Raw genomic sequence first — 144,179 nt, 5'->3', positions numbered from 1 at the left:
CCCCTGCAGACCAAAGAGCTAATTAACCCTCAGCTGAGGTGAGCTGTGTGCTCCCTTTGGAGTGACCACTCAAGCCTGTGGCTTCAGTGTCTCTGGGAGGTGAGAAGGAGGTAGGGGTCAAAGCAGCCCCTTCTTCTGATCAACATTTCGAGGCCTCATGAAAAAAATGCCCCAAATGAGAGAGAAACTGTCATCCATGGGGGCACCTGATTATGAAAATGTGGGGATTTTCCTCAAGTTTGGATAAACCAACAAACAAAAACATTTAGAAAGAAGAAATGAGAAAAAGTTAACTTGCAAAAAGGTAAAGGGAATCAGACATCAAAAAGACTGACCCTCCAAATAAAGACCCCAATAAAGGGGGAAAACCACAGGTTATAAATTGGTCAAACATATTCTTGTGTTCATGGTGGAAAGCAGTAACTTTCTCACACGATCATCATATCCACTGATCAATACATTGGTATTATGAAAGTCAGGCACTAAGCTATATTTTGCTTGGGGAGTTCAGGTTTGTAGGAGTGCCCCTATCATTTCTGGTTTGTGTCAAGGTGCAAATCCTCTTTTCTTCTAGTTTCCTGATTGTGGTATGTTGTATCCTTAATCATAATGGAAGCAGAGCAAACTATCAGTTTTGCTTCAGGAGTCCATGCTTTGTTCAACTTCCTGCCCCTAAAGTATGGATTAGACTGCATAAGATGCTCAGTGATTTTCTGTTTCACTGTCATTAATATGATGTTTTATTTTAGTGGATGAGTTTTGTTTTCTTTTTTTTGGCTGTGCCTTGCAGCTTGTAGGATCTTAGTTTCCCAACGAGGGATTGAACCTGGGCCACGGCAGTGAGAGCACGGAGTCCTAACCACTGGACCGCCAGGTAATTCCTAGGGATGTCTTATTTTCATAGGCGTAACTAATGTTTAATACACAAAGACCCTCTTGTTGTACATTCAAAAGAACAAGAGCAACATGATATTAAGGCTTAAGAGTTACTTCTATCTGGAGGCCTTGTAAAGCCCCTAGGGGTATAAATTTTATGTCTCAGAAGTATTTTAATTTCCTTGTCAGTTTGTCCACTGAGATCAGGACCCAAGAAGCCTCAAATTCATTTCTACTGGGCTTTATCTGCAGTACCTTTAAGTTTTGGATGTAAGGATTAGCCAGGGCTCTCCAGAGAAACAGAACCAATAGGAGATTGATAGATAGACATACAAATGATAAATAGATTGATGATAGATAAGATGATTGATAGATGATAGATAGGTAAGATGATTGATAGATGATGCACACAAATTTATTATGAAGAATCAGCTCATGTCATTATGGAGGCTGGGAAGCCCCACAGTCTGCTGTCTGCAGTCTGAGGACCCAGGAAAGCTGATGGTGTCTGAGTCTGAAGGTCTGCGAACCAGGAGCACTGATGGTGTAACCTCCAGTCTGAGGGCAGGAGAAGACTGATCCCAACTCAAACAGTCAGGCAGAGAGGGAGAAGTTTCCCTTTCTCCATGGTTTTGCTTCATTCAGGCCCTCGACGGACTGGATGAGGCCCACCCACACTGGGGAGAGAGATCTGTTTTACTCAATCTAATCTCATCTGGAAACAGACACACCCAGAAATGATGTTTACCAACATCTGGGCATCCTGTGACTCAGACACACTGACATATAAAATTAGCCATCACTGTGTGTCAAGGTCTCCTTTTTCCCTGACATCACCTTGTTTGTCAGTGTTTCACAGGACAGCTTGCAGACCAGGTTCGTGGGAGGACAGTGGCAGCCTTGTTCTGTATTGAAGGCGTAGTTCTTGGGTTTATGCTACTTAATTAGATGAGAATTCTGACATGATCATAGTATAGAATTTTCTTTTCCCCAGAAGATATTTATTTATTTATTCTCAGATAAATATATTTAGAATATTGAGAGCTCAGATTGGCGTGATTGACGCAAGTAGATAATACCCAAAACAAACCTGGGCTAAGGAAAATGGTTATCATAAGCAGTTTCGTGGTCCAATTTTTTCCCTCTGTGAAACAGGTAAGAGAATGCACAAGATATCACACATGTCATTTACATACAGTATCATTTTAGATCATAATATAGACTGGATTTGATTTATCCAATTGTACCCTGGTTGGAAAAAGAACACATTCTTAGTGAACCTGGGCAAATAATAACCATTGATACAGGGAGTAAAGAAACTTACTAAAGGTACTTTGAAAAATATTTAACCATTGTTGCCATTGTTTTATCTTTTTTAAAAAAAGAATCATCCTTGTTTTCCCTCATGATTTATAATTTGTTACCTATATTAAGATCTTTCATAGGATTCCCCTCACTCCCAATCCTCAGGGTCCAGTTGGAACAAGATTTCATTTAAAGAGGGTTTCATAACTAGTTTGAACAAGTGTAACCTGTCAAACTGAGGGTCAGGGCTGGATTAAGAAGAAAAGAGTTTCCCCCACAAGAGCATTTAAAATAGAACACTGGCCACAGTTAAGTCAGTTCATCCCATTCATTAAGGTCTAAGGAGTTAATTTGTGTTTTGTTGATCTCAAAGTAAACAGTTTATCTCCATGAAGTCATTTGCTTTTGGAGGGGAAAGTTCTGGGTGTCCTGATAACAGACTCTTGACAGTCTCACAGAGTGTGGTGAAGATATGTCTTTTAATGGAGCTGTGAGTCTAGTCCTTGTAGTTTCAACTGTCCTGAGTATCTGGCTCAGTCCTTTGCTGAAGCTCTTTTGATATAGTATTTTTTTCAGAAGATTCAATTTCTGATCTGTTCTTGTAGCAGAGACTTTTAGGCGAGTGTAAGGGAAAAGCAGAAAATGCTTGTGGATAATAAGACTCAAAAGTTCTGTTTAATTCATTATAATAAGCAACAATATCAGGATGCAGAAAAGTAGAATCCTCTATTGAGGTACAATAAGCAATCGGTTTATAAGGATTTAGTTAATACTTATCATGAGGGTAAGAACACATTATAAACAGTGAGGGCATTGTCAAATCTCCAGAGTATTTAATTTATCTCACTAAGTGTATTCTGATTATCATCAATTGACAAGAGTATTTATTTAGAAAATCAGAGGTCTTTTGAAAAATTAATCTATTTTTTGAAAATCATAGTGCCCATCTTTGTGCATGAACGTAAGTATGTTTCTGATGTAAAATTTCATAATTGCCAGAACATTTATGTCATTAAAATTTTATTTATATGTAAAGCTGAACAGAGAAGTTTAGCTTTTTGTCTTGCTGATTTTTCATATGGTGGACATAATAATGTTGAGTACAGTAAAATCAGATTATTTCTATGATCTCTTATTTTAAAAGCTGAGAGATCAAATTTTTGTGATACCCAGTGGACATCTGGGAAACTCCAAAGGTGACGTAGGTATAATAGATATCTTTACAGCTTTGGAGTTCTGATTTTGGGTCCTGAATTTGGGAAAGGCAGTACCAAAAAGAGTTATCAGAGGAGCCATGGTAAGAGCCTCAGTCACGATGAGTGAAGACAAGAAACAGTTTCAGGTAATATTTAAAGGAAACACGGCAACACATAAAAATGATTATTAGGAATTCTATTTCAAAACTAAAGACATTTTGTTAATATTGATACAAAAGTGAGACAAAAACAAGTTACACAGCATTTTAGTAAGAAAGAGAACCACTGATGTCTGGGCACAGAACATCTTTTAACTCTTCTCTTTTGTCTGTGTTTTTGTTAGTAGCTTTCTATGTAGACAAGGATCAATTTACCATTTTAACAGAAGGAGACCCAAATTCTATTTTACTTTTTTTGATTACCGTTTATGTAGCAGTTTGCAGTAAATGATACACAAGCCTCTTTCCACCTTATGAATAGATCGATTATCACTGAGTCAAATTTGCAAACATTTTAAATATATTTCTTTGCTCATTTCAAATTCACTACGTGCAGTTATCATAAGCCCAGGCTCTTGATCTTACTTTTTCCTCTGTTCTATATTCATGGTGTATCCTGAAATTGTCTTCTATTTCCTTCTTCATATTTTGGCACAACCAGAAAATTTTAATTAAAGCAAAACAAAATACATCCATCATCTTACACATGCACCTCTCTACAGTCAAATACATCTTTAAGAAATTCTTAAAATAGTAAATTTTTACGTCCATTGTAACCAGCTAACTTATAGCAAGAGTATAGTAAAACTAGAGTTTTCAGGTGTATAAGATATGTACTAATAGCTTGATTTACTACTAGTTCAAAGTCTTAAAGTTAATTGGTAGGAATGTAAAATGATGTAACCATGTGGAAAACAATTTGATTGTTCCTGATAAAAAGTTAAACATAGAATTACCATAGGACCCAGCAATTCTGTTTCTGGGTATATACTCAAAAGAACTGAAAACAGGTATCAAATAAACACTTGTACATGAATGTTTATAGCAGCACTATTCACAATAGTCAAAAGGTGGAAACAACCCAAATATCCATCATGAATGAATGGATAAACAAAATGTGTGTATATAAACACAATGAAGCAGTATTCAGCTGTTAAAACGAATGAAGTACTGATGCATGCTCCAGCGCGGATGAACCACGAAAACGTTATGCTAAGTGAAAGCAGTCAGACACAAAAGGCCACGTACTGTATGATTCCATCTGTTTGAAATAGCTGGAACAAGTAAGTCCATGGGTACAGAAAGCAGCTTGGTAGTTGCCAAGGGCTGGGGACAGGGAGGAATAGGGAGTAACTACTTAGTGGTTTGAGGTCTTCTTTTGGAGTGATGAAAACCCCCTCTGGTTTTGGAACTAGGTAGAGGCTATGGTTGTACAACATTGTCAATGTACTAAATGCCACTGACTTAGACACTGCAAAATGGTTAATTTTATGTTAGATGAATTTTGCTTCAATTTAAACATGAGGGATTTCATATATTTATATGATTTCGTATATATATGATATATAGAATTATAAACACTTAACAAGAGTAAACCCTTTTAAAGGACATTAATTATTATACTTTATTTAGTTGGACAAATAGTTTTACTTTTTTATAATAATAAAAACTTCCTTGACTCATGAAACTTTAAAGCATTCAGATTAATTAGGCTTCCCATGATAAAATAAACCCAAGTTTTGTATAAACTAGAATATTATTTTCTGTATTGTGTTAAAATCAAAAAGAAATATAATAAATTGCTTTGAATTAGAATTTTCACCTTGAACAAGAATCTTAAGCTTTTCAAAAGCTTTATACTTTATGAATATCTGTAGTTATAAACCTAATATTGAAAATTCTTTAAATTGTGTTTGAAGTACCTTATCATTCTTTTACTTTTTGTCTTATTAACCTATAATCAAGGCTATTAATTTATCTGAGAGTTAAACTTTTTATTCCTCTGAGGTATATATGCAGCAAGCTTCTGAAGTTTTTTCTTAAAGAGCCATCACTTTGAAAACATTAAAATTTGATTTTCCTCCCTTCTGGAATGTATTTATTCCAGATTTTCCTCCTTTTCAATTTATTTTAACCTTCAAAGTTATTATTTTGAATTTATATGAGTGCTTCTGTATGCCAGTGAAGAAAAGTACTCCCATAAGTACAAGTAACTTTGTAATGTTATGTGTTAATTTTTCCCTCCTTTGTCTGACTAGTTATCCATCAAGTGCACAATCATTTCAATAGATGAAAGATATTTATAACCAATTAATCTGTAAAAATTTGGGGGGGAGGGCAGAAAAAGGAAATGAAAAGTAGAGAAGTAGAGAAGTAGAGAGAAGAAAAGTAGAGAAGAAGGGAGTGACCACAAATACAGAAGGTGATAAACAAAATATTTCATTACCTTCGTTTTATAAGGAAAGAAAAAGAAAAAAAAGGTATTTTTCACACACAAAAAGAGCTAGCAGCTTCAGTTTTACAACCTCAGCTAGAGATAAAAAATAAACAGAACACAAAAGCTCACTCATGGGTCCAGCCACTGTAGATCTCAAAGGTTGTTTGCCTTTCCAGAAGGTACAGAAAATTTTCTTGAGTGATGTGATCTCATTGATGGGGAGGTAATTTTGGCTGATGACTAGCCATAAACCCAGTTCACCCAGAGAATCTGGGAGGCAGAGGTGAATAGGTTTGGGTTCTCTTTGGGCCTCAGTTAGTCTTCAATTGGGGCCCAAGGAAAGTGGCACATTGCAAGTTAGGGACATCCTCTTCCAGGGCCTGATGGCACTGCTTTCGACATCCAATCACGTCGCCAGCCTAGGATGTTTCTAAAACACGTCTCTCCTCATGTTATAGAATGTTTGTATTAACATTTCAACAGTCAAAGATATCAGAATCCCCATGTCAAACAAATAAACAAAGATGACACATAAACCAGAGTCTCTGTTATTTACCACCCGACAGAAATCGCCAGAAACCTAGATTCTCAACTTTTCAGTCATTAACAGGGAATAAATTATTGCCCGAGCTCAAACCACACCTGGAACCAGACTTGATCCAGAAACACAAATAGAAACAGCCAGAAAAGCACAGAGTTAGGAAGAAGAAGAAGAAGAAGAAAAAAGCAGTGATAGTATAGCTCTCTTGCTGCAGGAGATTTATTCTGTAAATGAAACAAGGCACGTATCTGTTCACACTGCACGTGAGATAAGTGTGTTCTGAGGTGAAGCCGTTCAGTCAGCTCCGGCAGGTGAAGGCCCTTCCTCACGTAAATCTCCATGGAGCCTCCAGAACTGCAAAAAAGAATTAGGCACAACAGCACATGGAAAATAAAAACATTTTTTCTTCACTCTCAAAGTGCTAGATGTCAGACTTCAAAAGGACTGATGTGCCCAGTAAAAACCACAACAGGTGGGGACTTCACTGGTGGTGCAGTGGTTGAGACTCTGCACTCCCGATGCTGGGGGCACGGGTTCAATCCCTAGTCAGGGAAAGAGATACCGCATGCCGCAACTAAGGAGCCTGCATACTGCCGCTGAGACCCAGCACAACCAAATAAATAAATAAAATAAATATTTAAAAACAAAAAACAAAAATAACCCACAACAGGTGTTTAGTGGGAAAATACCACAAAGCTTAACAAAATCAAATTAGATGATTGGTTTATGTTAATATGATATTTGTATTTTTTATATTTATTTATATTAGTTGTTACTTGTCTGTTCATGGGAGAAAAGAATAATTTTTTACATGATCATCACAGTCACAAAGTTTATGTTATATCTGTAAACACCACTATTATAAAAGTCAAAGATAAAGCATCCCCCCTCCTTTTTTTAAGGTCTGTGGGATGTGTTCAAATTTTTATTATCTTGGGGGCCATAACTAGGCAGAGTGACTTTGTTATTCTTGGTTTATTTCAAAGGGCAAAGATTTTCTTTTTCTCTATGTTCCGTCATGTGCTTAACTGCAACGGGAGCAGGAAAAAGTGGCAGTTTTGTGGACATGACAGTATACAGTGTTTCCTGGAGACTTTGGGGTCTCCTATCACACCTGTTATGGGGTGACATGTATCTCCCCACAAATTCATAAGTTGAAACTCTAACCCCTGGCAGCTTAGAATGTGACTATGTTTAGAGATAGGACCTTTAAAGAGGTGATTCATTTAAAATGAGGGGTTAGGTTGGGCCCTAATCCAATCTGACTGGTGGAAATTTGGAAACACAGAGATGCCAGGGAGGCACACACAGAGGAAGGACCGCGTCAGGACACAGTGAGAAGGCGGCCATCTGCAAGCCAAGGAGAGAGAGGCCACAGGAGAAACCAACCCTGCCAGCGCCTTGATCTCGGACCTCCAGCCTCCACAATTGTGAGAAAATACATTTCTGTTGTTTGAATCCCCCAGCCTGTTGCACTTTGTTATGGCAGCTCGAGCAAATTAATATAACACTGCAAGTTCCCCCAAACTAGCAAGTCCTGAAAATGAGGCAGTGTGGCAGCCGGCTGTTGTGACGTACAGGTAGACCTTTTGGGCAGTGCTTCTCATTCCTGGCTGTACGTTAGAAATACCAGGGAGTTTTAAAAATAACGGTTCTCAGACCTCACCTCCAGAGAATCTGATTTAGTTCATCTGGGACAGGTCTGGATCCTGGTGTGTGTTTTTTTAAGCTCCCCAGGCGATTTCAATAAGCAGCTACGGCTAAGAACCCACATCTACAGCCCCAAGTTTTGCAGAGGCTGCTTTCATCTACCTAAAGCTAGTCTACCCAAGCTTCTGAGTTATGATGTATGCTTTTTAAGCTGCATCAACATATTTTCCAAATTCTGCTGGAGAAACAGGAAACCAAGCTTGTATTCCAATTTGTAAATTTAAAGTAGGTGCCCCTAAGGGCAGTACACAGAGTCTAGTCCTAGAAACTGGGAAAAATATCAATAGTTTGTCTACACATATTTGAACTAGGAAGAAAGTATTAAAAAATCCACCATCCATCATTTCTTGATCTTTGAAATGGATTTATACCCTCCTGTAGGACCTTGATATTTGACCACTGAGATCAACATATATTGATTACCCACTCTGTACCGTGCTGGTATTCAGCCTGACGTCTCCCTCCTGGAAGAGGATATGGAGAGAATGGGCCTCAGGAAAGCTCGAGAACAGTTTCTTAGGATGTGTACAATGAGAAAAATGTCCCTTGAAAAAAGAAATCTGCATGTAGCTAACTCTGGGAAATATTGCGTACTGTATCCTCTCCTAGTGATTCATAATGCACACTAACATTTTAGGGATCTAAAAAAAAAGTTCTACATTAATTCAATCAGCAGTTTCTAGACTTCGGTGATCAGGAATTCCCCTCCCTTTTCTTCTTTTCCCGCTTTGGGTAACAGCCATTATCATCCTGCAGAACTAGTGGTTCTTGGAATACACTTCAGGCAAAGTTGTATTACTGGATTTTTATCTCCAATTTTTGTGAGGGTGCAGGGAATATGTTCCTGAATTTTGGGGAAATAAATGCTTCATGCTAAAGCATTTTTGAAGTTTCTAAACTTGATTTAGAGAGTTTGGCCTGGGCTCAGGAAGGAGGTGCTTCCCCTGGCACTTGTCATGGAGCATGTTCCATGGTGCTGTGATGCTTATGCATCTTTGCCACTACATGAGATGTTAAGAGTGTGATGTGTGCCTGGCCATGTGGTAGCTAATGTTTGTTGAATGAATGAATAAATAAGTCATGTTTCTGTTGTGATTAGGTACTTGTAGCAGTGCCACACCTCACTCCACCCTCCTGAATTTCTATGTCCTAAAAATTAATATATCTCATTTGTTCTAACAGATTATTACATAGCAAGAGGTCTGGTTGAGGAGGTCTCTTTGTCCTCTTTGAGCCCCATTTAGTCTTCAACTGGGGCCCAAGAAAACTGGTTCATTACAAGTTAGGTACATCCTTGCCCAGGGCCTGACGGCACTGCTTTCGATGTCCAATCTTGTCGCCAGCCTAGGATATTTCTAAAACACGTCTCTCCTCATTTTATACAATGTTTGTACAAACATTTCAACAGCAGAACATTTTCAATGTATTACTGAAATTACTTTTATTTCCACATTGTTTCAGTGACAAATGGTTTGCAAGATTATAAATTTCATGCAACAGTAATGTCAAGATGACAGCAATCTTATGCAAAATTCATAAGCATTTTCTGGAAGAAGTTAGCCAGTAGAGACAAGGACTTAGAGTGTTGTCATTATTGCAGGTGATTATTATTAAACCATCATCTCTATACATTTGACAGTGGCCCCAATAATTAATTGCTGTGTGTTAACTAGTCATTTATTCAGAGTCAGGCCCTACACTAGAGGATAAAATAATAGACAAAACAATTTGTGTCCTTGAAGAGTTTCCAATCTAGTTAATCATGACTAATTATGAATAGAAGTAATAAATGTGTGCAGAAGCAACTTGCTACTAAGTGATTGAGGCTAAATGATACATTTGTGCTTAAAGTCTGTAGACCAAAGAACTGGGGAGTAGATGGTTTTTAAAGGATGAATGGAGGAACTGTGGTATTTACAGTTAAGAGAAATAAACCTCTCAGAGGAATAGGGATCAAATTTATAAAGATACAATAGATTTATTAAGTGAATTATTTATAATAGCACTTATACATCAAATAAGGAAAATATATTACTTTTCAAATACTTTCAAAGATTTTCTCATGTGTTTAATTTTGAAGTGGGAACGTAAGTGATAGGTGATGAGGTCTTATGAGTGTGACATCTGGTGTTGTCATATCTGATGTCTGACGAGGAATGACAATTGTCTTGCTGGAAGGATTAAACTCATTTAAGATCATGGTTTCTGTCCTATTGGCTGAGAGGAGGGGGAAAATTACTGACTTTTTTTTTAAAATTTTTTGCGGTATGCGGGCCTCTCACTGTTGTGGCCTCTCCCATTGCGGAGCACAGGCTCCGGACGCGCAGGCTCAGCGGCCATGGCTCACGGGCTCAGCCGCTCCGCAGCACGTGGGATCTTCCCGGACCGGGGCACGAACCCGTGTCCCCTGCATCGGCAGGCGGACTCCCAACCACTGCGCCACCAGGGAAGCCCTACTGACTCTTATTTAAACAGTGATGTGCGGCCCAAACCTACATTTCTTACTAACACTTACATCAGAGGCAATTTCTTTTTCCAGGCCCAGGATTTAATGCACCAGAACTAGGAAACAGTTTAAAGCTTATAGTGAGGAAGTTGAATCCGAGAACCCCCTAACCTTTTCAAGACGTTGATCACTTTCTAAATTCAATCTGTATATGGTGAAATTCTCATAGGAGAAAGCAGCACTCCTCTGCCCGGTGGCGGTTTGAGTTGTTTATAGTTGATAACGTTCAGGTGGAAATTTGATGTTGGAGTGAAGAAAAATAGTGGCAAACCATGAAGTGGACCTAGCATGGGGAAAGGGGAAGAAGAATTGGAAGAGAAGAATAAAAAGTTTTCCTAGTTGCATTTTTATGTCCTTGCAATTCTGTTCCATGCAGAAACCCAAAGGGCAAATTCAGGAAGAGTTGTGAGCTTTGAATATATTGGCTTTCCAAAATAGTTTTATATATTGTGAGATGCTAAAACAAATTCTATGCAATCCCCAGGAAAGAATGTTGGATTCAGAAAAAGAAAAGAATTATAGGGTACTTTTAATAGTTGTTGTAGGGAGGAGATTGGAGAGAGCAGGTTACTGATATTCAGAGGGTCTTTTTCTTTGAGGATGACCTCAAGAGTCACAGATGACAGGACATAATGGTATCTAAAGATTTATATTAGTGTCCAGACTACTAAATCCTTTGTCGAGGTCAAGGTTAATTCAAACCTTGGGACTACCCTAATCCCTTTCCCTGAGCTCTCTCTTTGAACATCCTCAGTGCTGGCAAATCTTTATCCTTTGAAGGACTATACTGAGGATTAAAAAGGATACTATTCCTAAAGCCCTTAGTGCAATTTCTAGCCCTGAATAAGTGGGAGACATGGCGACTTTTTATTTTGACAATTATTAATATTAGATTTGATTTTTGCAAGCAGTCAAAAGTAATTTAGAAGGGGAGTCTGATGTATAAGGAAAGGGGTCAAGCCAAGACCTGGCAACTGGAGTCCAAAATGCAGGCAAAAATGGTAAGGTTGTTTCATGTGGTTCATAAGCTGAAAGTGAAAGGCTGTATTTCATGAAAAATTACTGGAAAAGAGAAAGCTTCGAAAATATCCTGAGAGTAAATCTGTACATGCCCAAGGTGAGAGTGTATGTGCATATTCTGGTGTGCTCTGTGCAGGGCACTGCGGGCTGTTGAAAGGGGAATAAAAAATAAAGCCAGAGGAGAGCTGGGAGTGAGGGGTGGGGTACAACCCAGAGAAAGCAAGAAATAGCATCCCAGCAGGAGGCCCCAGTGCTGAGGCTACTGTTGCCACAGGTGCAGTCCCCCTGCTGCTGGCTGCTGCCTTGGGGACTAAGCAGGAACCCAACCCTTTCCTTTATGGATGAGCCAGAGGAACAGCCTCTAGCGGTAGCTTGTCTTTTGACTTTGGAGCGCAAGGAGTTTGGGTGGCCGGACATACCTGGGTTTGGATTCTGGCTCCATCATGTATTAGCAATAGGGCAAGTTACTTAGTCATTCTTAATCCGCTTATCTTTTTTTAAAAAATTGGGGCATTTGACATGTTCTTCAAAGAACTTTCTTCGAAGGGTTTTGATTTTTTATCGTGAAAACTTTCAAAGATTTCACAATTAAACAGAATACCGTACATGATAACCCGCCGTGTATTCATAACCCTAATTCAACACCTATTACTTTAAGTCAATCTTGGGTTTTTTCCTACTTTTACCCAACAGCCCCCATTCTAGATTGTTGTAAAGTAAATCACAGGCATCCTGTCTTTTAATCCATAAATATTTCAGTATGAATCCATAAAAGATAAAGCCTCCTTTTAAAACTATAGCAATTCTATAATGACACCTAAAAATATGATCATTAATTTCATAATAGCAAATATCAGCTACCTAGTCAGTGTTCAAATTTCTCCATTAGTCTCACAATGTTTTTAAGAGTTGGTTCACATTCAGAGTAAAATATGGTTCATACTTTGCAATTAGTTGATTTGTTTCTTAAAACTCTTTTAAGCAAAGATTCTCTCTCCCTCTTATTTTATCCCCTTGCTATTTCTATTTTTTTAATTGAGGTAAATTCCCTTGCAATTTGTTTGTCATTTGTCTTGTAGAGTTTTCACACAGTCAAGGTGTTTTAAAATGTAGGTTTTATGGGAATTCCCTGGCGTGGTTAGGATCAGCACTTTCACTGCCGTGGGCCTGGGTTCAATCCCTGGTCGGGGAACTAAGATCCTGCAAGCCGTGCATTGTGACCAAAAAAAAAAAGTAAAAATTAAAAAAAAATAAAATGTAAGTTTATTATTGTTCAGGTATGGTGAGGCCAACAGATCAGAAGACAATTGCCACTGAAAAGAGAGTTTGTTACTCACAGTTCCCAACAGGAAGGGGCACACTAGGCCATGCCAGGCCATGCAAGGCCACATGAGGAAGCATTGGAGTCATCAGGGGACAGTAGTGGGAGGGAAGTGTGGGCAAGAGCTTTTATTGTGGTTTCCATGGAAAGGAAGGTACCAGTTGTCTGGATTGGTTACTTTGTATATGAAAGATGTGCTCGAAGGTGAATTCTTTGCTATTACTAGTAATTGGTTAGCCCTGGGAGGGCAGTCTCCCATGGTTTGTAACGCCTCAGTTGTCAAAACATTAGAATAAAAAGACATGCTTATTATATAAGATTTGTCTATTGCATCCCCATGATGTCACTTTATATCTTTCTCTGTCCCCTATATTTGCTATAAACTGGTAATGAAATCGGGAGGCTTGATTGGATTCAAGTTTAATTTTTTTATGACTTCCATCACAAAGAACATAATATCCAATTATCTCTCTTTTTGTTATGCCAAAAACCATTCAAGAGCAATCACTAAATAATTATTTAATTAGGAATTACAAAAGAGGGATATCCTAATCTCCGAAATATACAAACAGCTCATGCAGCTCAATAACAAAAACAAACAAACAAACAACCTAATCAAAAAACGGGCAGAAGATGTAAATAGACAGTTCTCCAAAGAAGGCATACAGATGGCAAAGAGGCACATGAAAAGATGCTCAACATCTCTAAGTATTAGGGAAATGTAAATCAAAACTACAATGAGATATCACCTCACACTGATCAGAACGTCCATCATCAAAAAATCTACAAACAATAAATGCTGGAGAAGGTATGGAGAAAAGGGAACGCTTCTACACTGTTGGTGAGAATGTAAATTGGTACAGCCACCATGGAGAACAGTACGGAGTTTCCTTAAAAAACTAAAAATAGAGCTACCATATGATCTAGCAATCCCATTCCTGGACATATACCCAGAGAAAACCATAATTTGAAAAGATACATGCACCCCAAAGTTCATTGCAGTACTATTTACAATAGACAGGACATGGAAGCAACCTAAATGTTCAACGACAGAGGAATGGATAAAGAAGATGTGGGACAAATATACAATGGAATATTATTCAGCCATTAAAAAGAATGAAATAGGGCTTCCCTGGTGGCGCAGTCGTTGAGAGTCCACCTGCCGATGCAGGGGACACGGGTTCATGTCCCGGTCCGGGGGGATCCCACGTGCCGTGGAGCGGCTGTGCCCGTGGGCCATGGCCACTGGGCCTGCACGTCCGGAGCCTGTTGCTCCGCAACAGGAGAGGCCACAACAGTGAGAGGCCCGCGTACCGCAAAAAAAAAAAAAAAAGAATGAAATAATGCCACTTGCAGCAACACAGATGAACCTAGAGATGGTCATACTGAGTGAAGTAAGTCAGACAAAGACAAATATCATGTAATATCGCTTATATGTGGAATCTAAAAAAAATGGTACGAATAAACTTAATTACAAAACAGAAATAGAGTCACAGATGTACAAAACAATCTTATGATTACCGGGGGGAAAAGTGGGGAGGGATAAATTGGGAGACTAGGATTGACATATACACACTACTGTGTATAAAATAGATACCTAATAAGGACCTACTGTATAGCACAGGGAACTCTACTCAGTACTCTGTAATGACCTATATGGAAAAAGAATCTAAAAAAGAGTAGATACATGTAGATGTATAAACTGATTCACTTTGCTCTACAGCAGAAACTAACACAACATTGTAAATCACCTATACCCCAATAAACATTTTAAAAATAAGTAATTAAATAAATAAAATGTCAGTGTTCCAAAGTGAAAAAGAAAAAAAAAAAAAGAGGGGTATTCTAATTCTACCATTCCTTCTTTATTTATTAGTGTGATAATTTTTTGTAAAGAGAAATGTCTCCTCATCAACTATTTGGTAACCCAGAGATAGATTGTATCGGAAAGGTAGATTAAATGCTTGATTCTTTCCCTTTATTGACCTGTTTTCAAAAATAATGTGTTGGTATCAGCATCCTCTGAAAGTGACCAGTGAGTTTGTTTCATAGATTTAGACGTATTTAATTGGTTTCAATCCATTGTATTCTTATTGATGCTGAAGTTGTCGCATTCTGGGCCACTGGGAACTTCTTAGAGTTGGCCCCTCACTCATTCTGACCACCAGTGGTTTACCTGTCTTTTGGGATGAGAAGTGTTTCAGGCTTATATTGTTCATTTCCTGTCCCAGACATGGAATCAACCATATCTCCCAGAAGCCCTGTTCCTTTTAATAGGAGGCTGTATTTAGAGACGATAATCTCATTGCTTTTTGGTACTCATTGCTTCTGAGCTGGTCATTGTTTCTAGGTCTTATCAATGGATAGGGCAAGGGAATATGTGTATAAATAATTGATTGACATGTTTATTAATTCTCTTTTAAGTATTGGTTTTCCCTCTCATTTGTTTCTTCTTTGCTTAGGTATGCTCTCTTTTCAGTTTGGTTGTTGAGTCCGTACTGAGAGTTCCAACTCAAATTTACGTACTCAGGTTTGTTTGTTTTGCTAACTTTTTCAGTAATACATCTGCATCACTTTTTCTGTTGCTGGAATCCTGGTTCCCAACTGAAACCAGCATATTATTTATTCAGTTGCTTTATCTCAAAATATGTAGACAATAACAATCGCCAACACTACCACCAACAATGTGATAACTGAAAGCAGATTAATTTTTCAATAGTTCTTTTTGTCCTTAGGTTATATTTCACTAAAGGATGTTCATTTAAATTCTGTGTCTTGGAGTCATTGAAATAATCCCTCTCAGTGTGGTTATGCTGCCAGCTCAATTCTGCACTAGCCCATTCATTTGCTTCATTTTGCTTTAGACTTTTAAGGATTACACATTTTTAACTTTAAATTTTCTTTGTAGTCAAAGTATATTCAGAGAGGCCTAGCTTTTATCCCTGTCTTCCCCACCTTGTTCCCCTTGCTTCCATTGCTTTATTTTTTGGTTTACATTTTCTTCTTCTTTTTTTTTTTTCTCATAAACAAGTTTTTAAAATATAAGCAAGTATCCATTCCCCCCGCCCCCAAAATAAAGGTAGCATACCATTCATGCTTTTTTCCTCCTTGCTTTTTCCACCTAATACATGCTACACATCACTAAATAGGACTATATTAAATATTAAATAAAGTACATTCTACAGACTCTTATCCACAATTCCAAAATTCTCAAAGCTCTGAAAACCCAGAATTTTATTATAAGTTTGCAGCAAACTCATTTGGAAAAAATCAGATCTGAACCCACATAAAGTTATTTATTGTCTTTATATTTTATACCTATGTGCATTTATAGTTGATACATTTCTTTTTTTTTTTTTTTTTTTTTTGGTGCGGTATGCGGGCCTCTCACTTCTGTGGCCTCTCCCGTTGCGGAGCACAGGCTCCGGCCGCGCAGGGTCATTGGCCATGGCTCACGGGCCCAGCCGCTCCACGGTATGTGGGATCCTCCTGGACCGGGGCACGAACCCATGTCCCCTGCATCGGCAGGCGGACTCTCAACCACTGCGCCACCAGGGAAGCCCCTTGATACATTTCTGATGCTGGAATATTTAATATTATGGGTTCAGCTTCATATAGCTTGATGAAGGTGATATATGCACTGTATTAGCTTCCTGAAACCTGAAAATTTTGAATTCTGAAACATTTAGGCTCCAAGGATTTCAGATAATGCATTCTGAACCTTTAATATATAAATAACTGAGTTACTTTTAGTCCCTTTTCTTCTCCCAACAGCTGTTTTTGAATTTTTTAAAAAAGAATGTGACTATAGGGCTCAGCCTCCCATTTCAGCATAACCAGGTAAATAATAATGATCCTCTTAGTACAGATTGAATGGGAACCAGAAACCCATGGGTTTTCCTTGCATACGCCAAGCCTGGGGTTCTAAGACTTCCTTCTAGGTAAAGTAACTTCAGGGGCAAAGATTTCTAGTGAGAGGCTTAGGAGACTTAGATTAGTATTTTGAAAATTTAAGTATAATTAAGAAGTAGATACCTTTTAAAGAAAATCCTGGCTAGAGTGTTTTCATAGGATTCCCCTACTTTGTTGACCCCTTCTGTGTTAAGAGTATCATAGAATTTTGGGTTGGAAAGAATACAGTAGTCCTCCTTATTCTCAGGAGATACTTCCCAAGACCCCCAGAGGATGCCTGAAACTGTGGATAGTATGAAACTCTATATATACTATGTTTTCTCCTATACATACATACCTATTATAAAGTTTAATTTGTAAATTAGGCACAATAAGAGATTAACAACAATAACAAATAAAATAAAGCAATTATAAAAATATATTGCAATAAAAATTATTACAATAATTTGAATGTGAATGTAGTCTCTCCCTCTCTCCCTCAAAATATTTTATTGTACAGATTTAATGCCTTTTCCACCTTAACTAAGCACTTACCATGCACTGTGGCCATAACTTTTGCAGTCTTAGATGTGACAGCAAAACTAGCGCACGTTTCTTTTTCCTTCTTCACAATTTTACAGATAGAGGATTCCTTCTTACTGTAGATGTTAGCCAACTCAGCATATAATTTTTTTTCTTTCCTTATGAAGTGGAGAACTTTTACCTTTTCACTTAAAGGAAGCACTTTTTGGCTTCTCTTTAGCATATCCAAATTGCCAGCATCACTACTCTTGCACTTTGGGGACATTATTAAGTAAAATGAGGGTTACTTGAACACAAGCCCTGCAATACTGAGACAGTCGATCTGCTACTCAGGGCGGCTACTAATGATTAACGGGTAGAATACACTGGACAAAGAGATGATTCCCGTCCTGGGTAGGATGGAGTGAGACAACCAGAACTCTTATCAGCTACTCAGAATGGCATGCAATTTAAAAGTTACAAATTGTTTATTTCTGGAATTTTCCATGTAATGTTTTCGGACCGTGGTTGACTGCAGGTAACTGAAACCAGGAAAAGTAAAACTGTGGATAAGTGGGGCCTACTGTATTGGTTGTTGCTGGGAAGTGTCTTCCAGAAAAACTGGACCAAGCACAACTCAACAAGACGTCTTTCCTAACTTTGCCCATTGCTTTTATGAGGAACCACTGCGTTTAGGGTGCTTGAGGTGGGCAGGTATGAACAATAATTATAATACTGCCCTGCTTTATTGTCAAATGGTATTCAGAACTACTACATCATAAATTTTATCTGTGAGGTAACTTAGGCTCAACTTTTTCACAAGTAAGAAAGCTGAGGCCTGTCACTGTGGTAGACTGTATAATGTTCACAGTACTTGCTGCCTCTCCTTGTGAGAGGATTATATGTCCCTGTCCCACTGATAGAGTCACTGGACTTGCTCTGGCCAGCAGACTGTGAATGGCAATGACGTGGGCCACTTCTGGGAGAAAGCTTTAGAAGCCAGCATGTTATTTTCTGTGTGCTCTTTTCCCTCTATCACAAAGCCATGACCACCCTATGATGGATATGTGGTGTGAGTGGGAAATAAACCTGAGTTGTTATAAACCATTGAGGTTTTGGGCTTGTTTGTTACCACAGCATAACCTAACTTATACTGACCGATACTCTTGCCTTTGGTCATGCAACCAATGATGAAATATGACGGGGACCTCAGCGTCTGGATGAAATTCTCAAGTTTTTACTAGAGACAACAGTTATCCTTTTGATTTTCTAAAGCTTGATTTCCATACGTATTCTAATTTCTGAAATAGATTGACATACCTAATTAATATTAATGAAATTCTTTGAGCTCCTAGGTATATGGCAAATATTAAGTACTAAAGTACCAGCATCTATAGATATAACAACTATTAAGTATTATACATATGCTTACCATCAGACAGGGAACAAAAACAAGGTGACTGAGAAATTAGTAATCTAGAAAGTAGAAGAAAGATGAAAAGGGAACAAGAGGCCTGTCATGATGGATGAATTTGTCTGGTAGTTTAATTTTCCTTGCTCTGAACTGACAGAGAGGACTTTTGAAAGAAAGGTGCTTTCATCAATCTTTCTCATTTTTTTTTTCACCAGAATAAGGAGATAGGAAGGTTTCATTTTATGGAAAAAAAAAAAAAAAAAAAAAAACCTCTCCTAGGATGGAATTTTTCAAGTTTAATTTTGACATTGCATCATTTTGGTCTTATATGCTTATATGAATATGCTGAGTTTGGGGGTTGGGAGACCCCCTCTCTCTCTCTTTTCTCCCCATCCCCCTCTTTTTTCTCCCTCTTCTTTTTCTTTCATTTTATTAAAAGAAAACCCCTAAGGTCAATCTATCATACTAATACTCGAGTCCATAAAAAGGTGTGTATTATAAAGGCCCTTGTAGCTCAGGTAGTGACAAGACTTGGGTAGATTACTGAATTCTATGTCCTCATGGACTAAACAACCCTAAGGCTCCAGCATATTTATTCTTATATCTGTGGATGTTTGAGAAAATCAATTAAGAGTGGGAGATGACATGATAATAAGGAAGCTGAGAGAATGTGTCTCTTCCAGGAATTCTGTATAGTGCTCCCTCTTATCACAGAGACCTGAGTCAGTGTGTCACGTGCCAGGAACATCTTGCTTCTACTGCCTGTTGAAAGAAGATTTTGTCTCAGTTAAAAAAAAAAAAGCCATGTATATATACCAGGATTCCATAAACATTTATTGAGTACCTACTGTGTGCCAGACTTTCTAATACTCATTCTCAAAGTAAGCAATTTGGAATAACTTCAGGATGGGCACACAATTCTGAATTGCTTGGACCCAACTCATAATTATAGAACAATGGAAGACATTAGAATAAACGCTTGAAATGCACCAATTTGGCTTGGCTTATAAAATCTCAATTTAAAGTATGAACTGAGAAGGCAAGAAGGACACAAAGGTAAGCAGATGGAAGAGACTCAAACTGGGCACTGGGATGAAGAGTGGCCCCCACTTGCCGCAACTAGAGAAAGCCCTCACACAGGAACGAAGACCCAAAACAGCCAAAAATAAAAATAAAATAAATAAATTTAAAAGAAAAATACTTCTCTGATGAAACACTAATTGGCCAGAGTCAATGGGGCTCGCTGGGCTGTTTCTGACTGTTTTGCTCACAAGGCACCAAGTCAGGAAGGCATTTTTATGGGCAAGAGCCAAGTCAGGTGGGTTTCACACATTGCTATTGTAAGATTTGGGAAAGAGACTAGGAAAGGAAAGATAAAAAGATAATTAATGACGCATATCAAAGTAAAGCCTCAGACTTACCGGCGCAGTGGTTGAGAATCCACCTACCAAGGCAGGGATGTGGGTTCGAGCCCTGGTCCGGGAAGATCCCACATGCCGTGGAGAAACTAAGCCCATGCACTGCAACTACTGAGCCTGCGCTCTAGAGCCTGTGAGCCACAACTACGGAAGCCTGCGTACCTAGAGCCCGTGCTCCGCAACAAGAGAAGCCCCCGCTCACCACAACTAGAGAAAGCCCGTGTGCAGCAACAAAGACCCAACGCAGCCAAAAAATAAATAAATAAATTTATTTAAAAAGAAAAAGAAAGAATCCGCCTGCCAGTGCAGGGCACACAGGTTCGAGCCCTGGTCCGGGGAGATCCCACATGCTGCAGAGCAACTAAGCCCGTGTGCCACAACTACTGAGCCTGAGCTCTAGAGCCCACGAGCCACAACTGCTGAAGCCCGTGCTCTGCAACAAGAGAAGCCACCGCAATGAGAAGCCCACGCACCACAATGAAGAGTAGCCCCCGCTCACCGCAACTATAGAGAAAGCCTGCGGGCAGCAATGAAGACCCAACGCAGCCAAAAAACAGAGAAAAAAAAAATGACCAGTTACAAAAATGGTTTAAACATTTCTTGATTGTAAAGGGAGAAAGTTATGTTGGTCTAGAGCAGGAATTAGCAAAATATGGCCCATATACCAAATATGCTTCTGACTCATTTTGTAAATAAAGTTTTATTGAAATACAACTACACTTGCTTATTTACATAATCTCTGCAGCTTTTTTCATGCTAAAACCTTAGAGTTGGTATGACAGAGATCATAGGGTCTGCATAGCTTAAAATATTATTATCTGGCCCTTTATAGAAAGTGTCTGCCAGCCTCTAGTCTAGAGGTAAACATTGGGCTGGACAAAATTACCCTCGGTGGAAGTTTGTAACATGGATATGTATAGGGGGAAAATTCTTTTTCTATTAAAAATTCACAATAAAAGCGATCTTAATTTTGTAACAGAAGAACTTTTAAAATTAAAAAATGTATATATTTTTGGCAGTGAAAGTTGTGAAGCTTCTCTATATTTGGGTCAGGTTATTAGTGATGCCTGCAGAAGAGAGGAAAGATCAGGTTTAAAAATAAGGCTCTAATGTTAATGGCATCAGATATTAGCCTCTACTAGCCTCTTTATTTAAACTGCAGTTAAGATAGAAAAAGCTTACTCGTATCCCACAGGGCTGGGGCTGTTTAAAATGCAGGACTGGTTATGTCTGAGGGTTCCTTCCCAGCCACCCTTCTAAGCTGCTCCTTCCCAAACGACATGTTCTGTGTGCCTTTTTAGTGAACACCTGAGCTCAGCTCCTCCCATCTACCTCTCCAGAGTTGTCAGCCAACACTGCCCTACGACCCCGTGTGCGTGCACATCTGTGCACATATACCTGGATGTGGGTGAACACGCATGCGTACACACCCACACGCACACACACAGAGTGCTCTGGCTGTATTAAGCTCATAGCTCTCTACATACTTCGTGAATTTCCGTGCCTCCTGTGTCTTTGCTTTAGTGATTTCCATGCCTCTTGTGCCTGTTGAAACCACTCATTTGCCTGAAAAATCCAGCTGTGAAGAACATGCTTGGGAAATGTGCTCTTCTGTTTCAGTCTCCTGTTTCTGAGCTTTCATTACCAAGCCTTTTGGTGAATGAGAAGATATTCACAGGGTCCAGTTAGTGGTCACTGCCCTTGGTCTTTTGAGCTATACTTTTATTCCTTAGAGGAAAAAATCCTAAATTCACTACAGGGCTAGAGTCCAGAAACCACAGGGAAGTTTTCGACTCCTTTTCAGGCAAGAACTAAAGTCTTTTTAACTTCAATCACAACTTCCCTATAAGTTCTGTCAGGGCAAAGCTAGTGTTCTATTCTTTGAGTGGCCACGAAGGCCCTCAAGGGAGTGGCTGGTATATGAAGGCACGCAGTACGTTTATTGTAAGAAAGAATGAACGAACACGGCCGAGTGGTTATGAAGGAATGCTTGGTAGGAAGGTGAACTAGTGTAGTCAGATCGCTATCCGATGTTCTAGTGGCATATGAGCCTCTGCCATGTCTGGCAATTTCTCTTAGATGATTTGTTTGCAGTGGCTGCATTCCCATTGTCCAGAGCAGGGCTGCCATGTTGCGTAACTCCGGTGCATTCAGTGCACAAGCTGACCTGCCATATGCAGCCGGTCCAAGGTAGTGCTAAGAGCATGGATTTCGAGGTACACATTTCCAGGTCCAGATTTGATTCCCAACTTTCAGCATTTACTAGTTTATTGACACTGCTCAAATTCCTGAAAGTTCTTCAAACCTCTGTTTCTTCATCTTTAAAATAGGGCAAATTATATATCATAGTGTTACCATGATGATTAAATGAGGTAAAGTATGACACTTAAGAAAATAATAAATGCGTAATAAACATGCTTTTCGTGATGTGTGGCTGAGGTTGGTTGTGAATCTTCACTGGGGATTTATGTCACTGTAAACCATTTTAGTATAGAGTGGGCTTTGATGTTGTTTTACATACGTGTGATTGTATTAGTTTCCCAGCGCTATTGTAAGAAATTATCACAAACTGAGCAGCTCTAACAACAGAAATTTATTATCTCACAGTTTTGGAAGCTAGAAATCCAAGATCAAGGTGTCGACAGTGCTATGCTCCCCCTGAAGGCTCTACGGGGAGATCCTTCCTTGCCTCTTTCGGCTTCTGATAGTTTCTCATAATCCTTGGTGTGTGTTCTTTGGCTGCATCACTCCAATCTGCCTCTGTTGTCACCCTTTCCCTTCTCTGTGTGCTGTGCCTAAATTTCCCTCCTCTTATGATACCAGTCATTGGACTAAGGCCCACCCTAATCCAGTGAGACCTTATCTTAACTTGATTGCATCTGCAAAAACCTTATTTCCAGATAAGGTCATATTCACAGATCCCAGGGATTAGGACCTGAACATACCTTTTGGGGGGACACAATCTAACCCTGAACAGTGAGCATGAACATAATCTTGGATGGCGGCAAGAACAGGAAGGTTCTCTCCAGGAACCTCCTTTATGACCTTGGACGAGTCACTTAACATCTTTTGTCCTGTTTTCTCATTTGTACCGTCTGTGAATTGAGGAGATTGGATAACATACTCAGATCCCTCACCTTTAGCATTTTATGGTTTCATGAAGTATCTCAAATTCCAGATTTGCTGAACCTGAATTCATGAGATTTTTCTGTAATGAGGTCCTGAGACAACTAAAGGAAGGACGGCGTCAGCCCTCACAGGTGAGCTTCTGCGGCATCAGCAAGGGTGGGTTCGCCCACTGTGCTCATCTCCTCTGTGTCCTGGGAGCATCCTTCCCACAGAAATTTGTTATTTATTCCCTTCTTTCATTGCTAAACCACTGTTATTAAATTTTATTTCTATTTTTATAAAACCTGCCCTCCATTTTAGCAGGGTCTGCTATAGTGTCCAACTTCATTTCAATCACAACTGTTGGCAATTTTTGAACACTGTTAAAAGCCAGTGTAAGACTCACAGCATTGGAGGTGGCGGGGGGGGGGGGGGTGGATAGGAGAGCCCACATAGGGGACTTCAAATGTGTTTATATTCATCTCAAGTCTTTAGAGGCCCGACTCTTCCAGTGGGACCATTGAGGTCCATGTGGCTCATTGGCTAAAAGTAGACATAGAGATTCACATCTCACATGAACCTGAAGTGAGGAAAAAAGAATCCTTTAGTCTAACAAATACTCCATAAAGAAGACTATTTGTTTTGTTCTTATGAAGCAACTGAACACATTTTATAGCCTGAAAGAACACTTGGGGTGCCCCTGGAAATTTATTGTTAAATAACTTTTAAACTCCAATACTATTGGAGTCTTAGAAGTTGCAGCTTTTATTATGAATGATAGCATTACCTAGGAAATAACCACCCGAACCACATTCTTTGTACGTATTATGTTGACTACACCAGAAAATTATAGATTTTTCTGTATACATGCATTAAACAACAGAAACTTGCTAAATTGATTACGGAGATTTTGGAAAATAAGCAAATATTTGCTGCATAAATATTTCTAATATCTACACTCTATATTAGATACCCTAGAAACTATATTTTGCCTTTCTATGAAGTTTGGCAAGTGTGGCTTAAGAATAATAATAATGATGATAATAGTCAAAATAGCAATGCAGAATTTTAATTGAGAATATTAAAGTGCTCTGGAACCCAATAATGAATATAAACCTCATACAACAATACGGTTAATCTCTTGATTTATTAGGAAACTGTCTACAAAGGTAAAATTCAGCTCGGTTCCTATTAATATAACACTGTTTATGAGTTAGCGGCATCTGAATTAATGAGGTTTTATTGTGAGTGAAACTTTACTTTTTAAAAATTTTGTTTTGATTACATAAAATTTTTTTGTAGTTGCATCTGTAATGTCTCCGATAACTGAAAGTGCCACTCAGAGGAACCAAAGCCATCACTGCGAGGGTCTCACTATCAGGGACATCATTTTTACGACATGTGTTATATTATATATATTGTATTATATTGTATTGGACTCTTACATTATTTGGGATCATTGCTGGCTATTTTAGTCCTGAGCCTGTGATCTGTTCCGCAGCCTGCTCTCTCGTGATGGCTGGGAGGCAGAGTGGTGAAGAACCTGAACCCTGGAGTCAGACAGACCTAAGTTCAAATGACATTTCCACAACTTTCTAGCATGCGACCTTGGCCTTCTTAACTTGTCGAAGCCTCAGGTTCCTCATCTGCAGAATGGGTCCTTCTTTGTAGGCGAGTTAACAGGATTGAATGCGGTAGAGCAGGGACAGTGCTGTTCAATGTTAGCCCGTGGTAAGAATTGGCTCCCGGTAGTGGTCTCTACCCCTGCAGCACCTAACATTCATAACCGGCTTATAGGCATTGTTCATGAATAAAACTGAAATCACCACTGAATGCACTGCAGGGTTCATGGAGGTAAGACGGGAATGAGCCTCACTTTCTTACTGTAGGAGAGCTGGTTTGCATTAGAGGATCTCAAAGAGCCTTTTTAAGCTTAATGCTACAGAGCCTGTGTGGTATGATAAGAAATAAATATGTGGTTTTTGTCCCAGATTCCTGGCACAGAGCTCCTAAAACTCTTAGAATTTCTTGAGTTTAGGAGTGATAGGAGCATCTTTTTTTATTCATAATGGATTCCTTTCAACCATTCAGCCTGAGTTTTTGCAAATGAGGTGACTTTGGGCGAGGCCCTAGATAGCTTCTGGATGCGGCGGGCTGGCCAGAAAGAGAGAGTCTTGGTTAAAAGGTTGGAACTTTCATCCCCACCCCTTGACCTCTGAGAAGGGGAGAGGGGCTTGAGCTTGTGTCCAATCACCAATGGCCAGTGATTTAATCAGTCATGCCTGTGTAATGAGACCTTCAAAAGAACTCAAAATGAGGGAGTTCTGGGATCTTCCAAGTTGGTGAACACACCAGTGTGCCAGGAGGGTGGCGCACCCCAGCTCCATGGGGACAGAGGCTCCTGTGCTCAGCATTCTTCCAGACCTCGTCCTGTGTCCCTCTTCATCTGGCTGTTCATTTGTATCCTTTATAATAAACTGTAACAGTAGCATTTTCCTGAGTTCTGTGAGTCATTCTAGCAAATGATCAAAACTGAAAGCGGGGGCATGGGAACCCAGAATTTGTAGCCAAGCAGAAGGAGCGTGAGCAGCCTGGGCATCGCCTGCTTTTGAAGTGAAGGGGGTCTTCTGGGACTGAACCCTCACACCTGTGGGATCTGAGCTAACGCTGGGTAGTGTCAGAATGGAATTGAATTGTTGGACACCCAGTTGGTGCCAGAGAATCAGAGAATCTGAGAGTCTATACGGACCATTTCTGATAAGTTTTGCAACCTGATCCCCCTGCCCCCAACCAGCACTGTGTCTCTGGTTTCTGAACCATTAACTAGAAGTGCGGACAGAGTTTCTCACGCTTCTAGGCTGTGACAGGGAGAGGTGTGTGTGCAGTGACACTGATAAGGAGAGCCATCTCTCTCCTCTGGACTGATGTTTTCAGATGGGCATCTCGGGGTGAGAAATCAATTGGCGTAAATGCGCAACTACAGGACCGAGAGTCAAGAAAATAAGGAAGTTAGTTACCATGGCCAAGGTCATCCTTGAACCGCAAAAGGGGAAGCTGCGTGTAACATCTCTCATAGGTACCATACCTAGTATGACAGTCTTGCAGATACGTTCAAAATACTGCCCGATCCAGACTGAAAATATGTCCCCTACTCCCCAGAATTTTCTCATTCACTACAAATCCCTTCTGGAAGTGGGCAGGGTACAGCAAACATAAATAAACACATAGATAAATATATTTCATCTTCATTATTTTGTAATATATCACTAGGATGAATCTCATTCCAAGAAGCTTCCATGCCCTCAGGAATCATGTCTGCTCCTGTGGTTCACGTTATCAATTTTGAAATGCTTTCCCACAAACCATTTTCTTTCAGGTTCTGGGCCTATGAAGCTAACTTAATTCACTCTCCTCTTTTCTGTGGTGTCAGCTCAGAGGTTAAGTTGGATGCTAGAGGACATGTGTTATCACGCTCCGTGAGAACTAAAAAATGTTTTCCAGCTTGTAAATTGCTTTTTGTTTATTTAATTTTGTCTTTCACGGACTGTATATTCAGCATATGCCTCTGGGGTCTGTTATACATTAATAATTCAGAAACCACTGACCTATAATCATATTAAAACTCTCATTTTATCTCCAGTTTACCCATAATGGAATCCTGTTACATGAGTTGGGCAGAAGCCTTGTGAATAGATAATCTCGTCTCTAAAATGCTATGACTTTAAGGAGTAAGTAGGGATTGTAAATTCAAATTGTGAGCCATTTTATTACTGTACATTCTGTCATTATGGTACGATTACAAAGCATTTCAGATTTTATTAGTTAATTTATTTAGCCATCTCCTGATCAGTTTAGTTCTTTTTTTTTGGTCAGGGTTGCTGACCCTTCCAACAGGTGAAAATGAAAGCAGTTCATAGTGAAAGAAACCCCTTCCAGTTTCTTCGCAGGTGTTGAATGAGCCCTGGGCGTCTCACGTCTCAGTGATTCAAAATCAAAAGGCCATTTCCACAATCACCTGGGGGCTGGAATATACCACTTAAGCCTCTTGTCCATGTAAAAAGGTAGTTTAAACCCGGGACATTTGAAGGCTCGGCTGAAATTTGTTTCTCCAGCTAAGTTTTGCCCTATTAATCATGGAGGTTAGTCCCTTGGCCTGTTTCTGAGTGGAAAACCAAAGTGTTTTAAAACAATTATGCTGAATGTCTGCCAGGTTTTGATTATCCAGATAAGTCGTAATGTCAAGTTAATGACAGTTTGATCTAAATTTCATTATTTAGTTTTATTGAGAGCTATATTATGAGAAAAAAGGGAAACAAGTCAAAAGCTGCATCTACACACAGCCATTCAGTCAACGTTCTGTGTGCACAATTGTCTGGAACGCCGTGTGGTTAAGCCAACTGGATCACTACAACAGCAAACAGAATCGACCATGTAGCAGCATAGTTATTTTGGCCACGTTAGGACAAGTGAGGTGATGTTTTAGGGCAATGTAACCAGTTTACTGAATGGGATGATCTTAGTGGATGCAAATAGGACATGGCATTAGTTATTTTTCCCCTCACGGCTTTGTCAGCTCTGTTTCCTGATCTATGACAGCACCACGGACAAGTCTCATGGCTTTTGGGTGGCTTTCAGCGATAAGAATCATCTCACTTGGGTAGCTGTGACTCATTTTTCAAGAGTTAAAATGTCTGCTCTAGTCTAAATCAAAACTTCATTCTCCCATTCAATCCAAAGCTTCTTCCTTCCCCACCTCTGGCCTCACCTCTGCTCAAGAGACACAGTCAGGAAGGGCTGGTTCTTTCCCTTCTTTCCCCTTTCCTTGCCTTTCCACCATCTTCTTGAAGACCCCCCTCCCCAGCCTCTGTGAGGGGTCTCTCAATGGCCACACACTTCCAGCCTGGAGTGGGAGGAAGCTCTCCCTCTGCCACTTAGTAACTTTCTCCAATTATTCTTTCCTATTTCTAGTCTTTCTTACTTAAGCTGCAGATGGACGACAGGGATTTTGCTCTGATTTTTCTCAGCATTGGGCTGTCCTCACAATATATTTCAACACGGAAAGTCCCATTAAACATCTGTTCACAGATACATAGACCATAGCACAGGTATATTCCAGGGCAGAAACTTCACTGCATGTGATCAGAGAGTTCTTCAAAGCCTAATATAAATCTTGGGGAGTTCTTTAGTTTACTAGGAAAGAAAGAAATGACTATAGAAGTAAGTGCTGAGAAGAATAGCCAGTGTTGAGCTTTGATGCTGTTACTTTGCACGTATGGCCCAGAGGATCTGAGGAATTCTTAGACGATCTCCCTTGTGCACAGAAGGTGATGTTGGTGTCCACATTGGCTTGACTGGTTCCCATTTCTCAGAGACAGAATCAGGGCCAGCTGTCTCCTCTAGGTTCCACCTCTTGTGTAGTGGGTGGTCCGAATAATGTGAAGGGGAGTCCCGAACTTTGTGCTGTCTTCAATTTGTTTCTATTTTCATTTGACTACTCTGTTGGGAACATTAAATCAATGTGCATGATTTTTGAAGAATGTGATCTAGAAAATTCAATTATTGAGTGTCTGGAAGGGTTTCAGAGATTAAAGTGCTGTGTAAAGATGTGTAAGCAGTTATTATTAAAATTAAATAAATGTTTGCTCCATACAATTAAATTACATTGTCACATGGTTTGTATAACTCCTCAGGACACATTTTGTTTTGACTTTTTCTAATTCCCCCAGGTGGGATTAGAAACTGCTTTCCTCTGTTGCTCCCATAGCTTTTTCTTCATACTTTTATTTTAGCTAGATTCAATTCAATTTGATTTGCTTTAGTTTCAGGTAACATTTATTAAGTGTAAACTATGTGCTAGTTGCTGTTTTAGGCCCCGAGGAAAAAAAAATTGAGCTGTACCTTCCAGCAAACATCTAGAGCGTGTGTAAGTGTGTTGTGTGTACATTTGTGTGTGTTAACATAAATGCAGTTACGTCCATGGGAAGAACAAAATTCAAAGGAGGCAGAGGGAAGGGAATACCTATCCATGGTCCAGTTGCTGAAAAGTTCAAAGATGAATGATTTTGGCTGCATTGAATTAACTATGAATGCTTTCAGCAAATCTGTGCCCCTTGCCTTTTGGAAGGATTCAAATCTTTCTGGATGGGTGGTTGGCGAAAATACTCCTCTTACAGCCCCCATGGAAGAGGCACAACAGAGAACTATGGTAGCAAAATTTTCCTCTCACTAGTTTTGCCCTTGAAATTGGTGAGCACAGTTCTGCAAATTAGAAATTATTTCTGAGGTTTCCACATTGTTCAGTTTTCCAGCAAGTGCGCCAACCATGATGGCAACCTTCTTCCTGGAGTCAAGCAGTTTTCTTCACTTGCTCATAACTCTGACGTGTTTATTGAGGGTTGATGTAGAATATTAAGCAGTTGGTATTCAGGAAAAAAATTGGTAAGGAACAACATTCATGGTTATAAAGTCATTGCAAGTGGAAGAATTGGAAAGTCAAGATTTTGGCCTTCCCTTTTGAGTATCAGCAGAGATTTTAAAAAGGAAAGACATTGAATAAACTAAACAAAGCCAAACAAATTACATATTAAAGTTAAAATAAAAAAAGACATCATAATATTCACAAACCATTTGTCTTTCTTAAAAAGCAGGGTAGGTGTCGCCCACATTGTAGATATTTATTATTGAAAGTTTGGATTCTGGAAAGGATGAGAAAAGCATCTTCCTGTTTACTTCTTATCTATAAACATGTTTCATGGCCTATTAAAAGCTCCTCAGAAGCAAAAACATTTTTTAAACCATTTTTGTGAGGCAGTGTTTGATAGAATACGAGGTTAACTGAGTGTAAAAGACCAATAAAATAAATAAATGGTGAAAGATGGGGTAAAAAAAAGCAAAGGGAAGGATTACAAAACAAGTGGAGTAATTTCCATTTTTTACATGCTTTGGAACAAATCATGGAGGATGTGAATTTTCATTCCTTGAGAATTTGAAAGAATCTATTAGTAAGATGATTTGGTTCTGGAACTTTTGGGGGGAAGTAGTTCTTTAATAGTTTTTTCAGTTTATATTATTGTTATTGCTCTAGTACATTATATTATCTCTGGTTTCAGTTTTGGAAATTTACATTTTTTCAGCAAATGGCCAGATTTTGAAATTTCTTAGCATAGAGTTGAACATGGTATGAGAATTTCATATGCATGTCTATGCTAATCTATTTAAATTTCCTTCCATGTTAGTTGTTGCTTACTTTATCATTTCTAAATATTTCTATTTGTTTCTTCATTCAATTTGTAAAACGTGGCCTATTATGCTTATTTTTCCTCAAATATAAAGCTCTTGGATTTGTTGACAGTCCCTAATGTTATTATTTTGGGATTTCTACCTCTTTTATTTTCTTCCTTTGCTTCATTTTAGTTATCATATGATCTTTCTCTAGCTTCCAAATTCAAATGGTTATATTTTCTCTTTTCAACCTTTCCTGAATAACAGTGAGAGTTTTTTAAACTTATTAATTTGTTTTTGGGTACAATTTTGGCTAAATACCTTAAGTTTTAATATGTATGGTTCTAATTTCTGTTTCTTCTAAACAGTTTGTATTTTTATGGTAACATAATAGGAAGTGTATTTGTTGTCAAATAATGAAGGGTTTTTTGTTTAAACTTTTATTACTTTTTTCAATTGTAGTTGTAAGAGATTAGGACCTACACAATTTTTGCTATCTGGAATTTATTGAAATTATCTTCTTTCTTACCACATATTTAACTGTGTGTGCATGTATACATACATACACGTACATGTATATATATGTGTGCATGTGTGCGTGTGTGTGTCCCATGAATGCTTGTGAACTTACATTTTTAAACAAATTCAGTTTTTAGGTCAACCTTAAGTAAATATATGGGTCAAATAAATAGACTTCTTTTTTAACTCTACAGTATCTTCTTCCTTCTCAGTGTACAAACACATTTAGGTCTCTCCCAGCCTTGGAGACTTCTCTCGATGACGTTATTCCTTCAAAGTGGTCCTGGCTCGCTCCTTACCCGCACTGGTAAGTATTTGGAAGTGGCAGCTACACTTACTAACTTCAGTACTTCACTGCTCAGCCTCTCTTTACTTTATTAAAATTCAAACCTGTGTAAACAAAAAGGATTTACTGTATAGCACAGGGAAGTACATTCAATATCTTGTAATAAACTGTAATGGAAAAGAATCTAAAAAACAAAGACTATATATATATATATATATATATATATATATATATATATGTAACTGAATCACTTTGCTATACACCTGAAACTAACACAATATTGTAAATTAACTATAATTTTTAAAAAAAGAGAAAGAAAAAAAATCAAAATTTTAAACATTCATGGAGGATCCACTGTGAGGTAGGTGTAGAGGTGTGATCCGTGAGATCCATGACCTCAAAGAGCTTGAGTTGGGTCTGAGTTCCAAAGTTTGCATCAGGGTTCCTTGATTTGGCTTGGTAGAAGCTAGTTTCATCCCGTGACTAGTTAGGAAGGGTGTAAAACAAAGACAGAGGAATGGCTTCTCTGAGTAGAGGCTTTATTACATCCTTCCCTTCTTTCACCTTTGCCAGGAGAATATGAGTGAGGAGGAGAAGGCTGGCAGCTTTGAGCGTCTCTGGCCTCGAGAGTAGAAGAGTGTAGAGCAGGACCAGTCTCCACGAAGGTGGGAGAGAAAGCCATCTATGAAGCTGCCGAAAACTTTTGTGTCTTCAGTTGGGTGTAGTTGGGACCCAGGGAAGAGAGCCAGAAGTCTGGCTGATAATATGTCAGGTCTTCCACCCAGGGTGGGGTTCCTGTTTCTTCTCCATCTACTTATGGGGACACACCACCCTTTTTGATGCACTCAGGATCACCTGCCTTATCTGTGTTAGAGATAATATTTTGAGGGCACCATCTTGGCCCATCTCAGCCCCAGCTGACACCTTGCAACCACATGAGGGATCCTGGGCCAGAACCACCTAACTTAGCCGCTCCTGGATTCCTGACCCCCAGAAACTAGGAGCAATAATAGATAGTTTTTTAAGCTGCTAAATTTGGGTATAATTTGTTACAGCAGTCCGTACTATAACAGTGCATTAGAGCTTCACAAAGAGGTACAATGAAGGCTAAAGAAAGGAGCGGTCACACCCCCGTGGGAGAACAGTGAAAGCCTCCGATGGAGGTGTGTGGCATTTGAGATGGGTCTTGCAGAGAACTGGGCATGTATGTGCATATGGAGAAGAGAAATAACATTTCAGGAGAAAAAACAAGGAGATGGAAAAGTGAAAGTCATGTTCAGGAAAGAGGGCAGTGTCAGTGATCTGCCTCTGTGATGCACGTCAGAAACTGGTGGGAGATGAATCAGGAAAGGTGGGCTAGCACTACAAAGAAAGCACCTGTGTGCTTCCTCTTTCTCACCCAAACCCCTAAAGACAGCCATTCTTCACGGTTTGGTCCTTGGACCTCTTCTCTTTCTTTATGGAGTTCCTTGGTGATCTCGTTCACACCAATTTCTACCTGGGTTGCTTTAAAATCTAATCCAGACCAACCCTTAGTGATTGTCTCACATCTCCAATTGCCTGCTGATCTTTTCCACCTGGATACGTTACCGGCCTCTCAAATGTTTTTGACTCCTAAATCCATCTTCCTCTCCAGCCATCCTCCTTTACTGACTGCCTTAAATCTAAGGGATGACACTGCTACTGTTGACACCATCCAGGTTGTTTTCCCTGGACCACTCATCTGGGCAGAATTTTGAGAATCCAAGATGGAAACTTTCTAGTGGGATGTCTCTAGGGACACAATTTAGTGCCACTGATTGGAAGCCTGTGGGACAATTCAGAGGAAGCATCATCCACATTGCTACCCCTCTTCCCATATACACATGTCATATGCTTCCTTGTTACCCTCTGTAGATGACTGTTTTAGATCACATCAAAGCAGCCATTTTCCTTTAATTCTCACCCTGAATGCAGCTGTTCTAGGTGTAGTGTATCCATCCTGGGCAGTGTAGATGAGGTTACTGAGAAGTTTAGTCCTTAGGCTAAAAACCTTGTCATCCCATTGGTATCTTTCTGCAACTAGTCATCAAGTCTCATCCATGTTATCTCCCCTTGTCTCTCATTTTCAGCCAGACCCCCTACCCTAAGTGGTCCTGATAGTGCTGAGAGATTCTCAACCTGGCTGCAAATTAGAATCCCTGGAGAGCTTTCAAAAACTCCCTTGGGCCTCACTCAAGGCCAATTATATCAGAATATCTGGGGTGGAGCCTAGACAGCTTATTGTTTAAAAGTTTATCCCGAGATTCTACTGTGTAGTCAGGTGGAACTCCACCGGTGGACAAGGAAAAGCATTGCCTTGAGGGATAATGCTAACCTGGTCTTTAATTATGCTGACCTGGGGAAATCATTCACACCTTCTGAGAATCAATTTGCAATTCTATAAAATGTGATAAAAGGTTCCTAGCAAGATTATTGAAGAAGCAAATGAAACAGTGGGGTGAAAAGGCATGATAGCTGTAAAGAAGTAGGTACTGTTGTTATGATGATCACACTCTCACTGCTCCCAGTCCAATTCAGGTCCTAATCACCTTCGGGGGGGGGGGGGGGGGCCCTGGGTAAGGGCTCTCTAGCTGAGCTTCTTGCCTCCGTTATCTCTGCCCTTCAACTCATCATCCTCTACATTGGAGCCAGATCAGCTTTACCGTGTCACAGTCTTTCTCAAAAACCATCCTGCTTTTCATTTCCTACCAAACCAAGTCTACTACTCTATACATCCTCAAATCAAAACCCAAAGTGCTTTCCTAACCTTCTCTTCTGTTTCCTAAATGCAGCCTATCTGTATCCAACCACCAGCCAGCCAGCCAGCCAGCAAACGCTGGAGACCCTATTGTATGACGGCATCGGTCTGTGGGGAAATGCAAATATGAACCAGAGATCGGTGAACCGAGAAGCTAACCGAGAATAATTTCATAGAATAATTAGTTTTAGTTAAATATAATCTCCAAAGACATCTTTGATTTTCCCACCTCTCTGCCTCTGCATTCTCCAACGCAACAGCGTACACAATGCAAATTGGGTCTTAAGTTGTTCTTGAACAAACTTTAAGAGATAAGCGAACATAATGTCATTACTAAATGGTAGAATAAATGGTGTCTATTTCCCATGTTTTTTGAGAATTACGGTAGTTGGCTGGGCTGGCTTCAGGGACGTGTGACCTGCACAGTCACACGGGGCCCCACAATCTGAAGGGTCCTATGCTTGGCTTAATGCTCTGCTGTCACCATCTTGAAATTTTTAATAACTTTGGGGCAGGGGACCCACATTTTCATTTTTTTTTTTAATTGGAGGATAGTTGCTTTACAATGTTGTGTTAGTCTCTGCTGTACGGCAAAGTGAATCAGCTATACGTATACATAAATCTACAAATTATATAGGATGTACTGATAGTGAGTGACAGTGTTTGATTATTCATTTATGTTATTTTTGTTTTAAAAAGAATTTAAGGCAGCATAAATGATGACTAAAATGGAGGAAGATAAGTAGCTTTTTACTGAGGCAAAGGAAAAATAAAATTAGGAAGTTAAGACAGAGCTGGACTGAGTTTATTACATTAAAGTCAAGATGGACTTCTAGCAGTCCAATTTGCCTGCTAGAAGTTGCACATGAGTGGGGTTTGAAGACTTTCTAGCAGCCACTGTGAGGAGGGGAGGATGATAGGTTGTATTCATGGTCAGTGGCTCAGGAAGAAACACAAATATCCCTGATAGGAGACCACAGGGAAATCTGTCTCATGGGTCTTCCTAACTGGGACACGGTACAAAAGTCTTTACACTACTGGCAACATCCATACCAAGAACCCAGCAACACCTATCACAGGGCCAGTTCTTTTAATGTACCTCACACAGTATCAGCACACAATTCAAGGTATGTCAAGTGAGAGGAGCTCAGTACTGAATAAGGCTGAGTGGGTGAATGGATGAATAATAGGGGACAATATGAATCAAATAGGTGTCTAGCTCTGCTGGTCTGACTTAATTCAGGGATAGATTTTGGGGTATTTTGAAGAACAGATAGGCTCTCCATATTATTTAGAGAAATTGCCAAAAGAAATGCTATTTCTCTCTTGTGTATCAAAGGGCACTATCAGTGGAGTGGAAGGGCATCCCACAGAATGGGAGAAAATATTTGCAAATCACATATTTAATAAGGGATTAAAATCTAGAATATATAAAAATGCCTAAAACTCAAACAAAAACCAAACAACCTAATTTAAAAATGGGCAAAAGACTTGAATAGACATTTCTCCGAAGAAGATCTACAAATGATCAATAAGCACATGACAAGATGCTTAACATCACTAATTATTAGAGAAATGCAAATCAAAATTACAATGAGACATCACTTCACACCCATTAGACTGACAATAAAAACAAACAAACAACCAGAAACAAATGTTGGCAACGATACGGAGAAATTGAAGCCCTTGCGTACTGTTGGTTCAAATGGAAAATGGTGCAGCTGCTGTGGAAAACTGTATGGCAGTTCCTAAAACAAAACAAAAGAACTACCATATGATCCAGCAATCAGCAATTCCATTTCTGGGTATGTACTCAGCAGAATTGAAAACAAGGACTCAGATATTTGTACACTTATGTTCATAACAGCATTATTCACAATAGCCAAAAGGTACAAGCAACTCAAATGTCTATTTGATGAATGGATAAATTAAATGTGGTCTGTACATGCAATGGTATATTATTTGGCCTTAAAAAGGAAGTAAATTCTGATATAGGCTACAACATGGATGAACCTTGAGGACATTATGTGAAGTGAAATAAGCCAGTTACAAAGGGATCATACTGTATGATTCCATTTACATGAGGTACCCGAAGTCAAATTCATAGAAACAGAACGTAGGATGGTGGTTGCCAGGTGCTGGGAGGTGGAAGAATGGGAAATTATTGTTTAACGAGTGCCGAGTCTCAGTGTGGGATGATGAAAAATTTCTGGAGGTGGGTGCTGGTCCTGAGTGCACAACAAGGTGAATGTACTTAATGCCACAGAACTGTACACTTGAAAATGGTTAAAATGGGAAATTTTATGTTATGTATAGCTTACCTCAATAAGAAAAGAATGCCATTTCTCTCTGTTGGGCCTTTGAAACGCCATGGCAGTCAATGTAAAGTTATTAGTTCTAATAATACGATATAAGAACTGTGGAAAATCAAAGCATATGTGTAGAAGTGGCATATTGGTATGATTTTGGCTATCAGTAGCAGAAAACAACACAAAACGGGTTGAGCGGTAAGTGGATTTATGACCTCAGAAAATGAGAAACATGAAGTGAAGTCATCACCTGGCCCTTTACCCTCCTTCTACCTCTAGGGTATTCTCCTCAGGGGACCTCCCCTCATTGTTACAAGATGGTTGCCCCCATCCTGACATCATATACAGATCAGTAACATCCAGCAGGAGAGAATGAACTGCTTCTTCTTGGTGCAACTTCTCCATAGTAAGAACCCTTTTCTACAAGCCTTCCAGCCGACTTCCTCTGTGTCTCACTGTCCAGAATTTCATCACACGCTCATCCTCAAACCACCAGAGAGAGAAATGGCACCACCATGAGTGACCACAGGACTAGGCAGGATGGTCAAAGCCCCGTGCGCTGGGGTGGACGCTGGAACAAAAGAAGGGGCATGTGCCCCGTGGAAGAAGAGCACAACGGACCTCCAACAGGTCACAGTCGAGCCTTCAGAAGCAGGATCCTGGGCAACTTACCTAAACATCTCTGAGCCTCAATTTCCACCACTGTGAACTGAGGATAACAACGTCTGCCTCAACTGGGGGGCTGGGAGGATTAACTAAGATAGTGTTTGCAAAGCACCTAGTATAGTGATTATACACACTATTGTATTGATCATTATCTCATTACTGATACACGCGTTAAATGCTTCAGAAATGGTAGCTGTCATGACTATTCTTCTTCTCCCAAGAGTGTGAATGCACAATTGCTGGGTTATCTTATTCTTTTTTTTTTTTTTAGCTGCACTGCGAGGAGGCTTGCAGGATCTTAGTTCCCTGACCAGGGAATGAACCTGGGCCTCCGGCAGTGGAAGCATGGAGTTCTAACCACCGGACCGGACCGCCAGGGAATTCCCTGGGCTGTCTTCTTGGGAATTCCCTGGGCTATCTTCTTTAGCTTACCTAATGCAGGTAAATACTCAGGAAATAAATGACACTTGGATATTCCACCATGGGCTGTGGAGTCCTAGGGTGTATTAGTTTATTAGGGCTGCCAAAACAAAGTGCCACAAACTGGGGGACTTAAACAACAGAAATGTATTGTCTCACAATTCTGGAGGCTAGAAGTCTGAGATCAAGGTGTGTCCCTGTGTCTTCACATCATCTTCTGTACATGTCTGTGTCTAAATTTCCCATTCTTTTTTTTTTTTTTTTTTTTTGCGGTATGCGGGCCTCTCACTGTTGTGGCCTCTCCCGTTGCGGAGCACAGGCTCCGGATGCGCAGGCTCAGCGGCCATGGCTCACGGGCCCAGCAGCTCCGCGACATGTGGGATCTTCCCGGACCGGGGCACGAGCCCGTGTCCCCTGCATCAGCAGGCGGACTCTCAACCACTGCATCACCAGGGAAGCCCTAGGGACCACTTTAATAAGAAAGTGTAATTTCCACTCATTTTAACTTGATTACCTCTGCAAAGACCCTACTCCAAACACTGTCACATTCTGAGGTACTGGAAGTTAAGACTTCAACGTACAAATTTTGAGGGGACACTTTTCATCCCATAATATACAGTAAGAGTTTCTGTGGAGATCTATTTTCCTGAAAAGCCCAGGGTGAGAATTCTCAGGTCAGGTCGGAACTCTTCACCCCACCTGTAAGGTCGGATCTTAACAAACGGCGCCGCGAAACAGGAAAGTTTCAAGTGAGCTTTATTAGGGAGCGCTCCCGGGCGAGGTTCACTGGTCCGAGATAAAGGGGCCAGAGAAGTCGCACCCGGCCGAGGGTTGGGCAAGATTTTATAGGGGAAGAAGGGAAAGGGGTGTGGTGAATCTGGGAGGGCGCAGGGTATTCCTTATTTGGTGGTCTTTTCGGGTATCCTGGGGGACCGTTAGTCCCACCCCTCGAAAGGCGGGAAGGCTGGGCTGGGTTCAAAGTCCCCAGGTCAGTTCCTGGAACTGGGTGGTCCGGAATGTCTCCAGGGCAGTTTATGGAACTGGGTGGTCCGGAGAATTTCTGTCTGATGCAACCTGTGATTCTGATTGTGTTCCCCTGCCTCGGGCCAGTTGGCCTTACACCACCCACACCCATCCCCCTCCCAAACTCTTTATTTTAAATGGATTTGGAAATAACCCTAAATCCCACTCTGGCTAAGCTGGAGTAATGGGGTTGTAACAGATTTGTTAAGTAAAAACGTAGAGAAAATCCCCTGACAGGGGTTGTAGGGAGCAAGAATCTGGAATGGACAAAAGAAACTCCTGTTTGGTCGTTTTGAACATTTATTAAGCCCTGACTGTGTGCAGGGCATGGGCTCTCTATTCTGCATGGTGCCGTGGGGCGCGCTGTATGAATAACCCATGGGTCCTAAGAGTGCATGTTGCTGAACGCAAGTTCATGTGCTGGATGCAGAGTGAGGCCAAATAAACCGAAACAGCTGAGTCTGGAGCAGAGAAACGTTTACTGCAGGGCCGGGCAAGGAGAACGGGTGGCTTGTGTCAAAAACCCTGAACTCCCCGATGGTACCGGGGGGAGAAGTTTTTATAGGCAAAATTTGGGGTGAGGGCTGCAGGGTGTGTGACTTTGTTCTGACTGGTTGGTGGGGAAGGAACAGGGTGGTGTTTCAGGAATCCTGTGCTCAGCCTGGAAATTACCATCCTCCACCTGGGTGGAGGGCCTAGTTCCTGCCGAAGAGATCAGAGATATTGTTATGTATATTCCTTGAGGAGGCACCAGGACCCTGCCCCATCGATGCACTATTGTTTCTTGATTGTTCCTCCTTTGTTTCTGCATTCCTTCCCCTCTCTGATTAGCAACTGTTTGAATCTGCTCTTTGGAACTCTGGAAGGTGTAGGAGGGTGAATGAAGCCTATTTACTACTAACAGGAAATGGGGGACAAAGAAAGGATTTGTACCTGGAGGGCTTCACAGGGTTTCATGCACAGATGGTAAAAATGAATCTGGTTGGAGAAATTTGAGTGAGCTTTGAAGGGACAGAGGGTCAGGGTGAGAGGCAGTGATGTAAACACCCTTGGAAACTTTGAAAGCACTGAATCTTTGGGGATTACAATGACAAACATAGGTCATGTAACTGCACAAAGAAATGGTGTGGGTAAGGATAAGAAAGAGCGGATCTGCTTGAAATCTTGGGGGACACTTGGGGCCCTGCAGGATTGTGAGCCACAGTGAGGCTTAGAAGCCACTTGCTAACCCTGAGCTACAACAGGGGAAGCTTGGAAGAGACAGATGCCTTTAAACCAAATCAAAGGGATTGTCTTGATCCTGCTTGATGGGAGGAGTCTTGGTGCAGAGATTCACGGGAGGTGCTTTGGGTTCTACAGACCTGGGTCAAGTTTACATTCACCATTTACTGGTCATGTTAAGTTGGGCAAAGTGCTTAAATTGTCTAGGCCTCAGTGTCCTCATCTGTAAAGTGGAGACATTCACACTGCTGCTAACGTTCTTTTAAGGATGAGTGGAAAATGGTCAGCGACACCAGCTGCACACAGGCTCAATAACCGTTCACTGACAAAAAAGGGATTATAGGTATTTACTGATTTTGGACTCGATTGATATCCTGTAGTTCCCTCGCCCTGTGGCAGAATAATCTGTGCTCTTTAAAACAGACGAATATGTGACCTTGTCAAACTGCTGTGGACACTGTGACGCGGAGGAGGTGTCAGAAGAGAGTGAAGGAGAAGGTTTAGGATCTGGTAGGGGGTCCTTTACTCCAGGAACCCCGCCAGCACACTCCACCCACTGGGAAAAGAGGGAAGTAACAGCAGAGGAAATACATTAAAGCCGGCAGAGGTAGGAAGTATGTGAAGAACGTCCTATTTGGCATCATCCTTCACTGACCTCTGAAGGTCTGACCTCTGGGGGATGTCAAGGGTGCCACCTCTCCTGACCACTAGGGGGTGCTCTGACTTGGTCCTCTGGATCCAGAAGCACAGAAACAGATGTTTGGTTCCTTTGAGTTTGAATGATTAGGGCAGGAGGTGGCTGAGAACACAGACAGTGGGAAGAAGAGGGTGGGTGAAGCCAGGTCTGGACCTGGAGCAGGTATGGGGTGCCAGGTCAACTTGGGCAAGATGAAGGCTAGGGACGGAGTACAGAAGAATGGATCCTGGAGAGTCTGGAGCCAGCTTTGGGGACCCATAGGACAAGGCCTTGGATCCAGACCTGGGTCTCGACAAATGGTGATAGAACATCCTCATTCTTTTTCCCTTTTTTCTCAAAGCTGCACTTTTGCCCTAACTGGCCGCCGGAGCAGCAGGTGTAGTGGCCAAGCGAGGGGAGGAGCCCAATGGATGCCAGGAACCTGACAGCTGATGGAAAGGAAAGGCAGGGGAGGCAGCAGGAATGGCACGGGTGATAGAAGGTGGACGTGCTGTGGAGGGAGAGAGGATAGGACAGAAGATGGAGGTGATACACAAGGGTATAAGAAAGGAGCTACGCTTTCCAATCCTCTCCTGACTGATCAGCTGTGGCCACTCCAACCCATTAGTCAGTGAGAACAGTGTCTCATATTGATTGTACAAGGAAGAGAATTCAGTTTATAATGATTTCCTTCCACCAAGCTTATAGCAAAGACACTAGCAACTTACTGGTGGGAGCGAGGGTCTCACTCAACCCCAAACCGTACAAATGTGATGAGAAAGCAGCAGATACCTGCTGCTGAGGAGGGTGTCCGGAGGACCATGGCATCACACTGTAAGCTGACACTCAGCCAGGACGCACCAAAACGGCCACCTTGTTTATGGTCATCATCCAAATTGACTGGCGGATGCCTGTGCCTATAGCTCTTGACTATCATCCCTGCTTGTGGCCACATAATTCTAACCAACAGTTTTGGAATGTGTATTGTACATATTAAAGATGAGGTTAAGAAAAAAGATGGCTTTGTTCAACCCATCGCCACTTTTAGAAAAGCAATCTGGGTATGGTTCTTATGAAATCCTTTGGAGTTTCCAGAATACTGCAGTTATTTTGTTCCAGATGAGGCTGCATTGTCCATAGATAGTACCTGGCTCTAAATAGGTAAGAGATTAGACACTGTTTCAAATATAGTAGCTCTCTCACTTAGAGAACACCTTACTGGAATAATTAGTCTGTTGAGATTGGTTTACGTAGGGCCCCCAAATAAAAACCAGTCTTGAAATGTGCACTATCTTTAGCAATCGCTAACAGTAAACTATCTTAGACTATATGTACTTGAAGACCGTTTTTTACACTTTTAAAAAGACTATGTGTACTTTAAGGTGGCAAAAAAATCACATAAGGGAAAAAGTAAATTTGCAAATTGAGAAAGAAAAATTCACTCTTTCTCCTGGTTGTTTCTCCTTTACTTTCACATATAATACTTCACTTCTGACACTTCCGGTCACCAAATGTGTGGAGTTTTTCCCCAAGGTAAGTAATTCTCTGTGACACCATAAGGCAGCTGGGCGGCTTTATGATTTAACTCAGATCTGACATTGGAGAACTGGAGTTACCTGGAGATAACGTCAGATCCCAAAGGTGAGGGATTCAGTCCTAGAAGACTGCACACCCCCCAACTTCAGACGCCAATCAGAAGTCCAGATTGTCCCCTGTGCTTCTGACCAGTCAGCTCTAAATCAGAGATTCCCGCCGTAGGTTTGATTAATTTGCTAGAGCAGCTCACAGAACTCAGGGACACCGTTTACTTACTGTTTACCAGTTTATTATAAAAGGGTACAATAAAGGATACAACTGAACATCCAGATGGAAGACACGCATAGGGCGAGGTACGTGGGAAGAAGCGAGGAGCGTCCATGCCCTCTGCAGGCCACCCCTCTCCAGCACCCCAACGTGCTCACCAACTGGAAGCTCTCTGAACCCTGTACTTTTGGGATTTTTATGGAGGATTCATCACAGAGACATGATCGATCCGTAATTGCACTTCTAGCCTCTCTCCCCTCTTTGGGGGAATATGGAGTGGGGCTAAAAATTCCAAGCTTCTGATCTTGGTCTTTCTGGTGACCAGCTCCCATCCAGGAGCCCACCCAGGGTGACCTCATTAGAACAAAAGACATTTCTATCACCTTGATGTCAGGAACCAGCATCAAAGACCAAGTATTAGAATAAAAGATGCTTCTAGTGTACTTATCACTGAGAAAATGACAAGGGTTTTAGGAGCTCTGGGCCAGGAACTGGGGGCGTGGACCAATATATATTTTTTCCTATTATTTCATACAAATCTATTTGGTTTAAACACCCATTAGGAAGGATGATAATGTGTTTGGTTAAATATGCCTCTGGGTTATTCACAGCACATGAAAGCTGTCTAAATGCAGCTCCTACTTCAATGTTTTTAAACAGCTTTATTTAGGTATAATTTATGTACCATAAAATCCACTTGTTTTAAGTGAACGACTATCGCCGTAGTTCAGTTTCAAGATGCAATTTTAATATGTAAAACTCAACATGTTAAACAGAAAACTCATGCTCATTATTGGGCTGGATGAAGATCTTTAGGGGTCTTAAGCACCCGGCAGGGTTTGTGTGCTTCCCTATCCTCATTCTCCTCCGACTCTGCCTCTCTCCTGTATTTCCTCCTTCTCTCCCTCCCTCTTAGCATCTTAGGTGCTCAGGGAACAAGTTGAAATATAATCTCTGCCCTCGAAGATCAAGAACACAGTCACGAAAAGTGATAACAAAAGATTATCACATTGTTTTGTGGAAGTGACATCCTGATAGAAGGGCAGTCCTGGGAATCATGGGGTCACATTTATCTCAGCCCCACCCCGTGTTCTAGGAGATTTAAGGGTTCAGCTCGATAAACATTTATGGGATACCTATGCTTGATGCTGTGGGTACAAAGATGAATAAGAACTCATCCCTGCCTGGATTTAAGCAGCTTTCATTCAACCTCAAGTGACTATGCATCAATAAATGTTACTGGTCTGACTAACCTTGTAACCCAGTCCCAGTACCTTGACTCAGCCCAGGGGAGTGAAGTGGGGATATTAGAGCCCTCCCCCTCACACACATCCTGTCTGATGGCAGGAAGTCTCTCCCTCTTCAGCTCTCCCCTCAAAAGGCACCTTCTCAGGGGGCCCTCCCTGGCCACCAAACTAAAATTTCAGCTTCCATCCAATACAAAGTCTTCACAACACCCCTCCCTGCTTGATTTTCCCCTCTTTCCTTCCCTTTCCCTCCCCAGCACACAGTTTCTTTTTCTTATTTATTATCTTGTGTATTCCCGGCTTCCTCCATTAGGATGTAAAGTTCTGTGAGGGTAGGGATGTGGGTCTGTTTCCTTCTCTGTCCTAACTCTAGGGCCACGGTCCAGGTACAGAGTCCACACTCAAGGAATATTTGTTGAAGGAACTAAGGACTATCTGATCCTATCTTACTCCCCAGTGCCGGGGGCCCCATCCTGATAAGCCTGGTTCTTCAAGACCTGGGGTGCTGCCTTGATCTCGTCTCCCTCCCTCCCACACATGGGCACAGTGCCTCAGTCTGGAGCGTGATGCCTTCCTGAAGCTTTGACCATGCTGCCTGCCAGCGTGCGCTTCTCAACACTGCCTGCTCCTCACTGCCTTGATCCTGGAAGTGTCTCACTAAAGAGTTCTTTTCGACATGTAGTTGCCTGTGCCTCTCCTGACTCAAACCGTGGCTGCCTGCCCCGGCGCTGGCCCCCAACTCATCTTAAGAGCTGCGTATCCCGGTCTGCCCCACTAAATTAACCTTCTCTGTGTGACAGCTTTACAAGACTGGACAGAAGGCAGAACACCCGTGATGTGGTTGTGAATTAAAATACCAGTCAGGGGGAATGAATGACTAAGGGTGTTAGAGTTTACCCAACACCATGCTGAATGCTTGAATCCTCCCAAAGAATTGTTTGGAAAGCAGCTGAAAAAGATTTTAAACATTTTGTAATAATTAGTGATCCCTGAAAGTAGCTTCCTCAATGTAGTCTTTAAAATCACTCTTGTATAATAATATTTCTAGGCTAAACTTTTCTAGTAAAATCTTGGTGTGTTGTAACTCATCATCCTATTCAAAGCTCCTGGCCAATATCAGAGTTTTCAATACTCTTATTAGCTTCTCATTAAAAGAACAACAACAACAAGGAAAAGAATTTTTTTTGGTTCCTGAAGTTGAGCCTGAAAATAAGACTCCTGAAGTTTTCTACTCCAAGAATATATGTCTGCTTTTAAAGCAGACATATCGCTTTCCTTCCTGCCAGGTGTACAATAGAGGATATAACTTCAGGGAGCAAAAGGACATGGGTCAGCCAGGTGAACATTTTATTTGGGATCCTAGAAAAGCCTGATACCCATCAAGCTTTATGTTTCTTGGTGACTGATTTCTGTATGTGCTGAGTGACCGCACATTTGGGAACACTATTAACAGGTTTTTATCTGAGGGACAAGAAGGGTCCCTTGAGTACACTTTGAATTTTAGTAGGTCACATAGCGTGGTTCATGGGGCTTCCATCTCGTAATCTTGGCAGAAGCATTTACATGAGCTATTGGGAGAGGTTAGAATGGGAGTTCTTTTCTTGTGGACAAGACTGTAGGGACATAAAGACAGCTCCATTCTGGCAGCCCAGAAAGGCTGCCCGCTTTGCTGGATGACTAGGGACCACTCAGTTGAACCCTGGTGCTGGAGATCCAGGAAAGTCGGCAGGCTTCACTTTACTAGAGTCATAGAACAGACTTTTGGGTTTCCGTTCTGCAAAGAAATCCTTTAAAAAGGCAACAGAGAGCATGGACACCATCCTCTACCAGCGACCTCCCTCCTCCATTCTGCTATTCTGCAGTTAACACAAGAGCCACGCCTAGATTTTCTCGGAGGAACTAGACATTCTAAGCATGTCCCTAAGGTAGGAGTTCGGTTTCAGGGTGGAGAATAGGGTGGGCCCCGAGGTCCCGGGGATTCGCACTGACATGTAACCCTCAGGACTGGCCCCTCCCAGTTCCTGCTCCCTGCACCCCATCCTAGGGAACCAGGTGGTGGAGTGTCATTCAGGCTTCTTTGGACGCATCCTCCCCTCCACCAAAGCAGGACCCCGCCCTGCCTGGACCACATGAACTCTTAGGGGCAGCCAGAAAGTACCAGCGGTGACGCGGACCCAGGGCAGTTTCTGGAAACGTGACGATCTCGACTCCCCCCTCGCTCGGTCCCCAGGTCCCGAGCTGCAGACTGGTCCCCGCCGGCCTCTGCCCCTACCTCAGACCCGCCCTCCTGCCGGCCGAGCTCGGCCTCCTTTCACACCTGATTCCAGCTCGGGTCCCACTCGCGCGCCGTGGAGGGGACAACGTCGAGGTCCCGGCCGAGGTCGGGCACTTGGAGGCAAGGCCGAGGGAGCGCGCGGGGGAGGGTGGGCGGCTCCTCAGCCCGTGAGTGGTTTGCGATTTGGGACTGACAGACTGAAGTCCTGGACCAGCGGAGAGGTGGGAGGGAAGGGGCGTGGGAGGTGGAGCCGCCGGGGAGGGGCGGTGCCGCGGGGAGCGGAGCCCGGCCTCTCGCCCCCACCCCTTTCGGTGCCCGAGTCTGGGCGGTGACACAAAAAGCTCCCGCTCCTAGCCGAGCGCCTGGCGGCGGTGTTCGACTGCGAGCGCGGAGGGCGGCCGGGCAGGTGGGGCGCCTCCTGAGGGTCCGAGCAGGGAGCTGGGGCTGCAGGCGCCGCCGCCGCCGCGCTCCCCGCGCCCGCCCCGCAGCCCTCGGCGCGCGTCTGGCCGAGCGGGTGACGGGCGCGCCGGGACCCCCCGGCGATGCTGCTGCTGCCGCTGCCGCCGCCGCCGTCGCCGCTTCTGTAGGGAGCGCCGGAGCCCGCTGCGGAGAGAGGTCGGTGAGTTTCGGTTTCTCGGCTCTGTTCCTCCTGGGTCGCAGGCGGCGAGAGGAGCGCGAAGGGATGTCTGCGCCCCCGCGGCGGCCGCGCCCGGAACTAGGGAAGCTGGAAAGGGGAGGTGCCGCCTGGCGGGTAGAGGGGGCACCTTTTGGACTGTGGAGAGCGGGGTGGCGGGGCCGCAGGGGTCGCGGGGAACGGGGCCCGGGGCGCGGCGAGGGAGCCCGGGAGCGCGCGGGAGGGGGCCCCTGGAGTTGCGTCTCTCCCGAACGCCGGCAGAGCTGCGCCCGCGGCTGGGTCTCGGGAGCGGCGCTATCGGCGGCTCCGCCGAGTCCTCGGATGCCCTCTGGAGCTCCTGTCCGAGGGAGCCGGTCTCGTGCCCGCGCCGCGCGCGCCCCCCCGGGATGGGCCCCTGGCAGGGCCTCTGTCGAGCGCTTCCGCCCCCCCGGAAGTTGTCTCTGCGGTCCCCGGGCCCCTCCGGGAAGGAGAGGGCTTAGTGGAGGGATAGATGTTGGGGGTCTTTTGTGCGCACCCACGCGTCCGGGGCGCTCGCTCCTGGGAGGGCAGCGGCAGCACAAAGCAGGCTGGACTCATGGGACGCTGCTCCGGAGGCGGCGGTCCCCAATCCCGCCTAGGCTGGGGGCGGCGCCGCAAGGTTTTGGAGAGAGTAGAGAAATCGGCAAAACAGTGACCGGGACTTGATGAGGTGGCGGACAGGGGCGACGGAAAGAAGGATGCTCGCGAACGCAGCGCTGGTGTGTCTCTTTGGGCGCGTACTGGGCGCCCCGCGTTCCCACATAACCGGGTTTACCTAGTATATTTTGCTTGTGTTCCACGGTGCTATGCTATGCCTTCTCGTTTTTCTTTCTTTCTGAGGGATTACCGTTGCCAGTGGAGGCTCTACAACCAGAGGATAACTTAGGGGCGTGGGAGACTGCAGAGGAGTCCGGGGAGGTCGTTGTTTGTCCCGCGGAGACGATTAGGAAGCGTTACGCCCCTCGGCGGCCCGCCAGCCCGCCACACCTCCGCCGCCTTCCTCCACCTCCCCCCAGTGCACCCACGCCACCACCGCTGCTCTGCCCGGGAGGTCGTTTGGGTTTCTCTGCTGCGCCTATCTAACCCTTACTGCATGTATTTCACTGCAGACTGAACAAAGCTCAGGCTCAGTTGTGCTTCCTGCTTGTCAGCCTCTTGCCTCCCAAACGCGTACCATTTCCACTTGATGTCATCACGCAGAAGGGGGTGAAAGGGACTCGGTGACAGATTCAGGTAACCACCGCTAATCTGGGTAGCCTCCTGGGTGTCTCTGGGTCATTCAGGTCAACGGGCGTTTGCAGGGGGGTATTTGGGTGGTTTCTGCCTCACACCATCCATTCCTATCTGTTTGGAGCAGAAGGGGCTGCTGAAACTCCTGATTCAAAGAAAGAAATTGCAAAAGACTTGAAACCTTCCTTTTGAAGAAGTCATTGAGGGCAGGCTGCGTTTGGGGTTGTATAAATTCCACCTGGTTCCCTTTGAGGGGAATTTGATATAATCCACACATAGGCAGTTGTAGCTGAACGTGGGGTTTGGATTTGTGTCTGCTTTCTTATCTGTAGTAATACATTTTGGCTTCAGTCTGTAGATGGGATATCATTTGTTGAAAAGGTATTGGTCAAATGTCCTAATTGTTCACCTTCTTATGAAACACTGTCTCTCTCCCCCCCCCCCCCCCCGCTTTCTTGTAATAGTGTTTGAAATATCAAGAAGGACGTGCAGAAGTAAGTTACTGGGAGGTGGGAGGGAGGACAGTTGGGGGAGCAGAAAACGGAGCTTCAGTTAAGCTTCCATTTATATAGCCATGAACCATTAGGCCCTCAGTCTGCATTTTATCTTTAGGTGTTGGTTCTTTTCCAAAAACTCTGGCCTATTATTCTTTTCATTCCAAGGATAGTTCTGTTTTGATGGCAGCCTAACTAGGTCTGGGGTTATCTTGATAAAACTCAGTGAAAGCCTACCCTTCAGATGGATCAGGACACCTGGTGTTGGTGTTGTCTCCTAGAGCGCAGAGTCATGGTGTCCTACACGAGAAGCAGGGAAGAAGGATGTGTATGGACATAGACTCAAGTTTTATTTTGCAGGAAGAAGGGACGGCTGAGGACCAGAGGCCAGTGTGCTGTCTCTTGCACTGTAGCAACAGCATGGTATCTGGGGCAGATTCTCCCTTCACCATTTTTTTCCCCAAATCCCTTAAAAAATAAAATTTTAAAACTTGAAAGATTTGTCATTCCCCTCTAGGGTAGTTTTGTTTGGAAACGTGACTTTTAACAAAACATCAGTGATGCTGGCATTTATTCTTCGACTCAGAGCATTCATGTATCACCAGGAAAAGTAGATGAGTTATCAACCTGTCCCAGCTGAAACAGAGACCAGTGCTTTGGAAAGATCAGCCTTGTAGTGGGGCTAAGGTAGAGGTATTTTGACAAGTGGTTTTTATGTCAGCAGTGATGCAGGGTGTGTGCTGTGCAAGAGGGGAAGCTAGGTGATGGGATAATAGGGAGTGTAATAATGCAATAGAAACAAAGGGTGTGTGTGTGTGTGTGTTTTAAATAGAAAAAATAAATACCTCACCCACAAAATTCCACATGGGAAAACAGCTGCCTGAACATGTAAATGCATGTCCAAGAACAAAGATAGCCGTAGCACAGAGTTAGCTTTCAATGTGGTTTTCAATTGTGTCTAGTAATAAATCCTAATCAAGTGTTGTACTGATGTTTAATTTGTTCTTTTAGGTGGATGCTCCCCACTCCCAGATGTCGGCAGTAGTGTGTTTTAGTTTTAGGTTGGAGGAGCCCTAGAGGTGATGAGACCGACTTTTGCCGCCAGAGCCGAGTCCTTTCTACAGTATTCATTTAATTCATTTGGCAGATGTTTATGGAGCTCCTGATAGGCACTGGGCTCTCTGATCACTGCCAAGGGGCAGGCTGGGGCGGAGTGTGGAGACACAAAGGCGAACCGCCTTCCAGAGCTTCTGGGGGGATGGAGAAATGAAGACCTGACTAATTAGGTGCAGTGGGCGCTAGAGAGAGGGGAGCAAAGAGGGGGTACTGGACTTCTGAGGAGGCAGCCTATGATCATCCCGCCTCCACTTGAACGCCTCTTTCATTAGGGTGCTCACTGCTTCGCCAATGTCTGCACCTGTTGTCAGAAGGCGACCTTCTCTTCATAGTCTTTAAACTCCGCAGCTGAATTCCACATGAATGGGTAGATTTCACCATTGTCGAGAGGTTATTCTGTTTTCATTCCTTATTCTCTCAGAGTTGTTTAGATCTGTCTATCCTGTTGGCACCCTCTACATTTCAAGGCATTATTCAGGCCCTGCTGCACTTGAATTTTGAAATAAATTCTGCTTTTCTGAATTAGAAAACAGATGGGAGGGGGACGTTTGCAGATCCCTCTCTTTTTTAAGCAGTGATGTATCAGTAAGATAGGTTAGGTTATTCTGCCATAACAAATAACCTCCGGGTCTCAGTGGCCCAGTTTCTTTCTTTCCCACACTGTGTGTCCAACACAGTCAGCAAGTGGGCCCTGCTCATCGTAGTCATGCAACGACCCAAATTGGTGGGGGTGTGATCTTGACGTGTGATCAAGGTCACAAGATCACTGCAGATCAAGGTCACAAGATCACTGCAGCATGGGAGAGGAAGCTCCAGGGGATCTTGCTCCAAAATGACATGATCTGACCCTGAAGTGACTTATGTTGCTTCACCAGACTAGTCCTATGACCCCGTTTAACGACAATCTGATATTTCTTGTACTGAAAAAGGGAAAACCGGATATAGGTGAGTAGCACTAATGACCTTCCACAAGTGATGTGGTCTAGTGTGTTCCTATGGGGTCTAGCTTATTAGCACATTGAGTGTTATACGAGTATGGATTGAATGAACAAATGATACGTCGCTTAAAGAATCTGGTCGTACTCCAACCTGTTCTTTACTAGTATGTTCCTATTATATTTGCTAATATGACCTCACACCGGTCATCAAATAAAAAATGATAATTATTTTCTCTTTTTGCCTGTTTTGAGTAGTTCTTTGTTCTGACGTGATAGGCCAGGAATGTTTCCAAGGCTGGTTCTAGGAGGTTCTGTGCTTAGCATTATATAATAGAGAGGGATTGCTTACACACTTCCTCTCCCTCGCTGTCTGCCTCTTGTCTAAGACTTCCTGAGTTTGTTTGAGCAGCCAAGGGTAGAAAAAGCAACGGTGGGCCTAGCGTCACCCAGGATGTGGCCTCCTTCAGCCAATACGGCAGATAAGACCAAGAGGGGGCAGGGGGTGTGTGGGGTAGTCTAGATCTTCCTCTTACTGCTTTGATATTAGAAAAAGGAATTTGGACAAGAGGTATTTTCTGGTCATAGGGCTAATAGAACACCTGAGAGTTCTGGGGCATTCAAACTTTCATCAGCAACCATGGTGGCTATGAGGGTGGTAAGTTTTAAAGCCTCCCTTTCTGCACCCTCCCTAAAAATAGTTGGGTTCTGTGGCATAGTCATTGTGAGGGGCTGTGGATTAAGCGGCTGGTGGCTTGTTGAGAGATTTTGCTGTGCAGAGTGCTGGTCACGCAAATAATCTTTGTTGTGATAAATGCGTGCATGAATTAGAACGTCTAGGATTTGATATATACCTTTAGCATAAGTATGGAATTGAACAAGAGTATGGCTTCTGGGTCAGTAATCACCTTGTTGAAGTCGTTTTTACAGACAGCTCTCCGTAGGCAGGTGATATGGTAAGCTGACTGCTAGCTCCTGAGTCAGTGACCAGAGGACCTCAGTGTTGGCCTAAGAGTCCAGAGGCTGCCCCCTAGTCCAGCTTTCCTTGAGTGACAAAGTATTGCACCCGTAGGAGTTCTGAGGTGGAGATGAGCAGCTGAGAAACCGGCAGAGAGATCAGATGCAGCCCATCCAAGACCTCCAGGTGCTAATTCAGGGCGAGGCGCAGACTGAGAGAGGGAGAAAATGAAGCCCGGAGGGACTGGTCTTGAAATGTCTTTGGGAAGCTCCAAAATACATGCCTAGATTTTGTTGGGCCTCTGAGTTCCTACCGTTTTACTTTCATAGTGAAGTTGGCCATCTAGGTAGAAGACCCCTGTGGAGGGAACGTGGTTCCTGGCACTGCCAGTCGCAATGACGTGGTTGCAATGTCCTGGAAGCCGGAAGCAAGGAACGTGTTGGTTTTCCTGATCCTTCCCTCAGGGCTTTGGGAGCTACACTGTATGTTCCAGGATAAAGCAAGTACTTTTTTTATGGTTAAGGATTTTCTATTTGCAGTTGACTTACTGTCATTGTGAGAGTTCAGGAGGGAGGCCTCAAGGCGTGTATATGTGATTTGCATTTCCTTCGGGTAGCTCTCGAGGCCTGGGATTTCCTGCCGGAGACCTGATGTGGCTGCACAGGCCTTGGAGCACATTCCTTGTGGAGTTGTGTGTGTGTGTGTGTGTGTGTGTGTTGGGGGGCGGGCAGGGGGGCGGGTGGGTGTGGTACCTGTGAGCTGCTGGGAGTCAAGGGGCTGAGTAGGAAAGGATGCCTTATTCACCACTTGATTTATTAATTCCTGCATGGATGAAACTCATTGCAACATCCTGCATGGTAAAGGTTATTATTGTAACATCATATAGGCTTCCTGGGGGAGCAGACTTCCCCAGGGAAGCGATTGATCAAATGCAGATGTGCTGCTGGTGGAGAAGAAGTCGTGAGGAAATGGAGTCTCCGAACGCAGTATTCTGTGCTTGTGTTTTCTCTTTCTGCTCCCCCATCCCCATCTTACTCCTACCTGTCAAGGAAGTGTAACTTTTCTGCCTCACTTTCCATTAATAAGTCCAGATAATCACATGTAATGTGCTCCTCACTGAGGTTCTACAAGAACTGATGAGATTTTGGTAAAAGCTTTGAGAGATACTGTGGAAATAGATACTGTGGAAATAGGGGCCATTATTATTCACGTTGGTGTTCCGCTTATTAACAGATTAACTGATCATCTTTATTTTTTAAATTTTTTATTTCTTTTAACATCTTTATTGGAGTATAATTGCTTTACAATGGTGCGTTAGTTTCTGCTGTATAACAAAGTGAATCAGCTATATGTATACATATATCCCCATGTCCCCTCCCTCCCACCCTCCCTATCCCACCCCTCTAGGTGGTCACAAAGCACCCAGCTGATCTCCCTGTGCTATGCGGCTGCTTCCCACTAGCTATCTGTTTTACGTTTGGTAGTGTATATATGTCCATGCCACTCTCTCACTTCATCCCAGCTTACCCTTCCCCCTCCCCGTGTCCTCAAGTCCATCCTCTACATCTGCGTCTTTATTCCTGTCCTGCCCGTAGGTTCTTCAGAACCATTTTTTTTTTAAGATTCCATATATGTGTGTTAGTATGCGGTATTTGTTTTTCTGACTTACTTCACTCTGTATGATAGACTCTAGGTCCATCCACCTCACTACAAATAACTCAGTTTCGTTCCTTTTCATGGCTGAATAATACTCCATTGTATATTTGTGCCACATCTTCTTTATCCGTTCATCTGTCGATGGACACTTCGGCTGTTTCCGTGTCCTGGCTGTTGTAAATAGTGAACTCAGCATCTTTAGTGACAGTTCCCACATCTTCCTTGATTTCCATCCCCACTGCCACATCAGCTGAGAACCTTATTTCTCTCATTCCTGGCTTTCCCAGCCCCAGCTTCCTGTCCAGCTTTGACTTTTGCTCTGCATGACTTTAAAACACAACATTAGCTGGGATGGTTAGCCCACTAGTCCCCCAAAATGCTTTGCATGGCCCTATTTCTTAATCCTGGAATATTCTGTGGCCTACAGTCTCCTGTGCCTCATGATACCCCATCATTAAAGGTGTGACTCAGCTCTTAACTCTCCTAAAAAACGTAACTCCATCATTTTAGCTCATAGCAATCCTCGACGCCTCCACAGTTCTCTGTCAAAATTACCTCTCTCATTTCACTCAACATTCATTCTACAAAGGGCACTTATCATTAGATTGTCCTGTATTATCACGTAAGATTGAAGTGTCTTTTTCTGTTCAATTGCAAAGAATAGAAACCCACTAAAGCTAGTTCATGTAACAGGAGGTGTGTTGACAAGATGTCCCAGGGTGTCTTTTGTCATCAAACCACATATCACAAGTCATTGCTCAGCTGGGGGAGAGGGTAAGGCGTACAGTTCTTTCCAAGGGGCCTGCAGGCTGGTAGATGTAGAGATGAAAATAGCAGGATCTCGGTTCTCTTGCAAGTTCCTTAAAGATGAAGACTGGATGAGGTTTGACCTTATTTTGTATTCCCTACCACGTTTGTACAAATTAAGGGCTCCGTACATACTCGATCATTGATAACACAGAAATGATTTTGACTTACTGTGGTAAGGGAATTATACATGCTTTGGGCCTGTGGAATTGAAGTTAAGAAGAGAGAAAATTATTTTTAAGAGCTTCCCCTACTTGCATTAATAATGAGTAAATGTTGAATCAGATTAGGGTTGCCAGGCTGCAGTGTGCATACCAGTGGTTGGGAGGTGAACATTCTCATAGAGGGTCATCATTCTAACAAAATGAATTGTCACTGGTGGCCTGTTTTTCAACTTGAATTGGGCTGATTCTTCCAAAACAATAACAAAGCAAACAAAAAACCCCTCTTCCTGGGGACATACAGTAAGCAGCATCAGAACTCTACACTCCACCAAGCCAGCCAACAAACTCAGGGAGCAGATGGTGCTGTTTGGGTTTGACATGAGTGGGTGACAGTTTCCCACAAATGGCTACCACCCCTCCCTTCCTAATTAACTTCTGGCCATAAATGCCTTTGGGAGGGACATCTGGTTTACCTCACTTCTTTTGATCTTGGAATAATTCACAGGATAGAAAGTCTTCTTTAGCCCTCGGAATGCTCGATCATTATGGATAGTGTTATTATGAAAGAGGAAATGGGTTCAGCTGCTTGGAGAAAATGACCAGGAATATATTAACATTAAAATAATGTTCTCAGTTTGACAGGTAATGAATGGAGCTGAGAGATAAATGTCTCAGAAACAAAGTATTTGGTGTGATGTTCTTTTGCAGTTGTGTCGCTCTGCAGGTTTGCAGATTGCTTCCTTTCAGGTTAAATGAAACTGAAAGTGGTTGGAGAGCAGGAGGGTAGATCTCTACCATGCAGGTAGAGTGCCAGCCATCCTTAACTGGGGTAAGTACCTGTCCATGTATTCCTGCCCCATCACACTAACCCTTCAGGAGCTTCAGGTAGGAGTTCATCTATTCACCTATGGTGGTGGCTAAAATAGCCTTTGAAACACTGAGCATCAATAACTTAAAACTCATATTAGGTATGCAATTGTATTCATTACATTTATTCAAATATTGAGTGCCTACTGTTTGCCAGGCACAGTTCTGCCCAATTCTAACTAAAATCCCTACCTTGCCTTAGCTTAATGTACGAGCTTAACTCATAATTGATTTGGCTTCTTCTGCCTTTTTTTTTTTCCTTGCAATGGCGACACTGAAAGTGGAGAGAATAAAAGAAATGTATCTGATACTCTCCTCTCTCAGTTCTTGATGCCTCACTATATATGCTCACCTTACTTGAACCTAATTCAGTTGAATGGTTGAAAACATGGAACTTTTGAAGCAAGATGGGTTGGGTTCAAACATGAGCTCTGTCATAATGACCTTGAGTAAATAAGGTCTGACTGAGCCTTGGTTTCTTCCTCTGGAAAATGGAGGTCAATCAACCTCACTGAGTTATTGTGAGTGTGAGATCATTTATATAAGGTGCTTCGTGTGTTGTCCTACACATCACAAGCCCTGCGTAATGGCAACTATTATTATCGTCCATTTTATGTAGTATTTACCATCCACCAGTCTTGGTGCTGGATTCTGGAAATCTTGGGGTCAATAGTTATGGTCTAAACTGAAGGAGCTCTTAAACTAGCCAAGGAAATACCCACATCCAAATAACTCCAGCCTGCGGCATTTATGTGAAGATTTCTTCTGTATGTCGTGTCATTGGAGTCTTGTCATTGGAAAGTCTTTGTAAAGCTTAAATGGTGTGGCATTTTAAAAGGATAGGCCTTCTCAGGAGGAAGCTGGAGGAAGCTGTGAGGTTCTAGGACAGCCCACGGGCAACCCAGGCCTTCCTTAAAGGGCACCAGGCGCCTTTCTCCTAGGGCCTCATTTCCCTCAGGCAAGTGAAGTAATGTACCTCCCTTTGCTGAGGTCTGGTTTCTTGGGGGTAGGGTGACCCACTGACTCAGCTTGTCCAGGCCTAAGAGGGTACCTGAGTTGAGGGACTTGCCATTTTAAAACCAGAATAGTCCCAGGAAACCTGGGACCGGTTGGTCACCCTACTTAGGGGTCCTGTCCTTGTTCTATGATTGTTGTTCGCATCCTGAAGCAGGCTTTGTAGACATTTCACATCGTTAGAGGCACAGCCAATCGTAAGACAGGAGGCAGGAGAGAATGGGGCAGGATAAGACTGGAGAAGGCAGTGTGGCTGTCAATCTATATTTGAATCTGCTTTTTGGATGGAATCTTTATTAGTATTAGTATTATTTTAAAGAAGAGAGCTCTTTAATAAAGGCACAAAAACTAGACTGTACAATGCAAAATATAAAGTTAATGGAGTCTTTAAAAAGTTTCCCCTAGACAGTGGTATTTGCTATGCCTGGTAGGGCTGTTGAATGGAACTTGGTACATAGTAGACATTCAGTAAATATTTGTTGAAGGAAGGCTAGAATCAATTTAATCTTCAGAAATAGCTTTGAGAGCTGGGTTCCAGTTCAGGCTGGATTTGAGCCTGGGCCTTTGATACCTAATTTGAAAGTGTGTAAACCCAGATCTGCTCTTGTTGCAAGCAGATTCCTTGTTGTGCTGATATCCGAAGTGTATTTATGTAGGAGCTTAGGCCCTTCTCGACTTGTGTTTTTTTCTTCTCGGTGAAACCACACGACACCAGCAGATGGGTTGCCTTGTCTTTTGGTTGCAGCTAGGATGTTTCTGGAACGTGCCCGTGTTGTAAACGTGACGGTAGTGTGGGCTGTGATGGGGGCGCTTGTGTACACAGTGCTCAGTGCTTTCCTCCCAAAGGTGTGGGAGGGATTTCCTGCTGAGTCTGTTAATTCCAAATGGGGGCTGGGAAGGGGACCAGGCCTGGCTCCATACTGCTGGGTGGAGATGTCCAGAGCCGGGCTCCCAGTTGCCAGCGTTCCCTCCTCCTGAACCTTCGTTATGAACACAGATGGCAACCTATAAGGCTCTTAGATAAGCCACAGATTTTTCTAGTCTTTAGCTGAGGCTTCAAATGGTAATCTTTTGTCTTCTGTTTCTTCCTGAGAAGTGTTAACTGTTTATCCAGGGATGGTAGGACCTGCAGCAAGTTGCCAGAAACAGTAATTAGTTTGCTGGTTGCCAGCTCTCTAAACCTCATGCACAGAGCACCTGAGGGCAACTGCCAGACATTTACATCACCCTTCGCATCAGATTCCCATGTCATCATTATGTACGCTGAGAAATCATATTCTTTTATGTTCCTGACAAGCCAGATTTCTTCATGGGTTCTTACTTCACCTAAGAAGAAGGTAAATAGCTTATCTACGGAAGGGGAATCTTTCGGGTAAACAGAATTGATTTACTAAATTGCCTTTATTTCTATACACAAAATACTAAATATTAGTTCAAAGAGAGTGTTTCTTTGCAGAGTCCATAGTTTACTTTTTTTTTTTTTCCAACAGTGGAGTCAGAGCTATCAAAAATTTATTGTTCATACGCCTTGAGTTTATATCAAAATAATAAATAAAGTTTTTGAGAATTGCATCTCAGGGCGGTCGTACTTCCCTACAAGGAGTTCATTGACGTACAAGGAAAAATGTCTTTACTAAGAAGTTAAAAAGAACACGACAGACTTCACTCCAGACTTATTATACCTTACTTGTTGAAATCTGTCCATGCAGATGCCGAACCCTCTCTTTAATGTGCTCCTTAAAATAGCATTCTCTTGGGATCAAGTCCAGTCTGCAATGGAAATTGAAGGAGACCCTGTCCAGACAATTTAGAATTCCTTGTAAATTAGGAGGGCAGCGATAATCAATTTTGAAGCCTAAGCGTGATTCAGCCTAGTTCTTCTGGTTGGCTTGACTTTTGTTTTATTCCTTGTTCTTGACTTACTGCAAAAGGCATTGCCATGCAATTTTGTTTCCACTTTTCGTAAAGGTGGATGAGACTTGACTTAGCCTAAGACCCTAGATGTCTCCCCCTCACCATAGGAGGAAGCAGTTCGGAACAGACTGACTCTTCTCCGGGTTCTGGAGCCTGCTTCCCTCGTTTTAACTTCTCCTTCGACATTCCAACTTGTAAAGAAACAAATTTCTTCCTTTTATGAGGCTTTTTAGTGCTAGGTGATTAGTGTCGTTCGATATAATCTATAGTACTTAACAACTAGATACACTGTTTTCCCAAAGCAGATCACAGTGAAAATAAGAGTTAGAGAGAGAGAGAGGCATCAATTTGAGGGAGGAAGCGTGAGTAAAGAGAATGATGGGGGTAATAATTGTGTCGGAGTATGGTATTTTAAAAATTTTAATTTTAGCTTCAAAATTAAGAACCACCGTTGTTTACATGGTGATGTTGGTTTGTAATTAATAGCATCTGGCCCAAGCAAACTGAAGTCGCTATTAGTAATATTCTACAAAACAACATGAAAGTTCATCAGATATTTCCCTTCCCAACTGTGTCAGATTCCACAATGAATTTTATGACAACCAAAAGACAATTTTGGGGGGCAGAGGAGATGGCTGTGGTACAAAGATAGAGACAGTGTTTATTATATGCTTCAGGTTCAGTGCTAAGAGCTTTAAGCACATTATCTGGGAGGCAGGAGATCCTGGAAACTTAGGTAACTTCTTCAAGGTCGCACAGTGAATTTATGCCAGAGCCAGGATCTGAACCCGGGCAGTCTGTGCTCTTAACCACAGCCTGGGAGCTACATTCACAACTGGAAGAAGATCGGAAGAAGCAAAAGCTTTTCTTTTTTAACCCAACAGGTTCAGTGTGACATAATTTAGGAAGAGATCTGACTTCTGCACGGTCCTGTCTTTGGGGAACAAAGATGGATGCATTTGGGCAACCATCTGCCTGAATCAGTTTCATGTTGGCTCTGAGGTAGCATGGTTTGAAAGACTCTGTGACAGGTCCTGTTGGGAAATTTGCAGTGAGATTTCCAGCTATTACCCGGGCTTTGCCCTGTGCTAACAAATTTCTATGAAGCCTGGTGGTGTGAATTGTTTCTCAAAGGGCCACTTGACTGAAAGCCAGTGTGTGTGGCTGGGAGCTTAAGACTTTCACGAGCACACTGCTAAAAAATGTTTGAACCAAATAGCGTTTTTTACTACCCCTCCTCCCCTAGTTCCTATTTCTTCCCCTAAACAAAAAGGGAATAAATCATATCCTTTCATATTGTTATTCCTTTGTTTGTACAGTTTCCTTTTCCTGGAACCACCTTTTTCTTCTCCACCGCCCTGCAAAAAAAACCCCCACAGCATTTCGATGGAAAGCCATGAGTATATGCTTCCTTCGAGACGTCTTTCCTATTCCACTTTCCCTATGGCTTCTCCTCCAACTCTCTCAGCCGGAATTCATTGCCCTTCCATTTGTTCTTTTAAATCCCACTTACCCCCATGTCTGATAATCTACATATACTTGCCTCCCCTGCTCCACTGTGAAGTCTTTGACTTGTAAGACCTTGTCTTGTTTAGGAGCCTGGAGCTTGGATGAATGAATGGAGGAACGAACAAGCAAATGAACAAACAGACTATCGATACGTGGATTTGTTGGGATTGATTAGAGTGTATGGTAGTGGGAAATGGTGGTGGATCTGAGCATTGACGTATGTGCGACTGTGGAGACTGGCTAGATGCTTACCAAAGTCTCGGCAATATTGCCATTTGGGGCTGGTTAATTTTTTCTTGTGGGGAGACTGTCCTGTGCACTGGGGGACGTTTAGGAGCTTCCCTGGACTCTACCCACTAGATGCCAGTTACCCAGCTTTAACAATCAGAGATGTCTCCAGACATTGCCACCTGCCTCTTGAGAGTCAAAATTGCCCGCAGTTGACAACCACTGTATTGGACTACTTTCTGTATCTAGCTGGAGCCATGAGATTGGTTCTCATGAAAGGTTGTGTGTGGAAATGAGAGGCAGTTAAGAGTGGGGGTCCTTTTGCATATCTGCTCTCTTTCTGGTCTGCTGGCCAGCTGCAGGGGTGTGCCGGGGAGAACTATGAAGCCCTGGGGTATGATGGAGTCACGGGGTGGAAGGACCCCTGGTCCTGAATGACCTTGTGGAGCAGAGCCTTCCTTACCAAGTTGCATTGAGATGCAACGTGAAGAAATTAAACCACATGCGTTAGGCCAGTGAGATTTGGGGGTATGTATTTTGGCAGTCAGTCTACCTTCCCTAACCTTCCCTGACGCTTGGAAAGAAGGGACTTTGCTGAAGCAGCCATGCCCAGTATTCCAGGCAGTGAGTAAAATCAGACATTCTAACCACGGCAAAAGAGAGAGTTTGTTTATTTGTTTGTTCTTGTGTAGGTAGCATCAGTCTTATTGCTATAATTCTTTTAATTTCTCAAATTTATCAGGAAATAAGAGGATGATAAATGTGAATTTGCTGTTCCACCACTTTAATAATTCTGACCTGTGAATAACAGGCAGCTCTGAGCTATAAATGCTTTTAGTAAAAAGTTAATAAAACATCGAATGTCCCAGCGGTTCTCGTTTCACTGTGTATGAATATGAGTCTGCAATGCAAGTTCAGGTTGAGATATCTGTGGTAATTTATGTTTAATGCGTTTTCATATTTTGGGGGGAAAATGACAGATGTTGATACCCTACAGTCACAGCTGTTCCCCACACCATTAACAAATAAATTGCTGTATAGGATGTGATGGGCTTTGAACCGGACTCCTATATGCTTAGTCCAGCTGAATGATGTGGGTTAGTGTCCCTTAAAAAGCTGAACCCCAAAGCTTGCTTCTCAGACCAAATTCAATGCCTAGTGCAAGATTTCCTTTGCAGCAGTTAATTGGATTTGTGGTTGTGTCTACGCAGAGCCACTGTCCGCAACTCGTAAGTCAAACGGTTTCATTTGCCACTCATCTGGATGACAACAGAGGGGTTGTTTGTGGGAGACAATGGCTGATTGTGGGTGAGCCCTTCGTTGGCTGAAAGCTTTGTGTTTGAGTCAGTGGTCTCGGTGCCTGCCCCATTTGCACAGCGTTCAGTCCATTGTACAAAGAGCCACCCCCGGTGAATTTTACCTTACCTGTCAGACTCCCTGTCAGCAAATAGAACAAATCTGGCCTCAGGATTTTAAGATGGTAAAGTCTCTCTTTCTAGAAAAAATCCTGCTGGCATCTTAACTACCAAATATCTGATCCTTCTGTGTTTTTTTTTCCCCCAGATAAAACATTTGCATAAGAATAAGAGTAGCTAATATGGATGACACTAGTTACGTGCCAGGCTCTAAGTGTTTTGCATACAGATTGTGCGTCATTATCACAATAGTCTTAAGGGGAAGGTACTACTAATCTCTATTTTGATTTCTCCATTTACAAGAACTTGAGGCACAGAGAGGCTAAATGATTTGCCCAAGATCACAAAATAAGTAATGCCAGAGCTGGGATTAGAACCCAGCCATGACTGGCTCCAGAGGTTATGATATAAGCCACTGCAGTATGCTGCCTCAGATTTTTCATTCTGTTAAGGAGACTCACTTTGTCTGAGATATCCTGTATTTTTATGACTTCAACTAACATTTGTATATGATGATTAAAAAGAGTTCGTGATATTATTGCTTTATTTTTGCATGGATTGAGCATAATTCCTTACTAAGCTGTCAGCTGATGGCCTTGTGTCTTCCATAACTCTCGACACAACGCTTCCTTGTAAGAAAGTGCTAATTTAGCACGTTGGTTTGATTATTTTTATATAGAGATGCTCCTTTAGGAGGTTACCTCTGTAGGAATAAGGACACATGGACACAAGGAACTCAAGTGCCAGGTGGTGTTGGATGAAGTGGCCTTGGAGTTCAGAGGGGGAAAGATGACTTCCTGCTAGAGGGTTTAGAATGGCTTCATGGAAGAAGTAGCATTTGCCAGTGCCCTGGAAGGGTAGGTAGTCATCTGGACATCTGGAGTGGCATTTCTGCAGCAGCAAGGTGGTAAGGGAGGGTGGATCTTGTCTTCTGGACAACAAAAAATGCTTTCTGCCTGAAGCCTGGAGCATTTGAGCAGGACTTGTAGGAAAAGGATTAGAATGGTGGGTGGGAGGGGGACTTTGGCATTTATTCTGCAGGAAGCCATTGATGGTGTAGGGGCAGGAAAGGATGTGGATGTGAAACCGTGCTTTCAGAAGCTTAACCTGGCAGCAGTCGGTATGGATCGGGGCAGGAAAGGACAAAGGTGGGGAGGCCAGTCGGGGTCCAGAGAAGATGTGGGGAAGACTTGGACTCCAGGGGGGAGGCCACAGGAATGGAAAGGGTGAATGAAAGCAAGAAGCGTTTCTGAGACAAAGTTAGAATTTTGGAGACGGATTGAATGAGAGGTGAGAAGTAAACAGGTTTTCACGTCTGAGCTACTGGGTGAATAGTGGTAACAAATATAAAATTGTGGAGGTAGGACCAGATTTGGGAGAAATCAAGAGTTCACTTTGGAAATGCAGTTAGTAGCGAGGTCAGAGCTGTTTTTTCGAGAGTAATGCACATCCAGGTGGTCATTATGAGTCTGAGTTTTGAACTGTGTTACCCAGAGAGAACCTCTCGAGGGCTGGCTGTGAAAGGACATAGGTAAAAAGAATGGTAGGAACAAAGAAAAAAATTATCTGGAGCAGAGGAGACTTGCACGTATCGAACACTAAAAGTGGTATGTGACTTCACGTTATCGTGTAGCTCGATTTCTATTTGTTGCTCCTAAATTGGTTATGATTTCTTCTAGATTTGAAATGCTTTACGGACCACGCATGAGAAGTGCTCCCTATGGGACCCTGCCTGGAGTATTGGGAACCTGGTTGGAAGACCCTCTCCTCATCTAAGCCGGTTCACTCACCAGCCCCTAGATGTGCTCGGGACCGGCCAGCCTGCTCCCTCTTCCTCTGCCCTTCTATTCAAATCATAACTCTTTCTTTAATTCCCTGCTCAGATCCCATCACTGAATCCCCAATAATCACAGCTGAAAGTGGCCTTTGCTGCCTCCTATGTGTCGCAGACCTTAATGTAGGTCCTGGGGACAGCCAGCTGCTGGCCAAGGGCAGATCAGGGCTGAGCCCACCTATTCATCTTTGCATTGCAGGGACCTAGCTTATTACTTTTTTCACCAGTAAATGTTAGCGTGAACTGTTACATCTCTAACTAGTTTTTAATCTCCTTGAGGACTGCAGAGATCTAATGCTTTTTTGTATTTCCCACACTGTTTTTTGGATATGGTATCTTGGTGGTCCTGGTTGATTAAGGGCTGTAGTGTCAGAAAGTTTCCTTTCCTCGTTGGGGCCACTGCATCTTGACAGCTAAATCTTGTATCTGTAATCAGAAGTGTCATGTTAGTTACCACCTTTGACTGTGTTTCTATTTGTCTACTATTCAAAAGACATATTGACTATCTTGATTGATTCTTTTCTTACTGTGGTGTTGAGCGGTGGCTGCAAGGAGATAGTGTCGGGGCACGTTGCCATGTAGTTTTGCCTTTGGTTTTAAGGTAAGATGTTGGGTTAGGTTTTCAGGAACCAAAATATACTCAGAGTCCAAATGGGTAAAAACAGAAGTAGAAACCTGAAATTAGTTTTTAATGTTTCTAAAATTAACTTAATCAGACAAAATTCATTTAGTAATGTATGAAAAATGGTTGTGAGTAAACAGAATGAAACTATGCTTATTAAGATAGATTAGGAAAATACTTCGGGGAGTAAAGCAGCTTTAATTTTCCTTTCTTGATGTTTGTTTACCAATACAATCTCAGCTAGAATCTGCTGTCCTGGGCTCTGGCCTGTTGCATTTTCTCAGAAAACAAGTCCACTTCCTCTGGGTTATGGAGAAAGAGCTTTCAGAGAATTTTAGGTGGGCTGACGTTCATAACTAACTTTTGAGTAATGGGAGTTTAGTACGTTGGCAGAAGAAAAGCAAGTGGTGGTGTTAGCCGCAGTGCTGTAAGAGGTAAGGCCTGCCAGTTTTTAAGTATGGAGATTGCAAAATTTGGGGTAAAATTTTAAGTATTAAATATCTTTACATTGGTCTCACAATTTTATAAGTGAAAAAAAATTGCTGATATGTCCTTGGCAGTCACTAAATCCAAAGCATCTTGTAAAACTCGACATAGTCACCCAATGTAATTCTTACAATAATTTAGAAGTAGGTTTTTGTCCCCATTTTTTGGATGACCAAACTGAGGCACGGAGAGGTCTAGCAGCTTGCTCTAGATTATGCTGTCAAGTGGCAGAACCAGGATGGAAACTCAGTAGTAGCATTGGTACATCAGTTCATTATAATACAGTGATCTTTCAAAACTTTGCAGTATTGGAAAGTACCGATAAAAAGTAATTGCTATCAGAAACAAAATATACTGACAATAAGCGTCTTCAATGAACATAATATTAAAAATGAAATGCTAAAAGTTTTAGAGTTTTAATCTCAGTCACTCTGTGCTCTGGTCACAATAGAGTTGTAATTTATCTTATTGTGGCTATTTTGTTTCTATACCAGAAATTCATCCGGAGATTATAGTGCAAAGAGTAGCTGCTAAAATTACGTGGAAGTAGAGAATAGTGAGGTTATTTTGAGGGAAGTCCACTTTAGTAGAATAGCCAATGCTTTTCGAATGTAGGACAAGCCAGAGAGGAAGGGGGCCTAATTATGGATCCTGTTTTGGAGATCAGAAACCAGACTGCCCAGAGTTCATTCAGAGTTTTTAACCAGATAGTATCAAGGTCATTAGCAATATTTTTTGGCTCTGGTATTAAGTTTTTTAAATAAACATTGTTCATCTCTAGCCTGTTCCATGAACTCCCCATTCTGAATGTTGGGAGTAACCAACATCAGGTTTGCTGCCCTCCTGACTGCAGGATCCTTTTCTGGAACCTCTCTCATGACAAGTTTTACCTTTTACCATGAACACGTCCCGGTGTCAGAAGCTTACCACCTCCTGAGTAAATTTGTTCCCATTTTATAGTCGGGAAAACCTGAGACTAAATGAGGTGAAATGATAGACCGAGGTCTCTGCAGTTCAGAGGTAGGCCTTGAATCAGCCCTGATAGAACATAACATCCTGTTCAACCCCAGTCGTGCTCCAGGAATCACTCGATGTGCACCCCAGCCGTCCAGCCTTTCCTTCTGATGGGGCGCCATCAGCATACCACAGGACCCGCTAATGCACTTTCACTCTGCTGGCCTGCAGTGTCCTTGGCTTTACCATTAGAGATTCATTCCTTGTGGTATGGAGAAGACAGCATGAACTGGTTACTCAGTGGGCTGAGGGCTGTATTCCTCCTCTGCTACTTATGTATTAGCCTTGTGATCCTGAGCAAATCACTCCGTGTCCTCATTGAAGATGAGGCCAGCAGTACCTGTCTCGAAGGGTCACTGCTGTGAAGGTTAATACTGATAACTGATGTGCACGGAACCCTTGCAAGGGTGCCGGGTGCTGTTTTCAGTGTTATGTATATGTCACCTCACTAATTCTCAGAACGGTAGTCTGAGGTAGGAATCAGAGGCAGACCCAGAGAAGTTAAATGCTGTATCTGAGAGCTGGAGCTGGTACATAGACAATCAGTATAAATTCGTTCTTTTTGCTGTTCCTTTTGGGTTTTATATCCATGAGTCCTTTGCTAAAATGTGAGTGCCCTTGGGTAGGATAACCCATTCACCTCTGTAAGGGTATAGTAGCTAATCCTGTGAATCAGGTTTCGTTTAGCCCCTCTGAGAAGCAGGTGCAGGTCTGATGGAGGGAAGGTGAAAAAGACGATCACAAGCTGTAACGTGATCTGGGCAGGTCGGCTAAGACTTGACGGTGGTGTGGTGGGAGGGACCCCGGGAGTGGTGGGAGGAGTAAGGTGAGCATCACAGTGAGGCGGGAGGCACCGATAAGGAAAGGCAGTGGGCGCTCAATTTAAACTGGACCTTTTTGCCTCGGATGGAGGTGGTCCCTTACTTTGGCTTCACTTTTTTCTCTTTCTTGGATCTGAAGAAGTGAGGTCTACAGACATGCTGATAGGGAGATAGGACTTTGACCCTTTTTCTTTCTTGGTTAACCTTAAAAGAACTCTTCTTTCCACATCCTTAAAAGAAGGTAGAGAAAGAAGAGTGACGTCCTGAAGCAGAACCTTCAGGGAGTGGGGTTTGGGGTCTGCTTGGTCAAGACAAGTAAGGGGCGGGACTTTGGGGCGATGGAGCCAGCAGGGATGTGAAGTCTTTTCTCGGGGACCATGCCAGCTGTGAAGAACCAGGGGTGAAGGGTCAGCCGGGGTTGGGGAGGGACCCTTTCTTCCTTGGGTGGAAGAAACCAGAGCAGATGAGAGCACTTAGTAGACACAAGCTTTGTGGGAGACAAGGAGATGCATGACGTGAGGATTTTCAAAATACCATTGCTTGTGCATATTTGCAATAATAAATCCCATCCTCGGACACTGTGATAAGTAAAGCTTGTTTGGAGGTCACAGGCCACATCATGGCTGCAGTGAAATTTGGCCACTGAAGGCTTCCTGCTGTGCTTTCTACACCTACCCACCCCCGACGTCCAGCCTCCTTATAATCCTAAAAGCAGGGGATTAGCGTTAGATACAGGTCCAGTAAAATAATATTTCTATATTTTCGATTATTTCTTTCCAAGAGAGGGGGAGGTTTGGGAGAAATGGAAGGATGTGATAGGGCAACATATATGGCGATGCCTAACTTGAGTTGGTAGACTTGCCCATCTTTTCCCTCATGGGTTGAATTCAGAATGAATGAGCTCAGCGTGGAAGTCTATATCAGAAAATACAAATGCTTATCGTGAATCCTAATTACACGGCTGCTGTCGTGGCTTCCTGTCCAAAGGTACCTCTGCTTTCTTATTTTGTCTTTATATCATTGTTCCTTGTACTGTTAGCCGTTCAGATTTGAGGATAGACATTTCCCATTTCTATGGATTTCAGTAATTAGAATTTTGTGGTGATTGAAATGGTTAAGACTGGAGTTACTTTAGCTAGTGCTACTTACAAAGAAGTGGAGAACTTAGGATATTCCCAGAACAAATGAGATTACCAAGATGTTAGAATGTTCTAAAAATCTTTTCTAAGAACCTCAAATGCTTATGAAAGATCTACATTCTTATGAGCAATGAATGCTTCTTAGTTTTTGTATTTAATCATTAAAGTGGGAACCCTAAGGAACTCAAGAATAGGCAATTCTTTATCAATTTGCTTTTAAGTCACTTGTGAAGAATCCTGTGTGTCCTTGACCTTTTCATGAAGCTGCCTTTGCAATGCCTGGTCCTGACTTTCCCCCACACTTTCCTGTTCTGCATCTTTTCTCCACAGAACTACACAGCAAAATATTGATGTATGCTTCTCATTCATGTAGTGGACGACTTTGAAGTTGCTTCTAAAGCCCATACTTATCCTTGTGACCTGAGGCGGCCTTTCTGGATGCCCAGGGCAGTGAGTGCCCTGCAGAGTCAGCTAAGGGTGACTAGGCTGGACTTCCCTCCGCCCTGTGGTCTCCAAGCTGACACTGAACAGGTGTGGCTGCTCTTGAGACATTGAATAAACTGGGAAGAAAAGAGAAACATTGGAAAATATGTAAAAAATGCTTTTCCTTGGGAGAAGCACCCCTGAACATGGCGCAGATAGGTGTCATCAGCTGATAGCAACACTTGAAGGCCTGTGCTGGCTGCAAGGGAAATGGAGAGAAAGGAAAGCCCAGCTTCATGCCTTACCACGAATGGGGGTTTGTGAAGGAGGCACAGGGCATCCAGATTGTCCCCCAGGGGCTCATTAAGTGCTAAGAAGGTGAGTAAAATTGGTTTAATGTGTTGTTTGTCTTAGCTAGCATATCAGTTGAAGTCGTATCTTTATGTGCATTTTGTGTGTTTTCACGGTACGGTGGGGTTCCTCGGAGAAATTGCGTGCCCTGGACATTGGTAACCATTCTAAGGGATTTAGGAACGTTATTTTATATTTTAAGTGATTACCGCGAGTTACAGTTGTTATTTTTGCTTTTCATGCTGCGTTGTCAATGGCGTCTGGGTTTATTTGATGCCAAGTTCATGGTCAGGAATAGAGGCCTGAATGGTTCAGACTGGTGCTACAGGGAGTCCAGCCTGGTTTACATTGGTTCACCCTGTGGCAGGGTCCACAGAAGAGATGTAGGGAATAGGTACCCTCCCTTCTTAAAATTAAAAACAACAGCAACAACAAAATCCCCTTCTTCCAAATATCTCTTTGCTCTCCCTCCTGCTGCCAGGAAAAGACAATAAAAACCAGTCGGAGTTGTGGGTTCAGTTTGTCATCTCGTCGCTTTTGTGACTCGTGTGACTCTTGAGTTCCCACTCTGAAGATTATCTCTTGCCGATTTAAAATCTGAAACAGGCTTGCTTCATAAACCCTTGAGCTAGCGAGCAGATAGCTAGGTGTGTTTGCCATCACGAGGTTGCCATGTTTGAATGCTTGGTGGAAAAAAAGGCCCCGACAGGCAGAGCTTTTAAAAAGGGCACATAAACCCTTCCCATGTCCTCCTCCCTACTCTTAAGGGTCCTGAGTCAATCTGGGGCAAGCCCCTAAGTCTGCTGTTTGGTTTTGCTTTCGCTTTGAAGACATTTGTCATAGCACATTCATTAGTTCCAAAGCTTTGGGGACCGGCTCACCGCAGCCCTGCTGTGAGCACGCAGGGGCTGGTTGTGGAAGAGCCAGAGCCGTCGCCTTGGAGAAGGTCGCAGACTCGGGGGAGACACACGTGTGTCCCCAGTGTCAATAGGAAGTAGTGAATGGTTGACGAAGGGGATGAATGTGGCACTGCGGGGGCATAAAGGGGGGTTGTGGGAGCCCTCCCGGGAGGAGCGGCGGAGGGAACAGCACGTGCATAGTTTGGAAAAGCCAGAGTTGGGAGAAGATGGAGAAGAGGGTGTGGATCGGATGAGACTGGAAATGTAACCAAATCACCAAAGGATCTTTAGACCTTAGTGGGCATGTGGGCCCCACTCCCTTGGTCATAAGGAGTAAGTAGAATATTCGAAGTTGTGGGAGGCCTGCTCAGATGGTTCGAAGCATGGGAAATTGGGCAGAAAGTGTGGGTGTGAATCCTGGCTCTGCCGTGTTCTTGCTGTGTAACCTGGGCAAGTGTGTTGAGTGTCTTTGCTGCCGTCTCTTGCCCGGCAGTGTTGGGACCATGAGGGCACCTTCCCCGAATTGTCCCAAGGGTTAAGCCATCATCCTATTAAAGCCCTGACATGGGGTAGTGCTCCTGAGGGCTTCCAGGGACCTGATTGCCACTTAGGACCAGTACACAGGGCGGTGGGAGTGAGGGGGAGATTGGAGATGGAGATGGACCTGGTTTGCAGGGTTTTCGTGGTGGTCTGGACAGCGGTTCCCAGTGAGGTGTGCCCTGTGGGACCTTGGTCCTCTGAGCGCCTTTGGAAGTTGGGGCCACATGGTCGGGAATATGCCTGCTTCTCCACCCTGGTCTAAGGTGTGGACCCAGGCAGTGGTTGTAGGAACAGACCTGAGAGAAATTTTAGGAGGCAGCATAACCTGGGCTTGATGAAACTTTGGGAACATTATATTATCTTGTCTTTTGGACCACAGGGTTTACTCTAGTTCCCAATCATTCCAACAGGGAGATATGTAATTGAATCTCAGCTGGCTAGCCCTCCTTGCAAACTAAAAGAAAATCGCCATTTTTAGAGTTTTATGCAGGTTTCTTTTGGGGGGATGTGGACAGATATCACGGAGATATTTGCCTTTAATTTAAAATGAGTTGCCCTGGAAATCCATTGCACTGTACGTTGAGAAAACTATTTTCTGAGGCACAGAAGTATTAGTCCATTCTGAACCTCTCTGAGGCAATAGAGACAGTAAGTACTAAATGCCACAGTGAAATGGAGGCTGCTAGCAAGGGATTATCTAGGACTTGGGTTTAGACAATTTGCAAAAACAATTCAGCAAAGTCTATAAAGGCAACAGGGGAAAATAGTATTTCTTTTTTGTGCTGCCAACCAGGTTGTCACATGGATTAGTAATTTAGATAGGAACAGCCGTGAATCACTGCTTAGAGTTTCGCATTTAATTTTATCCTGGAAGCAATTTCCCTTTCAAATTCTCGAGCTGTAGTTATCATTAATGAATCAAACATGAAACTCAGAGAACTACTAATTCATTTTGAAATAAGTAGACATTTAAATCTCAAAAAAAAACCCTTAAATTTCTTTCCGTGGTGTTTAATATCTTCAAGCTGACAAAAACGTGGAACGGCATTTCACAGAGGGAATTTCCCAGAGTGGTGAGCGGCAGGTCCTGGGGTCTGTGTGCCTGACATCTTGGCTGCCGCTTTGCGGGTATGAAAGTCAAGACTTCTCAGTGACCAGTGAGTGACCGGGTGTTTTCCAGGGGGGGAAAGATGAAAATATATGGAAAAGGCAGCTGATGGCAGTCAGAGCTCACCACCCAAGCTCTCATCCCCGGTGTTTTGCGGCTTAACCCTTTCAGTCTTATCCTTTCCTGGGACGCCTGCCACCCCGCTCTGTCCCTGCCTTCCTTCCCCTTATCCAGTGTTGCTTTGGGAAAAGGTCCATTCAGTCATCAGAGGTTGTTGGATGTGAGTCTGTGGGGTTCCAGCCTCTCAAACACTGTCTGAGGTCCAGCTTGTGCGGGGTGATGGCTATGAAAGGTCCCTGTGGCTTCACACACAGGAGTGCGTGAAGATTTGGAAGCACCGAATGAGACAGAACACCAAAGGCCAGCATACTTACATTTTCAAGCCTGGAAAATGTGTTTGGGGTTTTCCCTCAAAGACACTTTAAATAACGGTCAGAGAGGGCTGCCCTGGTGGCGCAGTGGTTGAGAGGCCGCCTGCCGATGCAGGGGACACGGGTTCGTGCCCCGGTCCGGGAAGATCCCACATGCCGCAGAGCGGCTGGGCCCGTGAGCCATGACCGCTGAGCCTGCGCGTCCGGAGCCTGTGCTCTGCAATGGGAGAGGCCACAACAGTGAGAGGCCCGCGTACCCCCCCCCCCCCCCCCGCAAAAAGGTCAGAGAATCAGTGGATTGTGTCCAAAGCAATATTACCTGAACAACTACTGAAAAAGGTAAAGGGACTGCTTTTCACGGCCAACAGATTTGATTTGTTTTGGACGTGGTAGGCTTCTAGAACTTCTGTTGAACTCATCTTTTTTTTTTTAAGACAAGATTTAAGGACTGTTTTTTACTCCCCACCTCCTACTTCCACTCCACCTTTTTTGAAAAGGCCTTTGGTCAGCTGAGGTTCTTTTCAGGATGGTCATCTCATCTGTGATCTCGTGTGAGCCTCAGTTTCCTTGTGTGTAAAATGGGGGTGATAATACTTTCCCTCCTTCCCTGTAGCAAAAATGGCTGTGAAGATGACATGAGATCATGGCTATGAAGACACCTATTAGTACCTTTCTGTAAGCACGTGAGGCAGAGAGGGACTCCGAGGCTCAGGATGCAGGAGGGAGTATTTTGTATGTAAACAGGGAGGAAAAAAGCTTCAATTGCTACTGTTCCCGCCCCCACCCCGTTCCTTCCCCTACTTAGGACCTGAATTAGATGGTCTAGTTTCTTAGGGGAAGGAAGGTTCCTTCTGGGGACTCCAGGCCTTGTCTATCTTCCTCCAGTTCAACCAGGCAGGCGGCCACGCTGTGAAAGATGTCCCTGATCGCAAATACGTACAGATCTTCTTGGCTTACGATGGGGTTATGTCCCAGTCAACCCATCGTAAGCTGAAAATGTCTTAAGTCAGAAATGCATTTAATACACCCAACCTACCGAACACCGTAGGTTCGCCTCGCCTATGTTAAACGAGCTCAGAACACTTCCATTAGCCCACAGCTGCGCAAAACCATTGAACACAAAGCCTATTGTATTGACTGTCTCATGTAACTTATTGATTACTGTACTGAAAGTGAAAAACAGAATGATCGTCTGGGTACAGAATGGTTGTGAGTGTGTGGTTGTTTACTCTAGGGATCACGTGCTGATGGGGAGCTGTGCTCACTGCCACTGCCCAGCATCACAAGAGAGGATCGTACTGAAAATTGCTAGCCCCCCAAAAGATCAAAATTCGAAATACAATTTCTACTGAATGCATATTACTTTCACACCACTGTAAAGTCGAAAAATTGTAAATCGAACCATCCTAAGCTGGGGACCGTCTGTATTTTCTCTTTCCTATTTGATGCTCTTCTCAATCAAGGGTTTTTGTGGTTCCTCAGTTGTTCATTTCCCCCTTGTGTTAATTTCCTAGGGCTCCTGTGACAGAGTCGCACAAACTGGGCGGCTTAAAACGAGAATCTCGTTCTCTCACATTTCTGGAGGCTTTGGAAGTCCACGTTGGAGGCGTCGGCAGGGCCACGCTCGATCTGAAACCTGTACGAGACGATCTTTCTTTGCCTCTTCCAGCTTCTGGTGTTGCCGGCAACCCGTGGCTCGTAGATGCATCATTAATCTCTGCCTCTGTCATCACACGGCCTTCTCTCCTCACGTGTCTCCTCTTCTTAAACACACCAGTCGTGTTGGACTAAGGGTCCCTCTAATCCAGTGTGAACTCACCTTAACTGATGAATATGCAGCAACCCTATTTCCCAGTAAGGCCACGTTCTGAGGTACCGGGCATTAGGACTTGAACACACCATTTTGGAGACACAATTCAACCCGTAACATCCCTGTCTCCCCCCCTCATCAGATAGTTTGATGCTCATTCACGCCACAGCTTCAAGCCCATTTTCAGAGAGCAGCATGTGCCCCCCTGGAGAGGGATGCAGCTTCTGCCTCCTTCCAGAACTGCTTGCTGTGACACTGTGTCTCTAATGACTATGTCATGGAGCCCCTGGGAACATGGTCTGTGAGAGTTACGCAGCACTTTGGAAGCAACTTAGAGTTTGGATTAGCACCAAAACAGCCCTCTCGTGCTCTGTTGCTGATTTCACTTAAGTCAACTAAGCCTGAAACCAAGAAGCTTAGATGGTACTGGTGGGAAGTACAAAAGTCCTTCCAGTTTCATTTGAAACAATTGATTTTATCAGAAGTACTGAAGTGGGAATTTGAGCAAGTGCATACTCTGTCCCATTCTGCGAGGTGGAATGAGTTCATGGTGGCTTCTGAATGGTGCGTGCAGGTGACTGGGATGCCAGGGAGCCCTAGCCCTCACCAGTAATACAGGGTTGTGGCCAAGGGGCATGAGATCGCCCCACGTGGGTTAAAAAGTGCCTCCTCCGCCCCCCTGCACCTGGTAATTGACATAACCTGGTGCCTGAGAAACATAGGGCTTCCCCAATTAGGACTCATACAGTAAGAAGGAAGCCAGGTCAGGCTGCATTTAGTCCTGGTTTTGCCCCACTCTTGCCAACTGAATTTAAGCACATTTCTTATTAAAATGGGATCTCAGGTTTCTCACCTCTGTGTGAAAATAGTGAAATTTGCTGCATCATGATGTCTGCAAGGCAATTAATAGGTGGCTATGTGCAAGCCACTGGCAGATCTCAAGTAACTAGTGAAGGGTGATGATGAGGACAGCCTCTCTCGAGCTCTGTCTCCATGAATAAATAGATGTTAGGCTCGGACAGAGCCATTTAAGTAAGAGCAAAGTCTGAAATGCAGAGGGTTGATTGAGGAGCTGCCGGTCTTGTTCTTGGGGTCTGGCCAGGTCCGGGAGGAGAGCTGTAGACTTGTCTGGTGGGGGCCATGGGTGGAGTCCACTTCCAGATAAAACGGAGGAGCTGCAGGAGGGCTGGGGAAGGGAGGGGGTCCCCTCAGGGTGGTGGGTTGCAGTAGGAGGTTGAAGGAGACAGAACTGAAGACTATTTCCAGAAGTGGCAGTATCTCAGGACAGGCTCCCAGTCCTGGGGTACATGCTTGTAGGGACAGCAGGTCCAGGTGGCTTGAGGGATGGAAGGGCGGCCAGGAGTCCAGGGAGCTTCAGACCCGGGGGGCTAAGGAATCAGGAAAGGACTCTTAAGTATAGGTAGAGGAGCCTGGGCAGGAAGTCATGGCCGAGCCAGCAGTCGAGGGACTTGGGTGGGGTCCCAGAGGGTTGTACCAGAATTACTCAGACATCTCCACTAAGGTTAGGGCTGGCCGTAGAAACTGGGGTGGATGGGTGGATGGAAGGGATTCCAGCTATGAGAAGAGAGGGTTGGGACAGACCATGTCTGGGACAGAGCATCCCCCTACCCAGCCCTGCTCTGGGTCTCAGCCCCGCTTCATTTATTTCCGTGGATTTAGTAACAGTGAGGATCCCAGAAATGAAGCTAAGCTCATACCCAGCACCTCAGCACAGACTAGAGCTGTTTTTGCTGCTGCTGTGTTGTCTTAGTTATTCGGTCATTTATAATCACGGGGCAAATGCATTATTTTGGCAGACACTATTGAATGTAGATGTTTAAACGCTTCCATGACAAATTTACTTTAAATGACTATTGATTAACAGGGATGAGGCTGAGAGGTGTTTTGCCGTATGGTATCATCCAAAAATAAAATGAACAAAGACCCACAGTCACATTTCTGATTGCTGGCTGGGGCCTGGAAGTGGACTGTGGGATTATTTGCTACTTTTGTGCCCTTGTGTGATCAGAATACGGCCATGAACCATAGGCCTGGTCATTTAAAAGAAGTAACAGTGGGTTAGGAGGTGAACTACGGTAATAACGTCAGACTGCAAGGGGCGTGTTCTTACCTGCAGCTGCTCGTAAAGAAAACTCCGTTTATGTGGCAGTTGGAAATTTGCTTCATTTTGCCAAGATTCAAACTAGAGTATTCTGAGGGCCTGAAAGTTCAGAAGCAAGGCCCAGGCAAAATATATGACAGTGTTTGATATAAAAATTATGTTGGTTTTGCCATGCAGATGAAATCACTGGGACACAGTGTGTGGTGTCCTGGAGGAGACTTTGAAATAAGAAATTTGGTGATTTGGGTTTTGATTGTGACTCAGCTTTGGGCTTACCATTTAATATCCTTAAGTCTCAGTTTTCTCATCAGCAAAATAGAAGAATTTCTACTCTCTCTTCCTCTTACAGTGTTGGGGGTTATCCAACGAGTAATGCACAAAACAGTGTTTGAAAACTGACTTAATTATACAACTGGTAAGTAGGAGTTAGCAGCGTAAAGGTAAAAAGTCAGATTCTCTCTTTTACGCCTGTTTCCCTGCATCGATTTTAATTATATTCACTCCAGAGTTTTGATTGAAAAATGCTGGTTTTTCCTTGTTTTACTGCTTAAATAATTTCAAATGCTATCCTGAGTAATAGCACTATATCTAGATGAGGGCTGTTCAAAGAGGGGGAATTGTGCTGCAGGATGTTCGTAAATAATGTTTAGGTGACACTATTGTGATAATTATGGCTGTTTAAAGATGAGTTTTATAGTGAGTCCTCAATTTTCCTGTCACTTTTTTTTCCCCTGGGCTTTCCCACTTAAGCATATTTGTTCTGTAGAGAGAGCTGTTGAGGGAACTAAATCCTGAGAGAGCTCAACAGCTCTTTGAATCTACTTTTCATTTTCTGTGGCTAATTTTGCGGGCCCTCAAGAGGACAGAGTTTGCCCCCCTTCCCCTGCTGGTAAGGGCAGGAGGGGGGAGGTGTAGCAAATCCCCAGACGCTCAGTTTCCGGCGGCAATGAATCCCTGGATCAGAGTGACCTTGAAAGCTATGTTCAGTGGCCAGAAGATCCCGAGCCATGATATTTGTGTGGGATCTGAGTCCCAAGGGTAACACCCCACCTCACCCATCCCTTCTGAGCCGGTACTTGAGAGGCTGCTGAACAGGAGGCAGCATGAATGAAGAGGACCCTCCTGCAGATAAGTAAAGCACCTTCAGAGGGTTTTGCAATAAACTCTTGGGACCCCCAGGCTTTGTAGCTTTCCCAGGCGAGGAACCCGATGTGTATCTCACCATGTTGCTCACCAGCTTCCATGTGCTTTCCAGCTTTTAGTTGTTAGCAGTCTCAAACATCAGCTTCGTTATCTTCCTTTTACTCACCAGCTCAATCAGAATCTAATGTCAGATGAGTCAGTAAATTTTGTTAATGGGTCTTTGCAAGCTTTTAGAGTTGCAATTGGAGGAGCCCTTGGAAGTCATCATGACCAGCCCTCTCACCTTACAGATGAGAACCCTGAGACCCAGAGAAATTGAGTGACGGGTCCAGGTTATACAGCAAGTTAGTGGCGGAGTCAGGACAAGGACCCAGGGCTCTTTAACTATCTGGAAGCATTGCGTGGTCCTAGAAAGTATGGAGTAAGGCGTCCTTAGCAGGTGTACCCTCTTTTAATTTAGCCAGGTTATCTGGAGGCCATGATATCGCCAAAATAATGTATCACGTGGATTAGAACATCCTAATTTTATTAACATGTTTATTGTTAACTCCTGGTAAACCAGAATTCCCTTATGATGCTACCCTTTTTGAAAAACTTAACCAAGTTTATTGGTTCATTTTTCCGAAATAGGAAAATAGTCATTTTCCAAACTGACTCTTAGATGTCTGGGAATCTTGCTGTCCTTAGAATCATTCCAAATATTGGTTGTAAGTGTGTAGGGTTATAGCTTCAGAGCATGGATTTGGCATGAACACAAGCCACAAAAGGTATTCCAGCACCGCCCCCCCCTTCTCCCCACCACGTTAGCTTATTTAAAATATAATATTCCGGTTGCTTGAATTCTTCCGCATGACTTTACAAGCCCTATTCGCTGTTACTTTATAGTTTTGGGGACTGAGACAATGACTTATCTTAGCCCAGGAAAACCATGTAACTTGCTGATACTATACCAGTTGCATTCTGATGCGGCACTGATTTTTTTTTTTTTTTCTTCACTACCATTTTCACTTCAGGTTGCACACAGACACAGGCAGGGTATAAGCTTGGCAGTGCTACCTGCTTGGCTTGTTTATTTTCTCCCATTGTTAAAGTGCCTATGACTCAACACTGGGTTCTTTTCTTCTCCACGACGTTCAAGTGAGAGGAGGGGATGGCACATCCCAGGCATCAAGGGAAGTGTGACCATCGTATTAGAATGTCCTTCGTGTAGGAAGCCTCGCCCACTCCTTTCTGATTACCCAGCTGCGACACACCACACGCCAGGGGACCACAGACTAAGGCTCTAAATAGCACCCTGTCAGCCCTCTCTAGTTCCCTCACTTGAGAGCAAGAGAGAAAGGAACCATGGAAAATCACTGAGAGGACGGTTTCCTATGTATTCTAAATAGATTGTTTCAAACATGGAGAATGGGGATGTCACCTATTATAAATTTTTCTTGAGACAGTTACTGGTATGTGTAGGTCTTAGCAAGTTAAGATTGTTTTGCTCTTTTAAAACTGAGAGCTGGGCTTCGCTGGTGGCGCAGTGGTTGAGAGTCCACCTGCCGATGCGGGGGACGCAGGTTCGTGCCCCGGTCCAGGAAGATCCCACATGCCGCGGAGCGGCTGGGCCCATGAGCCATGGCCGCTGAGCCTGCGCGTCCGGATCCTGTGCTCCGCAATGGGAGAGGCCACAACAGTGAGAGGCCCGCGTACCGCAAAAAAAAAAAAAACCAAAAAACTGAGAGCTGTCATTTCCATACCCCCTCGCCCATATACTTTCTTGTGACACTAATCTCTCAGGTAGTTGTGAGATCATAGTCTGTAAAATGAATTGCTGCCTCAGTGCCTTGCTGCTTCTACTGGACCATAGGGAAGGGGGCTGACGTGAGACAGGGTTACCAGCAGGGGTAATAGAACCGGAAGTTTCCACTTGGCATCTGTTGGCTGAGGAACACAGATAATGATTGGGGCAGAGTTGAAATACTTCTTGTTAATAGTATGGTGAGAGCCTGGAAAAGAAAGTAATATTGCAGGCATTGCCATATCTGGGGAGGCGACAGGAGCAGCCGAAAGGAGTGGGACTTGGAGTTATGAGATCGGGTTTAAATTCAGCCCCGTCCCACACGTGGAACCTGGTTTACGTCATGCAGCCTTGAGCCTCAGTTTCAATTGAAAAGTGACGGTGGTGGGCAGAGGGAATAGGCATAGTGGTGATGCTGGTCACGTTTGCCTTACTCTGTGACAGGCTGAATATTGGTCCCCAAAGATGTCCTTGTTCTAATCCCTGGAACTGTTGAATGTTACCTTATGTGGCAAAACGGACTCTGCAGAGGTGATTAAGGATCTGGAAATGGAAAGATTATCCTGGATTATCCGAGTGGATCCAGTGTAATCACAAGGGTTCTTCCTTATAAGAGGGAGACAGAAGATACGAGGAAAAGGGGCCCTGAGCCTAGGAATGCAGGTGGTCTCTAGAAGCTGAAAAGGGCAAGGACACAGATTCTCCCCTGAGAGCCTCCAGAAGGAGCCAGCCATGCCCATAACCCTACTTCAGCCAAGGGAGACTGATTTTGGATATCTGGCCTCAAGAACTATAAAAATAACTCATTGTTTAAGCCACTAAACTTAGGATAATTTGTAACACACAGCAGCAACAGGAAACGAATACACTTACCTTACGTACCGCATAGTTCTTGTAATGGTTAAATGTGACTTTGTATTTCTATATTTGCAAATCTCAAAGTGCTACATAGACGTTAGTACTTTTTAAGTGAATTTTTATATTCATCTGGATTTCCAGGTTAAGTTGGTTAAGGTAGGTCAGGAAGACCCAGAGAACAAGAATCAAGACTTCTCAGTTATGCAGTGAACAAACTGTGTCTGAAAAATTAAATCCGTGTTATCAGATAATTCTTAATTGTGAAATTGTTCATGGTCCTTAACACCCGTGAGTCGCTTTTCAGGTGAGCTTCTGGGTATGCGCCTCACTTTCTGCACCTGTGCGTCTCAACCTTGAATGTTTATTAGAGTCACTGGGAAAGCTTTGAAAAGTCCAATGTCTAGGCCACACCCCAGGACGATTAAATTGGAACCTCTGCAGGTAGAACCTGAACGTGGGTGATTTTTAAGGCTCCGCAGGTGATTGCAGCAGGCAGCCCAGGCTGAGATCCGCTGCAGAGGTGCCGTGTTTGCTAAGCAAGATTTTAAATCGGTTCTCTTTGAAGCCTGATGTAGCTAGATGTTCTTTTGAGTTTGGTGGAAAATGCTGTGCCGAGGACTCACTGTTATATCTTTCAATGATATTAACATACCAGTTTATGAGCTGTGGTGTGTTTCCAGTAGGAAATACAAAAGTATTAGCCAACACTCCTGAGAGGTTCAGCAAACAGATTGGTGTGCACTGATGGCAAACACAATATCGGCAAGTACTTTTCTCCTCATCTCGCCCAAGCGTTTTTAAAAGCAACGGTTGGGGGGAGAAAAGGAAGACGTTGAGGCTTTCTCCTCAAATGGTCGAGCCCTTGAAAACTGATAAATACTGTTTTACTTGGACTGTATGTCCTATGCCTCCCGTCTGAAGGAGGAAAAAATCATTTTGAAATTTCTTCCTTTGGAGCCATGGAGTCAGAAGCTGTGAGAGAGTTGAAAGTTGCCATTGCTGTCTCCCTGTGTTCCTGGCTGCCGTGAGCTGTCGTGTGCTTCCAGGCGTCTCTGGGCCCCCTGTCACTGAGGGCACCCTGGCCTTGTCGGCTGGTGACATTATCTGCCTTATGTATGTCACAGGGAGGGTATTACAGATAAAATTATTTTTACAAATCACAAGGTGCTATACCTTGTTGCTATTGTATTTTGAGTGTGCAGTCTGCCATGAATTTATAAAGATGATAGAAAGCCTGTAGCATAAGTTCATTCTATTCATGATAAGAACGGATGGGGTCCTTATTTTCTAGGGTCCTGAGTGACCAAGTAGAAGCACTGGCTCTAGTACCTGTGAAAGTCATGTGATTTCTTACTGGTCATTTAACCAGTTGGGTTTAATTTTCTCATCTAAATGGAAACACTAATGCTTGACTGCTTAATGCTGCCCTAGGTGAATTTGGGTGTCCAGACAGTAGGGTGGTACTTCAGTGTACCTCTGTGTTACATTGTCTCAGTTGAGATCTTGGCTCTGAAACTTACTGTCTGGGGGATACTCAGGAAGCGATTTAACCTCTCTGTACCTCAGTTTTGGCATCTGTAAAATGGGCAAATAAGATACCTGAGAAGGCTGCCGTAAGGATTGGCTAAGGCATGGAGAAAACCTGGCACCCATCCTTGGTGTGTCACCATGGCTTACATCCTTACCCTTGTATTTGGGGCAGCTCAGGAGCATGGGTTAGTGTTTTCTCCTCTTTTCCTTCCTCCTGTCCCTTCAATAAATGTTTATTGGACACCTAATACTTTTAGGAACTATACCATGGATACAATGTTTATGCAAAGTAGACACTCTTGTCCAGAGCTTTAATGGTTTGAAAGTTTGATTTAAAATGTCGGTACAGGGCTTCCCTGGTGGCGCAGTGGTTGAGAGTCCGCCTGCCGATGCAGGGGACGCGGGTTCGTGCCCCGGTCCGGGAGGATCCCACATGCTGCGGAGCGGCTGGGCCCGTGAGCCATGGCCGCTGAGCCTGCGCGTCCGGAGCCTGTGCCCCACAACGGGAGAGGCCACAACAGGGAGAGGCCCGCGTACCACACACACACAAAAAAATGTTGGTACAAAGTGGTGATAGGGTAGGATTGGGTGAGTAAAACCTGTTTGTTCCTGATAGATCTGAAATGTAAGACTTCAGATGGTTTATCTGCACCAAGCAGAGTAAGTTCCTAAGATGTTTCTTGTAATTACGGAAATCAGTTGATGGACCTAGGGACCAGGGCAGAGGAAGGTCGTTGGAATGATGCTCCAAGTGGTCCCCTGGGGAGAAGACATGGTTCTCTGATCCGATTGGCCGTATGGTCAATCGTGTGTCAGAGCAAACATGGTGATTGGGCATTTCCGTTTGCCCGGTGCCGTGCCAGCTCTTGAGGGTCCATGGTCCCTGTCCAGATGGAGCTCCCTGAGCACCAGGAGATTTCACAGTTGAGGGAGGGGGGTACTTACAGTGTAGATGCCAGGTAGGAGCTTTAGGAAGCTTTCGCCAGATCCCTGAGCTCAAAGAAGCATTTGGGTATTTTATGGTTCATGAAATTGTTTATTTTTTAACTTAGTTTTTGGGTACCATTCAGAAACAGGTTTCCCTTACTGTCGTGAATGTATACCTTTTTCATAGAAAATTTTCCAAAATGAACTCCTCTTTTCCCAAGATTTCTCTTAGGATGAATGTCTTGTGCTCTAATCAAGTCTATGTAGCTCGACCCTGCTTTTCAGCCACTTAGGTTTCGTTAGTGATTAGAGCTATTAATCAAGTTTGGTGGTGATCATAATAACCGTTTGTGTTATTTTCAGCTCTACTTTAACAGACAAAAAAAGAAAATTATTTTAAGGACATAGAAAAATTCTAGAGAGTGCTCAAAGAAATTTTGTGCTTTCACCAATCCCACTTAGAATTGCCTATGAAAAGTGGTAATGAGAATGATAATGATGGTAATGTTTGCGATGATTGCATTTTGCTTTCGGGTGGTTATTCTATGCCAGACTATGTCGTGAGGGCTTTGCACGCATGCTCTCATTTTATCACCCAGCAGTTGTATGAGGTCGCCCTTTCTTGGCTTTCACTTTTTACAGAGGAGGGGCACTGAGGCACAACAGGGTTGGATACATTGTCCAAGTTCAAATGTCCCATCAGTGAAAGGTCTACCATTTTATTTCCAAATGAGTCTGACTCAGACGTGCTTTCCACACTACTTTATTATCTCCTTGGGCAAAATCCAGTTAGGAGGTTGGGTGAGAAGAACCTCTGAAGGAGACAGGAAGGATATATTAGCTAATTCACCCCAGTAGGTCCCTGACAGGTTTGGATGAGGAAGCATCCTATTTATCTTGGAGTTAGGGACACTGAGCTGCTGAGAAACTGCGGACTGCCTAAGGTCGTAAAGTAAATCATTGATAGAACTTAATCCAGAAGCTGGGTCCTCTCCACCTCATTCGATGGAGAGTCAGTTTACACAATTGCATAACCTACAGCAATTCAGTTGCATGGATGACAGAGAGATCCATTATGTTTTGGATCATCTGAAATCAGAGGTTTAAGAATTTTCAATTTGGATTCAATTCTAAAACTTCTTTTCTTTTCCTATTTTAGAACACTGCACAGGCTTTGGAGTCTACTCAGAGGTCGCTTTGGGCAGCTACTTCTTTTTTTTTTTTTTTTTTTTTTTTTTTGCGGTACGCGGGCCTCTCACTGCCGTGGCCTCTCCCGTCGCGGAGCACAGGCTCCGGACGTGCAGGCCCAGCGGCCATGGCTCACGGGCCCAGCCTCTCCGCAGCATGTGGGATCCTCCCGGACCAGGGCACGAACCCGCGTCCCCCGCATCGGCAGGCGGACTCCCAACCACTGCGCCACCAGGGAAGCCCTGGGCAGCTACTTCTTAAACCCAGCAACGAATCCTTCCTTTGTTTGTGGCTGTTGGGAGGAGTGAGTGCTAATGGTACCTGGAACTTTGTGGGTATTTGCTATAATTGCTCAGTGATTGGTCACTTAGTCTGCATTTGAAATAACTTTGGAAGAGAGAGCAGGGCTCTCAAAACTAATCATGGGACTAGGGGAATTCTTCAGGGTCAACTTCACGGTAGCAGGAATGGAAACTCTGCTATACCACATAGCAGTTGCATCTCAGTTTTTGTGTGTTGGGCACTAGAGACCACCAACTTTGGACAAGGGACTTAGTTCTTAGGTTATGAGCTATTGACCCTCCCTGGGCAGGACTCCCCTCCAAAGACTTGGCTTCCAAGTCCTAGTAGATCAGCAGCTCACAGTGAGGGGAGGTAAGGAAAGTTCATGGCCACCTCCAGGCTCCCCTTGCAGGCTCTTCCCTGGACTGGACTCTAGGATCTCCATCGGCTAACAAGGGTGTGCTGGACATTCTCCATTCATCCCTCCAGATCATTCTCCCATCTTCCCAGACCTTCTTGGGCTCTATCACCCTGGCTTCCCTGCCCTCTGGCTTCAGGTTAGGTTGTGCCACTGGCAGGAGATGGAAGGACAAGAGAAGTCAAAACACATCCCTGGGCCCCATTTCCCTACTTCTCTCTCAGCTCCTCCTGGTAGACTGCATGACTACTTTTACTGATTCTGGTGACAGCACCCTTCTTTTGCCCTTCAGCCCTGGAGGTGGTGGGGTCTTCCACTGTTGCGAATCCCTGGGAGTCTCGATAGGACTCTCAACCCTGCACGGCCCCGCAGACAGTCCCTTCCTTAACTCTCTTCAAATACTCCTTAGGAAAATGCAGCTGACATTTGAGCACAGGCCTGAAGGAGGCGAGGAGGAAAGACATCCATATCTGAGAGAAGAGATTCCAGGGAGAGGGAAGATCCGGCCTGGAGCAGAGGCAGCAGGGGTGGGCAGGGGGAGGGGGCCCTGGTATGCAATGGGGTCGGATGGTGCGGGGCTCTGTAGGCCATTGCAAGAACTTTGGGGTGTTTTGTTTGTTTGTTTTTTTGTTTTTTTGTTTTTTTTGCGGTACGCGGGCCCCTCACTGCCGTGGCCTCTCCCGTGGCAGAGCACAGGCTCCGGACGAGCAGGCTCAGCGGCCATGGCTCACGGGCCCAGCAGCTCCGCGGCATGTGGGATCTTCCCAGACCGGGGCACGAACCCGTGTCCCCTGCATCGGCAGGCGGACTCTCAACCACTGCGCCACCAGGGAAGCCCAGAACTTTGGTTTTACTTCTTGTGACACAAGTGGCTCTTGTAGGGCTTACAGAAGGTGGTTATCGTAGCCTGCTCTGACTTGTGTTGTCACTCCATCAGTCTGGGTGCAGTACCGAGAGTCGACGGTAAGAAGGGGACAGGGAACCAGACCGAGATAGTGCCAGGGTGCCTGGCACTAAATTTTTTTAAAAGGTGAAGCTGATGGGGTAGATGGAATATGAGGTGTGACAGAGAGAGGTGACCCAGAGGCTGCTGAAGGTTTTGGCTTGAGCTGCTGGAAGGATGCAGTTGCCAGTAGCTGAGATGGGGAGGACTTTGGGGACGGCAGGTTTGGGGGTGGTTGGGGGAGGGGACCAAGAATTCCATTCTGGACCTGTTAACTGCGAGAAGTCTATGAGTGATCTCAGATGTGTGACTGTTGTCAATGTTTGAATGGTAGTTTTTACTTTCAAATTATATCACCCTTGGTGACTGGCTTTCTCTGAGGTGAGTTTTAGGAAAAACAAATATTTACAACCGTGGCTGTAGTGATTTTCAGAGTAAGCCTCAAGGCAGAATATGCAATGCCTATATTTTCCATTGATGCAAAACCGTCTTTGCATACTTAACAGATTCAGGACACTTGTGGGGATTTATTCTGAGCCAAGAGACTTTGGGCACTGTTTTACCAGCCTGGCTATAACAACACCAAACCTTTTTAGAGCAGGGCTGCGTGTTATGGCATCAGGCAGTGAGGGTTTCAAGCCAGCCACAAAAGCAGACCTCATGCAGATTGAAAGCGCACATTTACCAAAGCCCCAATTTGCTGGTGTGTTAAAGCTTTGCTGCCTTTTAGGTATGTTTTTGCTTTTCAGTGTCATTCTGGTATCTTTTCCTTGTGCTTTTCTTTCCACGTCTTTATTTCCGAAAGTTCTGTTTTCTTGTTGGCAGTGTCACTGTTGCTCCCAAATTGAAGTTAGACTATGAGTCGGGAAAGAATACCAGTGTTTCTTGAGCACCTATTATATGCTGGCCATTGGATACCTTCCTAACCCATTTAATCCTCAAAACAGTATTTGGAGATAGGTATGGCTGTTCCTCCTTAACAGATGAGGAAGCTGAAATCAGTGAGGGTAAATGACATGCAGAAGGCCTGAAGCTAATTGGTCACAAGAGTTGAGTTTCCAGTTCCAATTAGTGAATTTCCAAGGTCCCGGGGCTTCAACTCTGTCTGAGCAGAGTTCTCTCTTCTGGCAATTTAGTGCTTCTGGACATCAGTTCATTCACTGTTTTGTCTGGCTTCCTACTGATGAAGAAGAAGTGAGCAGTAGTAATATTTCTGTGCCTCATACTTCTTTCATAAATGTTTCTACGAGTTTACCGGGACGTATGGTGCATACCTGCTGTGTGCTGGGTGTTGGCGGGAGGTGGCAAGACCTCAGGGGGCTTCCACTCCAGCCAACGTTACGTAAGGATTACATGGGAGAAGTGTGGGGGGCAAAGGGAGGAGCCGTGCCCTGCGTGTGTGCATCTGTGTTTTGGGACCACCTTTCACCCCACCTCAAACGCTAAGCCTAAGAGTTGTCCAGCCAAGGAGATAGAAAAAAGGCTCTTTGCAGCAGAAACAGCAGCAACCAAGGCTTGAGGTCAGGCTGAGATTGGATTAGATGAGATTGCACACATGCAGTGGGTAGAGGGGGAGAAGGGAGCCTGCAATAGAGAGAAGTGGTCCACTCTTTGGGACTAACTGACTCTTGTACTTTGGTCTTTTTTTTTAACATCTTTATTGGAGTGTAATTGCTTTACAGTGTTGTATTAGTTTCTGCTGTACAACAAAGTGAATCAGCTATATGCATACATATATTTCCATGTCCTGTCCCTCTTGCGTCTCCCTCCCAACCTCCCTATCCCACCCCTCTAGGTGGTCACAAAGCACCGAGCTGATCTCCCTGTGCTATGCACCTGCTTCCCACTAGCTATCTGTTTTACATTTGGTAGTGTATATATGTCCATGCCACTCTCTCACTTCGTCGCAGCTTACCCTTCCCCCTCCCTGTGTCCTCAAGTCCATTCTCTACATCTGTGTCTTTATTCCTGTCCTGCCCCTAGGTTCATCAGAACCTTTTTGTTTTTTAGATTTCATATATATGTGTTAGCATATGATACTTATTTTTCTCTTTCTGACTTACTTCACTCTGTATGACATACTCTAGGTCCATCCACCTCACTACAGATAACTCAATTTCATTTCTTTTTATGGCTGAGTAATATTCCACTGTATATATATATATATATATATATATATATATATATATATATATATATATATATATATGTGCCACAACTTCTTTATCCATTCATCTGTCGATGGACACTTAGGTTGCTTCCATGTCCTGGCTATTGTAAATAGTGCTGCAGTGAACATTGTGGTACATGACTCTTTTTGAATTATGGTTTTCTCAGGGTATATGCCCAGTAGTGGGATTGCCGGGTCGTATGGTACTTCTATTTTTAGTTTTTTAAGGAACCTCCATACTGTTCTCCATAGTGGCTGTATCAATTTACAGTCCCACTAGCAGTGCAAGAGGGTTCCCTTTTCTCCACACCCTCTCCAGCATTGTTTGTAGATTTTTTTGGTGATAACCCTTCGAACTGTTGTGAGGTGATATCTCATTGTAGTTTTGATTTGCATTTCTCTAATGATTAGTGATGTGGAGCATCCTTTCGTGTGTTTGTTGGCAATCTGTATATCTTCTTTGGAGAAATGTCTATTTAGGTCTTCTGCCCATTTTTGGATTGGGTTGTTTGTTTTTTTCATATTGAGCTGCGTGAGCTGCTTGTATGTTTTGGAGATTAATCCTTTGTCAGTTGCTTCATTTGCAATTATTTTCTCCCATTCTGAGGGTTGTCTTTTCGTCTTCTTTATGGTTTCCTTTGCTGTGCAAAAGCTTTTAAGTTTCATTAGGTCCCATTTGTTTATTTTTGTTTTTATTTCCATTTCTCTAGGAAGTGGGTCAAAAACGATCTTGTTATGATTTATGTCACAGAGTGTTCTGCCTATGTTTTCCTCTAAGAGTTTGATAGTGTCTGGCCTTACACTTAGGTCTTTAATCCATTTTGAGTTTTATTTTTGTGTATGATGTTAAGAAGTGTTCTAATTTCATTCTTTTACATGTACCTGTCCAGTTTTCCCAGCACTACTTATTGTCTTGTCTCCATTGTATACTCTTGCCTCCTTTATCAAAGATAAGGTGACCATATGTGTGTGGGTTTATCTCTGGGCTTTCTATCCTGTTCCATTGATCTATATTTCTGTTTTGTGCCAGTACCATACTGTCTTGATTACTGTAGCTTTGTAGTATAGTCTGAAGTCTGGGAGCCTGATTCCTCCAGCTCCATTTTTTCTCAGAATTGCTTTGGCTATTCGGGGTCTTTTGTGTTTCCATACAAATTGTGCAATTTTTTGTTCTAGTTCTGTGAAAAATGCCACTGGTAGTTTGATAGGGATTGCATTGAATCTGTAGATTGCTTTGGGTAGTATAGTGATTTTCACAATATTGCTTCTTCCAATCCAAGAACATAGTATATCTCTCTATCTGTTTGTATCATCTTTAATTTCTTTTATCAGTGTCTTAGAGTTTTCTGCATGTAGATCTTTTGTCTCCTTAGGTAGGTTTATTCCTAGGTAGTTTACTCTTTTTGTTGCAGTGGTAAATGGGAGTGTTTCCTTAAATTCATTTTCAGATTTTTCATCATTAGCGTATAGAAAGGCAAGAGATTTCTGTGCATTAACTTTGTATCCTGCTACTATACCAAATTCATTGATTAGCTCTAGTAGTTTTCTGGTAGCATCTTTAGGATTCTCTATGTATAGTATCATGTCATCTGCAAACAGTGACAGTCTTACTTCTTTTCTGATTTGGATTTCTTTTATTTCTTTTTCTTCTCTGATTGCTGTGCCTGAAACTTCCAAAACTATGTTGAATAATAGTGGTGAGAGTTGGCAACCTTGTCTTGTTCCTGATCTTAGAGGAAATGGTTTCAGTTTTTCACCATTGAGAACGATGTTGGCTGTGGGTTTCTCATATATGGCCTTTATTATGTTGAGGTAGGTTTCCTCTCTGCCTACTTTCTGGAGAGTTTTTATCATAAATGGGTGTTGAATTTTGTCAAAAGGTTTTCCTGCATCTATTGAAATGATCGTATGGTTTTCCTCCTTCAATTTGTTAATATTGTGAATCACATTGATTGATTTGTGTATATTGAAGAATCCTTGCACTCCTGGGATAAACCCCACTTGATCATGTTGTATGATCCTTTTAATGTGCTGTTGGATTCTGTTTGCTAGTATTTTGTTGAGGATTTTTACATCCATGTTCATCAGAGATATTGGCCTATACTTTTCTTTTTTTGTGACATCTTTGTCCGGTTTTGGTATCAGGGTGATGGTGGCCTCGGAGAATGAGTTTGGGAGTGCTCCTCCCTCTAGTATAGTTTGGAAGAATTTGAGAAGGATAGGTGTTAGCTCTTCTCTAAATGTTAGAATTTGCCTGTGAAGCCATTTGGTCCTGGGCTTTTTTGTTGGAAGATTTTTAATCACAGTTTCAATTTCAGTGCTTGTGATTGGTGTGATTATGTTTTCTATTTCTTCCTGGTTCAGTTTTGGAAGGTTGTGCTTTTCTAAGCATTTGTCCATTTCTTCCAGGTTGTCCATTTTATTGGCATATAGTCGCTTGTAGTAATCTCTCATGATCCTTTGTATTCCTGCAGAGTCAGTTGTTACTTCTCCTTTGCATTTCTAAATCTGTTGATTTGAGTCCTCTCCCTTTTTTTCTTGATGAGTCTGGCTAATGGTTTATCAATTTTGTTTATCTTCTCAAAGAACCAACTTTTAGTTTTATTGATCTTTGCTATTGTTTCATTTCTTTTGTATTTATTTCTGATCTGATCTTTATGATTTCTTTCCTTCTGATAACTTTGGGTTTTTTTTTTTGTTTTTCTGTCTCTAATTGCTTTAGGTGTAAGGTTAGGTTGTTTATTTGAGATGTTTCTTGTTTCTTGAGGTAGAATTGTATTGCTGTAAACTTCCCTCTTAGTACTGCTTTTGCTGCATCCCATAGGTTTTGGGTTGTGTTTTCATTGTCATTAGTTTCTAGGTATGTTTTGATTTCCTCTTTGATTTCTTCAGTGATCTCTTGGTTATTTAGTAGCGTATTTTTTAGCCTCCATGTGTTTGTATTTTTTACATTTTTTTTCTGTAATTGATATCTAGTCTCATAGCATTGTGGTCGGAAAAGATACTCGATACAAGTTCAATTTTCTAAAATTTACCATGGCTTGATTTGTGACCCAAGATATGATCTATACTGGAGAATGTTCCATGAGCACTTGAGAAGAAAGTGTATTCTGTTGTTTTTGGATGGAATGTCCTATAAATATCAATTAAGTCCATCTTGTTTAATGTATCATTTAAAACTTGTGTTTCCGTATTTATTTTCATTTTGGATGATCTGTCCATTGGTGAAAGTGGGGTGTTAAAGTCCCCTACTATGATTGTGTTACTGTCGATTTCCCCTTTTATGGCTGTCAGCATTTGCCTTATGTATTGAGGTGCTCCTATGTTGGGTGCATAAATGTTTACAATTGTTATATCTTCTTGGCTTCATCCCTTGATCATTGTGTAATGTCCTTCTTTGTTTCTTGTAATACTCTTTATTTTAAAGTCTATTTTGTCTGATATGAGAATTGCTACTCCAGCTATCTTTTGATTTCTATTTACATGGAATATCTTTTTCCATTCCCTCACTTTCAGCCTGTATGTGTCCCTAGGTCTGAAGTGGGTCTCTTGTAGACAGCATATATACGGGTCTTGTTTTTGTATCCATTCAGCCAGTCTATGTCTTTTCGTTAGAGCATTTAATCCATTTACATTTAAGGTAATTATCGATATGTCTGTTCCTATTACCATTTTCTTAATTGTTTTGGGTTTGTTTTACAGGTCTTTTCCTTCTCTATTGTTTCCTGCCTAGAGAAGTTCGTTTAGCATTTGTTGTAAAGCTGGTTTGGTGGTGCTGAATTCTCTTAACTTTTGCTTGTCTGTAAAGGTTTTAATTTGTTGAAATCCTTGCTGGGTAGAGTAATCTTGGTTGTAGGTTTTTCCCCTTCATCACTTTAAATATGTCCTGCCACTCCCTTCTGGCATGCAGAGTTTCTGCTTAAAGATCAGCTGTTAACCTTCTGGGGATTCCCTTGTACGTTATTTGTTGTTTTTTCCTTGCTGCTTTTAATATTTTTTCTTTGTATTTAATTTTTGATAGTTTGATTAATATGTGTCTCAGCATGTTTCTCTTTGGGTTAATCCTATGTGGTACTCTCTGTGCTTCCTGGACTTGATTGACTATTTCCTTTCCCATGTTAGGGAAGTTTTTGGCTATAACCTCTCAAATATTTTCTCAGACCCTTTCGTTTTCTTCTCTTCTTCTGGGACCCCTGTAATTCGAATGTTGGTGTGTTTAATGTTACCCCAGTGGTCTTGGAGACTGTCCTCAATTCTTTTCATTCTTCTTTCTTTATTTTGCTCTCTGACAGTTATTTTCACCATTTTATATTCCAGCTCACTTATCCATTCTTCTGCCTCAGTTATTCTGCTATTGATTCCTTCTAGAGTATTTTTAATTTCATTTATTGTATTGTTTATCACTGTTTGTTTGCTCTTTAGTTCTTCTAGATCTTTGTTAAATGTTTCTTGTACTTTTCTCCATTCTGTTTCTGAGATTTTGGATCATCTTTGCTATCATTACTCTGTATTATTTTTCAGGTAGGTTGCCTATTTCTTCTTCGTTTATTTGGTCTTGTAGGTTTTTACCTTGCTCCTTTGTCTGTAACTTTTTTTTTTTATCATTTCTTTCTTTTTTTTTGATGGGTGGGTCTGTATTCCTGTCTTACTGGTTGTTTGGCCTGAGGTGTTCAGCACTGGAGTTTGCAGGCAGTTGGATAGAGCTGGGTCTTGGTGCTGAGATGAGGACCTCCGGGAGACCTCACTCTGATTAATATTCCCTGGGGTGTGAGGTGCTTGGGCCCGACCTCCGGCCTGGGAATCAATATCCCGCAAGCTGCGTAATGCCGCAAAAAGAGAAAGAAAGAGAGAGAGAGAGAGAAGGAAAGGAGGAAGGAAAGAAAGAAAGAAGGAAGGAAGCAGTACAATATCAAAGAATAAAAAACAAAATAAAATTAGAAAGATAAAAAATATATTAGGAAAAATAAAAGTATAATTGAAACAACTGGTCGCTGTGGGTTCCTCCCATCCCCTTAGGTGTCTGTGTTCCCCCACTGGTGCCTGGTAGGTGCCCTAGTTGTGCGGAGACGTGAATTCCGTGTCCTCCTAGTCCACCATCTTGACTCTACCCTCCTTTTGACTTTTTCATTTCATGATATTGTAACCACTTTCCAAAATAATCTTTGAGGATTTTTTTTTAAAGGTTAGGAAGAAGCCAAGGACAAGAGCCAGCATGGCTGGACTGAGACTCATGAAATTGTGTGTTGGCTAAATTTTTGAGCGGGCTTACAGTCAGGTCCACCACATGCAAATGATTATTAGGAGATGGTTTTAATTGGGAGGAGTGTCAGCTGAGCTACCTCTGTTATGGGAAGACAGTTTCTCGAAGAGTGGAGAGTGCTTTAGAGGATAGTCACCTAATCTGGGCAACGTCTGAAAGTACGAATGAATGTATCTACCAATGTGAGATGAGATGATAGAAAAACTCCCAAAATCGGTTGTAAGGGAAGAAACTTTTGTGACTGTAAACGTCCAATTTCAGCACCTAATTAGATGAAAGGTGGATGTTTTCTAGCACAAAAGCTTCTGCATGGCCCAGTCAGTTTGAGTGGCGGCCTGAATGGCATGCACTGTATGCCTAACTGATGTGGGGCTGGTGTGCGAACTTGGCAACAGATCTTGGCACTCTGAGCCATCGTCATTGTTTAACCGAGTTTTATCTTACCTCTCTAGCCTTTCCCTTCTTCTAGAGCACAGCCAAAGCTGTCACGTCTATAAATGAATAAGAAAATCGTCTTAACCCAGCTTCTGTCCTAGCATAAATATCCTATAGTGTTACCAACATTTTTCTACCCTCAGATCCACTTACGGTCCCTGGGAGGAACAGAGGGAGTAAAATGAATGAAATAGGCACTTTCTTACTTGCCCTACATAAATTGTTTGTCACTAGGGTGAGTAGGTGAATAAATGCCTTTTTGCAAGGCCATTGTGAATATCTAAAGTTCATCAGAGCCTTTAAGGACTAGGATAAAATGCATTTTGCATGTTCCCTTGAGAAATCAAGTTTCACTGCATCTTATTGCCCTCGTTGGAGGTACAAGTTTTAAGCACATATGGCCTACAGACCCGTGCTTTCATTACTCTTCTTCTCTCATAACCCTCAGAGTTACTGGATAGATGTAAGATGAATAATTTGTTGGATCATTCGTGCTAGTACTTAGAAAAAGAAGCTTACCTTCTAGGTAAAACGTGCTATGCATGAATACACTACAGACCCGAATATACTTCTCATACACGAACAACGAAACAAGTTCACGGAACCCACCAGAGCGAGCGTGGCTTACTGCACCAGATCGAGGTGATGGGTGCCCTTTGCCATGTGAAGGATGGCAGTAGGTTATCAGTTTTATGATTTCCAGTGTTCTGTTACTGATAACTAAATTCCGATTAGTTGGGATTTTATAAAAGAAGTTTGCTCATGAATTTGACTCTCATACAAAATGATAACATTTGTGCTCTGTAGAGTTTCACTGTGCTTTTTAGACACCTAGAGTACCATATAGGGTTTTATACCATAGCTGCAATCCTGAAGAAAGTTGACGTCTAGTTTGGTGAGGCTTGACTGAGAAACCAGTGGAAATGGCTAGAAATACACCGTGGACTTAAATCATTTCTAGCTGGAGCTGGTTTTTCTGTATCTGCATGAGTTGTAAAGAAAATAGTTTTCCCAATCACTCAGAAGTGGTTATCCACGTTCCCCTGGTACAAGCCCACATGGGCCATTCTAACATCCTTCCCACAGAGCAGGTCGGCAGGCACGTGGCCAGGCCTGAGCTTTAAAATGCAGGAGGGAGGAAAACCGATCTATACCACATCCATTCTGGGCAGTCAGGTGGCTGTGGTTGATGGGTACTGCCAGACCGAGTCAGGAAACGGAAAGTGACTGGGTGACGCTTGCTGACCCAGGAAGGCACTCGGTAGGCAAGCATTTGACCTTTTACCATGAAGGAAGGATGGGCCAGAGAAGAACCTCCTGTGGGTCCTAATTTTTGTGAAAATAAGTCTCTAGGAAAACAAAGCCCTTGTGACTCTTGGCCTGAGTCTGACAGCTGCTAGGCTTGTTAAAGAAGTGAAAGCGGCCTCCAGAAGAGACACAGGCGGCTCGGAACACGAAAGATTGGGTTCTGCTTTTGCATCGTGTGTGTGATCAGCTGTCAATTAATAAAACTTTGCTGAGAGTCAGAAAACTAGGCTGCAAAAGCTCTTTCAGGAAATGTTTAGAACGTGGAATTATTCTGCTCTAAATTGTGTTGGTTGAAAAATGGAACAATGGCTTGTTCATAACAAATCGTTCAGTAGGAAAAAATGCAGTAATGGGAATTGCTGGGTAAGTGAATAACAGAGTGAATATGACAAAATTTGTGGTAAAAATAAATGTGAGCCCTTAAAAATATCAGAAGTGAGCTGAGTTTTGTGATTTGCTATTATAGTTCTTGTGCTGACTTTGAAGTGATACCTTCCAGAGTAGTCCTTGGGCCAAATCCAGCCTGCCTCCTGTCTCTGTAAATAAAGTTTTATTAGAACACAGGCACATCCATCCACTTGCGTACTGTAAATGGCTGCTTCCTGTTCCGATGGCAGAGTTGAGTAGTGGTAACAGATACAGTAAGACCCACAATACCTAAAGTGTTTACCATCTCTTCCGGTACAGAAAAAGTGTGTTAAGTTCCATTCTAGAACTTTGCCACTCAAAGCAGCATTGGTGATTCATTGGTGATTTATTGGCACATTAAAGTTTGAGAAGTAATGGCCTAAGGCATTCTTCATCTGGGGTTTTGGTGATCAAAGTCCATGAAGTTATAGGCACAATTCTGTTCGTGTGCTTACGTGTATTTTTCTGCATCTCTACCCTCTCAGAGGTGGAGGGGTCTGCACCCATTATCACTTTCTCAGAATCTGCTTTTCTGTTTTTCTCAGAATTGCTGAGAATCATTAGGCTAGAAAAGGATGGCCTTGACTCAGAATTCACGGATTCATGTTTGAAGTGATGGTTACGAAGATCTCACTACTTTACACCAATAAAAGTCAGACCCAGCTCGTGCTCATTTATTTATTTATGCTTAAATAAAGAATATAAGGGGGCTTCCCTGGTGGCGCAGTGGTTTAGAGTCCGCCTGCCGATGCAGGGGACACGGGTTCATGCCCCGGTCCGGGAAGATCCCACATGCCGCGGAGCGGCTGGGCCCGTGAGCCGTGGCCGCTGAGCCTGCGTGTCCGGAGCCTGTGCTCTGCAACGGGAGAGGCCACAACAGTGAGAGGCCCGTGTACCGCAAAAAAAAACAAACAAAAACAAACAAAAAAAAGAATATAAGATTTGCAGCATAGCCTAGCTATAGGATATGACATTTTGTAACTATTATTAATGGATAAGGGACTATTTCATGGATATTGGTTCTTTGCGCCTTAATAGCTATTGTCATATCCCATTGTGGTTATGGAGATATTTATTACACGCCTCTCCCACCTTGGAAAAATGAAAGCCCAAAGGTCCAAAATTATAGGACTTTGTAATGACTTTTTATGGGTACCCACTAGAAATCACTGCTAGTTAGCCCGACAATGTTATTGAATATCCATCATGTATAGAACCCTGTAGGAGTTTCTAAAAGGCAGAAGACAGCATCTAAAATGGACTGAGGCTGACTTCTGATCGCCTTTCCTATGAATGGCTGTTTCATGTATTCTGTGGGTATCCTTTACCCTGTATCAGGCTCCTACAGTAGGTATTAGGACCAGACGATTTATATGTCATGTCAAGTTTACCTAGATGGACACGTGCTTCTGGGGATGGAAGTTGTGCAGATCAGTAGAGGGAGGAATAACAATGGTGCTTTTAGAAAACTGTGGTGTCAGAGGTAGAGAAAGAAAAGCTTAGAAATGCAGGACTGTCTGACCTTGGGACAGATATTTTGACCTTGGGACAAACATAATCATCCTCACAAACCCAAAAAGGTACGGATCACTTTGCTTCACAATCTGGAACTATTTTTTAATCCATTAGAGATAAATGCAGGCTAAGATGGACTACAATTAGGGATTTAAATACTTTTTGGTGCTGATTTTCAGTGGGGGTGTTCTACACTGGAACAAACAGGTCCCTGGGGTTCTGGGAGCTGGAATGGAGTTGTGCTCAGGGTAAGCCTGGCTCTTGGGCTGCCTGGGACCCAGGGACTCTGAAAGTTCACCTATGAAGCCAAGAAGTTAGAGGCAAACAGTATATGGCGAGGAGAGAGACCAAGGATGACTCATCAGATGGAACTAGGAGCTTCCAGACCAGAGGGCGAAGCTTTGGAAGAGGAGGGAGAGCTGTGAGAGACAGGACCCCACTTCGTAGGCTTAGCTCCTTGGGGTTGTGGCTTACGAAGAAAATACAGACCAGTTCAAGTTGTAGGATTCTAGGAGATTTTACTGAAGTTGAGGCTTTTCTACTTCATAGGAGCAAAACTTTGGACATTCCAGGGGAGCTCAGAGGTTACATATATTTCCTAGCTGTGTCCACTTACAGGGCCTGGGAGTAGCGATATCCAATGGCCATGAGCACATCTGTAAGCCAGATCTTGGTTTCTAAATACCATTCTGCAACTAAAAGGAATCGGCTCCTTGGAGAAATCTGATTCTGGGCCTGGGGAAGGGGAACTATAAGATGAGCCTAAAACACCTTTTTGTGCCACAAAGTAAGGAAGTTCTCAAAGGATGGTGGGGGCATGTCAAAAGGACATAGCAGCCAGGTTGATGAAGCTCCCAACAGCCAAACCTGGGTTGTTTTCAGCATCAAAATAAATATAGCGGTAATGGATCATAATTCATTAAGTAATATAAAATCAATGAACCCATACTAATATGAATAAAATAAATAAGGAAAAGAGGACGTTCTGTCTTCAGTAGAATGTCCACTAATAAATGTAGAATAAAAGGTAGAATTAAATATCATCACTGGCAATCATCATGTAATGGTTAATTCAGGCAAGAAATGTTAAAGTGTGCCAAAATTAGTGGGTGAAAGCTTGATAAGGAGATTGACATAGCCTCAGGCTGTCTCCATAAAATATTTGGTTGGCCAAAAAGTTCGTTCGGCTTTTTGTTCGCTGTTACAGAAAAACCCGAACGAACTTTTTGGCCAACCCAGTATTTGTTAAATACAAAAGAGAGAGGGATTAAAGAGTAACTTTACCTTGGAGAAACCTGGGAGACACAAGGGATCAAGTTACTGTAACACAATCACTTGCTAAGATAGAAGGAGGAAATTACAACATTGTTTCTGTAATATCTCCCCTCTCCCCTGCCAAAAAAAAAAAAAAAAAAGGAAACGAATCTCTTCGTGAGAAAACATCAGACAAACTCAAATTTAGGGATATTTTACAAAATAATTTATGGTAATCTTCAAACTGTCAAGTTATAAAAGTCAGAGAAGACTGAGGAACGGTTCCAGATTGAGGAAGAATGAAGAAACATGACAAGTAAATACAGCATGTGACTCTGGGTTCTATCCCTTTGCATTATTAGGATATTTGGTGAAATTTGAATGAAGTCTGTGGTAGTGTACCAGTGTTGAGTTCCTGATTTTAATGGTCGTACTGCAGTTAAATAGGAAATACTTTGAGTATACAGGAGTAATGGAACCTCAGGTCTGCAACTTACTTTCAGGTGGTTTGGGGAGGGGGGAAGTTATTTGTTTTTTGCAACAATGTGAGGTCCTACGGGTAATCATGTTTATTGAAGTTGTGTAAGATGGTGCAAAGTTCAGCTCGGATTGCAGACGAGGAGGTTGAAGGTGGATTGGGACATTGTGTTGTCTTTATCAGAAAAGCAGGTTCCAGTAGGGACAAGGAGGAAGGAGCAAACGGGAAATTGTCAGTTTAGGATAAAGAAGCATCAGCCTATAAAAGGCTATGTAACGCCAAGGGTTCCCCAGGAGGGGAGTAAATGGGAGGCAAGGAGTTGAGTCCTGAGAAAAGGGTGGGTCTAAGACCTTGATAGATCTGGATGTGGAGGTGAAAGCAGGGACCTCGAGAGGGGCTTTGAACAGCAGACGTGCATCAGTCTGTGTGCTGTCCTTTGCTGGACCCTCCAGTGCCATCCTGGTAAATGGTGGTTCTTCCATCTCTTCCTCGCCATGAATGTCAGTGCCATCTGGGGATGCTCCGTGGCTATCCATAGATGCTTTGGGGCCAAGTTGGGCAGGAGAGGTGGTTTGCTGGGGACTTCAGAAGGGTTACAGCAGTTTATTCTAGAAAGAGAGGTTGTTTTAAGCTCACATTGAGTTACGTTTCACTTAATCTCAGTTTTCTCTGAGATTCATTTCTGTTAACGCTAATGAAAACCTGGCTGGCTCCAAGTACAGGCTGATGGGAGGATTTAAGTATTACTCCTCTGCCTTTGGTGACAGGGCTGATCTCCAGAGTCCTTTCTGTGATGATGCTCTGGTCCCTTGAACATGCCAAATAAGTGAAAAGCCAAAAGAGTCTGAAGTTGTCTGTATAGGATTGTTTGTATTTCATGGTAACTTAATTCACAGAAGATACGAATGCCTAGCATGTGCTTAAATGCTGCGCTTTACAAAGATAAAGAACACGTATTTCCTGCTCTAGAGGAACCAGAGTCTTGGGGTGAGAATTGTGAGTGAACAAGTAGTTTTAATGCATCGTGGGAAGGAGCTTAATAGGGGCTGATAAAGGGCTGAGGAACTGGGGAGGAGGGAACCGTCAACTTTGTAAGGGTTGTGGAGAGACACCTTCAAGTCAGGAGGAACAGTGTGTGTGTTTCTTCAAAGAAAGGCACAGAAGTGAGAAACCAGGAATGGGAGGGTGTCCTGGAGCCTGGGGAGGGGGTGGGGGTGGGAGATGGGGCCTGTGTGATTAATGGGGGCCAGATCGAAGGACCTTGTGTGCCACCTCTGAGCAGTCCTGGAGAGAAGAGTGCATCTGGGCAATGTGAGCCAGGAACTGTGCCTGGCAGAAGAGAAAATTAACCAAGAAAAGCACCAAGTCAGTGTATGAGTTTGCTCAGGCTGCCATAATCAGAAGCACCGATTGGGTGGTTTGACCAACAGAAGTTGATTTTCTCACGATTCTGGAGGCTAAGTTGAAGATCAAGGCGTCCACAGGGTTGGCTTCTTTGGAGGATTCTCTCCTTGGCTTGTAGCTGGCCGTCTTTCCCCTGTGTCTTCACCTGGTCTTCAAAATATCTGTCTGTGCCCCAATTTTCCCTTCTTCTGAGGACATAGTCACATTAGATTCAGGCCACCCTAATGGTCTCATTTCACCTGAATCACCTCTTTAAAGGCCCTATCTCCAAATACAGTCACAGTCTGAGGTACTGAGGGTTAGGACTTGGACGTTGGAATCTTGAGGGGTGGGGTAGGGAGGTGGGGAGACACCGTTCAGCCCATAACAGTCAAGCGGTTTTATTTTTGTAGGTCCTCATGCAAGTTTTTAAAGGGCAATTGACAGCTTTTCTAGAAATGTGAGAGACTTGCTTTAACTGTAGTGAGGCTTTCTCTCACCTATAATGTTAGAAATAGAAGGACTAACTAAACAGGTGGAATGGAGATGAGTTTTAACGTTTCATCACGTTTGCAGCATCATGACCCTTCACCTTGGAATACTTCCAGCATGTATCTCCGGAGAACAAGGACATTCTCCTGCAAAGTCACATCATCACACTTAAGAAATTCACCATTAAGTCAGTAATGTCATCTAATATACGGTCCATGCTCAAAAATGTCCTTTATGACGGTAGAGTTTTTCCCCACCTCAATCCTGGATCACAACAAAGATCATGCATCGGGCTTCCCTGGTGGCGCAGTGGTTTAGAGTCCGCCTGCCGATGCAGGGGACACGGGTTCGTGCCCCGGTCCAGGAGGATCCCACATGCCGCGGAGTGGCTGGGCCCATGAGCCGTGGCCGCTGAGCCTGCGTGTCTGGAGCCTGTGCTCTGCAACAGGAGAGGCCACAACAGTGAGAGGCCCGCGTACCGCAAAAAAAAAAAAAAAAAGGATCATGCATCGGATTTAGCTACCATGTCTCCTTAGCCTCTTATAATCTGGAGCAGCCTCCTTGCCTTTGTTTGCCTTTCCACTCAATTGACAGTTTTGAGGAGCCCGTACCAGCCCTACATGTCTTGTTCCCTCATGGTGAAGTTCAAGATGAACATTTTGGCACAGCGATGTTTAGCAGTATTTCACTGCGTCACTGCAGGAGGACGATGACACATCAGTCTGTTCCATAATGGGTGTGCTAAATTAGACTTTTGGTTAAGGTGATATCTGCCTGGTCTGCACATTGTAAGGATGACTTTCCTCTACCGTTTAGTAAGCAATCTGTGAGCCGGTACTTTGAGGCACGTAAATATCCTGCCTTTCAATAAGCTTTCATCCAATGATTTTAGTGTCTATTGATGATGATCTTTGCCTAAATCATTCCTACACTGGAGATGGCAAAACAGTGTTTTTTAAGTTTAATCGATCGTTTTTTTCATCTATAAACCAGCATTCGTCAATTTAAAAAGTACTTCCCCTCCCCAATTCCTCTCTTAATTTCCCCTTTCTCTTCCTGTATGATTTTCCCTTTGAGTATCACTGTGGGGTCACAGATCCTTTTTATAATTCAAAGTCTTATAAAAATACTACCTTTGGGGCTTCCCTGGTGGCGCAGTGGTTGAGAGTCCGCCTGCCGATGCAGGGGACACGGGTTCGTGCCTCGGTCTGGGAAGATCCCACATGCCGCGGAGCGGCTGGGCCCGGCTGGGCCCGTGAGCCATGGCCACTGAGCCTGCGCGTCCGGAGCCTGTGCTCCGCAACGGGAGAGGCCACAACAGTGAGAGGCCCGCGTATCGCAAAAAAAAAAAAAAATACTACCTTTGTCTTAGTCATCTTGGGCTGCCATAACAAAATACCATAGACTGGGTGGTGTAAACGAGAAACAATTATTTCTCACAGTTCTGGAGGCAGGGAAGTTCAAGGTCAAGGGTTGGGCAGGTTTCCTTACTGGTGAGAGATCTCTTCCTGGTTTGCTGGTGTCTGCTTTCTCACTGTGTCCTCACTTGGTGGAGAAAGGGCTCTGGCCTCTTCCTCTTAAAAGGGACTGATCCCATCATAAGGGCTCCACCATTATGACCTCATCTAAACCTAATTACCTCCCAAAGGCCACCCTTCAAACACCATCATATTGGGGGTTAGAGCTTCAATCTCAGGGAGACACAAACATTCAGACGATCATTCTTTTCCGTGTTCAAATGTTGCCAAGTTTGGTCAGTGCAGTTTGAGCACCTTCAAGCTGACTTCTGTGGCCTCTGACATGTCCCCGTCATTCTCACCTGATGGCACTATAGGACGATCCAGGCTCACTTTGTATTTTCCCTGCCCCGACCTGGAATCAGCCACTTCCCAAGGATTTCAGATTGTTTTTAGTGAGAAATAGTATTTAGAAACCAAGATCTAGGAATGAAGAATGCTCATTGTTACCGGACTATCATTGTTTCTAAACGTTTTCAGTGGACAAAACTTAGAAATACATATCTATTATTTTAAATCATGATTGTATTTTGATGGTTCCAATTTAAATTCAGCACAACTAATTCCCTCTTACCTTCCCTGATTTCAGTATTTTTTTACCTCCCTTTTCCCACAGTGGGAAAATCCTGTTTCCTAACAACATCAATATAATTGCTTCTTCTAGCATGTAGTATATATTACAAAATAGTTTCAGAATTACTATGGCACTGCCATGAATACCAACCATAAACCAACTAAGTAAAGTTCAAGATTGCTTGTCAGGGACTTCCCTGGTGCAGTGGGTAAGACTTCACGCTCCCAGTGCAGGGGGCCCGGGTTCGATCCCTGGTTGGGGAAGTAGATCCTGCATGCCACAGTGAAGATCCCAAGTGCCACAACTAAGACCCCGGGGCAGCCAAAATAAATAAATAGTAAATAAATATTTTTTAAAAAAGATTGCTTGGCAGATACCATTATTATTAAAAAATGTATCCCACTAAGTGTGTACAGTCTTTATGCCCAGTAGTTATATGAATGCAGTTATATTGTCCATCTGAGTTCAGTTCACTTGTTTCTGTTTATATTTAATTTTAGGGTTGATTTTTTTTTCTACTTCTCTGATTTAATTATTTTGGGGGATATGTAAAATGTTCACAGGACTCAAAAGTCACAACTGTATAAAAGATACACTGAGAGAGGCCGCACCTGCACATCCTTCCTCTCCGTTGCCACCCCTCCACTTACTGATGACCGTTTACATTAATTGGTTTATTCTTTTGAATTTATTTTTGTAGAAATAAGCAAATATATATTCTTACTCCCCTTCTTAATCTTTCACCTTGCTTTCTTTTCACCTGACAGTATAACCTGGCTGTCATTCTAAAACAGTTCATAGCTGTCTTTCTCATTCTTTTGTACGACCACATGCTACTCATTGGGGGAATAGAAATCAATTTGTTTCCGTGAATGGGAATTCAGATGATTTGTTTTCCAGCATATTGCTATTGCAAATAATGGTGAAATGAATGAATTACCTGTGAACATGTTATTTTGTATTTATGGAGGTGTATTTTCAGAGTGAATACTTAGAAGTGGAAACACTGGGTAGAAGGTAAAATCATAAGTAGCTTTATTAGATAATGACGCATTCCCCTCCTACTGATTTGTTCTCTCAAGAGCAGTGTTCGAGAGTGCCTGTTTGGGGGTAGATTTTTAGAGCCCTTTTTAGTTAGAATAAGGAATTATCAGTGGCTCTCAACCCTCAGTTGACATCACAATCACCCAGGGAGCTTTTTGCAGATATTTACCTTGGAACCGAACCCCCCAGGCACTGATTTGCTCAGCCTCCAGTGGACTTTATGAGGCATAGATTCAAATTATTTTGTCGAAGTACTAGTTTAATATCTAAGTTTAGTTACCAACATAGTAACTCTTTCCTTTAATGAACTTACTGTTCTGGGAAGAGGTAAACGAAAGCATACTGTTAAATGCATGAATCTAATATGCTCATGATTTCTGAATTGCCTACGAATACTGGTGACCATATATCCTTAATTTTTCAAAAATGGCCTGGTTTCTACCAGTTTTCATTCATTCTACAAGCATTTATTGAGCACTTACTGAATGCCAGTCATTGCTTAGGTACTAAGGAAAGGAGACAGCAGGGAAAGAGGAGGCCACTGAACCCCTTGGTTGGCCAAATATGGGGTGTATGTAGGTTTTTGCCCTTAAGGAACTCACTTTCCAATGGGGGAGACACAAGTAAATAGAATATGATCATTATAGAAAGGGGTCCTTAGAGAACATACTCGTGGCATCTAACCCAGCTAGAGGGATGAGGGGAGCCTTCTTGGAGTTGGTGATGGACATTTGGACGGAATTCTTCCATACTAAAAATGGGAGGGACAGCATCCCAAGCTAAGAGAATGATGTGCATGAAAAGGCTTAGCGGTGAGAGAGGCACATTGCTTTTAGAGAAGTGTAAGTGCCTCAAAGTGGTTAGAGTGTGGGCTTCAAGCCAGGGCATGACAAAAAGAAGATTGGATAAGTAACCACAGGCCACATCATCTGCTCCAGTGCCTGGTGCATAGTGGGTGTTAAATAAACCATTGGTTGGTTGATCGCACAAATGACTTGCTGATTTGTGGAATAGAGCAGTTTTGCATTAGTGTTTTGCTAACTACATTCAAGATAAAAGGAGTTGGTGTTCCCAGTGTATTTGATATTTTATCTTGTGGATAAAGCTGATTTTTTTTTAATGCAAAAGGCAATCAGGTTATGAAAGTAGCCATATAATTGGGAAGGGTCACCTGGATGATGTATTGCCCCATTCTGGTTTGATGGACAGAAAGAAAAATCTCTTCAAATTGTTTTCACAATGTCCCTGTCTCTTTATCTGCTTATTATAATCCAGCTTCAGGGATAGATGGCATTTTAAAAATGCATAGTCCTTTTGGCCCTGAGAGCCCTCGGAATGTTTCCCATCAGCTAAAGCAAAACAAACGGACTAGACTAATAGACAGCACTTGTGTTCAGTGATGTTAGCTGTAGAATGACTTCCTCAGGAAATTGTGTTGTGTGTGAGTCTGGTTCTGTGGTTTCATTGATATTCCAAATTAGACTGGGAAACGGAGGAATTGCGACAATTCAAGCAATCATTTGAAGGACAGGAGTTCTGGTGGAAGCTGGAATTGAATTTGCAGCTGTACCAGTGGCTCACTGTAAATCACCTTAGATTTGAATTTCTTTAAGGCTTTGCTACTTCTTCCCTCCTTTAATGTAGGTTAAATTCGACCTTGTTTCATTTTAAGTTACTCAATATCTTGAGAGCATTAGAGAATTATTTTCCGAAATAGACCGACTATCTCAACAAACCAATGTAATCTGATTCCTGTGACCTACATTGGCTAATGGCTGATGAGACATCCATTTTCATTTAAATCTGTATTTGTTGTTTTATTTCTACTATTATTATGTCTCTGTGAAAAGTGTCATAATACGCATAAAGCAAGGAAACAGCTATTTTCTCTGTTGGTAAGAGTCATTGAGTTTAGTAGAACCATAGAACCAGGAACAAGGAAGCTCTCTGTCATAGTATAACTGGCATAGAGATTTGAAATATGCTTACCATTTCTTCTGCTAAAATATCTTGAATTAAGCAGATATAGATTAACCGTGTTATTAAAGGTACTCATAAGAACAGACTGACAAAAGCTCAGTAATGTGAGATATAGAAAACTACCATTTGGTGATTGAAAACACATGCTTGCTAACAGGCATGACCTAATACAGGTGGGCCATATAGAGGTGGCTTCTAAAATCCTCTGAGTTTTATTTGCTGGCCTGACTCTATTTTAATTTGTTTTCTATCAATACTTAAAAAAATGAATGCTTGTTAAATCAGACTGTTTTAAACTCAAAGATAGAGTTTGGGTAATTTAGAAAATATTAACTTCCTGTTTTTAGATACATTTTATGACTATTCTAAGAAAGATGAGTTATTGAGAATTTTTTTCACAAATGAAATGAAAGCTGAAACTCAGTAAGTTATTGGTAGATTAAATAGACTTAAGTTAACAGGATAGTACATGGCTATTTGGGAAAGGTATTTGCCTTACTGAATTGGGATAGCAATTTTCACCAAATAAGACTTATCAATTACTTTATTTAACTGAACTGCTAGCTTTGGAAAATAAGTATTCTGTACTATAAAGATACATATTTTTATATTTTAAGTAGTTTTAGTTAGGTAATATGTCTATACATGTGTACTTAAAAAAATTAAATATCCACATATTGTGAATAACAATACCAACTTATTCAAATCCAAAGTACTTGAGGATGAATTTATTCCAACCAAAAAGGATATTGCGAAAGGCGTTGGTAGAGATTATTCTTAAGTGTTGGTCATTACTGATTAATTCAGATATTCTGACTATCAATTGTTTAAAAATATGACTTAAATATTTTACTTCGGGATTCCCTGGTGGCGTAGTGGTTAAGAATCCGCATGCCAGTGCAGGGGACACGGGTTCGAGCCCTGGTCCGGGAAGATCCCACATGCCGCAGAGCAGCTAAGTCCGTGGGCCACAACTACTGAGCGCGTGAGCCACAACTACTGAAGCCCGCGCACCTAGAGCCCATGCTCCGCAACAAGAGAAGCCACCACAATGAGAAGCCTGCGCACCGCAACAAAGAGTAGCCCCCGCTCGCCGCAACTAGAGAAAGCCTGGGCACAGCAACAAAGACCCAACGCAGCCAAAAATAAATAAAAATAAATAAATGTATTAAAAAACTAAATATTTTACTTCCCCTAAAATTGAATGTATTTGATGTGATGGAGATAAAATTGCAATAATTCAATATATATTGCAATAATTCAATATATAACAAAACCAGTTTAAGATGTAAGAATTGTCCGTCTCTGTTATTTTCAAAAAAAAAAATGAATTGGATCTTATGTGGCCTATATATAAAAATATACTAACAGATCATGACACATATATATCCCCACACGCACATGCTATATTTAGAATATGTATTAATATTCTGAAAAGGTTACATAATTTAAAAAATGGTTTTGGAAGTAAATTGTTCCTTATTTGATGATGGGACCTTTAAGCTTTCATATTAAACAAGAAAGCTTTTTTTTTTAACAGAAGTCATTTACATGTAATGTTTTTAAATAAAATGAATCTTTTTTTTTTCTGACTTAGAGCTTGTATTTTTACAGTGTTTTTTGCTTTGAGGGTACTTGGTGAGAGTAGGGGGAACATTGTATCCGAAATTGCTTAATTGTTTTCCTTGCAGCCAGTTTACATGCTTCGTGCACCGTCTTGGATATAAGGATTTGGATAATCCATAATAACCTCACATTTCAATTTGGGGCTCCTTGGAAAGTTGAATTCTTTTAGTTGAGATAAAAAGAGAGTAAGTGTACACTTTTAATAAAGGAGTGCCTGCCATGAACCATCTAAAGATGTGTCTGTTTATACAGAGGAGGAAGGTGCTCCGATGAATAAGTAACCAAGGGAGAGGTGGTGAATCTAGCATCTCCCTGCGTTGATTCTATCACAGCCCCGTGTTGATTGAGAAAGGAATTTACGAGGCAAGAAATGGCTGGGGGCCCAGAGACAGTCCTTATTTGACAATGTGGTGATCTAATAATAATCACTCTGGCCCCGCACAACCCCTTACAAGTATTTTACTGTAGCTTTTCAGAGGTGCTAAGAATGGGAGGTTTAAACTGCTAAGGTTTAATCTCTAGAAACTTAAACATTTGTGATTGCGATTTGTGATTAATCCTTACTGATTAATTCAGACTTAAACATTTGTGATTCATAGTTCTCTTCCCCCACCTTCATTTTTTCTAGAGGGCCTATTAATGAAAATACCTATTTTTTTGTTGTCTAATAATTGGCTAGGTGAAATATAACTTCATATAAATAAAAGTATGCAGTAAAGCTAGTTTCCCAATAGTTGTCCGAGTTTCACATGGAAGTCAGGACTTCAGTAGTTAGAAAATTTCAAGACGCAGAGAGTATTGGGTCATCTCTGTAACCTCCAGACCCCTCGCTGCTTTTCATCCAGCCCCTCTCCTCAAAAATGCTACCTCTATCTAGTGGTCTGAATTGGAGACTGGGGGTCTTTCCCTCATTCCTCCCTTGGTCTCCCCTCTCTCTCTACTTCCATCCTATCTCCAAGTCCTCTTCATTTTCTCTTCCCTTTTCCTCCATCCTCATGGCCTTCATTCCAGCCTTGCCCACCCTTCCCTTTCAGCTGAACCCCTGCCAATTCATCCCCACTCTGCTGCCAGGGGAGCTGTTAAAAATAATGCACAGTGGAATATTACTCAGCCATAAAAAGGGATAAATTCTGATACCTGCTTTAACATGGACAGACCTTGGTACACATGCATAGTGAAATAGGCCAGACCCAAAAGGACAAGTGTTATATGATTCCACTTACACGAGGTACCTAGATAGGTAGTTCCTTGGGACAAAATGCAGAATAGAGGCCACCAGGGGCTCGGGGGAGGGGATGGTGGGGAGTTACTGTTTAATGGCTATAGAGTTTCTGTTTGGGATGATGAACAAGTTCTGGAAGTAGACAGTGGTGATGGTTCCACTACATTATGTATGTACTTAATGCCACTGAATTATATTCTTTAAAATGGTTCAAAATAAGAATGATAATGCAGTTGTGATTGGGATGCCTCTCTCCTGTGAAGTCTTCATGAGCCCTATCACCTCCCAGATAAAATCCAGGCTCTGTGTAACAGGAAGGGAGGGGCCACTGTTCCATTCCTTGGAATCTCATCTCTTCCTACAAAATAAGAACTCCCACTTCCACCTTTTCTCCAGGGGGCCTCGGCCTTCCTCTAAGCCCCTTGCTGAGTGTGGGAAGGAGGAGAAGATGGGGCCCCGCTTGGCCTGTGTTCCCCCCACCCCACCCTTCCCCCTTCCTCCGCCTCTCCCCCCCCCTCCCATCTCTCAGACCTGTTCACCCTCCTTGGGGTCTTGTGTTGCTCACTGCACCTGCTGCCACCTAGTGACCTGGCCTTTTCCAGCCTGCGGGGACAGCTGCTCTGATCACTAGGACCAGAAGGGGAAGGAGGAAGTGCCTTTGGGCTTCGGGGCCTGGCTCTTTCCTCCAGTCTTGCTTTAGAGCCATGCGGCGGAGCTCATGTTTTAACCCCCGCCTGCTTCGTCATCTGCTTCTCCATTGAGCTCAGAGCCTGGGAGGAGGACTGTGCTTAATCGGTTGACTAGTTAGCACTGCTGCAACCCCACCACCCTGCCTGGGACCCAGCCTTCTCCTTCCTGCCTCCTGAGATGGCGATCGTACCTGGAAGAGGCATGCCAGGCACTGTTCTAAGTGCGCTCCGTGTGTTAATGTATTTCAGTCCGAACAACCTATGAGGTAGGTGCTGTTATTATCACCTTTTACAGAGATACTGGAGTCACTTGCTGGCAGCTCCAGGCTCTGGTCCCTCTTCCTAACCACCCCTCATTCTGTCACATCTAGAACTCTGTGCTTTTGCATATGCTGTGTCCTTACCTTGGAGTTAAAATGCCGTCTTTTTCTGAAAAAAATCTTTCCTGGCTTCCCCAGACAGATAGAGGTGCTCCTTTTTCCATTTCTACCGGATCCCCTGCCCACTCCCTGCATTAAGCCCAAATCACACTTGTGCTGTAGTTATGTGAGCATGGTTGTCTTTGCAGTGATGGGCCTCATCTTTTTCTCTTTCAATCCTTCAAACCTAGAACAGTGCCTCTTAATATATATTTGAATGAATGCATTTGTAGTAGTATTTGCTACTCGAGGGTTTTCTCTGTGAAGTTGAATAAACACCTTATATACAAAAATCATGGTCCTGGGACATCTGAAAGGAGCGTTGGAGTATTGCTATTTTCCCCTAAGTCAAAGCCCACGGGTAGGGTTGTTTTTTTTTTTATTATTTTTTGCTGTACGCGGGGCTCTCACTGTTGTGGCCTCTCCCGTTGCGGAGCACAGGCTCTGGACGCGCAGGCTCAACGGCCATGGCTCACGGGCCCAGCCGCTCCGTGGCATGTGGGATCCTCCCGGACTGGGGCACGAACCCACGTCCCCTGCATCGGCAGGCAGACTCTCAACCACTGCGCCACCAGGGAAGGGAAGCCCCCACGGGTAGGGTTTTAAGTACACAAACGAATTCAAAGAGAGCAGAGCAGTGGCTGGGAGGGACGGGGGTCTGGGGTGGAGGTAGGAAGGATGGGCTGGATGAGGCGCAAAAGGGAACTTTGGTGGTGGAAATAGGTTGATTGGCACAGCGGTTACACAGCTGCACACATTTGTCAAAACTCATTGAACTGTACCCTTAAAATATGTGTATTTTATTATTGAAAAACCTTACCTCAAAGTTGACTTAAAAATATAAGAAAGCAAGAGGAAAAATCTTTTGGATTTATTGTTTGGTTAGGAAAGATGAGTTAATGATTGATGGCCTTTGGTTGCAGCACTGTTCAATATCTAATTTGGGAGGTTGTAGGTTTTTTCTTTTCTTCATACCTTGCCTAAATGGAAAATCAACCCTCATTGAGTTACTGCAGCCAGAAGAAAAAGCAGAAGTAATGAGCAGATTGACAGCTGACTCCCCATGGGGCTTAATTTTAGTACCAATGCCTTTAGGAATTCTTTGCAGCTTCAGTTTGAGGCTTAACTCGTGCAATGAATCATCGATATTGAGGGTAGGGAGGGAGGTTGAAGCGATGAACACTCTCTGCTCAAAGAAAATAATCTCATGAGTGCCTTTTGAATAGGCTTATTTGAAGCGATAGCTATAAAACCCACCAGGTTTTTAATGTGCCATCCTTTTTTCAAATGTTTAATATAGAATATTCTCCAGGTAACCTGAAGAACTCTTAAGAAATAAGGAAATCCAAAAGGGGATATATGTATACATATAGCTGATTCACTTTGCTGTACAGCAGGAACTAACACAACATTGTAAAGGAACTATACTCCAATAAAAATTAATAAAAAAAGAAATATATATATATAAATGTCTTTTTATGTGTGAAAGTAGGTGAGTCTTAACAATTAGGTGGTTTTAAAAAAATTGAGCCAAGACTTTCCTGCCCTTGCAGCCTTAAGATGCCTCAAATTAACGAAGCTCTCATTGTAAATCGTCCACGTTCTTTGGCACTTTGAAGGAATGCTCCACATGTTTGGGAAATGTACCCAATGTCCCTTCTTGGCAAAGGTGAACCATCAGAAGATGCTCCTGTATAGGGCTGAGATTCACCTGGCCGAATCTAAATTTGTTGAGCTACTGAATGACTATGCAGATGAACACAAGAATTGTATCCAAAATTCAGACCCTCAGGAGGCATTATCATGCTGTCTTTGTGACATTCCATCAGATGAAGGCTTGTCTTCAGTCTGGTGCTGTCACAATGACTTCTAGAATCATTGCTTATTTGGTTGAAGCAGTGGATCCGTATGTTTAAGTGTGAAGAAAGTTTGGAACCCTATCTGTATGTTCTCACAAATGGTACTTGCTGCTGGTGAGACAAGCAAATGTTTGTCATTGTTAATGTTCTTTGCTCAACTCTCTTTCCTCCTGTTGACTGGGAATAGTCATTCAAAACGACAGTGCATCTGTAAGACATTATATTCCCTAATGTCTTCCCAAATAACTATGAAAATATTTTGCATTCTGTAGCTTGACAGAAAACTCAGTTAAGATAACTCATGTTAGAGCAATAAGATGATTTGAGGATGGGTATCTCTGGAGTAATACACTGAATTTCTGGGATTAAGGACAGAGATGATGAGAAATGATGTAGATCTGAGGTCAGTAAATGATGTCCTATTGGCCAGATCCCATCTGTGGCCTGTTTCTGTAAAGACAGTTTTATTGGAACATAGCCTCTGCTGCTCCTTGACATATGACCTGACTGCTTTCACACTTTGGTGGCAGAGTTGAGTATTTGCGGAAGAGCCTGCATGACCCAAAAAGCCTAAAAGATTTATCATCTGCCCCTTTACAGAGGAAGGCTGTGGGTCCCTGAAGTAGATGAAATATAATAGGAAAACATTAAAAAACAAATTGCCTTAAGGTTTCAGTGGTTGGAATTTGTGGAATTTATGGTTGGGTAAGAAATAGGAGTGGGGATGCACATGTGCGGTTCATATTATGAAAATGCAAATATTTACATAGGAAGTTTGTCAGGGGCCTTCAGAGGTTCTCTGTCTCCTGCACATGAAGAGCAGGGGCAAAGGGGACCCTCCACAGAGAGAGACCTCTGCTCCCTAGGGCACTTGCCTACTCGGACAGCCCCTCAGTCCTTAACTCACAATCTTGGCCCTCAAACATCCTCCCCAGTGATGATTTAATGTGCTTCCCTGGCATTGGGCTGTCTTTAGCTGCCTTGCGATACCATCTTCAACTCCTGCATCTCTTGAGACTTGTGAGCTCAGAGCCACCTTGCTGTCTGGGATGATGCTGACATGGGTCAGGTGGAATGCTTAATCAATAAAGGAAATTTCAGTGTCCTTCCCTCTGACTCTCCTTGCTCTCCAGTGTCTCTGAAGTGGGCCAGCTTAGACTCCTTGGGTTCTAATATCCTTTCTGGCTCTAACAGGCAATTATAGTTTTTTGCTTAGTGGTTCTGTCTAAGCCCTATGCATGATCGATTGAATTCATATGATCACTTGAAGAAGAGTCTCCCTGTCAGTGCTTTGTCTACACTTCCCCTCGCCTTTGCTTCTCTTTCCACAGACCAGGTTGCAAAGTCAGGGTCCTTGAGGGCAGAGACTCTTGTTGCCATGGTGACCCCAGTGCCTTGAGTAATGCTTGGCACTTGGTGGATTCCCAGTAGATATTTGTCTACCTCCTACTATATATTTTATCTTAGTAGATGTCCAGCCGTTGGGAAGACTTAGAATTTTTGTTTGTTTTCCATTCCTTTACTTATGTGCCTGGCTTGTCAGTTCCTTCAGCTCTACTCAGAATTCTAGGAGTTGGGGTAATTGATCTTTTCCCCTTTGTGGTGCCCGTCTGTCTGATGGCATCTTTTATCATCTCCTCTCTCCAGGGAATCTGGGGATCCCCTGACAGTCCTTTATATCTCTTCTCTACCTTTGTGACCATCTGCAACTTTTCTCTTTGCCGTCATTGGGTGATCAGAGCAAGTGAAGGTGAAGCTGTGTGTCTGATTGATTCCAGCATTAACCTTGGCCTCTCTATGAGCCAGACAGTTATGCAGGCTTCGGCTCAAGGGACAGTTGGAACCACCTTCACGTAGTAGCAAGTTTGGATAATGGGAGTATCTTGCTTGAGCTGAGAGGGTTATTGATTAAACATAAATACTTATTCCTTTGATAGTTGCTGCAAATCGAGGTTGTGGGCTGTTTCTTTTAGGGTGTTAGCTCTCTTTAGACTCATTCATTAAACCTAAGGCCTAAAAAAAAAAACAAAAAAAAAAACTAAGGCCTAAAGGAAGAAACTTCTAATATGTAAGATGCTTCCCATTTATTTTAGATGCCCACTGTCTCACGTAAACCTGCATGAGATCATGGACAGTTAATATGTATAAATGATCTGTCAGATGTAATGACTATAGAACAAACAGCCTGACAGCTCTGTCATGTTGTTGAAAACCCAGGAGTGTGGTTAGCAGTTACTTAGGTCATAGAACTATTGTTACTAGAAGGGACTCTAGGGGATCATCTAGTCCAGTGTTCTTGGAGGTGAGGACACTGCAACTCATGGAGAGGTGATTTGCCTAAGGTAACCCAACTACTTATAGGCAGAATTAGAGCTAAAATCCTTACCTCCTGGTTCCTAATAGTAATGATTATCTGATAGATATTAAAACGAGCAAACCAACAAAAACCAGTGGTTTTTATCAGTCATGGCAATAATGAAATTTGGCTTTAATTCCTAAAAATGTCTTGGTTCCAATATACTTTGATTTTAAATATTCATCACCAAGCTGTGATTAGGTCAAATGCATTCATCTTTTCCCTACCTTGACTTAATTGAAATGCTCCTATGTAAGTACATCTCTGGAAACTGTGGTTCGGTTTCAGCTGCTTGGTTAGTTGCATTTTTGCAGCGAAAATATTGGCACGTGCAGAGGTATGGCCCCTACTCTGTGGGCAGGTCCATCGGGCTCGTGGTTGTCCCATTGGGCAGTGCTGGCAAGGCTAGCCCTTTGTGTGGCAAGTTTCAGGCTGACCATGGTGTTCTGGTCTGCTCCTCTTTGCCCATTTAACCAATGACCTCTCTCTCTACCCTGCCTGCGTCTGCTACTGGGGCCAGTCGGCCTCCAACACCGTCACCGTCCTTTGCCCCGTCCCCCTTGGTCACCCAAGACTTTTAAGTAACCATTCTCACTTTCCAGAATTTTTGCATCTTCAAATACACAAACCATGATGCTCATAGGAGAAAACAGGGCAACTATTAAAGCTTGGCCCATAGAATTCTCACTTGAGATTTGTCAGAGTCCTGGAATCCACTGCCTTCTCCATGAAAACAGAGTGTAGTTATACCAATTGGACTTTACATGTAGTAGGCAACTGTGTCCTGAAAGGGTTGCTCTCTGCTACCAGAGGACCAAAAGTCAGCCACACATCTTGTCATTGCCAGCCATTCCTAGTCTTGCCATTAATCGGAGAGTTTGTCAAGATCCAATATAACTAAATGGTCTTGCCAGCTGAAATGCCAGATTAAATGGAATTGTAATTAATTTCTTCAATCTCAATTCAAATATTTACATTTTCTTGAAAAATTAAGTAAATGACCTGCGTCAGAAAGACATGCTATTTTAAGAGAATAAGAAGAGCAGTATAGTGACTAGTTTAGTCTTTGACTTAGAGATTTTTCTCAACACAACCATTGAATTTAAGATCCTTGTGTAGACCATGAAATGGAATAATTCAAGGTCAGCCACATGTAATTAATATCAACTCATGTCACAAGTGGGGAGAGGCTTCATAGTTGATGTCACAGACGTGGATCTAAATCAGAACGTATGAAGAGTCTATACTATAAACAGAGTAAAACTACCTGCATTATAGTCGGCGGGTTTCATATTCGAGAATTTCATATCCAAGGATACAGAGGGCCAGCTGTCCTAGGCCATTTTTTTTTTTTTTTTTTTTTTTTTGCGGTACGCGGGCCTCCCACTGCTGTGGCCTCTCCCGTTGCGGAGCACAGGCTCCGGACGCGCAGGCTCAGCGGCCATGGCTTATGGGCCCAGCCGCTCCGCGGCATGTGGGATCTTCCCCGACCAGGGCACGAACCCGTGTCCCCTGTATCGGCAGGTGGACTCTCAACCACTGCGCCACCAGGGAAGCCCCTCCTAGGCCATCTTAAATAAGGGGCTTGAGCGTCCTTCGATTTTGGTATTCGAGAGGGGAACCTGGAACCAATCCCCCGCAGATACCAAGGGACGACTGGATATATTTCATCAGCTTTTCTGTCCTCATGTGCCCAGACTTCTAAAAGCAACTGGAACTATAAAAATTCAGCGTTGGAGACCTTTGCTTTTTTACCACCCACTAAATTCATGGGAGCACTTTATCACACCCACAGCTTTAATAAAAGTGCTTAAAAGTATACAGTTTTTAAAAAGGAAGAAATTTTATTTTATGAAAATATATCGATGTTGTAAAGCAACAAATGTCCATTGCCCCTAAACAACAATTACAATATACACACCCCTCTCTGGTTTTGGCATTTTCCCTCCAAGTCACACCTTCCTCCATTTATACAAATCTTAGTTTTTTAAACTATTTTAAAACCAGGATATGCATTAGTATTGAGTTCAGTGATGATTCAAGGCCTTTAATTTGTATATTGTACAACTGACATTATTTATGAAACTACTGTTTTTTTATTTTAAAGTAATTTTTAATTAAGGTAATATATATTGTCTTTCTTTTTTTTTTTTTGGGCGTGCTGTGCAGCACGCGGGGATCTTAGTTCCCCTACAAGGGATTGAACCCGTGCCCCCTGCAGTGGAAGCTTGGAGCCCTAACCTCTGAACCACCAGGGAATTCCTGAAACTACTGTTTTTTGAAGATACGTTTGAACATAAATTCTAGATCATAAGCCACAGTTAGTTTGAGAATGTCCTCCCTTAGCTGCTATTCCTCTTTTTGTAGTCTGTTTTTTTTTTCTTAATTTTTACTTTAGGTTCTTTCAAACTAAACTGTTAAAAATCGTTCCAATATATTTCAGTTTACACCTGTTCTTATGCGTTCTACCAAAATACTCTTTTCTTTTGAATTTGAGTACTTACTTTGAGCATCATGTCTTGCTCCTGTAAGGAAACTAACTCCAAAGACAGGTCTCTAAAGCAGTTGCCAGTGTGTGCTTGTGTATCCTGTGTATGACTAGGAACTCCGAGTTTCTTTTTTAGCTTACGTGGACCTTGTTTCTTCTGTAGTTGACTCATATCTTTTGAGTTCATGATGAAAGGGAGAAAGAAGATTCATCATTACCTTTGGTCCAGAGCCTCATAAATTTTCTTCTTTTTTTCTTTTTTTTTTGCGGTACGCAGGCCTCTCACTGTTGCGGCCTCTCCCGTTGCGGAGCACAGGCTCCGGACGCGCAGTCTCAGCGGCCATGGCTCACGGGCCCAGCCGCTCTGCGGCATGTGGGATCTTCCCGGACCGGGGCACGAACCCGAGTCCCCTGCATCGGCAGGCGGACTCTCAACCACTGCGCCACCAGGGAAGCCCAAATTTTCTTCTCATTACCTAAATAGTCATCATCATTACTAATTATGCTACAGGAAATAAACTGGAATTCAGTATGGGCAGAATCAGTGTATAAATCAGAGAGCTGCCCTGCTGTCAAAATGACTTGAGTGGCTGAGCACAGAAGATAGGAACTGTTTTCCCCTTCTGCCTTTGTGTTCAGCCTGTGTTGTAAGGCCTACACTTACTTGGATAGAGTTGAAAATTGAGTTGTATAATCTAATTTTAAGGGAACTCAACACCAATTAAGTGAACATTACTTGGAACATAAATTCATGAATAAAATTGCATGTTGGTTTTGTTGAAAAATGATGGTGTGGCAGGTCTCGGGGCAGCGCCAAGAGGAGTGCTCGCCTCTCTCCGCCCAAGCTGTTGCACAGGGCTGTACTTTGAGAGCCAGGAAGTGCCTCTGGGTGGACCACACCCGGCACGGCACCGTGTGGAGTCCAAGTCAGAAGGAAGGAGGGATTAGCACCAGGGCTCCCTGAGCCCTTCACTACCTGGCAGTGCCTGAACACACTTGACCTTCAGCCACAAACTCCATCACCCCTCGTTAGCCAGTGAGGAAGCAGGCTCTAGAAGCTTTGGACTTGTTCCAGTGGCACCGCTGGTGGTGACAAAACAGAGATTGGACCCAAGATTCTTTGAAGCCAAAGACCCTATTCTTCCCACTCTGCTGAGCTGTTTTCCACAATTTTCTATGGAAGCAAGGTAACTAATGTGGAAGTAGAGAACGGTAAGAAAGGAACTGGTGGTCACTGTTTCTATATTGGTATCACAAAGTATTTTTTTGTTCCCAGCTCTCTTTACATAGAAGGTGGTTGCCCTGAGTGCCGTTGTTAAGGACAGCTTTCTCCAAATTCATAAAATGGCAGGAATCTGTGCTTTTTTTTTTGTACCCCTCCCCAATGTTTTTTTAATTGACGTATAGTTGATTTACAATGTTGTGTTAGTTTCAGGTGTACATCAAAGTGATTCAGATATATATACATATATATATATTTTTTCTTTTGCAGATTCTTTTCCATTATACTTTATTACAAGGTTTTGAGTCTAGTTCCCTGTGCTATATAGTAGTTCCTTGTTTATTTTAGTAGTAGTACTGTACAGTAGTTTGTGTCTGCTAATCCCAAACTCCTAATTTATCCCTTCCCATCTCTTTCCCCTTTGGTAACCATAAGTTTGTTTTCTATGTCTGTGAGTCTGTTTCGGTTTTGTAAATAAGTTCATTTGTATCCTTTTTTTAGATTCCACATGTAAGTGATATCATATTTTATTTGTCTTAATCTGTATGAGTTACTTCGCTTAGTATGATAATCTCTAGGTCCATCCATGTTGCTGCAAATAGCATTATTTCATTCTTTTTTATGGCTAATATCCCACTGTATATATATACCACATCTTTTTTTTTAATTTTTATTTATTTATTTATTTTTGGCTGTGTTGGGTTTTCATTGCTGCATGCGGGCTTTCTCCAGTTGCTGCGAGCCGGGGCTACTCTTCGTGGTGGTGTGCGGGCTTCTCAATGCGGTGGCTTCTCTTGTTGCGGAGCACAGGTTCTAGGTGCGCGGGCTTCAGTAGTTGTGGCTCGTGGGCTCTAGAGCGCAGGCTCAGTAGTCGTGGTGCACGGGCTCAGTTGCTCCGTGGCATGTGGGATCTTCCTGGACCAGGGCTCGAACCTGTGTCCCCTGCATTGGCAGGCGGATTCTTAACCACTGGGCCACCAGGGAAGTCCCATATACCACGTCTTCTTTATCCATTCACCTGTCAACGGGCATTTAGGTTGCTTTCATGTCTTGGCTATTGTATACCCCTCCCCAATTTTGTCATTTCTGCCACTGTAGTTCATTATGATCAATCTCTGCCCCCCCCCATTTAACATTCACATCTTCCTATGATTTATAATATTATGGCCTGCTGTCTGTCAGTGGGCTTTAACAGTGAGGATAGATAAGAACATTGGTCAAGATTCACCAGCAAACCCTGTGTTCGGTTTTTATTTTCTAAGAAAAAATAAATTCAGTACCTTGGGTATAAAATTAGAAGAATTCCACCCTCATTGCTGACACTTTGGGGATTTCTGTTTCCGTTCCACATTCCCCACCTCAGTGTCCGTACACTTTTTCCTTTCTGAGCTTCAAACACTACCTTCTGCTGGGACCTGTGGCTAGCAGACTCCGTATTGAACAGCACAGACCAGACCATCTGGCTGTGAGCACCCTAACTTGCTTGCTCTGCCCCTCGTTTCTCAAATTTCTCTACTCTGAAAAGAAAAAGAACTGTTGCTTGATGCTCTTCCCTCTAAGCTATGATCCTATCGCCTGACATCACTCCGCATCACAGGGGACTCCAGCATCCCGCCAGTCTCCATCATACCCCTGGTCCCCTGCTGAAGTCACACCCCCAAAATGCTAGTGACCTCCTGGTCGCCCCACCTCAAGGTCTGTTCTCAGTGCCCACCGCTCATAGCCCTTTGCTGCCTGGAACTCTTTCATCTGGGGTATGTGCTGGGAGGGGTTCCTGGGTTTCTGCTTATGTCTGCCCCTATTCTTCCTTTTAGCCAGGCTTAAGGATAAGTGCTCCCTAAGGGTCTCTCTCCGCTCTGCCTGCTCTGCAATATCAGATCCATATATTCAGCTTTCTTTTGACTCTTTTTTTTTTTTTTTTTGCAGTACGCGGGCCTCTTATTGTTGCGGCCTCTCCCGTTGTGGAGCACAGGCTCCGGACGCGCAGGCTCAGCGGCCATGGCTCATGGGCCCAGCCGCTCCGCGGCATGTGGGATCTTCCCGGACCGGGTCACGAACCCGTGTCCCCTGCATCGGCAGGCGGGTCTCAACCACTGCACCACCAGGGAAGCCCCTCTTTTGACTCTTTAACATCTTCCTGGATAACTGATTTCTTTTATCTTCCTAACCCCTCAAATGGAATACGGCCCGAACAGAACTCATCATCTTTTTCTTTGCCATCCCTATTTTTCTTAATAATACCAGCCTCCCCTCAAGACTTGACCTTGGACTTCTTCCCCCTTACAGCCTCATCGTCACATGTGGCCAGATCCCACTTGACCCCTGTAGGACCTGTCAGCACTTTTCAGCTCTTCATTCTCATCACCACTATTGACTTCAGCTACTCATTATCTCTCGTCTACTATTATAATAGCTTCCCAGCAGGTCTTTCCAGTCTATCCTGAATATAGCTACCTAATGAATCATTCTCATATTCTTAACCTTTCTGATGTTTTCCCATTGCTCACTAGAAAGCCCCACATCCTTGGCACTCGAGGCTGTCCACGGTCTGTGGTCTGTGGTCTGTGGCCCGTGCCTGGGTCTGATCACCTCTCCCCTTCCTGTGGGCCCTGCTCTCCCTGGCTGGGCCTGTGGGAGGGTGCTTGCCAGTTCTGTGAGAATTCTGTTTCTTTAAAAGGCATCTGTATCAAAGACCTAAACTTACAAGCTAAAACTGTAAAACTCTTAGAGATGGCATCTATAAGTTACTCTTGTATTAGAAAAAATCTTCTAGCCAGTGTCACAGCTAGAGTATAAAAATAATTCTGTATTTGCTCACCCCTTTTACTTTGCTCATGCTGATTTCTGAACTTGAAAATAACCTGTCCCTGATTTTACATGTCTGAATCCTCTCCCTGATCCAGATTCTTCACTGAGCCGTCCTTTATTCCTCCAGCTCCAGTAAGGCATGCATCACTGTATTTCTATTATAACTATTTACTCACATAACTATTTAAGTACCTCCAGTCTGGGAGTTTCTTATGAGTGGTGACAAGGTCTTTGTTACAAGGGAAAAAAATAAATATCATAATGCTTGACACATGGTAAATATTCAATGAGAATTTGAATGAATAAATGAATAGAAGAGAAAATATATTCACTAGTTCATTCTTGCCTAACTTTAAATTGCTTAAGAGTAGTATTTGGGTCTGATTCATCTTAATATCCTACCATGGCTAGCTTTCTGCATAACAGATACTCAGTAGATATTTCTTTTTTATTTTTATTTCCTTTTTCAGCTTTATTGAGGTATAATTGGCATATTAAATTGTAAGACATTTAAAGTTGACATCGCAGTAATCTGAAATATGTCTACATTGTGAAAGCGTTTCCAACTTCTCACATATTTATCTTTTTTTTTTTTTGGTGAGAACATTTAAGTTCTATGGTTAGCAAATTTCAGTTATTCCATAACTATTTCTTGAATTAATGGATAGATGAGTAGTTGATTATATTAATAATATGAGCTTTTTGAATGCTATGTTACTATATTTTTACTTTCAGTAACTTAAGTGCTCTTACTACAGCTAAAATATTTTAAAATGTTTCTCTTTTGATTGTCAACATTAATTTTTATCAGTGATTATTTTTGACTTTAAACTTTTTCTGCATGTTTAATTTTTATTTTTACAAATCGTAATCATTGGGGAGGGGGTGCATTCTTAATTTCACAAAGGAAATTGGAAAGAAAAAGAAGGTTCACTTTTTAAGAAAAATGTGAACGAGGTTTTCTGTGTTATTAGCTCCTGCTTCTGGGTGTAGGTGGGGTTCTAGGACTGACAATTATTTCTACAATAGTGGTTGAATAGTTCTTTCCAGAGTCATCATGGCTCCACCCAGAGACACATAATTTGGATGCTTTCAATAGGAAGCAGAGTTGGGCAGCCTTTATTAGAACACTTGGCGGGGAAGGGGGGTATGGGGCGGGGGGAGGTCCTTAAACTCCAGTTAAGTTGAACTAAGTTATTCTGCCTCCTGTCAATATCAGAAGGCTAACATTCCTCCTTCTTCTCCTTCTCCTTCTCCTTTTTTTTTTTTTTTTGGTGAGGCTGCCTTACCAGTCTTCTCTGACCATAATGCTCCATTATGATCAGTGAATTAACAGTATTTGCTTTTGGTCATGTTAATTGATGCAAGCCCAAATAATAATGAAATTAAAAGAACTGACTGAAATGTAGTAGTGATCCTGTGTATTTTTGTGACCCCTACTGCATAAAGGTTCACTGTTGTTGTTATTTGGGGGTTATTTTGTTTTTGTCTCTTTTTAAAACCAACAGACAAGAATTACCTTGGTTCAGGTGATTTGGTGGAAAAGATAACAGATGCCTGCATGTGCTTCTTTGGTGGCATCATTTTAATTACCTGTGAGAGAGGAACGGTCCTAACCCATATCAAGTGAGCGAGCTAGTTACATGAAATACCTGGATTTGTAAAGTTGCCCGTATCTGGCAATGAATAGTTACAGGAAGATAAGTAGAGTCAGAAAAAGAAGGTCAGAGGATCTAAGGAAAGAAATTTACTTTTAGGAAATGCTACAAACTTATTGGAAACGAGAGAATTTCTGCAGTGTATTTAGAAGAACAGTCCAGAAGAACAATAAAGCAGAAAGAGCAGACTCCCTCTGTATACCCCATAGAGATGTTTATTTCTTCAGAAATAAGCAAGGTATTCGCGGAGACAACTCATTACTGTCCACTGGACATTACGGGAATCCTACAGCCTCACAAGTGGGAAACTTTACCCTTTTGACCTGGTGTCAAGACTTTTGAGCAGTCGTATAAATCCATCTCAACTTGTTTGAAGTAATTAAGTTGGTTGGCATTTTTTGTCTCCTTCAGAAATGAACACGCCCGAGTATGCTAGATGCCTGTGAACTCCCCGATCCCCCGGCGGCTTTGGAGAGACTGCAAGAAAGAAGGTGGCGGAGTGGTGGACTCTGAGAACAAGCTCCTCCCCCTCGGCCTTGGCCTTCCTGCCCACAGTCCACCATGGAGACGCTCTCCCAAGAGTCTTTGCTGGAATGTCAGATCTGCTTCAATTACTACAGCCCCCGGCGAAGGCCCAAGTTGCTGGACTGCAAACACACGTGCTGCTCGGTGTGCCTTCAGCAGATGAGGACGAGCCAGAAGGACGTGAGGTGCCCCTGGTGCCGGGGCATCACCAAGCTGCCCCCGGGCTTCTCCGTGTCCCAGCTCCCGGACGACCCCGACGTCCTTGCCGTCATCGCCATCCCGCACGCCTCCGAGCACACCCCAGTCTTCATCAAACTTCCGAGCAATGGGTGCTACATGCTGCCCCTGCCCATCTCCAAGGAGCGAGCGCTGCTGCCCGGAGACATGGGCTGCCGTCTGCTGCCCGGGAGCCAGCAGAAGTCCGTCACCGTGGTGACCATCCCGGCAGAGCAGCAGCCTCTGCAGGGCGGGGCTCCGCCCGAGGCGGTGGAGGAGGAGCCAGACAGGCGGGGCGTGGTGAAAAGCTCCACCTGGTCTGGGGTGTGCACTGTGATCTTGGTGGCCTGCGTCCTGGTCTTCCTTCTCGGCATCGTGCTCCACAACATGTCCTGCATTTCTAAGCGCTTCACTGTGATATCCTGTGGCTGAAGTCTCTTGTGGGTGCCAACTAGCGGTTGAGCAGGTGTTGGTGATGGATCGCGGTGAGGAGATGGGGGGCCACGCTGATCATTGGGTGCCGAGTGCTGGCCTCTGGGCTGCCACTTGATTAACCCAAGACAGACACGAAGGGCAGAATGTGAGGTGTCAGCAAGATACCAGGCAGAGCGCTCTGATTATTGGTGGCAACAGCTTCCAAGACGATCGCATGCATCCTCATAATCATGTATTAAATGGACTGTAATTTATGATTTCTCAAAATCATGTTGCCAGGTAGACCTATTCTACTTAGATGTTAAACTGTGGAAGTGCATACAATGTGATCTTCTCTAAATGTGGTAGATTAAAACAAAGATGCTATGTATACAAGTAGAATTAAATCTGAAAATCCATGTAAAAATTCAGTGATGACATGCAGTGCTGGTTTCTTTCCTTTTTTAAAAAATGAAACCCAGTCTTCATTTAGTTGCTAAGGCCTTTTATACTTTTTGAATGGCACCCAAATTAAAATAAGTTAAGTGGACAGTTGTTTTTTCAGGAAGATATTTGAACAAGTGTTTCCAGTGTGTTGTGTTTTGTCACGTACCTCCATTTTTCTTCCCTTGTAATTAGAGCTCACTATGTGTTTATTAAACTGAAAGCCCAACAGGGGAGCAATAAACTGAGTAATAATGAGAAATGCCTAATCCCACAGGAAACCTACATGCCAATTTTTCTCAAGCCATCTCACAAAATAAGAATTTTAAATGTAAATATTGTGTATTTGTGTGTGGGGGGGTTGTGGGTGTGGGTGTAATTTGATTTACCTCAGGTTTTGAATCTTTTCAGAAGAATCCCGGGAGTAAGACTTTGTGGGCATGAATGAGTCCGGGGTCTGAAATGATGGCCACCTCAAGGGCACCGGTACCCACCCAGCGAGGTGTCACAGACACGTCACTTCCAAACTTGCTCCTCTTCTATGTATTCAAGTCCTGTATTCTGTAAGGCACTAAGGGAGAGTAACAGAAGATTCTGTCTTTGCTCCCAGTTTTGATGTATTGTAACAGCCATGAGTGTTGGTAAACAATAACAAACTTGGACTGGCATTTTAAGACAGTCCATGATTATTTTTTGAAAGAGATTGTTCCATGAGAGTTAAATCATTTTGAATTCCAGTTTCCTCTTGTTGGTATAAGTGAGACTATCTCTTGTATTTCAAAATGTGTTTTCATTGAGAAGAATGGCAAGGTGAACTAGCAACTCACATTCCTAGTTTAAGTGGACCAATTCTTCATAAATTCTCAGACGTTCTTAAATGTGTAATGGCCTACAGATGCTCATGAAGAAAGATCTGCTGGTCTTAAATGATAAATTTCTATCCCTGAATGTGTGCGTTCAGACATAGCTGTGAGCTTTACAGTTCTCTTCTAGTTTCTCTTACGGAATTCATGAAGCAAGTGGTATGTGCCAAGGTCCCCACTCATAAATATGTCTGTTTATGTTCCATTGAATCCCTGAAAATAGGGGACAGAAAAATAAGCAGTGACTGGCTCCAAAAAGTAAGGCTAGAAAAAGCCCTTAAGACTGAGATAATTTAATTTACTTATATGCTAACTGTTACCTTCAAGCAGCACAAAATACGCACATTAAAGTGATGGAATTAATGAGATAAAACGACAATATAATGAACAGAATCCCAAGCTAACCCTGTTCATTGACATGAGAATTTGATATAAAAATATGAACATGGGTTTTTCAAATCTTTCCAATTTGTCATTAGACCTTTAGGAAATGTATTTGAAAGCTCAAACTAGAAATTAGGTTAAAATGCCATTTCATTGTGTAAGCTATTGGGCATTATACAACAAATAATCTAGGATTTATTTGGTATTAATAATTTAGGTATCACATTAGCTGAATGCTATCCTCTATTATGTAACCTAATATACTGTTGGGTTAGTTTCAATTTCTCAAACTCTCCCAGGCTGCCTTGATGCATGTCTGACCTAATTTCTATTCCTCTTGGGAAAAAAACCCCACAGAAATGTTACATTAAGAATTCTACATTTCAAATGGTTGTTACCCTTGCAATATTAAGTCATGCCATTTTCAAATTAATTTTGTGAATGATGTCTACGTATGTTTATGTCCGGTATGAAATGACCAGCCCTGGAGTGTAGTGTGTGATAGAATTCTACATGGTCTGTAGGTTATATATAGACACTAACATATGTGATGATACAGTGCCCTGTGTTTCCTAGTGCAAAGCTGTAGATTACAAATGTCCATGTACCTTTTACTTAAAAACAACCCTGTGCTAGAGCTGCAATTAAGCAGTGCAAAATTAATCGGCTCTATGATAGATTCTTGACGTTACAATTTAAGGTACAATAACAACCAAAATCAGAATTTTTCGTGTGAGTCTTACTGATGTAAGAACAATTGTTTATGTGGATTCCGCCTGCAGTTATTTATTTGTGTACCTGCTTATCAGGGTGTGCAATCCTGTGCGTGCACGCGTGTGTGCGTGCACACGTCTATGTGATGTCTCAGCCTGCCAGATAGGATTTTTATAGGCTTAATGATGTTTAATGTTATTTGGCATTTACCCACGACACTAACAACTCATCTACCCCATGTGACTCAAGTCCAGTGACACAGTCAGCCAGAATTCACAGTTGCACATCAATGAAATAACTCACAACTGAAAGCACAGAAAGCTGAAAGCAACCTCTGGTGGCTTCATTTTGTAGATGAGTCTGCTGGGGTCCCCAGAGGTGCGAGCCCGTTTGTCATTCTGCAGCAAAAGGGGACCAGAACTTTGTACTGCCGTTTCCTCTTGCTGCTTCCTAGACCTGTCGATCTCTCTGTTGGTCTATGATCCTTTTCAGGGAGGATCAATACCCTTTACTAACTCAACTATTAAGTTTTTTGTCTTTGTAGATTTATATATTCACTTTAGTTAGCATCTACCTCTCCGGGAAATGAAAGGAGTGTTGATTTAGGGATGAGTATAGACAGTTAAAGAGAACCATGTGATTTGAATTTTTTTAATTGCAAAACATTGGTTCCCCCCTCCCACTTGAGCTATAAAGGACAGTGAGTGTTGTGTAAATAGTAAACTATAAGAAGCATGAATTTTCATCTTTATTAATGATCTTGACATAAGCAAGAGAATGCTGAATATGCTAAGTAGAGCCAAGTATGCTATCAAAAAGCATTGTCTTTGGAACATTTTTGTATAATGACCTGGGGCATAAGTTGTGAAAAGGCAAATGGGTTCTCATTTCCAGTCATACTTTATGATCAGAAAGCTATAAGGCATTTCCTTTAGGAATATAATTCAGTTTAATCTTGCACATGACTTGAGTGGGTCCCTTGAAGGTTAAAACCATGTGCTGGTGCAACCTTGGGATCTTCTAGATTGACGCTGTTCTATAGAACTTTCTGTGATGATGGAAATGTTATATAACTTACGCTGTCCAATACAGTAGCCACATTGGGTGTTGGGCAACTGAAATGGGATTAGTCTGAGTGAGGAACTGGATTTTGTATTTTATTTAATTTAAAGTTATTTAAATAGATGCCACTCACATGTGGCTGGTGGCCATTATATTGGACAGTGCACTTCTGGAGGGTTGTGCAATGGAATCTAGCATCAAAATATTAATGGAGTAAGCAGAGTAAGGCGAAGAAGACAGTTTTTGGTTTAGTAACATGCAGTTGGCTTAAAAAATATATGATCTCAAGTATGACAGTAAAAATGCATCAATTGCTCTTCAGGGTTATTACTTAGATACTCTGGGCCAAGGAATAATCAGTGAAGCTTAAAGAGTGCTCGATAAAGCCCCCTTTTCTGGGATCATTAGCTGCATGTGAATCTATTGTCCAAAAATAGTAGTTAGACAGTAGCTCTAAAACGTTTGACTTGCATGACCTGTACTGTGAAATTGTGTTTAGGGTCTTGTGACCAAAAAGTAGATGTTACAGAAAAAAAAAAAAAGCCTAATGAAATCCCTCTTTCAGGGTCTTACCCAAACGCCATCATTACATTAGTAAGGTATGAAATAAAAGAGCAAGCATGTTTTGCAGTGTTCACGGGGAGTGTTTTTGTTTGCCCTTGAAGTCTGCCAGCTCGTCATCGTATTTGAGATGGGCATAGGTGGGCATCATTTTTCAGATGCCAGACAAAAACATAGGTACAATTTTGAGAGTGAGATTTGACATTGTTTTCGTCCTGTTTGGTTTTTTTAGTTATCACTGAAAGAATCGAAGATTTGAAGCCTTGCACAAAGACACTTTGTTTTACATTAAAAAAAAATTGCCCATGGAATTTAAAGCCTTGAAGGTTATTAAAGTTACTAAAATTGCTTTTTAAGTGAATAAAGGGAAGTAGAAAATTCAAATTGAGATGTATTTTCATAGAAAGATCAGACTCTTCCTGATAGTACAGTATTTATTCCAGTCTAGATTTGGTTTTATAGAGTTCTCATAGTTTTATTTGAAAAGCTATGCTGTGTCTAAATTGGTTAGTCTGCTTTTCATTGTCCAAAAATACTGTAAACCAAATGCATTTGCTTCAATTTAACAGAATTGGGTTGATTTTTTTTTTTTTTTATAGAGAACTCATCAATGGGCAGGACTCTTTAGTTCATCCTTGAAAATGATTAAAAATTTTTTTGCCCAATGATAGTTTTTCTTTAGACTTATGAGGAAATTAGAGGTCCAAAGGTTATTGGGATGAGAGGAGTGATATGCCAATGGTTTGAATTACTATCTTCTCTTAGAAAAATGATGCTGCCAACTGGTCAGCATTTTCACACAAGTGTCATCAGTCAGTCAATCTGTCATCCTTGACCTAGAAGGAGAAGCTGTTCCTTACCATTTCCACCATTCTCAGTAAAACATTGCCCACAAAGTAATCCTTACTGAAAGAGAAACTCCAAAGAATGAGTGAAGATAATTCAGCAACTGTTTTGAACGTGGTAGTCTATTTCAAAAGTGATGACAAGTTGCTGAAGTTTGTTAAACATGAAAGTCTTCTAAAAAAATAAGTGGAAATTCAAGCCATTGATTTTCCTGACACAATTGATTCACTGTATATAGATATAAATATATATGTAGACACACGATTTAGCTATAACTGAAGCTACAAAGATCAAGTAAAATGTTTTCCAATGTGGGTTATATAATGGTGAATTTAGATGTTAATTTCTCAACAAGTGTTATAGGCTGCACCCGTTTTGTCAAACCCAGCTATCTTTGGGAGTGTCTATATAACTAAGCTCTTGAGACTTTTCAAATATATGAAGAGGTGGGTTCTACCATATACATTTTGTTGGAAAGCCATTGATCATTAAAGAATATTAGTGGGTGGGGCATTTAATCTCTGTCTTCCAAATGACTTATGTTTGGGCTCTGCTCAAGTTGGCGAGGGCAGAGCACCACTATTGAACTCTTGCAATATGGCTCTGAGTTTTCTGCACAAGTTTCCTTGCACAGTCGGGCCAATTATTTTTTTTCAGGGTTCACTGCCTGGGGTACCCCACTATGTACAATCTCACTTATGATGTAGTGGTGCTTGAAAACACTCATCTCATTAGCTGGACTTTATTATTGTAGTCTCTGGTTTTTGATACTATTCATATTAGGATCTTTTTAGAGACACTCAGTAATATTTGGGGCAAAGAACTGAGGGGTCTTTTGAAGTCTGCAACAGCATGGATTTTCTTTGTTTTAATGGGGGATGTTCTCTTATGGCTGCCCCATTCTTCTAGAACACTGCTCTAAATTCATCTCCATGGGATGTAGGGCTAGTAGCCCATGTGAAAGTCTTCTGTGGTCTCCCTGGGGTACGTTAATTGGATTATTCTAACAACAGTTTTCCAAAGGGAAGCTCAGTTTTTAATTTGACATTTGCTTTTTGAGAATCCAGAGGTAGACGGTTGGATGTGATGGTTGTGAAGGAGCATGGGCTGTAAGAAGGAGGAAATAGATGAGGCAGATGCCCCTCAAAGGGGAACAAGTTGAGATATTTAGGTCATCCCTGTTTAAAAAGTGGGAGGACACAATTGTTTGTGTCTTACCCTGTGCTTCAGAAAATTCCTGGTTGGATTTTCCTGGCTGAGAGAAAACCCAGCTCTTAGGTAGACACTGTATGGTAGAGGTGGAGATGTAGCATTTGGTATATAGCAACAGATAGAAGACATCCCCAGAGAGTGAGAAAACACTTGCATAAAGGGAGGGAAATCTGTAATGAGATGATAACTCCTGAACAAAGTAGACAGAAGATGAAGAGATGAAGGTCAATCGTGGCAGAAACCAGCTGAAGAAAGAAACCCAGGACAACTGGGACTAACTTAGCCAAGCACGATTTGTCATTCCAGTATGGCCCACGAAATTCAATTCAGGATGTTTAAACTGAAGACAAACAGGGAATATGATCAGCTGATGAGAGGGTCCAAGGAGGCCCTACTGGGCGTCAGCACACAAGACAATTTCAGAACCTGCTCTGCAGTGGGTTGCTGAGTCATTGCAGACAAACTCTAATGACATCCTCCCAACCGTGGAATGCAATGCCCGTGCCTGTGGATGTATTCTGACTTGAGTAGGTTAAGACTATTGGGAAGACTCATTCAGAATATTTCAGTTTCTATCCAGGTTGTGGTCATTTATTATATTTTTTATTCCACCACGTGTTCCTGTTTCGCTCCCTTGGCAGATGCAGGTGTGGAGGCTGGTTTCAGCTTGGGGTGGTTACAGACTCCCAACATACGCCCTGCAGCTGCTGCACAGGGTCCCTGCCATTCGGATGGCTCCACTGGTGGGTTCCCTGGCCCTCTTGATAACTAGTACTCCGGTCAAATGGCTAGATTAATGCTGCTCAGAGGCTGTTAACTTAAGTCCTTGACATGTTTCATTTACAATTATGTGGATTATTTATTTTAGAATCTTTTCTTTTAAAGGGCCAAATAGCCCTACAGATAAATGAGCTGCTGGACTGTGTAGAAAATAGTGTCCAAATGTTGCCAAATATCGACTTCGTTAGGGGGATATCAAGCTGCTGTTTATAAATCGGAATGTCTTAAAAAGCATTCTTGCTTGCTCTTTCTGTTGTAGGTGGTGTCTTAGCAAGTCCTGAGTTTTTCCAATGAACCCGATTTTAATATATGGTATTTTTGTATGCCAATCTGGTGTCTTGTCCTTTGTATATGTAGTAATGTTGATTTTATGACTACTGTTAAAACACATTTGCTATGATTAAAATTCATAAAACGATTTCAAATAGACTTGTGTTGGTTTTTTCCCCCCCCCACCTCATGAAGAGAAAAAAATTGGCTGGGATTTTCATCATCAGAGACTCTAAGAATTTTAATAGACTTGGGTCATAAAGCTGCTTCTGAGCCAAGGGTTTAAGTGGAGTCAACCTTCAAGTGGCTCCTCTGAGAAGCCAAAGAACGCATTTGTAATGGGTAAGTCCAAGTGTGCTTTTGCAATTTGGGTTTTTGTGGCTTCTGGTGGCCCCAACTTTAACCTCTACCATTTAGAAATGATGCTGTGTGGACCATCTCTAAGTACCTAGAGGAAATTAGAGGTCCAAAGGTTATTGGGATGAGAGGAGTGATATGCCAATGGTTTGAATTACTATCTTCTCTTAGAAAAATGATGCTGCCAACTAGTCAGCATTTTCACACAATTGTCATCAGTTTCTCAGGTCCCTGTGTAGTGATTAGTACCATGACCCCGGCCTCTTGGCTCTGCGTCTGGAAAAGAATCTTTTAACAAATGTTTTTATCAGCGGAACAGAGGGCGTTGGGGCAGCCTTTTTGGATAAAAGCATTCTGCCTTTCAATAACTTGGGATCACATCAGCGAATTGTATTTCAGTGGAACAGGTGCCCTAATCCTAATTAAGGGGTTAGCAATGATTGGATATGCATGAACACTAGTATTAGTGTGCTGGGGCTCTCGCTGGGAAGTTATAAAAATGATCCCTATAGTTTTAAACATGAGAGGTTACTGTGCTCATTTCTTGTACCAAAAAAGCAGGCCTTTTTTAGGGAGTCCAGATTTTTGAAAGTGTGACATTTATTTAGTATATTTTAGGATTTCTGGTGTGGATTTCCCTGATCTCAAATAGAGGGTGTGTGTGTGTGTGTGTGTGTGTGTGCATGCTGGGGGGCCAGGGAGGGATTCCTCACTGTTAGAGCAGAGCTTTTCTGTCAGCTAGAGGAAGAGTTGACTGGAAGAAGGCATTTAAGGCATTTAAAAGGTCTTAGCTCCTCCAGGAGCTTAGCCGGGACTGGATCCCATGTATAGTCTGATCTCGAGGCTTCTCTGTAGACTTAATGGGGGCCAGGGCGAAGGAGAAGGAAATCACGGGAGAGCCCTACACGCGTCTTGCCTGGGGATAACCCACGTTGGCAACCTCTTCAGATGACACTGGATGGAACAGGTGGTCTGCTTGTGGTGCAGGGCTGGAAGGAGAGGATGAGCCTGGGTCAGCTCCAAGCTCTTTGCCGTTCTGACCCCTCCCTGCGAAGGGGGCGCTGAGTGTGAGTAGTTGAAAGTCCCATGGGGATGGTGCAGGATGCACACATAGTGAGTGGAGCCAGGCCCGGTGTCCACTGCACCCCACCCTCACCCTCAATTCTTACATACTACCCCTCCAAATACCAGCCAGATTTCCTGAGATGAAAGCCTGTCTATCTGCCAGTGCGTTGTCTTTCTTAATGCTTGTTTCCAGTGATAATTCTGGGAAGAGAAACCCATGTCCAGTGTCCACCATGTAGCTAGCACCAGGCTGGGGTAAATGGTGGCCCGGGAGGGGGTGGGGGGAAGGAACTGATCCAAGAATTAGACTGAGTCTCTGCTTTTCTTTATATAAGTTTGAAAACTTTTGCACAATTTTACTTGACCCAGAAAGTGATACAGCTGTGATTGGGTTCGGTCTCTCTCATTCCCCAAACCTACTGCTCCCTGCATTTCCATCTCTCTTCACACTATTAGACTTGATAAATGATTGTTTTTATTTTTAAAAATTTATTTATTTATTTATTTATTTATTTATTTTTGGCCGTGTTGGGTCTTTGTTGCTGCGCACGGGCTTTCTCTAGCTGTGGCGAGCGGGGGCTACACTTCGTTGCAGTGCACAGGCTTCTCATTGCGGTGGCTTCTCTTGTTGTGGAGCACGGGCTCTAGGCATGCGGGCTCAGTAGTTGTGGCTCGGGGCTGTACAGCACAGGTTCGGTAGTTGCGGCGCACGGGCTTAGTTGCTCCGTGGCATGTGGGATCTTCCCGGACCAGGGCTCGAACCCGTGTCCCCTGCATTGGCGGGCAGATTCTTAACCACTGTGCCACCAGGGAAGTCCCAATGTTTGTTTGTTTGTTTGTTTGTTTTGCGGTACGCGGGCCTCTCACTGTTGCGGCCTCTCCCGTTGCGGAGCACAGGCTCCGGACGCACAGGCTCAGCGGCCATGGCTCACGGGCCTAGCCGCTCTGCGGCATGTGGGATCTTCCCGGACCGGGGCACGAACCCGTGTCCCCTGCATCGGCAGGCGGACTCTCAACCACTGCGCCACCAGGGAAGCCCCCCAATGTTTGTTTTTATTATCATTATTATTCACAGGAGTAAATGGACGTATAGATGTACGTGTGTGCACGCATGCCTGTGTGTGTGTACACGCATGCCTGTGTGTGTGTACACACATATATATGAATATTTCGTAGACTCTTGGTATAGTTTTTTTTTAAGGTTGAAAGAGTGAAGATCTTTCGAGAAAGATCAGAGTAGAGAAAAGTACTCAGATTTGGCTACAAAGAAAGGCTAGTCTGGGTAGAATCATGAGAGAAATTAGGGAGAAGGAAGCTCCCCTGCATCCATCGTTCCTCTGCTCAGAGTTCCCACTGGCTGATCGCCACGCACTGGGGCTGCTGAGACGAACAAGATGGAAACGGGCCCTGCCCTCGTGAGCCTCACAGCCTTGTAGCAAAGACAGGCATTAATAAATAACGTTCATGTCCAGTGCAAATGTACATGCTGTAACAGGGAAGCAGGTGGGCTGACCTGGTAGGTTCATGGTAGGGGATGTAGTCAGAAAAGCCTTTCTGGAGGAATTGTCTTCTAAGATAAGATCTGAAGGATAAATTGGGGTCAGTGAGGACCATTTGTGGAAACACTTTCAAGAAGGGACAAAGGAGGTATGAGGGTTTTTATGGAGACAGAGTTGGCTTTTCCTGTTAGGCCCCCTGCCATTCATGCATTGCCTTGTGTCGTGTTACACTGTGATTGATGATATTTCAGTATGACTCCCCAGTCCCCGAGAACGTCCACAAAGGAACATTTGACAAAAGCACAGCTATGGGGTCCATTTCACTGGTAGATATTTTCATCTGTCATCACCGTGTGGAACGGGCTCCACAGTGGACATTTCACCTCCTTGTGCCCACATAACACGCAGTTATTTTCTTCTGCCTTCGCCATGTGCAGAAGAAGAGGACACGGAATCTTATGTCCCAATACTTATTCGTTTCAGAATCAAACAGATTCAGAGCCCGATATTGCTGACAACCTGTCTAAAGTAAGTGTTGAGAAAAGCATTTCCCAAGTTATATTTTGAGAGATTAGTAGGTGTTATATGAAAAATGTTTTATGATTTGAATAAGCTGGGAAAATACTGGGTTAAGCAGGGGTTGGTTTTTTGTTGGTTTTTTGTTTTTGTTTTTGTTTTTGTTTTGCGGTACGCGGGTCTCTCACTGTTGTGGCTTCTCCCGTTGCGGAGCACAGGCTCTGGACGCGCAGGCCCAGCGGCCATGGCTTACGGGCCCAGCCGCTCCGCGGCATGTGGGATCTTCCCGGACTGGGGCACGAACCCGCGTCCCCTGCATCGGCAGGCGGACTCTCAACCACTGTGCCCCCAGGGAAGCCCCAGCAGGGTTTTTTTTAACTGTAGAAATTTTCAGAGACTTTAACATGTGTATTAGTTCTCTAGGGAAACAGAACCAGTAGAGTGTGTGTGTGTGTGTGTGTGTGTGTGTGTGTCAGTGTGTGTGTATTCTCTCTATATATATAGACCCTTGAACAACACAGGGGTTAGGGGCACTGACTCCCCACTCGGTTAAAAATCTGCCTATAACTTTACAGTTGGCCCTCCATATCTGCAGTTTTCCCATCTGTGGGTTTAACCAGCCCTGGATCACCGGATCACGTAGTACCGTAGTACACATTTATTGAAAAAAATCTGTGTATAAGTCGAAACACTTGCAGTTCAAACATATAAATGTGTATGAATCTACATGAGATCTCTCTCTCTCTCTGTATACATATACACACACATAGAGTGTATACATACATATATCTGTGCATATAGATTATATATACAGATATATCATACATAGTATATACACATATCTGCAAGTATGTATGTACCATCTAGAGAGAGATTTATTTTAAGGAATTGTAGAGGCTATGGCAAGTCCCTAATCTTCAGAGCAGGCTGCAGACCCAGGGAAGAGTTGATGGCGGCAACTTGAGTCCAAAGGCTGCCTTCTGGCAGAGTTCCCTCTTCCTCAGGGGTGGTCAGTCTTTTTTCTCTTAAGATCATCAACTGATTGAATGGGCCCACCCACATTACAGAGAACAGTCTGCTTTACTCAAAGTTTACTGATTTAAATGTTAATGTCATATAAAAAATACTTTCGCAGCAGCATCCAGACCAATGTTTGATCAAATACTTGGCTGTTGTGACCTACCCTAGTTGGCACATAAAATTAACTATCATAATATGCTCAAGAGCCTTGCAAATCTGTCAGAGGGGAACATAATGCACATCACTTTTCCCCAACTTATCTGAGTAAAAAACTCATTGTTTTCAGGATACCTATGAACATCTGGTAGAACACATTTTGGGGAATATTGACGTTGAAAATGATTCACAATTAGGACTCACCCCACATCATCCAAATCTGGCCTCCAAAATGCATTAAGTGCTTATTATTATGTAATAAAATTAAACCATTAGCTCACGTTTGTTTTTTTATTTTAAATCAATGTCACGCAAATGTAAAAATAACCCAGTACCTGTATTAGAGTTACCTTGATGGTATATTGTGAGCAGTTCGCATGCTAAAATTCCATGTACTGCCCACGTTACCAATGAAATGTTCTCACATTAGCAAATCATGGGGGGTGGGAGGGGAGTATGTATACATCTGCTGTAGTAATAAGGGTATGGATGATTCATACTTGAACACAATGCATAGAGACCAGAGAGGTTTGGGAAAATTATAGCCTAAAAATTCATAAATATTCATTACTACATACTGTGGGGTTAAAAACAACCCACAACAAACTAAATTGATAATGATGAGCAAAACCAACAATAATTTGCTATTAAGAAGCAAGAAGAGCAGCAATTAAAGAACATGACCGTTCAAGGCAGTGCTGATAATGAATACGGATCCTTCCCCCAAACTGTAGGAATTCAGCTATTTGCATATGCACATGTGCAGTAGGAGCCTTGCAATGTTAATAAAACACTGAATTAGCAAAATACTAAATTGGAGGCAGACATAAACTCTCTCAGCTCTCAAAGGCACTAATTTTAGTTTAAAAATACTGAACTTAGCAAAACATATGTAGTCAGTTATTAATGAGTTGATCTCATTCAGGCAGGTAAGAAAAAGTTTTGGGATTAGAGAGTATGCCCACAGTGGGCAGAGGGCCATACCCTGAGAACTACTGCATAGAGAATTAGGCAAACAAAAGAATTTACAAGTATATACAAAACACATAAATTAAAAAGAAAACCTTTTTCCATTTCACAGAACATCATTTTAATAGAAATATAAATTTCGTGGAATGAAATCAATAGTTGTAATAGAGCAGTCCCTGATGATCTGCAAGGAATACATTCCAAGACCCCCAGTGGATGCCTGAAACCATGAATAATACTGAACCCTGTATATACCATGTGTTTTCCTGTACATACATATGATAAAGTTGTGTTTATAAATTAGGCACAGTAAGAGGTTAACAGCAGCAACTAATAATAAAAAAGAACAATTACAATATACTGTAATAAAAGTTATGTGAATGTGGTCTTTCCCTCTCTCTCTCAAAATATCTTATTGTACAAAGTTAATGCCTTTTCCACCTTAACTAAGAATTTATCAAGCACTGTGGCCGTAACTTTTGCAGTTTGAGGTACGACAACAGAACTAGCATGAATTTCTTTTTCCTTCTTCACAATTTCACGGACAGAAGATTTATTCTTACTGTAAATCTTAGCAACCTCAGCATATGCTTTTTTCTTTCCTTATGAAATTGCAAATTTAAAGGAAGCACTTTATGGCTTGTCTTTGACATATCTGAATTGCCAGCATCACTACTCTTGGCCTTTGGAGCCATTATTAACTAACGTAAGGGTTACCTGAACACAAGTAATATGATACCATGACAGTTGATCCCATAATGGAGATGGCTCCTAAGTGACCAACGGGTGAGATACAAAGGGATGATGATTCAGGTCCTGGTACCACTGACAGAGGAGACCCTGTAGAGCCTGCCTGGGATCTATCCCTGGTAGGCTGGGATCTCTCTGTGCTTTGCACTCGCCATTGCATCCAGTGCCTAGTGGAGTGATCGATGGTCTGTAAGGATTCGCTGAATGAATGAGTGTCTGTGTCATCCTGTCTGCTGAGGTAACTCAGTAACACTAGGCTCTGGTGCACTGACACTTTTGGGATATGCGGTGTGGTTGGAGCTCTCTTCTTTGCAGATCTCATCACTTCCTGGACTTAGATTCTTGCTATTGCTGTGGGGAATAGTTTGCTTCCTCCATCCTGTCCATCAAACCCACTCTAACGAGTTGTTCCTGTTCAGCTGTCTTCCTGCAATAAAGTTATTTCCTCTTCCTCAAAATGTTCCTGCTCAAGGCTGACTGGCTTGGCAACTTCGCTTGTTAATCAGAATTCACTAATGTGAAGTCTGCACCAACCCTCTCACTTTGACCACTTATAGATCTTGTACATTCCTCATAGTCCATTTGCTTGAATACATGAACACGCTCTATTTTGTTGTATTGAATTGCAGTACATGGTGTGTGCTTAAGAAGGAGGGGACAAGACCTGGATTAGGGTGATGCAAGTGAGACCTCCAGGGCAGACTGTTTAAGGAGACACTCTTGAGAGCCTCCCTCTTCTCACCCTTGTCCCAGCTCTGGGAGGAGGAAGGGAGGGTGTGTGTGTGTGTGTGTGTGTGTGTGTGTGTGTGTGTGAGTCTTGACTGTGACTGGATTGAGTGTAAGGTCCAAATACATCTCACTTGTTTCCCCCACAGCTGCCAAGGTAGTCTTCCAAACAAAGTACGTGCTCAGTTAATACTGCATATGCCGACGTAGAAAATAATGCAAATTACAAGGTCATACTTTATCTTCCCAGTTGAAAGATCTAAAAAAGAAAAATGCAATTTAGGCCAACTTGAATATATAAACTTTTATAAGCATAGATGTCAAATGTTTACTTTAAATGTAATTTACCTTAATTGTACAATACATTCGAAATCCTAGGTGATTTTTCTCTTTTGCCTCTTAAAAGAACAGTTCTATCAGGTGACCTCCGTAAGAATCTAAAACTAGCAGTCTCCTCATCTGATAATAATAGTCCATGATTTATAGGGTTGTTGTGAGGATTAAAACAGTTAATGAAAATATTGGACATAGAACAGTGCCTGGTATATTGTGGGGTCTCAACAAAGGATGGTTAGGGGCTTCCCTGGTGGCGCAGTGGTTAAGAATCCGCCTGCCAATGCAGGGGACACAGGTTTGAGCCCTGTCTGGGAAGATCCCACATGCTGTGGAGCAACTAAGCCCGTGCACCACAACTACTGAGCCTGTGCTCTAGAGTCTGTGAGCCACAACTACTGAGCCCGTGAGCCACAACTACTGAAGCCCACGCGCCTAGAGCCCATGCTCCGCAACAAAAGAAGCCACCGCAATGAGAAGCCCGTGCACTGCAACGAAGAGTAACCCCCGCTTGCTGCAACTAGAGAAAGCCCGCGTGCAGCAACGAAGACCCAACGCAGCCAAAAATAAATAAATAAATAACAAATAAACAAATTAATTTAAAAAGAAAGAAGGGTCTTCTCATTCCAAGTGCAAATATTCAACCTAGATTAAAAAAAACCACAAAACAAAGGATGGTTATATACGTGTGTGTGTTTCTAGCTCATGTGTCTAACCCAAGTAGAAACTTTTTATTCAAAATATATTAGGAAAGACAATAAGGATGTGAAAATTTGGGCTACTTCCTCCTTTCTGAGGGGTAACTTTTTCAGGTGTAACAACATTATTTTCTCTTTGGGCACATACAGTGATTGTCAAGTGACTGTCACTGTTCCTTTTTTTGCGGTACGTGGGCTTCTCACTGCTGTGGCCTCTCCCGTTGCGGAGCACAGGCTCCGGACGCGCAGGCTCAGCGGCCATGGCTCACAGGCCCAGCCGCTCCGCGGCATGTGGGATCTTCCTGGACCGGGGTACGAACCCGCGTCCCCTGCATCGGCAGGCGGACTCTCAACCACTGCGCCACCAGGGAAGCCCCACTGTCACTTTTAAAAAGACCCGCATTCAAATCTCAGTGGAGGGCTCTAGAAATATAAGGTGAGTTGAAGCTATGGAAAAAGGCAGTTGGGAGACAAAGCCTCAAAAATAATAATAACTCTCTGTACAAATATGACTCCCTTTATTTCTTGAAATTTTTCATGCCTTTTGAGTGAGATTTTTCTGCTCTTCTTACTTTTTCTGAAACAAAAAGCCTGTCTCTCATTTCATTACAGTCTCCGCTTTGCTCTTCAAGACTGAGTGACTTTAGGTGTGTCTAATTCAACTGGATTTATTTGAGAAGCTCAAGCACTAATTTATTTATTCCATTTATTTTTACAGCATGCCCATTACCCAGGGATTCTGAGCACGTATAAATGATCTGCTTGGGATTGGCAAACAAAAACTGGTGATGGATGGAGAGTGAGCAAACAGTCTAAAAGCATTCGTCACAAGGACCCTTCCCTTCCAGAAATGCTTGGTTAAGCAGGTTAGTCTTCCAGTTTTCTTGGATCCTGACATTTTAGGTTCACACTGCTTGCCTTTTTATTTGACATACACAACAAGAGAAGTTCCTGGGTGAAGGTGGAGCAGTCAGAGAGGGGCCCTGTGCAGGGCAAAGTTGGGGACCCGGAAGTGAAGGGCGCCCCCGACCCTTCTACAAAGGTCTGGGCTCTGTCCCTGGAGGTCTATTTATTTTATGATTCACAAATGGAAAGGCTCTGGGGTGGATGAACCTGTATGCCTTTGAAGGGTCTCTAGTAGTTTCAATCTGCGTTCAAGGAGGGAAAAAAGAAAGATGCTGGTCCCCACTACGGGGCACCAGGAAGGAACAAACCAGAGAGAACCCAGATTCAAGCTCTACTGAAGGTTCCCATTCAGGAGAAAACCACTGACATCAAAACCATCAAAGAGGAACCAAGATGCTGTCCCTGTTCCTCCTTTTCAGTCCCTCCTTGGCTAAGGAGGCCGTTAGGACAGCATGCTGTCCCTGTCACTTGCTGTCAGGCTTTGAGCAGGTCATGTCATCTCTCTGGACCTCCATTTTCTTATCTGTAAAATGAAGAAGTTGACCTGCGGTACAGGTTTTCAAAAATGTTCCCTGGGACCCTTGGGAGCCACCAGGGGAGGACCAAGGATGGCCACAGTAACCAGCAGGCGTCTGTTTTGTCAGGTAAAAGGAGTTCTGCTGGAGAAATGAACTTGGAAATCACTCTTCTGGGTGATTTCTAAGGTGCTTTCCAGTCCTTGGCTACTTTTTTTCCAGCCAGGCTTTTCCCACTAATTCAGTTGACTCTGATTTGGGTCTGAACTCAAAGTTTTGGCAGTCTTTCCCATAGGGGTTCAGGATATAAATCGCCAAAATAACCTTGTTTAAGGCTGTTTCCTCTGCCAGCTGACTGTGGGGGGGGGGGGCGCCTGGAGGCTATTTGTCATTTTCACAAAGTTTGATGGGATAAAGCGGGTGGTTTTAGAAAAGCAGCATCAGAACAACGTGCCTTCGAATGGGGCTCTCAGCCCAAAGTGCTCTCTAAATGGAAAATATTATTACAGCAGGACTAATCCCTTTTTACAGCAATAAAACACAGACCCACTCATATAAATACACTGGTGCAATCAGCCAGATTTGACTCCGAATGGAAAATATTTTTTGACAGGTAGGTCTGGGAGCCACAAATAAATGACGACCTGAGCAGCAGGTGGAAGATGTGACTCTGTCTTTTTGAAGGGACTCATGTTTGGGATGCAGGTGAATGGAGACACCAGACACAATCAGTGTGTACAAATGGGCTGAACAACAGCTCACCTCCCAGCTCTGCAGATGGTAGAGGAGACTGAAAGCAAATTAAGCCTAAATGGGTCACCAAATGCTTTTTGGTTTTCCTTAGTGATCAAGACAGATCTTCATGGCCTGATCAGTCTTTTCATCTAACGCAGAGATTTTACAGATGTTTACCCCTACCACAGGGAGGAGGTGACGGCATCTTGTCAGGCACACCATAAATTTTCTTTATTAACTGTGCCAGAGGTGTGTGTGGGTAAGTAGATTCCCTGCTTATTTAAAAAGCAAACCAGAAAGAGCTCTGCATTCCTTCCCGTTTGCTGGGCCATTTGTGTCTAGATCAATGACTTAGAGAATTCTACAGACTGCTAAAGCTTTCATCTTCTTTGAAGTTTTCCATTCCCCTGAAGGATAGCCCGTTGCCAAGTGGACTTTCATTTCCTGGGGATGCACAAATAATAAAATTGTTTTGGACTATGATGTCATGGGATGGGGCTGGAGGGTACACCTGGGCCAGAGTGAGAAGATTCGGGTCTACCCTGGGGCTTTGCAGCTTGCTATCTGTGTAGCCTTGGGAAAAATGAGTTCACTTCTTTGAACCTCAGTTTCTTCATCTGTCAAATGGGGATGATAAAATATTTACTACCTCACATACTTACCCTGAGGATCAAACAAGATAATGAAATTTGTGAAAATGATTAAGCTTAAAAACAGGTCACTATTCATAAATAGTATTAATGAAATACTTCGGTTACTAATGAATGCTCAATAAACACCTGTTAAGTGAATGACTATAAAGACCAGAAAGAATGATAAAAGAAGCACCACGTTTGTTTATTTTTCTTCTACATCCTTGCCACCAATGCCCCAGTTTAGATGCTTTTCAGGAGATTCCAATCGCCACTAGCCAAGGCTAAAGTCCCTGTCTTCTGCTCTGTCTCTGTCACTAGCTTTGTATCCTCTTCACTAAAGCTAGTGTGTTCTCTGCGCACGCCCCTCTCCTGAATAAGCCCTGCACTGGCTCCATCTTAGCATTAAGACCAGGGTCTCGGTACCCGAGCATCACACACAGGGCTCCTCATTCTTCTCCCTCCCTACTTCTCTAGTCTGTTTTTAAGGTCCAGCAGTGTTAAAGGATTTTCAATGTTCCCTGAATGCAATTGTCCACACACTGTCTCTCCCTCCCAGCCATTCTCGTCTGACTAGGAAACTCCCACTCAGTTTTTCAGTGTAGATGTTATAGATGCAAGGAAGGTTTCCTGACCGTATGAGAGAGGGTTCATCAGTTCCTCCTCTGTGGTACCAGTATCTTACGTACTTCTCTTCTTGTGCTCATCACTCTTGTAGAACTCACTGGCTTACACACCTCTCTTTCCTAGGGATTGTGATCAGCCTGTATAAGGGGTCTGTAGAGAGGGTTCTTACTTGTATCTATTGTCTCACCTGGACTCCTTGTACAGTGCTTGGCTAGTGAAACAGTTGATACTCTCAGGGGCTAATATGAAGGATGTCATGGTTACTGCCCCCATTCAATGGATTGGCTTCCTCCTTTTTTTCCCTTCCTCCCTCTGTTCATTTTCCCCTCCTTTTCTTCATTCCTTCCAAGTATTACTTTTGACTTTCTTACTGAGAGTTGTCACTGTGGTCTTGTTGTGTACTGTATCCTCTGCTTCCAACCTTCCGTCTATCTCAGAGGGAGATGTGCCTGGGCTCTTCCTCTACTTCTAGTAGCCCTGGTTCACCTGTCAGTCCCTGGTTAGTAAATAGTATTTACTAACAAGGAGTTATTTAAAGAAATTATTTAGATTATTTTAAAATTATTTAGAATATACATATGATGTATATACATAACCAGTCCTAGTTATGTTTCAAGAAAATTAAATTACTAAAAGTTTTCTGAATAAATGGGTGCTACTGTGTTCATGTATACTCATGTTATATGTAACATTACATATTAGTGTATGTACGAATTATTACTATCCTGGTTTTTCAGATGAGGATTCTAAGGAACAGGAAGGTCAAATAACATTCCTGGAGCCCCATGAGTAGTTAATGGTAGTGCCAGGGTTCAAATCCAGGCAGTCTGAAAGCCATAGATTTGGATAAATCAGGATCCTTTCTCTTTAAGAGAATTAAAATGTTGAATGTTTTATCCTTGGTGGTTTTTATGCTAAAGCATTATCCTTTTTGTAAATATTTACCACTAAAATATGAAAAGGGGTGAAGGAAGCATGAGGAAAGGAACAAAGTAAAAAGTAGATGGGCTATTTGCTACAGCACAGATGGATCTGAAACCCTTTTGCTTAGTGTAATAGGCCAGACACAGAAGAACGGATATTGTCTGATTCCACTCACATCAGGGGCCCAGAGCAGTCAAGGTTATAGAGACAGGAATTTGAATAGAGATTACCAGGGAGTAGGGGGAGGGAGGAATGGGAAGTTGAATAGAGATTACCAGGGCGTAGGGGGAGGGAGGAATGGGAGTTACTGTTTAATGGGTACTTGGTTTCCATTTGGGATGATGAGAAGGTTCCGGAAGTGGACGCTGGTGACGGTTGCACCACACTGCGAATGTGCTAAATGCCACTGAACGGTGCACCTTAAAATGGTTAAAGTGGTAAATAGTGTGTATATTTTACCACAATAAAAAAATAAAATAAGAAGTAAATGGGGGGCTACCCTGGTGGCGCAGTGGTTAAGAATCTGCCTGCCAATGCCTGGGACACGGGTTCGAGCCCTGGTCCGGGAAGATCCCACGTGCTGCGGAGCAACTAAGCCCGTGCACCACAACTACTGAGCCTGCGCTCTAGAGCCTGCACGCCACAACTACTGAGCCCGCGAGCCACAGCTACTGAAGCCTGTGCACCTAGAGCCCAGGCTCTGCAACAAGAGAAGCCACCGCAATGAGAAGCCTGTGCACCGCAACGCAGAGTAGCCCCTGCTCGCCACAACTAGAGGAAGCCCGCGCTCAGCAATGAAGACCCAACACAGCCAAAAATAAATAAATAAAATTAATTAATTTTTTAAAAAGTAAATGGGGAGGAATGCCATAACAGTTTTATAATCCTGGGCAAAAGCTTCCTCTGGAGGCAGCTGAAGAGGCACTAAGCGTGATTGAGGGCGCTGCCATTTGCTCTCAGCAAACAGAGTTTAATTAATCACAGCCAACCCCTCTTCCACGGCTCTGACCGGTGGGTGTGGTGGCTCAGGACGATTACTGTTGACAGAGCAAAATCATGGCGGGGCGGGGAATGCATATCTTAAATGTCCTCTTCAAAATTAAGGAATTATGCAAAGTCAGCGCACTACATCTAGTATCAATTTAATCAGGGCTAAATATATTCTGCAGAGAGTAAAATGAGTCACTTGAAATGCAGAGGCTCGGGGGACAGGAGAAGAAAGAAATTTCCCAAGCTGCCCGCCTCGCTGACTGGGTCAGAGCGCACAGCAGTCATCCAGGTCAGCCAGAAACTGTTCTTATCGTGTGGCATGTGGGATCATAATTCCCCGACCAGGGATTGAACCCATGCCCCCTGCAGTGGAATCGCCGAGTCCTGTGCACCGGACCGCCAGGGAAGTCCTCAGAAACCGTTTTATTTGACCTGCAACCCCGTTTATCTTAGTTGTCAATATTTTAAAAATCTGGTATTTCTTACAAATATCTGGATTTCTACCTTTTCTTGAATAATCTGAAGGTCCAGTAACCCGGGCCCCGCACTCCCACGCAGCAGGTGGACATGTGGAATTAATATTTCTCTCCTGTGCTAGTGTCACTCAGCTCACATTCTCTGCTTGGCCCTGTGGACATCTGAGTCTTAGTTTTCCTTTCTCTCTCCTCCTCGATAAAATTTTGCACAGTCTCTCCTTTGGCAGCTTTTCATTTCTGTGCCCCTTACTGTGTCCACACTACTCTTGGATTATCATGTGTTACCTTTTATAATGTAATACTGACATGACAGAAAGTTCCAGACTTTCTGAAACAGAAAATTATTTTGCACAATTCTCTCTTTATTTCTGCTTCAGAAGACACAGTCGCTTGGACCCCAACTAGACTGTAAGACCCTCAAGTACATAGACTACACCTTAAAACATTTGATTTTTCTAACACCAAGGATGGGTTGGATTGGTGTCAATTATGAATCAATAGGTTTGGGAATGTCTTTAAGGATGACTCATGAGTTCAGCTGGTTAAAGTATCATGCTCTTGTAGCAAAGGACATGGACTTCATCGTTTGGCAGGTCAATCCCTTTGCCATAACCTGTGGTCATGGATCATGTCTCATCTTCTGGCCAATTATCTGTTCTTGCGCAAAGGGCAGAAAGTATCATGGACTCGTGCAAATCCATCCCTCAGTCCTGGTGAAGAAGTCTAGGTGCTGGGATTCAGCAATAATCAAAACACACAGAAGAGGCTCTTGAAAGTGCATTTTTGTGGGGAAGATAGACAATAAAATTAACAAATCACAAAAACAATAGGTATATACTATAACTTCAGGTGATAATTAGTGTCATGCGGAAATTAAGGCCCACTGAAAAGATAGTGTGGCTGGCGTGTGGGGTAGGGTGCCTAGGGAAGGCCCCAAGAACCAAGATTTTGAATAAAAATGTTTTGAGTTCTAGTACATGGCAGATGCTGTGGGAAGTGGGACAGGGTGGGATTATGATATCGATTGTACTCCCCCCAAATTTTACAATGGAGGAAAGAGATGGAGAATATATGGACTATAAACAAGGTTAAATGTGATTTTTATAAAATAGGAGTTAATGTTTGCTATCAGCCACGTGCCAGGCTTTGTGCTAAGCACTTTCTATGATTTAACTTATTCAACTTTCACAATCACGGGCTACCTCAGTTTTCAAAAAGACAAACATAGGTGGTGTGACTCAGAGAAGGTAAGCGATTTGTCCGAGGTAACACAGCTAGGAAGCAGCAGAGCTGGGGCTCAAACCCAGTTCTCTGCCTCCAAGGTTATGCTCTTAACCACTGTGCCCTGTTGACTTCTCTAAATGTTATAATATCACAACAGAGTTGTAACTAAAAGGTAAGCCTACTACTTAGGAGAAGGGAAATCAAGGAAAGCTTCTTGGAGGGAGTGGCATTTGACCAAGGCCTAGATGACTTACAGTCAACCTTTGAAAAACATGGGGGTGAAAATGCATATAATTTATAGTCAGCCTTGCATATCTGAGGTTCCTCCACATCCGTGGATTCAACCAGCTGTGAACTGTGTAGTGTTGTAGCATTTACTTGAAAAAAAATCCAGATATAAGTGGACCCATGCAGTTGAAACCCATGTTATTCAAGGGTCAACTGCACTAGGATTCAAGGAGAGGCATTTGAGGAAGTTCTAGTATAAACAGGTGTGGAGTCAAAGAGGCATAGGCCACGTCTGGGGAGGACAAGACATTTGTATTTGGCTAGAATTGCTGAATAGAAACAAACTTGGAAAGAGAATTTGAGGTCAGATCACAGAAGTTCTTAAATGCCAGGCAAAAGAGTTTGAATTTGTTGAAAAAAGCAATAGTAGCTATTGAAACTTTTGAGCAAAGTAGAAAGAGGAAAGGCTGTGTCTTAAACAAAATAAACCAGCCAGCTATGTGAAGATTAGATGAGATTGGGACAGTCTGGTCAGGAAGATGGGTTAGGAGCCTTGACAATGGCAGTGTCAGTGGAATGGAAAAGCATGAAAGGAGCTGTCATTTTAGGAGCAGAATGGATAGCATTTGCAATGAATATGGGAGGGACGGGGAGGGGATCGGGAGAGAAGGATAAAAGATAACTCAACCTGGTGAAAAGTCTAGATAATTCTTTATTTTCTTAAAATTTATACTTTGTTTCTTCTTTTAACACTTATCTTTGATCGCCAGACAGGAGTCAAAAAAGGAATTTTACTGCAGACTCTTTTTGTGAAATTCAGCAAATGCCAGTGGAACAAAGCTACTTAAATTATGAGCTGCAAAGCTTCAAATCTCTTCTCCCAATGAAAATCTCATTAGCCTGCCATTTGAAAAGTAGTGCATTTAAATCTGACTTTGTTTGGCTTGTACGGTTTGATCCCTTTAAAGTGATAGTTTTTTAGGAGTGAGGCAGGAAACCTGAAATTTCAATTAGATAAGCCAGAGGTTTACCTGTTG

At 42.8% G+C, this 144,179-nt stretch overlaps 1 protein-coding gene across 1 annotated transcript; it reads left to right on the top strand.

Annotated features, from left to right (window-relative positions):
* The first annotated feature begins 46,193 nt into the window (after nt 1-46,193).
* Nucleotides 46,194-121,808, top strand: RNF152 (ring finger protein 152). The gene is made up of 2 exons (XM_082667536.1): nt 46,194-46,324; nt 119,917-121,808. The coding sequence occupies exon 2, from the start codon at nt 120,067-120,069 to the stop codon at nt 120,676-120,678; it is 612 nt and encodes a 203-aa protein (XP_082523662.1). The 5' UTR covers nt 46,194-46,324; nt 119,917-120,066; the 3' UTR covers nt 120,679-121,808.
* The last annotated feature ends 22,371 nt before the right edge of the window (nt 121,809-144,179 follow it).

The sequence above is a fragment of the Grampus griseus genome, assembly GCF_964374135.1.
Source record: "Grampus griseus genome assembly, chromosome: 12".
In the NCBI taxonomy this organism is placed as follows: domain Eukaryota; kingdom Metazoa; phylum Chordata; class Mammalia; order Artiodactyla; family Delphinidae; genus Grampus; species Grampus griseus.
The sequence above is the reverse complement of the archived record's forward strand: the minus strand, read 5'-3'. Positions and strand labels throughout refer to the sequence as shown.

Coding starts and splice junctions, on each gene's coding strand:
- RNF152 (XM_082667536.1), top strand. CDS start 120,067: ATGGAGACGCTCTCCCAAGAGTCTTTGCTGGAATGTCAGATCTGCTTC.